Here is a 142,777-nt window from a genome sequence, read left to right on the forward strand (position 1 = left end):
TCTTGGGGGGGTGTAATATTTTTAACAACATGGAATGACAGAGTCATAACTCTTCTTCCTTTGAATTTCTACTATCATGCCAACTTTGTTACCATTCTTTAATAGCTTAATAGCTTTGGTATTGGAAATTTTATATTACATTCACCGAGCCATGAGTTATGCCTACTTCGTTCTAAATTTCTAAATATTACCATTGATATAGATAATTTTAGCTACAATTATGTGATTTAGCATAGCCTAAGCAAGTTAGTGTGGATGCTTACTCTATTCAGTTTGGGCATGGTAAGAAGAATAATAGAAAGAAAAGTGTCAAAGGTTTTGTTGGTTATATTATAGAATGATTTAGTTTGTGTTGGATTTTAGCAATAAGAAATGTTTTATTTGGAGTATACAATTAGGCAAGCACTAACAGCTTCAACAATGCACAAATTTGAGTCTCTATATGATGCAGCTAAGAAAATTTTGCTTGGCCTTTTTGGAAGTAGAAATTTCATTGTTGGCTTATATTTCATTATCACTATGCAGTATGGTTCCTTGAGCTAATAGACATCATGATGTCTTGGTTGTTGGTGCCAAAGAAAAAACAAGTTTACACAATGTTACAAGTTTACACAATATTAGTATTTCATGACTATAAACGAAGAAGTGATTTGCTATGGGTTTGATATTTGTCATTTGGTTGAACCACTTTGTGATATCAATTATTTGGAAACTGAGATTTTAACAAATCAAGCTTCAATAGATGGTATAGATCAAACATAGTTTTGCACAATATCTAACTTGAAAAGTAAGTTCATGTGTTCAATGCGTTAGTCTACTTTTGTTAAAATGTTTTTTTTTTTTTATTTTTTTGAAAAAACTTGGGGCTCAGTCCCCAAACTTTTTATATATCAGGATCTCAAGTACATAATACCTTCTTTATCCCTCATGGTCAATACATGCATTTTTCGATCCATAAGGGGAATAAAGAGCAAAAAATCATTACACACTTCTCTCTTCGATTTCGCTAGGTAATCAGCTACTTGGTTACTCTCCCGGAAGATATGGACAAATGACAAGTGATCAAACTCCATACTCACAGCTTGGATATGTGCTACCAAATTCCTACAGTACCACGGTGGTTTTCCTTTTTTAGTTAAGATCTGGACCCCCCTGCATGGAATCCGATTGCACTTGAAGCCGTTTGATTCTCAGCTGTATCACGCCTTCCAGCCCTTTAAGGACCGTGAGAAGCTCCTGAAAGATAACCGATAATCTCTTAGAACTGCCACTGTACGCCATTATCACTTCCCCATAGCTGTCCCGCAAGACTCCTCCATAGCCTGCCACCCCCTCTTGCACCGACCCATCGTTGTTCAGGACCATCAGATCCACCTCCGGCTTTTCCCATTTCACCCACTTTTCCTCCTTGTGTATAACTTTTACCCCGATTCCCAACTTTGCCAATAACACTTTAGTTCCCACTTCTTCCTGGACAGATTCCAGCGTTTTTCCCATGTAGATCTTCATACTATTAAGGACCTTTTGGCTTACCTCATCACCGCTTTTAAACGATTTTTCTTCAACCTCGGTTTAAAACGACCCATATAGCCTCGCTTTGCTGCATGTAAAGGCTCTAATCACTTCGACACCATGGTATTCGGCTTCCGCTTAATCGCATTAAGTAGTACCATTCATCATGGGATGCTCTCACAGTGGCTGGTAGTCTCATCGCCTTCTTGAACTCTTCCCAGACTAACTTAGAGTAGGAACAATCGAAAAACAGATGGGCCGAACTTTCCTCATGGTTTCCACACAAACAACACTTTGTAGAACTGATAATCTTCTTCGCCACCAGTCGATTCTGTGTTAGAAGGGCTCCGGAGAACAATTGCCAAACTGTGAATGAGTGCTTTGGGACTGAGTACTTCCCCCATACTATCTTGAACCATTTGACTTTACTCCTCACATTCTTTAGGATGAGAGTATCTTTGATGTAGAAAATCTCCCCGAGCTGTTAGGTGTCCATGTAACCTGGTCTTCTGTGATGTAGGCGTTAATCTCCGTGTTCATAATCCTTTCCTTTACCTCACACTCCTGAAGATCAGTGATTACCCTTGACCAGCCCCCATCAGCTATCACTTCTGACACCTTGGCATCTTCTGGGACTACATTTGCTAGAAGAGCTCTGGCTTGACTGTTGAGAATAAGAGGGCCTGAACACCATGGGTCATGCCAGAAGCTGGTACCATTTCCATTCGCAATACAGTATCTGATGAACTTCCATGATATCTCTCTATGTTTCATTATGCCCCTCCACACCCATGAACAATCCCTCGGAGTTTTCATGGTCCAAAAATGTTTTTGCTTGATGTGATGTTGCCATGCCCATTTGACCCATAGACTCTCTGATCTCTGTGCAAGTTTAAAAACCAGTCCACAATATGTTGGTTTATTCCAAACTCTAAGGTCGACAAGGCCTATCCCTCCGTGTTCTTTATCTAGTCTGAGAGTCGCACTACTTGCATGGTGCATCTTCTTTTCCATGCTTGGCCTAGCCCATATAAACCTGTTACATAATTTTGCCACCTTGTCTATCACATTCTTAGGAAGGACGAAAATTTGAGCCCAGTAGGTTTGAAAAGAAGATAAGACTGATTTCACCAATTGCACTCTCCCGGCTCTGTTGAGGTCCTTATTCTTCCAGTTAGATATTCTAGCTGAAATCTTCTCTATTAGTGGCAAACATTCTCTTATGCCAAGTCTCGTTGCAGTGAGAGGGAGACCTAAGTAAGTGATAGGTGGAGCGACCACTGAGATATTCAGAACTGCTGCCAACTCTAACCCTTCTGCTTCGTTCATACTACCTGTGAGAAGAGTTGTCGTATCATTGCTGAAATGAAGCCCTGTTGCATCAGAGAAAATGTTCAAAGTATCCCGTATGGCCTTCATAGATTCCAAATTGCCTTTACAGAAGAGTAGCACATCATCCGCAAAACAGAGGTGTGATATCTCTAACTTCCTGCACTTCGAATGAGCACTAATTCTGTTCATCTGTAAATCTTGATGGAGGAGTGCACTCAAGATTTCCATGACAAGAACAAACAAATACGGAGAAACTTGATCACCCTACCGCAATCCTCTTTTTCCTTCAAAGTAACCTTCCGGCTTCCCATTCACCATAACTGAATATGTAGGAGTTTCATAACACATTTTTACCCACTCTATGAACAAATTTGGAAACTTGAATCGGCACAATATGGCTTCAAGAGCTTGCCAAGAAACAGAGTCGTACGCCTTTTTTATATCTAGCTTGATTGCACATCGCTTCTGGCCATGCTTTCTCGAATACCCTCTTAAGAGCTCATGAGCTAAGAGAAGATTATCTTGTATAGACCTCCCCGGTATGAAGGCTGATTGGGAGCTAGAGATTAGCCCAGAAATGCAAGTCTTCATCCTGTTGGTAATAACTTTCGCCACACATTTATATATGATGTTGCAACAAGCTATGGGTCGAAATGAGCCAACTGAAGATGCATTTTTCATCTTTGGAATGAGGCAAAGAAAGGTGGCATTTATACCTCCGAGTATTTTCCTGTACATGAATATATACTGGATAGCTCTGGTAAACTCTGCTCCAATAACATCCCAGCTTTCTTTGAAAAAACAGGCATTATAGCCGTCTGGGCCTGGTGATTTATTGTCCTCCATATCGAACAAAGCCTCCTTGATCTCTACTGGTGAAATAGGGGAGCATAGAGAGGTGCCTGTATTCTGGTCGATCTCCTTTACTTTGAGATTGTTTAGAAACCCAGCGTCACAATAAGCTTCAGAGGGCACTCCCAACAGCTCCGAATAAAACTGGAGAAAGGCAGCTGCTACTTGGTCCTTCCCCTCTCTTTTTGTGCCTTGGGCATCTTCTATAACCCCTACTAAGTTTCGAGATTTTTTCTCCTTTAGAGCATTGAAAAAATAAGCGCTACACTTATCGCCGAAGCATAACCAGTCAATATCCGTTTTATGATAAATGTCTGCTTCCTCCATTTTAATCAATCTACATAGCTTAGCACGCATCTCGAACTCTTGAACACTAAGGGTACAGTCCAAAGGGTTCCGATGTAACAATTCTTGCACTGACTGGAGCTGCGTTCTTACTTCTTCAACCATCCTCTGAATATCATTGCTCAAAGATCTTGCCCAACCTTTCAATACTTCCTTTAAACTTTTCAGTTTCCTTGTCAACATGTATGGTGGGCTACCATGTTCTGGTATATCCCAACTCTCCTTTAGCGAAGCCTGGAAGTCTTTATGAAGCAACCAAACATTACAAAACCTGAACGGGGGATGACTTCTTTCAGAACTCAGGAACGACATAACCAGGGGGCAGTGGTCGGATAGTCCTTGGCTTAAAATGTTAGTTTGGTCAAGACTCCACTTCATTATCAATTACCATAGAAAGTTATGACATGTTGAGTCTTCAGGGATACATTAAGAGCAAGTCCAATGGAGAGCTGTTAAAAGGTGCCACATAGGACTTTTAGCATGCCCAACCATATTTGATAGCCTAAAATAAAAAAAAAAAAAAAAAAAAACCATTCTAATCACACTTTTTAACAGCTGTTAAGTTCGGGAAACGGACGGCAGAAACTCTGCCGTCTGTCTGTTAAATTAATTAAAATGGGAGAATTGATAATTGATCCATTGTGATAATTGATAAACTATTATTGTAAATGCAAGATTGAATGTATTACATACAAAGAAGAATAACGTTAACACAATATCGGTCGAAATGATGCCTCTTTATGAAATCCGTGTCGAAGGCACGGGCATTAACTAGTATATATACAGTATTGCATATCCGGACTTCCCGTATGAAACAAAATTCGGACTAAAGTATTCACGTGACCAATCTTTTCTTTATTCTCTCTCTCTAGCTCTCTCTCCCCACACACTCTCTCTCTCCACTTTTACTCTCACTTGTTCTAACACCCTCTCTCCTCTCTCCACTATAATAATCTCTCTCCAATTTTTGCTCCCAACACACTCACTTTCTCTCACCTAAATGTCTCCCTTTTTTTATCAATCTGTGCATCCCAATCTCTGTATTTTTTGAAACCCAATTAATGCAAGTGAATCCAAATCCATGCAGTCAATGAAACATATACTTGAAGAAAAGCAAGAAATGTTTGTAATGGCTCTCTTTTGGAGAAGAGAAGAGCAAGAAATCTTTCAGAGGTTGTGACCATTGTAAAATTTCAGGTTAATCTTTGTTGAAGGATCAAGAATATTTACTAGATGACCATAATATTATGTCAGGCCGGAAAGAAACAGTTCTAGATTTGGCGAAGTTTGTTGACAAGGGTGTACAAGTCAAGCTTACTGGTCAAAGACAAGTCACATGGACGCTCAAAGGATATGATCATTTATTGAACCTTGTGTTCGATGAAGCAATCAAATCCACGAAAGATCAATAGTATCTATACTTAACGTCTTGGCCTAATAGTTTGTACGGGGACTATAACGATGCTTGTATCCCCAACTGATGGTACTGATGAGATTGCCAATCCCTTTATCTAGCTAGATGGGGCTTAAGCTTTTGCCTTTGTAGCTACTTGAATTTAACTGTTTTAAGGTGTACTATTGGTGTGTTCTTACAATTAATTTAAAGTTTACCTGATAAAACTTTCAAAATTGTTTCATTACGAGATTAACTAACTCTTTTGAAAAAAAAAACTTTGCAACCTTTCACTAATGATTTCCACTAACAACCTTTTTTTTTTGTGAAGTTTCCACTTATGACTTTATATAGAGTAATTAGAAAACTGAAAATTTCTTCTCAATCCTCCATATATACATTGGTGCTCTTTACTTCAAACACAGTGATTAATTTTAAGGAGAATTGAGAGAGAGTGGGTTGCTGAGAATTGAAAGAGAAATGGAGAAAGAATGAGTTCAGAGAGAAGAAAAGTGAGAAAGGAGAGAGGAGAGAGAGTGAGTAATTGTTGATTTGTTCAAGTTAAAAGTTAAAAAAGGAGAGAGAAAAGGTGGGGTCGGCAGAGAGAAAATTTTTTTTTGTAAAGATGATTTTTATAGTCAGTAGATCATATCCACAAAAAATTAGGTTTTAATTCATTTTGTAGGTAAAGTTGTGGGTTGTTTTAGATTTGATACTTAATTTGGTACTTATTCAAGATCCTTTTAGGAGCCATATATATAGGTTGGCTACGTCGACATACAGAATTGACATACGGAAATGACATACGCAATCCAACCTACCTATACAATGAACTAAAAACTGATTTTCTGTGGATGTGATATCCACAACATGAAGATCATCTCTCTAAAAAATCAGCTCCTTTGAACATGTCTAACCTTACCAAAAGTTGAGTTCAAGTTAGAAATTTATCTGATGGTCCAGAATTTAAACATATTTTTGACAAGTCTAGGGAGATCCAATTGAGCTGATTGTTTGTGGAGATTATATCCATGGTAAGTAAGTCATCTCTACCAAAAATCAGCCCCTAGTTCAATGCACAATATGTTATTTGATTATGCTCAAAAATTTCTTGAGCATATGCGATTTCAATGCAATTGGCTAGATGAGTTAGCATAGAACATGCTCCAATGTTATTCCACAATAGTTTCATGCAATTTTATCATAGTGGCTAAGAGCATCTCTAGGTGGTAGTATCACCTCCCAAATTCTTCAAATTTGCTTCCAAAACTCGGAATTTTGCGGAAATCCAACTCTAGGTAGAAGCAAATTTGGTTGCATCACCTGTCTAGCCGCATCCTTGGAAGCAAATTTGGGATTTGGGATGCGGACGCGGAGTGACAGTGGTAATGTCGTGTGCCATTGCAAATGTCACCCCAAATTTTTTTTTGACTTTGACCAGCACTCCGCACCATTACTAATGTCGCACGCCATTGCCAATGTCATGTGCTCCAACAGAAAAAAAAAAAAAAGGCAAAAACGGCCGGAATTATACATCCATATATCTACACTCATTTCTTTCTTCATTTTACATACACTCAACTCAAACACTCTTATCAAACAACTCAACCATTTCACACACAACACTCTCAATGTCACAACCAAAACAAGGCAGGGGTCCAAGTTGGACAAATGAAGAAAATATTACTCTTACTATAGCGTGGATTGAGATTGGAGAAGATCCTATAGTAGAAAATGATCAATCGGGACAAGTTTATTGGGAACGAATTATGGCTAGGATGAATGAAAATCAAGGTTTTAACCACAACCGTAAGTGGAAGGGAATCTCACAACGTTGGCCGATTCTTTTACAATTCTTCAACAAATATCAAGCTATACTAAGAAAGCTTGAAGAACAACCTCCAAGCGGGTGAGGATGTGAAGACATTGTAAGATTTATTTATACTTCATTTAATTTATAAGTCGTTTATATACTACTTGATATTGATTTTGTTTTTGTTTTTTTTAATAAACGTAGCTTTCAGACGCGGCAGCAACTTATACGGCTACTACTGGGAAACCATGGATATGGCAAGATTGTTATAACTTAGTCAAACATACGCCAAAGTGGCAAAGAACTCAGTTACGCAACGAAACGCTTGCTCCAAGACCAAAGAAGAAAGCAAGATCCAGATATCTTGAAGGCTCGATTCTTCACCCTCAACCCCTTCAACGCCTCACTCTAACCTTTCACCTTCACTGTCACTAGTAGAAAAAAAGGGCTTTTGTGACTGTTTTAAAATGTTATTTGTGACTGTTCTGTTCGAAACGGTCACAAATGGCAAAAAAGGGCATTTGTGACTGTTTTGAAATGTTTTTTTGTGACTATCAGATCTAGAACCGTCACAAATCCTATTTGTGTATTGAAGATTATTTGTGACTATTCTCCCAAAACATTTACATACTCCGCACTTTATGTCACCATCTTAAATGATCTCATGATCTCATTTAGTTTTCGGTCCGCACCACAACTCCACTAAAAAATAACTACTTAGATACACAAACACACCACAGTGAGCCCACGTTCACACTCCCGCTTCCTACAAACACTTCCAGCCCATACGTGGCTACGTGCCACCAGAAGAAAAAAAAATCCTGTCTAAATTAATCCCAACACTAAACACACTTAGAAAAAAAAAATACTAGACAGTTCTAAATTTCCAAATGAGCCAACTTTCTCCTTCACCCACTTAGCTTCGTCTGCCACCGCCCTCGCCTCCGCCAATTAACCATTTTCTTTTTCTTTTTTCTCTTTCTCCTTCTCTCATCTTAACAATGTTTTCCTTCATGATCTATCTCTCAAAAAAGAAAATACTCATCTTTTTTGAAGACCAGAGGTATATACCCTCTCCCTTCCATATTGTTCTTAGATTTAACCGCAAGGCAATTCTTTAAAATGGCGTTCATTGATTTAGGGTTGTTTTTCAAGTAAAAGGTGATTCTTTTATATAGCTCAAAGGGTGGAGACAAGGTAAGCTCTTGCTCGATCTGTTGTATTGGAACACACGGGCCGTTGTACTCTAATTTAGCAAGATACCGCTCTTTGTTTCAGAGTGGGAAAACAAAATTTTGGAGAAATCGAAATTTTCCAAATTTTGCTAGGGTTTAATTTCTTAACAATATTTTTTTAGAGAAAGCCATAAGCTACGCCAATGCACCATAGCTTCTTACCTCCAATTCTCCCTTCTTTCTATCGCTTGCTGTGATTGGGGCTTGTTCATAGTATTATTCATTCAATGTTTCACCGAGAAAAACAGAAAAAGAAAACTTTTTTGTTATTCTTAACCTAGTCTTTTCCAAATAGCACATTTTGATATTTATTTTGATTTGAGATGGCGTGACTAGTGATTAATCAAGGGGTACCAGAAAATCTAAGGGATGTGGTTTAGTTTTAAGGTTCTAGCTTCTCGATTAGGTAACAAATGTATGGTCTCGAGTTGATCCAATTATATTCAGCACTACATATTCCAAGTTTGTGTCATAGTCGATAATAAATGGTGTAATTCTTCAGCTTTGTGTTTTCTTCAAATATTAGTCATGTTGACCGCCCACTACAAGAATACTGAGCATTTGCCACGGTCATTGACCGTGGCTAAAGATCTTTTGCCACGGTTATAAGCCGTTGCACGACCGTTGCCAATGCACCTGTGGCTAATCTTTGGCCACGGCTAAAGACCGTGGGTAAAGCTTCATTTTATGCCACGGTTATGAACCGTTACATGGGCCGTGGTGAATATTCCTTTTTGCCACAGCATTAAACCGTGGCTAATGCTCATCTGTAGAATGGATCTCTAATTTGGCCACAGGTCTAGGCCGTGGCAAATGTCTTTTATTGGAATGTACCTAATGGTTAGCCACAGTTTATGGCCGTGGCAAATGTATTGAATTGGATAAAAAAAAATTGATTCTGACGCCATACTAAATTCATTCAATTCGCATCACACCTGCAGGTCATACAAAATTCTATCATTTCACCAAGGGTCGAGTCGGACTACTTTTAACAATTTTATTGACATCATACTTTATACAAGTGAAAGCACATACTAGCGCAATCAACACGCTTTTGTATCTCAGTATTCACAGGTTTCCCAAGAAGCCCTTCCTTGACAAGGCCCCATATGACAAGAAGTGTCCCAAACATGCTCATCGTACCAGGTTTCAGTAGACCCACAAGAGCTCCTGCCACCGAGAAGTAGCTACCAGTAAGAACCTGGTAAGAGAGGCAAACAAAGTAACAATGAGATCAAAAGAGAATCCTGGCGATGCATATCTCATTAGTGTTCTAAGGCAGCTTCATGCCATAACATAAATATTAAGATGTCACGTGAATTAAGAGTGAAGTCCCCGATGCGAAACTAACTTATGTAATTCCAAGTGCATTGGACAAAAAATGGTAAAAGAGCATCAAGTGCTTATATTGGATGAACTTGAGGTCAAACATATCTGTGATGAGCAGACGCCTAAGTGAAAACCAGTGAAGGGTGCCCTGAACGACAATAGTCCCCAATATCAGTAGCTATAAATCTCAATAAGTTGGACCCAACAAAGTTAAATTTCAACCTGAGAAAATGAAAACTTACCCCTTTAAGATCCCCTGAGGTAGAAGGGAGCAACCGACAGACCTCTCTCTACATTCCATGTTAATGAACACAATGTTGTTTTGTGCTTAACAAAAAAGAAAACAAAGCCTACAAAGGAAAGTATTCTCAGTGAACAAATGTACATATTATGCAAGCAACTCATAGATTTCCTCACAAGTGATAGCATAAAGGACCTTAACTAGAATAAAGCCTTCTTATAGCTCCAATATCCTAGACATCAGAGCACACGAGTTTTAAATTCATTGACTAAGTAACTAAAGCTCCGAATTTTATAAGTTCAAGTAAGAAACTTGAAACTGAAAAAGAGGTTAAACTTGACTAAATTATGGTTCTGAAAATTAAATTTGGACGTCAAAGTCTTGAATGAAACTCATCAACATTTATCTAAAACTTCTTAAATTCCATTACCGATTTATTAAGTTGCTTAATTATAGTTACAGTTAAAGACTTCCGCGGTAACATTATTCTTATTCAAGATTTCGTCAAGATCCCAAAGCACATGGCTTGCAATCGGCAGCCCAAACAGCTTCGTTTTTCGCCAATTCAGAATATTGATTCTGCATTACACAATAGAATCCCTCAGAAATCTGGGCTAACATTTTGTTTGAAATAACCAATTGATGTCAATTCTTGTAAGAACAAGGTCAACAAGGACATCCAAGATTACACTAACAAAACTATGGAGATATCGGTTGGCTACTTGGCTACGCCCCAAAGTTTTAACTAGGCCGTGGTCGTAATTGAGCTCAAGCATAACGCCACAAAACAAATTAGCCGGGCACAAGACGAGCAAGTGAGCAACCTCACCAAAACATACACAACTGTCAAGAAAGAGAAAGTATGATCAACTATGATTTCCAACCATACCTTCCTACATGTTGACATAGGCTCATCGAATAGAAAGGCGGAAATCCTACAAGCATTTCGTACATAATGGCTCCAAGGGACCACCTGAAAAAGAATAAAAGAATATCCTCTTAAGAGATACCCTAACCTCTAAGGATCTTAATAAAATATTATAGTACTTACCAATCACATTCCATTCCATATCCCTTCTTCAACAAAACTTGGAGCAATATAGTCGGTGTACCGAAGCAAGTGAGAATAAGCCCGCCAAGTTTCAATATAGGCAGTTTAATACATGTGATCATGCAGTTAACATGAAGTTCTCCAAAACTGCTATGGTTACAAACAAACCAACTTATATAATGATACTATATACACGGGAAGGTGAGATAGTCAAATAGCAATAACAAATTAAGTAATATTATCCATGGCAAATGTTGAAGAAGCACAAAAAGGTAGGCAACGTGGCATTTCCCATAGCCGTTGAGATGGATGCGAGGCAAATGTGATTTTCAAGAAACAGAGCAAAAACAGTTCATAGATCCAAAGCAGCTTATTAGGCAAAGGTTGCAAACACGATTCAATAAACCGAAACTCAAATAACATCATGTTAAGGAATTACCAACATCCTCCTATTTCTTTGCCAATTTTGTAATTGCTCTGGCCAATGTCGCTTTGGCACGAAGGCCCCCCATTACTTTGCAAGGGTCCACTTACATTGTTTCTAACAGAAAAAATCTTGTTCATGAAGTGTAATCTAGCCTCTATGGTTTACATAGCCCAAAGTCCGACAACTTCATGTGCCCATATCTATCCAAAGAAAAGATTGTCGGGTTTGATGTCCCTAAAAAATACAAGAAAAGCAAGGCTTACTTCTTCTCTTGTCCCGAAAAAGAAAATGTATAAAATGTAGAAACAAAGATATCAACAAAACAAAAAGCATACCTGTGGATATAATTATGTTTATGAATAGACTCAATAGCTAGAACTGTCTCTCCAACATAAAACCTAGCCTCATCTTTCACCAAAGTATCCTTCCGCGATAAGTAAAGTCATCATATCTCCACCGTAGATATTCCATAATAAGATACTGATATACTCTTCATCCGGAAAAGAACAATAAAGTTTGACAATACAATTGCTATCAACCTCTGCAAAGAAGATTCCTTTCGGCTTTAACATGCTCGACCAAGAAGCAAACGGAAATAAGTAAAATTGGGAACTCAAGCAGAAGTTACCACATGCCGAAGGAATAAAAATATACACCTGCCCTCTCTCATAAGCATTTCTGATTTCTTAAAGCTTCTTCATTGCGTATACATGACTTGTTGTCTTTTCCCTACAAATTCTAACCTGCGAAGTTGAAAATATGATATACTTGAGAAAAAAGAACTATGTTTCCATTGGTAAAAGAATAATATACTGAAATAGAAAGAAAGAATGAAGTACAATGCCAGTCAAGAAAACCCTACTTAAGTTAAAAAAATAAGAAGAAAAAAGGATAGGAAACAAGCTCAAGCATACACATCTCATCGATCGAAACTCTCCCCATCTAGTAAAACAAAAAGAAGTATGCTCATGCTACTATAAGTTTTTCCCCAGACACATGAGGCCTTTTGATGCAAAAAGAGTGTCTTTAACGACGAAAAAGATAATCTCGAGAAAAGCAGCAGATACACAAGAGTACAAACCTCACCATGAATGTGCTTACCCCTTAAAGGAGCAAAGAAAAAGTTTGATTCTCATTAGAAATGACAATAAGCATGAATCCACTCTAACACCGAGGAGTATATACACAAATGGTGCTCCATATAGGTTATTTACAACCAAATTCTGATTAGCTTGTGAAAATATGTCGACTATGCTAATGTTTAAACTCTCTTACAAGTACTTTCTCCCTCTTCAGTCATATTTCTATTAAACGTAAAACGAAAGGTGCCACGCTACAATTCAGGGACCTAACAATAAGAACAATCAACAGATATAGCGTGAGGTAAGAGAAAACACACCTCACCAAAAGCACCCTTTCCTATCATCGTCAACAACTCAAAATCATCAGCCCCCATTTTATGCCTCTCAAGACGATGTATTCTCGTCTCTTTTTCTCCGTGTACTTAAGTAGGTTATTTTGCTCCTCCTTAGATACCTCAAAGATCAGCCAACTTCCTTTCCAACACATTATAGTGCTTTTGAAAACATACATGTAAGTAGTGGAGATGCCATAATATACATAAGTATACTGATATACAAGGATACAATTGTGTGGGTGCGTGTCGCTGGAAGAACAATAAATGGTGCTATATTTGGTAGCAGATTTCATAGTGATATTGCATTCCACAACACATGCTAATAAAAAAATGGCATTAATAGCAACACATGTTGATTGAAAAACAAAAAAAATATTGGAAAAAAACATATTCTATATGGATAATTGCTAGGGTTTAATCAATTATCATAAACCGAAATAGAGATATAAACATACGGCTTCATGAAGAAACTCCCAAAACCCAAGCCGCTTTCCACGACATGGAAAAAAAATGAAACGGTCTCATGAGACGCGTTCTTCATGAGGTACTTGGAAGACAATTTAGAAAGAGGAGATCCAATGCTAGCAATCTTCATTACATCTTGTTCACCAAACTCTAATAAATCCCAATCTAAAGCACCATTTAGAAAGACCATTACTTTTTATAAAGTAAATGTAGGCTTACACCTAAGTAACCTGGACACTTCATTTCCTTAAAAGAATCCGTGCGGACACAGAGGCACCTGATCTAAGATTTTCTAATTATTGTGCGCGATAGGTTACAAGGTCAAAAGAAATTAGAACTTTACAATAAAAACTAATATGTAAACATATATTCACCATTCCTAATTTAACTTCCAAATATATGTGCAAAAAGCCCATGAGCAATCCAATTGGCGTTAGGTACATATAAATGTTCATATTCTTGCCTCTCAGTTTTATCTCTTTATTGAAAACACTTGTTGATAATATATGTCCAGTGAGCTTCACAACCTTAAGGAATTAATACATGACACAATACGACAAAAGCCACAAACGCGTAAAAGATGTTCCCAATATGGCTCTACTTGATCATTTTATTGCTCTTAAGATTGTCCTTAAAGCATAGAATCTTGCTAAGATGGCAATGAGTCCACCCTAGGGTGTATAAGTTCATGAGTGCCACTCTCATATCTATTTATGAAGGGGATGCTATGATTTTGAACGTTGGCATAGTTAGTGAATGCAAAACCCAATTACATGCAAGTACAATGAATTTGGATCAAAGTTTTTGCTATTTCTATGGCAGCATTGTAATGGAAGCTGAAATGTTGTATATCTAAGTGATCATGAACCCTGAAAGAATAAATCAGACTCACCGCATCTTGTCCGTCTCCTGAAAATTTAGCCCTATGATAAAATATTTCGAAAATGGCTCCATAGGGGCTCGCAATAGCTGCAATCTCAATAGAGGATTGAATAAACCTGTAACTCGATTTAAATGAAGGTTTCAGGAAAAACAAAAAGGATAATAAAGAAGTAATAACCAATTTATCTATATAGGTAAAACCTACGCAAGAAGGCATGACGCTAGGAGTTGTGGAAAACCAAAGAAGTTTTCAATCTCGTCGAATTTCTCAGCTAGAGCATGTCGAACTAGTGTATGTCTGTCGTACTCAATTACCTGTTTAAATATACAAAATGCAATTACTTGTAACATCAATGTATTACACGTCAAAATAACCTTAGCAAGAATATCTTGTTAAACCATGGAGATCATAATGCTACGTTCAGGGAACCATATATGTGGAGTATCTAAATAGTACAAATTGAGATGAGAAACTCTGAACAAAGTGCAGATGCTAAGAGTGGACCTGAGGAACTTGTACAGCAGGTAAGAACCTAGCTTGAAGAGCCCTAATTATATTGGAATCAATATTGATTCCAATATAATTAGGAAAAAATCAGCTCATTTCAGTATCTCTAGCCTTGTCGAATGTGGTTTACAAAACTGAAATAATATAGACCATTACAAAAATTGCAAATGTAAACACAGCTTTTTGGAGATTACACAAAATGAAATGAGCCTGTGCACCTGCAGTCTAAGGTAAGAAAAAAGATTGGAGTCTCGAAAGCAAGCGGATCAACTTGTCCAGCTAGACCAAGAACTTAACATTAATATCTTCCCACCACCGGTGGTCAATCACGGGAACTTATGTCTTTGGTAAACTGTCAAAGAAAGACAAGTACACCGTAAATTAGGTCTTTTCCTGGTCTTGATATTGCAGTATATCATGGATGAAAGTGCTTCAATGGAAAATTCTAAGATGCAAAAAGTATATGAAGGACAGAGTAGCAGCGAGATTGGTGATAAAATTAGCAATTTACCTGATAATATTCTTCATTACATTCTCTCTTGTCTTCCTACAAAATATGCTGTTGGTACTAGTGTGTTATCGACTAGATGGACGTACCTTTGGACTGGAATCCACAATCTTGACTTTTGTGAACAGCTATCATATGCCAAATCAGCAGACAACACATATGTCAAAAACTGTAATAAATTCTCTCCCTGGCATCGCTGTAGATGTTCTCACATAATATTACAGAACCTGAACCATGATGGACGCAAAATCCAAGTCAGCTTCTCCCTCAAGAATTGTGGAGAGTTCCAAGTACACACGCTCAGCATCCAAAAGAATACCTAGCCGATGGATTATCAAAGCACCACGCCTGAAAAAAAAATTAAAGACTTACATTAGAAACAAAAACATGTTTAAACTCATAAAGGGAAACAACGTTATCCAAACCGATTGGTAAACATAAAAGGAAATTAACTCACTTCTCGAGAAGCGAGTGATCAACTCGAAATTTATGCACTAGGAAAACAACAAGTTGGCGAATTTGAGGGTGCATCCCTCGCTATGCATGCATGCACATCAACCACCAGGAGAACTACCTGTGAATGATAATCTCATTTTAATTTACTCCTTAATTCAATAGGGAAGTAAGCCTTAAAGGCACAAATAACACATAAAAATTCAAACACCATGATGGACCTGCCATTAGCGAAGGGATAATTGATGATATTGGTTGCCCTTTGTACCTCTTGGTAGCTCTTCCCCGCAGCCCGAGAAAAAAATAAACGTAATTAAATACAAAGAGAAACATATTATACACCACTTCTCCCTCCTCCTTTTTTCGGGCTTGGGACCGGGTAATGCAAATGCAAACGTAAAGTTTACTTGCATTGGCGGAGTTAAAAAATGGGTTAGCAAAAACCGAGAAAGCAAAAAATGATACCAGTTTGGGAGTAGCTTGGACATAAACATAGAAACGCGTTTCAAATTAGCAAAAGAGATAACATAGTCAAACATGCCCATAGGCATGTATCATAAACAAAAAAAAGATAGTAAACTTATTCAAGACCGCGATGTAGATGACATAAACTCAACACATGACTTGGGCCATATAACATTTCCTGGGCAACTCTCTCCTAGATTCTTACACCATGCATCATGAGGGCATGGTAGAGCAGCATCTTGTGCATGTACTTCATCAACGTAAACTAAGTAAGACCTCTCTCCCAAGCACCTTTCATGGAACTTGTAGGTGGGGTCAACTTCTTTAACACATCCAGTTGCCACAATGTCAAGAGGCCAACCACCAAGTAAGTTAACTTCTTTGCCAATCTTTGAGGTTTCCGGCTGAAAAACAAAGGTGTTGGATATAAAAAGATCAAACAACTTACAAAGGCTTAAGTAAAGCATTAAAAGAGACAATCGCATACCGAGGTTGCATTACTGGAGCGAGGTATATTACTGGAAGTTCCAAAAGAGTTGGTCGTGGATGGTTCTTGTTGCCTCAACATCGTTGACCTAATCTCTTCTAATTGCATAGCAAAATTCATTTGGTTTGTTTGAGTCTCCTTCCATAGCTTGGAGTTTTCTTCTGCCAAGTGATAGTTTTGACCCAAAACAGGCTCCATGCTCTTCATTGCTGTTTTGTTGACCCCTGGACCCATAGCCCGACATCGGCCCCCGCTATCTTTGCCAACCACCAGATCCAAACACATTTCATTTTACCTACAATATAGCACAAACATTTAATGCACTACCGACATCCTAATTTGCATACCCTTGTCACGGCATCGTCGCTGATTGTCATTGGAGACCACGAATTTGCGGACATGTCCTCATTAATCCTCTCCTATTCAACACAACAGAGTGAAACCATAATACATTTTACCAAGTAAAGTATTACACTAAAGCTCAAGACTGCAATCAAACCTTGATACAACTTAAATAACTTACTACCAACAATCCCTCCCACCGAAAAATGACATTTACCTCCCACTCAACCGGTTCTCGTGCATGGAGCTTTCCTCTTGTGCATCCGATATAAGATTCAGGCCTAGCAACCATATGGATCGGCTTGTTCTCGTTCCTTAGCAATCTGTTGTCGAATAATTTGGGTGGGTGTCCTCCCAACGCAAGTAGAGTTGTTTGTTTTGACCGGTTTATAGTGTTCCTTTCACTAGCAGCCTATATACAAAACAATATATAAGAGAGAATATACATATAAGATTCACAACTAATAAACTAATGATTAGATAACCGGAATTTTTCGTTGCACATATCAACAAAACCCGCCAATCTTCAAGATTGACACCTTCCGAGCCGGACCTTGTTTAACAACAAGAGGGAGATTTTCCCTTGACTAAGTTTTTATACAAGGTGCTCTTATGACGCCTCCATGCCTCACCCATGACTTTTTAGTGTATATCGATTGATGCTAGGGCCCCACAAACCCAAAGCTGGTTTCCAATGTTTCAAAGACGCGTCTACTAACGTTATGTTTCAAATAGCGGTTGGAAAAGTATCATAGCATATCCGGACGCCACCCGCATAAGTACACCACATTCAGAGGAAAAACCTACTTACCTCTCGCTAAAGGGTGACATGGTTGTTCAAGATGGTCCAATGTTAACCAAACTTTTTCTTTGTATTTGGCGATCCGAGACATTCCTTTTGCCTTACCTCTAGTTTCCTTAGGAGCATTGGATGATTCTGGAGTAGATGGAGTCCTATCTATAAGTACATAGTAAACTTGTCAATTAGTATACATTAAAGTTCAGATGCAATGCAATCAACTGTAAAATGAAGAGCTTGTTTAGTTGTTAATGGTGGCCTCTAAGGGGTGATTTATTACCTTAGGGGTATTTAGGACTTTTCACACCAAAAACAAAAAAATCATGCAAAAACCACACGGTTTAGGTAGTTTAGAGGCAATAAACCCTAGCACACTAGCTAGGGTTCGTAAGGAAGTAGATGATATCGACCAAGAAACACTGCAGAGTGAGGAAGCAGACATGGAGTTAATGTCATCTGTGCTCAGAAAAAGGTATGGAGTGGGTTCTTTGGAGAGGTACAGGCAAAGATTAAACCGCGAAAGTTTAGGATCTGGAAATACAGAACGCACTAAGATGGATGACGTTGCTCTTGATATAGCATTGAAGATACATGACGAGGAAGGTATTGAAAATAAGGCTGATACAGAATCGCCCATTACCAAAGAAGCTCTCGAGAAACTCCAGAGAGATGTTGAACGTTATTTCAAGTCAAAAAGGGTACTAGGAGTGGAAGGGGCTTCACCATCCAGCAGTACTGCAAGTTTATGCGAAACACAAGGCAACAAGGGGCAGCAAAATACGTCAGAAAATCTGAAGCGCACTGACCAAGTCGATAACGCCAGCCAGGTTATCGAAAAGCGCCGCAGCAGAGAAGTCGAAAAGTGTAATAATCTAACAGAAAGTGAAAGCGCCGAGAATCGAATCGGAAAAACTAAAAGCGTAACAAAATAGAAATGTCACCGAAGAAAGAAATGGTGGAAGAGATAAACAAAAAACAAACTGAGGACATGAGTATGGAAGTAGAAGCTATAAAAGGGCAAGAGGTACAGGAAGTATTAACAGTGGAGGATGAACAAGGATGGGAATCACCGAGACGCAAGCATTCTTGCAGAGCAAAAAACAAGGGATCGAGTTCAGAGGCTAAGACAATGAGTACTGAAACTAAGGGAAAGGGAGTTATGAGTGGAATGGTAGAACAAAAGGACGCGACCGTAAATGGCGAGAAAAAAGGCAACGACTTCTGAGAGGCAAGAGCAGGAAGAGAATAGATTCACACAACTAGCCAAGAGGTCTGAAGGATCAGAAACTGAAAAACTGGCGGGGAAGAAAACTGAGGTATCCAAAGTAACTACGTCAGCAGCTAAGGTAGCGGTAAAAGAAGGTACCAAATGTGGTTCCTTAACACACAACCAACCATTTAAATGATAAATCTAGCATGTTGGAATATGCGAGGGTTCAACCAAGCATTCAAACAAGTGGAGGTAAGGGATATGATTCTCAAGTATGACATCAGTCTTATGGGATTGATCGAGACAAGAGTTAAGCAAAATAGGATGGATGAAATAGTGAATAAATGTTGTAACCAATGGCAAAGTGTGAATAACTATCAGTTTAGCGAGCTGGGAAGGATATGGGTCTGCTGGGATCCGCAAAGGTGCTCTGTGACAACTCACTGTTAGGGGGCTATGACTAGAAATAAGGGTCACTGTTAGGGGGCTACTGGATCACCGGATCGGTTCAGATGCAGTATCGTCGTGAAAAGGCGCTTAGTCGCTATAGGTATAACCCCAGGTAGTAATGCGTCTGCATAAGTAGCGACCTAAGTATAACCACTTGGCTTTATCTCCCCGCAAAAATAAATGATGCAATGCAGAGGCTAGGATAGGAGGAGCAGGGTGGTCTTGCGGGTAACCAAGAAACACATAACTAGACAAAATTCAAAATTCTTACCATAATTAGTCTCGCTCCATGTCGCCCTCCTCGAGTCACTTTCGGACAAGTTCAAGTTGTTTTGAGATGGAGTTCCCATGAAGGCTGCTGTACATATTGTAACAAGTCCCATAAACTCTTAATATTCAAAACATGCATTTTTCAAGTATCTAAAACATGATGTATCAAAACACAGATATTGCATAACATTTAATCTATCAAAACAAATCGAAAAACATAATATCCATTTATAATTATGTAACCTGAAAAATCAAACACGGTATTCAAAATTCAAACACGTATTCAAATTTTAAACATAGATTCAAAATTCAAACATAGTTAATGCAGATAAGCATTTAGTTAAAGTGAACTAATTCCTTTTTTGTCTTTTCTTCCTCCTAGTGTCTTCAACAACCACAAACATATCGTCTGGATCGTTAAAAATCAGATCATCTGTGGATGGTTCAAGGTTACTAGGGCTCCGCATAAGAAGGATCAACTTCAATTGGGTCATCGATAAGACATGTTTCATCTTGATCACAATACACCTTTCTTGGGACTTCCAAAACCACATGCCAGTCGGGATCTTTTGGATCTTTAGAGTAGAAAACCTGAGAAGCTTTATCTGCAAGAATGAATGGTTCGTCACTCATATTATCCGAACTAATTTGATTTGACAAATTTACCAATTTAAGGTTCGCTTCCACATCTAGCTTCACACCATGTCTAAGTTTAACCCATTCACACTTGAACAAAACAGCCGGTACCCATCTCGATACTTCAACTGAATGATATTCGTAAGAACACCGTAATATTCTGCAACATCTTCTACTGGGTTCTTATCCTTCGCGCTAGCCCGGAATGTAGTTGGACACTCTATGCAAACACCACTATTTTGGTTCCTCTTATTCTCCTGATAGTCTTTTGTAATAAAGAGGAAACCATTGACACAATACTTCTTGTACGCCATGGCACAGCTCACTGGTCCCGCCACTATATTTTTGAAAGAATCTTCCTCTATGTCTTCAAACTCAGGCTGTCTTCTCAACCAAGGAATGAACTCGTCATCCATGGACACCCTATATTGGCCTGCCTTCCTCCCTGCACACTGCCTACGAGCTTCCAAATCTGCGGTGTACTCCCTAAATAAGATATTACGTTTATAAATATATGTATTAGTTAAAGCAATAGTCTGTTTAAGTATATAGAAGTTATAATTTCAACTTTTAAAATTTAGAAATACATACGTGTACCACCAATCATATCTTGGATGGCTTTTCAGTACCCAATTGCGTGCTTGCTCATATTCAACACCTACCAAATGATAAGTATGACCCAAACCAATCGGGCCAACTTCATCAGCCCCATCAAATTCACTATCAAACACATCTGATGGTATTACTTCTTCACCACTAGACTTTCGCTCAAGCTTCTGGAGAAGACTATTCCCTCCTTTGTAACCAGTGCAATAGTTCATGGTTTCCTCTTTCAAGTATCGCTCCGCGATACAACCTTCAGGACGTGCCTTGTTTGTAACATAATCCTTGTAAACCTTCATCATCCTTCACAAAATTAAGAATTTTATAACATAATAACTTAACACAAATCAACCATGAAGCTAAGTAAACAATCTTATTAGTTAGAATTACCTCTCAAACAAATACATCCAACGATAGAATACTGGTCCACACATACGAGCCTCATACGCTAAGTGAATAGGTAGATGCATCATTATTACAAATACCGATGGAGGACAAATTTTTTCAAGCTCACATAAAGTCCTGACCATACCCCTCTCAAGTGCATGTAAAGTGTCAACATCAAGTCTCCTCGAACATAATGCACGAAAAAATGTGCAAATACTCAAGATCACATGTCGGACTTCCTTCCTATCTCGATATGCATGTTGGATCAACATTGGAAGCAAATGTTGCATCAAAATGTGATAATCATGAGACTTCATTCCACTCAAATCCTTCGCACCGCCTTGGACAATATTCTTCCAGTTACCACTAAACCCAACAGGTACTTTGAGATCTCTTAAGCTCGTAAGGAACAACTTTTTCTCCTCCGCTCGAAGCCAAAACACCCCGTGCTTCATAACCTTCTTACCATTTTGATCACTCAACCAATACTTCCTTTTAATCCCAAGAAGTTGCAAATCTTTGCGTGCATTGGCGTTATCTTTTGTTTTTCCTTTTGTGTTCAACATCATAGCAATCAGGAGTTCACAAACATTTTTTTTTAATGTGCATAACGTCCAAGTTGTGACGGATAAGAAGCTCTGCCCAATATGGAAGCCTAAATAATATCGACTGTTTGAAAAAACATGTCCCATCCCCATTGTCCTCTTTTTGTTTTCTACTACCCTTCCCTTTTTTTTTTCCTTTTTCCATTCCCCTTTTCCTTCTCTTTGCCCTTACCCCATTGCACTTTCAGATTCTGTGTCATTTGTTCAACTTGCAGTCCGGTCAATCTCAAAGGCTGTTCTCTAAGCTCTTCAGTCTTGTTAAAGGTGCTTGGTCTAGTGTCCATCCTACTAGCATCCGACGAGGGCAAAAATCGTCTACTATCCATGTAAGCAAATTTCTGGCTATGTTGGAGTCTCAATGAAGAGGTATTTGGACCACAAATGGGACAAGCATATTTGCCATGGGTTCTACAACCAGATATGTTACCTAATGCAGGAAAGTCATGGATAGTCCATAACAAAACTGCACGCATATTGAACATTTTGCCTCTATTTGCGTCCTTCACAGTCACCCCGGTATTCCACAAAGATTGTAATTCACGAATAAGAGGCTGTAAATATATGTCGATATCCTTTCCTGGTTGTCGTGGCCCTTCGATGAGTAAAGAGAGCATGGTAAATTTGGGTTTCATGCAAAGCCACGGAGGAAGGTTATAGGCAACACACATTACAGGCCAAGAGCTGTATAATGTGCCACAAGTTCCAAAAGGATTGAAACCATCTGTCGCTAGTCCTAATCGAACATTACGAGCTTCAGCTGAAAAGTCTTTATACTTCCGATCAATTAATTTCCAATTAGATGAGTCAACTGGATGCCCCATCTCTCCACCTTTCAATCGATTTTCCGAGTGCCAACACATCTCCTTTGCCACCCATGGTACACTATACAACCTCTTTAACCTCGCCGTAATTGGAAAATATCGGAGTATCTTTGCTGGAATCCTAATATGTTTCTTCCTCTGTTCGATATCAGCATATTTGTACCTCGACGCTCCACACGTAGTACAAGTATCCCTCCAATCATCATCTCTCCAAAATAGCATGCAATCATTCGGGCAAGCATCAATTTTCTCATATTTAAGGCCCAACTCTTTTATTAATTTTTCTGCCCTATAAGTATTCTCCGGAGTCTTGTTGTCACGTGGAAAAGCCACACGAAGTAATTCGAGGAGTCCCGTAAAAACTCTTTGTCCGTCCACCCATGTGTAACCTTTAACCAAAACAACTTGACGACAAATTTCAAAACTGTAAAGTCCTCACAATCAGGATATAAGGGACTCAAAGCCTCACGAAAATTATCAGACTCAATTGTGTCAGGCTCTTCCTCAACTATAGGATCTTCCTCAACTATTCCTCGAGCACCATCTGTTGAACATTGTTCAATAACAGCATCCAAGTTATCACCGTCAAGTTCTTCTACGACGGTACTAAATGCAACATTCTCCTCAAAAAAGGGGAAGTCCCCTCCCACCTCAAAATTAGTGGAATTTGACCTTCCACCTCTTTCAAATGCCACACTTGGTGGCTGACTTGTTTCTCCATGCATTTTCCAAAATGTATACTGTTTGTAGAAGCCCTTTTGGTAACAATGCAATGTGACCACCTCATGGGTTAGTGCTCGACCCCTATTTCTACAGTTATCGCATGGACATGGGATCACATCCTTGTGGTGACAGTTATCCCTTGCAAATTGTACAAATTGATTAACACCATGAATAAAACGATCATCCTCTTTTGGTAAATCAATCCAACTTTTATCTATCACCCCAAACCTCTCCATACTGTAGTTCTTGCAATACGAATAAATCAAAAATAGTTAGAGCTGAAAATACAATGGCAGGTAAACCATACACATAATAGACCACCACATAAGTAAATAATGAACTCCACGTTGGGAGAGACTAAAATAGCACAAGTACTACATCCAACAATCAATCTAACCTAGTTGCACCCATAAATTCAAATAAATTGGAAGCACACAAAAAAATGGATCGATTGAGGCATGCATACGAAAAAAACAAACTACATTCTCACTTTAAAAACTAAATTGAAACTAGATAAAGAACAGTAACAACAAAGATGATATCATATGCAACCAAGTAGGATGTTATCTAAAAAAAATATAATTATACCGCCCATATTAGTAGCGTATTTTAGTTAACCCAGTAGCAATATCTTAACTTGCATTCAATATAATATAGAGTAGGAGCATAAAAATAAAAAGAAGCAAGTAAGGGTTCTCCTACTCACTTCTACAAACTACCACACACTTCAACAACAGACTCAATATTAAAACAATTACTTCTTGAGACTACCGCGAACATTAGGCTTTGGTTTAAAAGAAGTGTCAATAACAACAATAGCATCCAAGTTACTAATCTTGGTATCGACAAATGGATTCTTAAGGTGCTTAGAATCATGATGAATTTGTATGTGAGACACTCTCACTTACAATATAATAAATTATTAAATATATTAAATTATTTCTTCTAAAATAAATAACAAATGGGTATATTTGACCTTACAAAATATTGATTTGAATTCCATAAAAATGCCCAACACTTAGCTAATCAACACTACAACTTACTGCAATTAACATTCTGAATTGCACCTTAGGCGCATTGATATAATAAATAGAGAACATAATGCAAGTACATCACGTCAACAAGTAGCAAATATCTATCATCTAGTAAGTCACATAACAAACAAATGTGATTTTATTGAACTTAGTTATACCTAAAAACTCAAACGACCAACACAAACCCATTTTAACTTAGAATCGGGGACTAACATATAACAATAACACAACCCCATTTGGTGATAGAATCAGTACTAACAAAAGATCTATAACCAAGATAAGTAAAACAAAACAAGTTTCAACTTTTCTAGAAATACCCCATTTCAAGTTAACACCAAACCGTAGATGGGAGAAAAACTCACCATGTAAATGAAAAAAAAAACAATAATCCGGACCTGTTCACAACAAATATCATAAACCATGAGTGATATTATTTCATTTAAACTAAATTTTAACAAAACAAACCTTACAAACACTACTTTTTCATAGAAATTGGTAAACACTACTTTTTCATAGACATGTTTTCTGTTTCTATGGAGTGAGTATAACGACAAACAACAAATGCAAAGTTTTCGTTTCTATGTATAATATAACTTCAATCTCCTACCCAAAACATGCTTCAACCATCTCACAACATTTACATGAGAGGGTAGAGCCACTCCACCCCAAAAGTTGACTAGATCTTGAATCGGGGCTACTTATTTGATCTGAAATGATCTCCCTGCCATGGAGATCATCCTTGCAAAAATCAGCTCATTTAATATTTCCTTTATTTTCATTTCCCCCTGAACCATTGCTTATATAGTTATATAGCATAGTTTATCATCAAGTAACTTTAAACAAAAGGGGTTTACGATCGGGTGGGTTTTCACGGCATCCGCATTATGCAGAGTCAAGCAATGCCATTCGATTCTACTCACGTCAGCAAACCGCCCAAAGGTCTCTTATATCTGGGAGACAGTATTATAAGTTTCCACTAATAGCAACACACATCAAGAGCTCAGGTTAAAAAGCAAGAATTGTTAGAGGGGATAGAGAGACATGAGGGGAAAAACGAATAACAACCTAGTGATTAAAGACGAAGTTTTTCTCAAAAAAATAATGATTTAGAGATGTTCAAAGTGAGATTAGCAGAAGAAGAAAACAAAACATAGAAAAGATTACCTGAGAGAGAGGGGAGTGGCGTGTCTGCGTCAGCCGTGAGAGAGGAGAAGGGAAGAAAACAGAGACAGAGTATTTGTTTTGTTTTTGTTTTTTTAATTTTCGATTTCGATAAACCTCGAGAGAGTAGTTTACATTACGTAGAATTTTTGGTCCGTGGCCAAAAACCCAAGTAAACTTAAACCGCACCGACCTTTGGCCACACCTGTCAAAAGTTTTAGCCACGGCTAAAGTCCGTGGTTAGTATGCAACAGCCTATGACCGTGGCTAAAGCTCATCTGTACCTGTGGCCAAAAGTCATTTTTCTTGTAGTGGCCCGAATTGGAATTTCTTCTATTTTCACTTGTAATCAGGCTCCAAGATTTGTCAATTGGGTTTGGAGCACCGTACATGTGTGTGCAAACATGAGGACTGGTGGTTTGACAAATGCTGCCATCACATCGTCTTTACTGGAAACTGTAAGTAAGAACCCACTTTTGGGCTAGTTTAACTTTTAGTCATATTTTCTATCACTTTTGCTCAAACTAGCATACTTACACACACAATCCAGAAGTGGCACATGGCAATGCTACTTTCTAATTAATTTTTATTGCTGTCTTCTATATTAAATAATTATTCATGTCTATATTCATATTTTGCATCAAACTTCTCCTTATTAACTTCGACAGTTGAAATCATTGATTTTGGCAAAAAATGCCCATGGAAAACAATATAGGAAGATGTTTCAGATGAATGATGTAAGTTCTTAATCTGCACCCTTCTCCCTTATCAGATCTGTCACACTTTATAAACCCATTGTATATTCTTTTTTCCCATTTCTTTTTCATTCGACTAGTATTATATACGTTGATTTTCTTTCGGGTATAAATGGCGTCGTTGATCAATCTAAGGAACTAGGGTGTATCTGTTAATTACTTGTCTTCTTATCTCCATAGGTCAAGTTGCATTTCACTGAAGTTGCTTTGAGACTAATTGCTAGAAAATCAATGGCCAGAAGCACTGGTGCCCGAGGCTTAAGATCCTTGCTAGTGAATATTTTGATGGATGCCATGTATGAGGTACACTATTTCTTCCTATTTGATGACAATGTTCTGTATTTTCAGTCAATGGCATTTTGACATGCCAAGGCACCCTTGAAAATGATATGAATACTGATGACACAACTGGTTAATTTCTTAGTATTGCTTGTAATATTAATTGGACATTATGAATTGCTATTGTGTTCCAGACAAGGGAGGAAGGATCTGAACGAATGCTAGATGCAGAACATGAGCTTCCTTATATTGTTGTCAGCATGTAATTTTCTAGCAGTGCCCAACATGATTTCGACCTTACCGATCACACACAAAAAAGGTGATTTCTTCATTGTACATTAGTAAGTTATAGTATATACATGTGGGGCCATTACCAAGTCCTTTGTCACCCAGTATAAGTACATTGAGCTCTTGCTAATGTGAGAATTGAGAACAAAGATTCCAAGTGGAGCAGCTGATAAAAGGATGGTAAAAGTTTCGCATGAAGGGCAGCAAAAATGCCAATGCAGATTGTTCAGAGGTTGATCATCTTACCAGGAAGAGGTGACATGCCAAAGTGGCATGTGGAGAGGGTCCATCACTCTTAATCCAATCACTGGCTTCACCCCAGCTTCGTCCAATTTTCATCTGTGGTGCTAATATATCCGAGGAATCTGTTGGGTCATTATCATTATCTGGTTTAGTAGCGCTCTGTGATGGCCTGATTCTTTAGATTGATCGATGTAATACATTGCATTGGGTATGATTCACAGACTGTATAAATCTGATTGGTTCTTTTCTAGATTTAACTTATTTCATAGGCTGGTCAGAAATAATGCAGATTGCTTTCTAGGCATTCTAGTAGCAGTGGTCGTCTTCGGTGTTTCTTGTTTCCTTGAGCAGGTCAAAATATGAAAACTGGGGTGGTACACTCTGCTGGTATTGTATTCACATCCAATTTGTTAAAGAATATTCTGAATTGATATATTTAGTTATATATGAGCCAAGTACTGAATGTCATGGCTATAGAACTTATGGCTCTTATTCATGTGACTAAAGGGATGCTATATTCTTATCCATAGGTTGCTAACTTTTCCAATTATTTTATACGATTGGTTTATTATGTTTAAGATAAAGAATTTTGGCCGTAAAATGGCTTACACCTACAAGGAGATACTGGAGTGACGTTCGAATAGACTTTGTTCAGTTCATCCAATAATGTATTATGAACTATTCTCAAAATGAAAACCAGATGCAGAACAACCACAAGGCTTAAGACATACACGTGGGTGATCGACTTGGGCAAGATTAGGTTCTTTTTTTCAATTAGATTTGGCTTATTTAATTTATATGTATTACATTGGGAATGTGTTATTTATTTCATTATGTTTTGGAATATACAAATATATATTGGTTATCCAAGGGAATTGGCCGATAATTCAATGGAATTAGCACTTTATGAATGCTACTTGAAATATAATAGATAATATTCAGAGTGGCTTATTACAGGTCCAATTCCATGTGAGGTCTGTTTTCATGTGTATTCGATATTTTTTTTTAAACAAAATATATATTTATCACGGTTTTAACCAAACTGTCATGAATAGTTGTCCTTTTTGTGACCGCTACAAGATGATTACATCACTGTTTTGTTAGAACCGTCACAAACGATATGCTTTTTTGTGATTGTTTTTAAGTGTTTGTTTCGGTTTTATGTGGTGGATATAAGCTTATCTAGAAGAATTATTTGTGACGGTTTTCGGAAAAAAATAAATTACTCACTCCGTTATGGTTTTGGGAAAAAAAACAGTGACAAGACTTTTTGTGACAGTTTTTAACAGTGATATAAAGCATTTTTTTCTTGTAGTGTGTACTCAGAATATGATCCTATACCTAGCAATACCGAAGTTTTTTGGAGAGTTCGATTGGTAGGAAGAAGAGCAAAGAAATTGAGAAGAACAAAAAAATTGCTTCTACTATTGAGGGTAATGTTGCATCCACTGCTAAAAATATGTATGAATTTCTTTAGGATTTTAAAGAAAGCCGAAGACATAGAGAAGATATTCTAGATGAGCAATTTCAAACTATGGTAAAATTGAAGCAAGAGAAGACACAAAAAAAATTATTTTTGAAGCAAGAAAAACTCCGTGTTAGAGAGGAAAATGAGACTAGGTTGTTGGCAATGTCACTCGACAAACTCAATCCTCGTATGTGAAGGGTTTTAGAGCTAAAATAAGAAGCAATTGTAGCTAAATATGAAAAAAGTGTTGGATCAAGTAGTACAAATGAAGCTTCCAAGGACAAAGGAGCTAATGATGAAGAAAATGATGACTGGCTTGATAACTAGAGTAACTCTAGTAGTATGTAATAAGGGTGATATGTAATAGTTGTCTTTTATTTATTTATTTTTAATTTATGTTTTTGCAATCATGTATTAGTTGTCGTTCTATTAATAAAAATTACAATTCATTTACTAAATCAAATTGATCAAAGGAAGTAAATTAGAACTTATCAAAATAATCAAATGAATAATTCTAAATCACACAACATAATAATAATTGTCATACAACAAACTTAATATTATAAATCATCAAGTCCTCACTTCCTACTAACATACGCCTCCTCTGCCGTGAACTCCTCCTCAACTGTCCTTGTGCTGAACTCTCCATCTGTCTATGTGATGAACTCATCCTTGTGCGATCAATCTAAGCCTATAACTCATCAACCTGGCGTTGCAAATCATCATAATCCACATGAGCTTGGGAAAGAAGTCTCTCTCTCAACACTATAGGTGAATACCAAGGAGTGCATGCCATCATTTACACGAATGATTGTCTCATATCTCATGCGTAGCTCATCCTAAAATAATTATTCATTAATAATTTATGACATTTTCATAATAAACAAAAATAATTACCAGAGGTAAATGTCCAAGGTCAGGCTCTAACTGTACGACGTGAGTGTCATCAATAGAAGAAATGGGATGGTAAATCGTTTGGCCACTCGGATCACTCAAATTGAAAACCCAAGGCCACTCTGACTAAGGGGGATCTGGCACTGGAACAAATGTGTGTACAGGTTCATGCTGAAACATCGGCTATGACGGCTGGCCAATCTGATATTCATGTCTGACATCCATTCTGTTAACCGTATGAATGTTGCCTGTACTAACCATAGTTGGGAGCAAATGACCAATAGATACCTTAAACTAATAACGGTAATACTGCTCATAAGTTTACAATGTAACTAGGTCATAAGCTACTGGCCAACTCCAATCCACGTTTCTTTCGATGACTTGCTGTAAGGTCATGTCCTTAGCCTCTAATACATGGGTAGGCGGATTAGGGGGGATACCAAAGCATGGTGTGAGTTGTCTGTAACATCTATCCACTAAATACCAGTCCATATCACTCCCACAAGTGAATACAATCCTCCTATGAGAAATGAACAATGTGTATTTACAGTCATTCGCGTCGACGTGCACAGATGTCCACCAAGGCCTCCAAACAATAGAAGTCTGTGTGCTAAGCTCGAAGGGGGTTCTGACAGAAGTTATGTTATGACTGATCTCACTGTTTAGACGAGCTTGATGAGGTCCATGCCAAGTCCTGAGCCTAGGCCTTTCATCGGTGTATTATGTGAGGATAGGATTTGCAACACGGAAATACTCATAAAACCATACCTCTAAGATAATGACAAACCCTCCCATCTGGGCACTACTGACAACACTAGTCTACCGAGAAACCCTATCTAAACAACGCAACAAATTATAGCATATGGCTCCAACAAAATCAATACCGTACCACCCAACTCATGCAAGTGCTCAAAGTTGGCTAGATACCCCAAGTTAATAGTGGAATGGCCAGAAGGAAGAAACAAGACGCCCATCAAATACAGACAGAAAGCTCTTACATACTCATCAACATGTACTTGACCATCATCAGAATCAAGTTACAAATAATTTATTAAAAACTACAACCCATCATCATTAGTCAATGGTGTAATGTATGCAGTCTTGATACCATAAATCCTAATATCAGCGCTATCATATGACTCCTCGGTCAGACAAGGGAAGAAAGTCATCATTTGGGCAAAACTCTGAAATTCAATGTTATATCTCAACGGATGACCTAATCCTATACTCAAACCAGATATCATACAAAAATCTAGTGGAGTGAAACCCAACTTTCCCTGAGGGAAGTGAAAAGTATGTGTACTATCCCACCATCTCTTAACTAAACCATTGATAACTCCCTGAATGTCAGTCTTATTGTAAGGTATGTCAACTAGATGATCGAAGGTAGTCGCTAGAATTGTATCTCTAACATGGCCAAGTGCACCAACATTTTTAATATCATCCCACCACGTCTTAAATGCACGTGGAGTGCACCGAACCCTATACATAACACATCTCTGATGTATGCAAAATGAAACTAAAATTAAAAAAATAAAAATAAAAATGTACGTATTTAACTACTACTACTGCTAATATATGAAATTAAAATACATACCTGTTGTTCAAGAACAACTCTTGAGACATGCTTATCATGCCACCTCCTAGGCACCGATCTAAGATGGCTGAAATCCATAGGCTCAGCAGGAAATTCAAAATCGACTTATTGATACTAAAGCAGTAATGGATCGTCTGGCTCAGCTCCCTGATTTTCAGCTCCAGAAGTTCCTGGTTCATCATCTAGATCACCCATGGGATTGCTCCAAACCAATGCACTATTACCATTGTTTTGATCTTCCTCACCGTCACCATTCCATCTTGTTTGGTTATTATCGATGTATTCGTCGTTGGAATCCATTTTTTTGTTAGAACTAGAGAAACTATGTTGAAAACAAATGTGTGAAATGACAAAAGTCTGACTGTCGCGCGATATTTAAATAATCATAGCACGCGACATTGATAATGCCGCGCAACAGTGCTAATGGCGTGCAACAATAGTACTGGTGCGCGATATTACCAATGGCACGCGTGGTAGACCCTACAATCAAATTTGCGGTCGATATTTGCAACAATCTAGAATTAGTCAAAATTTCCAAATTTCGCCTTCAAATTTGAAGGTGATACTACCACCACTTAGAGATGCTCTAACCTCCCATACCATTCTTCGGTTCCTTTTCCCCAATTAAATTGTACTATCCTCATAGCACGTGCAAATGCACGTGCCCATTTACTAGTATCTCTACTAGTAGCATATCCTATAATGATCGTGGCCTCTTAAATTTATTCGGGTCTTTTTCTGACGCATAATACCCCTGAATAAATAATTAAATCAAAACATCCAAATACCATTTACAATGATAACTTGGTCTTTTTCGCCTTTAGTGAATTTATAATGCCCATTTTCTCCTTAAATTGAAGGATTGCTTAACCCATTTGAACAAGAGTAATCAGTCATTTCATGTGGTGGTAAATTAAAAAACCAAATCCACGCTATCAAATCAAATTGTACGCCGCCATAAATACAATTAATTAGCAATTTAATTAGGTTATTAAATAAGGAAATTAATGAGACGTTTAGAAAATGAAAAGACGAGAGAGAGAGAGAGAGAGAGAGAGAGAGTGCAAAGGAAGTAAACCATCTATTATTTTCTTCTCGCTAACCCAAAATCTACCCACTCTTCCAACTCCATAATCTCTCCATTGCCGATTATTGAAAAAAAAAACTTGATATTGATCTTTTTGATAATCCATGAGATTGTTGTGAAAGTTGATCTCGCTCTTTTTCTTTCTAACTTATTAATGGAAGCAATTTGAAAACAAACAATCAAGCTCAGAGAACACATCCCCAAGGAGCGCTGGAATTTCATTTATCTCTCTCTCTCTCGGTCCATCACCTTTGGTTGTATATTATTTGTTTCTGGTAGGTTTGATTATTGGCAGGGGAGGAGAGACCATCAAAAATTTGTAGACGAGATCAGGGGCACGCATCCAGGTAGTTGATATCGTAAGACCTTGAAATATAGTGCACGCTCTATAGGCAGCAATAAACGCAATGGCAAAGTGTTTGACTAAAGGTCACAATAAGAGGGGATAGTGTAATGGTTTTCACAGCTGTTGTTAAGAAGCCCACCTGAGGCATACAAGAAATTGAGTTCACAAGAATATTGGGAAAGGTTTGTGCGGTCAAGAATATCAGATGAGTTTCAGGTATGAATTTAATTATTACAAGATTCTTATGGTATATGTTTTCTTCAATTTAGGATGCAGCATAGTTATGTTTTGTACTTCCATATATTTTTAACCTCTTTCCCATTGTTACAAATATATCAACCATTTTTACATCCAATTATACGAACCATGTGCATCCCACTTGACACAATTTAAAACTTTGAATGTTGGGGACTTGGAGTTAAGCAGTTGTGACTTGATTATGTTCGTGCTTTGTTTGTACCATATTATTTTTCGATGGATTTGTTGCTCTGTTAGTTAAAATCTCAAGGTGAAAGCAATCTATTAATTAGTAAAAATAGTATATGTACTCTTTTTCAACTGTTTCTTTGTGAATGCAGAAATATTACATGGCTTCTTCCAGGGAACTTGTTCGCATTGTTAGCATCTAGAAATCACCTGTTATCCATCTCTTTGGAGAATCAATTGCTAGGGTGGCTACAATTAGAGGCTTTGGTCAAGAGAAGCGATTCGTGAGGAGGAATCTGTATCTTCTTAACTGTTTTGCTCGCCCTTTCTTCTGCAGCATAGCTGCCATTGAGTGGCTTTGCTTGCGCATGGAATTACTCTCGAATTTTGTCTTTGCATTCTGCATGTTTTTGCAATGCCACACGGAGATCCAAGTATAAAACTCTTCCATTCTTTCTCTTTATATCCAAGTCCTGTTCATTTTCTTGAAAAGCATCCCAATACTTAACTTCAGATGATGACAATGTATCATAAATATAGTTTGAGTTTAGCACTTACTGCAGTCCCCTATTATCAAATCTTTAAGGTGTTGGAAGTGCTTTTGTGCAGGTATGGCAGGTCTTGTTGTGACATACAGCCTTAACTTAAATGCACTCTTATCACGGTGGATACAAGAGATGACAAGTGTTTTGTCAAGCAAACTACAGAGTTGGTCTTTCAGAGTTCAAGATGATGCGGTCAAAGGAAGAACTTATAAAGATTTATATCATCTGTATTTTCTTTCCTCGGGATCATGTTTAAACCAAGGTTCTCACCTTGTTGTTGGTGACAACTAGTGTGGAAGGACTATGCATTCTAGGACAGTATATTCCAGTACACTGGATGATGGAACAGATCCAAGTGACTCAAAAGATGATAAGCACGATGGAGAATCTTCCAACGAAGAAACTGGAGTGGTATGTTGACTTTTATGTTCTATTTATGCCTACCTGAACTTAACATTCGTCATGCATGGAGAATATTAGCTTTAGGCTTTGCACTTATACTGTTTTTCTTTCAGGTAAATAATGGATTCTGTGATGATCTGGAAAGGATTGTAGGGACAGATGATTCGACCTTTAGTGGGGTAGATCTTGCAACTCTTATCAAGAACAAATATGGCAGATCATATGATGTCCAACTAATAAAGAAGGTAATAAGCTGCTCAATGAGATACATAGCATCAGCACTGACAAGCTGATTTTTCATATAGTGGATTCTGATGCATGCTCTTTTATACTTTCTTATAAGTGAGAGAGGATGTTTTGTGTTGGATTACATTAGCATGTTCAATCTGTAATACTGGGATTTTGGCTCACAATATTTATGGTGTGAATAGTTTTTTTTCTAGGTCATTTTGTTTCACCTGATGCATTGTTAATTAGAATGCTTTGATACAGGAATTCATGGGAAAAAGTCTCTTGGCTTTGAACGTTATGTGGAAGTACATGGAACAGGTTAGAATTGTATCAGATGGACATAATTAAAGATGCACACTTGGTACTTCATTTCAATATGTTGCCTGCACTATATCTTTCTGTTTAAAAAGATCAATATTCTATATCACCATGTGCTTGTGTACTCACCAGTCAACACAACCCCACACATCCGACATGGCACAGTAACCTAATATAGCTTTCTGAATGATAGTATACATTGGTAGTATTCCTATACATGGTAAATCACATAATTTTTTAGAATTTCCCATAAGGTTTTTGCTACAGAGTAGTAGTAATGAACTTTGAACTCTGCACAACTGCACGTATGTGTTTCGACTTACTAGTTTGACTTATTTCTCTCAGAGATCTTTTCCACCGACTGAAGAAGAGTATATATTGAGACTTGATGATGTAGCAAATAAATTGACATGCTGGGGAGTTGTCTCACATATCCGAAGTAGCCTATCCAAGTCGAAGGAGCGCCCCAAAATAGGAAAGGTAAAAGAACCAAGTTTTTCCATGTAAGTTGTGATAACTTACCAGATATGCAAGGATTGTTGGATCTGGACTCTTTCAACTCAATGTGGCATGCATTCAAAACTTGGTCAGATATGGACACTGCCCAAGTATCCTAATATCACAATTTTTGTTTCATTTCTATATTCATTGCCTTCGCTCTAGATTATCATGTAGTAATAATATAAACTTACTGGTGTCTAACATTGTGTCTTTACAATATTATTATATTGATATCAATATATCAAATTAGCAAAGTTTGCATTTCCACTTCAGTGCTTGCTTCCATGAATCCCTAAGCTTTGACACTTCAATTTTTAGTCGGTTATCACCAGTCCATGTTATTATTTTCTTTTGGCAACTTGGTTGTCCACTGGTTGAATCACCACCTTAATAATGCTACAAGTCTACCACTGTGTTTTTGTGATTTGTCATGCTGCTAGCACACTTATTGATGTGCACTATACATATAAGAGTGCTAACTAATTATTCCACTCATTTGCTAATCCACTAATTATCTCTCTTCCTTTCTTTACTTTTGTGTGTTAGTGAACAATACTAGCTTCAAGTATGATTAAAATATGAGCATATTGCTAGAGTTTGTTGTTTTAATCCTCTTCGGATCTTCACAAGTCAAGAACACTGGACAGCGGTCTCCATAGACAAACTCATACCTAAGCCCATCAACGAAGGTTCAATTCCTTTCTCTTTTTAAGTACGTAATAATTGGTTTCTTTTATTTTATCCTTCAGATATTACTTCCAATGACTTCCAGGGTACAAGTACTCTTATTTGATTCATCTTATGTGACTTCAAAACAAATACTCGCCTGTTTGGAATTGAGACACAGCCAAGATAGAATATTAGTTACTATATATACCAAAAAAAGGAACCTTTTCTTGCTTATTCTTTTTCATTCTAATACTTCCACCTGGAAGACGATCCTTCCTCTCTATGTTGGGTTAAGTTTGGAAAATCTATATTAGTTTAGACCATATTAGTATATTACATCATGAGCATCTTGGTAAACTAAATTTTGATGTTAGTTGATACTTTCAATGGGTCGTCACATCTTGATAACAAATAATTTATTTTAAAATTATATAGTTTTAGCTTTATGAGAGTGTTGGATACTTGGGTGTGTTGGATCAGAATTTAGAACGTAGGATTAACTGTGAAAGATAATGGTTCCTTCGTAGTGCAATTTTAGGCTAATCAATTGGCTAGTTCTAGCAAATTTTAGAGTAAGTATTTAACCGCTGACCCAAGTAGATTATGACTACACTAACATTGTTTAGTTCATTGTCAACCAATTCAGTTCAGTTAGTTAGTTAGGTTTTTCCTTTTCATTGTGCCACTTTGAACTCTTAAGTATTATTATATGAATTTGTTCATGATGGCATTTAGAGAAAAAATCTAGATACTTTTAGTGGGATGTTTCGGTAAGTTGGTAACTTGGCGTGCTTATGAGTTATGTAATTATTGTTTTAAAATATAGCATCATACCTTTTACAATGAGCTTTGTGTGGCTCCAGAGGAACACCCTGCCTTCTTAATGAAGCACCTCTTAATCCCAAAGCCAGTAGGGAGAAAATGACACAGACCATGTATGAAACGATCAACGTCCCTGCCATGTATGCTGCAATTCAAGCTATTCTTTCTCTCTATGACAGTGGTTGTACAATAGGTTGGTGTTTTTAGGATTGAAAACAACCTTATCTGACCTCGCTCTTGTCATTTGGGAACTGTGATAAATATATTTCTTTTATTTTTTAGGTATTGTGCTGGATTCTGGTGATGGAGTCCGTCACACAGTCCCCATTTATGAAGGTTATGCTCTCCCCATATCATCCTTTGTCTTGACTTTGCGGAATGAAATTTGATAGACAAGTGAGTAAAAAGATAAGCTTGCCTGTGTAGCTCTTGACTACGAGCAGGAACTTGAAACAACAAATAGCAACTCCTCAATTGAAAAGAGTTACGAGCTCCCTCATGGTCAAGTAATCACCATTGGAGCTAAGCGTTTCAGGTCCCCTTAGGTTCTCTTCCAACCATCGCTAATTAGGATCGAAGCTACTGGAATTCATCGCATGTTACATTAGTGTTATCTGGTGCTTTTCTATTTTACATACTTATAGGTTGGTATCTACTTACTGGACCATGTGTTCAGTCATGAGTAATGAGGAGTCTCAAAAAAACAAAAACAGAAAAATAAAAACCAAGATGTGGTCAAGAATGGAGCTTTACATGACTTAAATGGATGCCATACTAGAAACGTTGTTTACAAAGACATGCTCAGATCCAGCAACCTTGGATTGCAATTTTGATTAGGTAACGAGGTCAGACTAAATTACACCATCTCCATTTAATTTAAGTTTATTTCACTATTTGTTTTATATTGTTGGGTGTCAATTGCCTATACACGATAGTGTTAGATTTATTGTTAACTTTGTCACTACAAATTTTTTACTCTCAAAGTGTGTGGCATTGGTGATGCTATATGGCAATAAATTTGTTCCTAGGTATCTTGGCCGGCCTTGGTAAATTGGTGCTACATAAGTTTTCATAAATTATTACTTAGTCAGCTATCATCAAAGACATTGCGCCATGGTGCTTTAGGTGCTTCAATTTCAAAATTATTGATGGTTTCTAACCAGCCTATGTGTACTATACAATTACATCATCCTGTCATTGTTATTCACATGTATTGTATGTTTCCGACTTAAAAACTTACACAATTTGCATTGCAGTTTGAGTTTCTGCCACTTGGATAAACAAAGAAGGGAGTATATAGTAGAAAGGTATATGTTTTGTTTTGAAATTTAATTATTGGTTTAATAAATTTTATTAGTACATTCTGAGCTGGAATTTTTCTACTTCAAGTCAGAGGTGCTCATACCTGATGGCATCAGCAACTCGATTAATCATGGAGATCAGGTCACTGAAACTGACACGTCGTTGATGTTTGACAAAGATCAACATGTGTAACACATGTTCTACTCTATTGTCTAGACCGAATTCTTCAACAATGGTATTTCTCATTGCTACAGTCAGATGAGTTGCACCAATAATATAGATTTGTGTACCATTTCTTCATTTTGAATCCATGGATATCCATACGATCATTGTACGTCTGGTGTATAAGTTGGTAATCTGATGAAGAACCTACACTCCGCCATCAAGAACGTTGGAGCATAATAGTCTCATGTTCTACTAAATTGCTTACATGAGCTTTGAATTGGATGCCATACTTCGTGTAATGTTTTGTTTATACAATCCTCTATTCTTTTTGGATTATGTACTAACTATTTCAGTGCCAAACTAACATCTAAAATGAATATGTAGCAATTATACGACTTTGTAAGATTCATTATTAACAACATTTTCAAACAAAAGAGGTTTGAAAAATTATGCCCAACTATCAATTTTGATCGGAATAAGAAGTATTTGTCATACATGTTAATTTTCCCTTTTTTTCGGATGAGTGTATATCTATTACAACTGTACGTGTGTTCATATTCACATATTTTCCAATAAAATTTATTTGTCATTCATGTGCAGAGCACATGCATTTTGCTAACATCTATCTAATAAAAAGCAATGGTGTGGAGCCCACAGAGACTCTATCCAATAGTTGCCATTGTCTTTTCTAAGTTGTGACATGGCAGATCCAAGTGTTTGGAGAGTTTGTGTAATTTTATTAAGTGTAATCAATACTATGGGATCTATCCAAAAATCAACCAAAAAGTCAACAATTGCGTAATTTTGGACTTATAAATTGTTGGGCTATTTATAAACCGTTAGCTTCTCAATTGATTTGGGCTTATAGATAATGGATAATTGGGATGGCCTTGCGGTGTATTTATAAATTGAGTTGTTTTACCGGTCTTGTGTCAATATTTTACTTAAGATCGCGGTTATGCGCCTTTGGCGAAGGCGCGATGAGTTGTCGGGATAATGTCGCAGGCGCGTTGAGGTCTCGCGGGCCGTAGGCACAGGCATACCCTAGTATGTAATGAATTCTAGGATAGAAACACATACTACTTCATACAATATTTAAAGTCTATTGTTTAAAAAGAAATTGGGTCATTGGCAATAGGTGGAACCATTTTTTTTTTTTATTGGTTTAAGAAAGCATCACCTCTGAAAAAAATTAATAGTTCAAGGTTCAAGTTGGCCATCTTTGTTAATTTTTTGTGATGAAAATAACCAATGTTATCAGACCCGGCCCGGTGGTTTGACCCGGTGAACTAGTGACCTGGTCACCAAACCGGGTTGGGTCACATAGTAGACCTAGGCCAAACCCGATTAACTCGTCCGGTTTTCTTGTAAACCGCTTTAACCCGGATAGTTTAGTCCCACAACAACCTGTATAGACCCGAATCTTGGTTTATTGGAAAATGAAATAGCTCTAAGACCACCTGGGCCACTAATAAAGTTGTGAAAATATATGTACTAAGTGAATTATATAATATTTTCAACTTAAGTATTGACCCACTGGTTGAACCAGTGATCCACTGGTTGAACTGGTGACCCAGTTCATTTGTCGGGTCAGTGTTCGGACTGGGTCTGATAACTATGAAAATAACCATGTTGCAATCCTTGTTCTGACAATTAGTTCGTTGCTCCTGGGTGGACATCTTTATCATGACAGACGAGACCGTTAATAGATTTAATTTTTTCCTTAAGGCAATCAACAACGGTGCATTGAAACTCTTCAAGTCGAAGCTCTTTTTGCTCTATTTTACGAATCATATTTTATTAACTAAACAAAAAAAGACAATAAAATGAATAATTGAGATATGAACATAAAACAAAACCTAGAAATTTTGTGTATATATCCAATCGATTCCTGATCAAAATTATTAGCAAAAACCTAGACAAAACCTTAACTAATAAGAAATAACGAAATGCATTCATTAAACAAATAAAATTCTAGACAAAATTACGTCATTTAGAATGAAAATGGCTAAATCAAAGGAGTGAGAACTAAAGTTGATATTTGGCGAACAAGCTCTATGCATCTACGATTGATTGATAAAAAATTTCCCTTCTGATGAATAATTGTTTACTACGTCAGTCAGTCAGTCGGAGAAAAAAATGCATAAACGTGTATATAAAAATAAAATGATGCCTTTTATAATGATTAATTTTCCTAATGGGAAAAGAGCATTTAGGGGCACTCTGGTCAAAGCAAAACAAAATCATTGGCATAAGAAAAGAGCAATCCTACCTATATTAATATCCGTTTCTCCCAAGATGCTCATAGTGAGCCACGTCAGCAAAGTTTTTAAAATAGTCCCTATTTGAAAAATAATTACTTGCCTTCTTACCAAACTAACCCTGAATTTGGCCTGCTCTCTAATTTAATATAAATTAAAATTGTCCTTTCATGTGTTATGCTAAAACAAAAAATAAATCTACGCATTATTTCATTATTTTTCAAATGTACGCTTTGGGATAAAAAAACAAATTCTAAAAACAATGGATTAGTTAATTGATATGTATTAGTTATTGGATATGGATATGGATATGTATTAGTTAATAGATATGGATATGTATTAGTTAATAGATATGGATATGGATATTAATATCCGTTTCTCCCAAGATGCTCATAGTGAGCCATCGTCAAGAAAGTTTTTAAAATAGTTCCTATTTGAAAAATAATTACTTGCCTTCTTACCAAACTAACCCTGAATTTGGCCTGCTCTCTAATTTAATATAAATTAAAATTGTCCTTTCATGTGTTATGCTAAAACAAAAAACAAATCTACGCATTATTTCATTATTTCAAATGTACGCATGGGATAAAAAAAACAAATTCTAAAGAACAATGGATTAGTTTAGTTATTGGATATGGATATGGATATGTATTAGTTAATAGATATGGATATGGATTACTCATTATTTTATTATTTCAAATGTACGCATGGGATAAAAAAAAACAAATTCTAAAACACAATGGATTAGTTAATTGATATGTATTAGTTATTGGATATAGATATGGATATGTATTAGTTAATAGATATGGATATGTATTAGTTAATAGATATGGATATGGATTACTTATTGGATATGGATATATTAAACTTCCAAGTGCTTCCCTTAAATATAGGCCCAGACATGATGGGTTTAAGAATAACAGGCCCGGCCATCTCTTGATCCAATGTATTTCGCACCCACTAGTCAAAAACAAAAAGAAAATGGAGATGCAGGGGATCGAACCCTGTACCTCTCGCATGCAAAGCGAGCGCTCTACCATTTGAGCTACATCCCCATTTGTAATATTCATAATAAGATATTAGTTAAGCAACAATGATATTAACTTGGTACCATCTACATAAACCGTTATAGCCTGTTGGTTACTTTGGCTTTTCCTCTCTCTGTGTTTTTTTTCGCTAAATTCACTAATGTCCCTAGTAGATGATCCTTATGACGTGTATCAAAAGGATTGGTCCATGGTCACACATTCCAATTCAACCTAAATTTGGCTCAAAGTTTCAAACAAGAAATAGAAGGTGGTTAAAATTAGTTAAAAGTTGTTGAACCTCAAAGCCCAACTTCAAATCTACCATCTAATTTTTTCCCTCCATGTCTCCACTTGAACAACTCCATCTATATCTATAAATTCCCAATCTCCTAATTAATATCTATATCAAACATAAACACATTTGATGCCCCATTTCTCTATAAGATACCAATCTAGTCCAGTACCAGGCCACCATCCCTAATACAAACTAGCTAGACAAATGGAAGCAACTAAGTGGCTTGGGCGCGAAAACGCACTATTGATGATGGTCCTACTAATATCAATCATGCCGAGTAACAGTCAGATAACGACGCCCTGCACAGCCTCAATGATTAGCAGCTTCACACCTTGTATGAACTTCATAACTGGAAGCACTGCCAATGGGTCAGGATTACCAACTAGCCAATGTTGCGGTTCAGTTAGGACTCTGCTAAGTTCTGGAATGGATTGTGCTTGTCTTTTACTTACTGCCAATGTTCCATTTCAATTACCTATCAATAGAACTCTCTCCATTTCGCTCCCTCGCGCTTGTAAAGTTGGAGGTGTTCCTGTCCAATGCAAAGGTAAGAATTTGGTACCACGTCGCTTAGAGGGAGTTGGTGTATGTACTAGTTGCTAGTGGAGTATGCTAAGTATGCATGTCTCTCACATATAGCTTAGATATATGAATTTAACTGAAATAAAATTTCGCTTCCTTTATTCAACTACTTGAATGGTACTAATGGTGAATCTTTGTACTTTTGTAGGCTCTGCTGCACCGCTGCCATCTCAAGGTATTGATTTTCATATACAACAGCATATTGGCAATCGTTAATTTGACATATCAAATTGTAATTCACTCTAGTATTAACATCTTCTTAATCATCCATTGACTCTTTAAAGTTTAAACATTGTGATCACGGTGCAGTCATATATGTACAGGGGCGGCGGATCTATAGGTTGGCTGACCGGGGCTACAGCCCGCCCCCCCCCCCCCCCACAACTACCCAAAAAATAAATATTAGTATGAACAGTTGAACGACTGAAGCTGTTGCTAGATAATTAAGTTCCACCTGTGATATCCCAAGAACTGATTTCAAATCAGATGAATATGATGAGAAATCAAAGTTCGTCCCTGTAAATGCTTGAATCCATATTGTTGCTACTAGTATCATCCATTTTCTTGATTGCCTTGCCATTTTTTATTGGTGATGATGATGATGATATTCTTGTTTCTTGATTCTCCGAACACCACCACCACTACCAAGGCTGCACCACCCTCTTTTTTCCCCTGCTGCAATACGTCTCTGTTGTTTTTTTCTCCTCTCCCTCGAATCTGGTTTTTTTATATAAGAAACGAGCGAAACACAAGTTTTTGAAGTTGTTAAACTTCTATTTGTTAATCGTTTGTCTGGTTTTTGGAGAGGGACTATTCAGAGACCATGGGCTTATGTTACCTAATCTGATTTGGGTATTATTGTTCAATTTTTTTTTTTTATTTCAATATATATATATATATATATATATATATATATATATATATATATATTTTTTTTTTTTTTTTTTTTTTTTTTTCTCGATAATCGCTGAAAAAATATCTTTGGATGAGTTATATACCAACCAACATTTAAAAGAGTGGTACCACCATATACAACTAGTATACATAGCAGTGTGGGCGTGAGCGGAAAAGGAGTGGAGAATAACCGTGCCAAGTCCCCGGACACTCTTTGAGAGTGCAGTTACCAACAGGGAAGAGTGGGGTTCTCTTATCCAAAACATTCTCAAAAGAATTCTAAGAAAACTACATTATTCGTCAAGAAAATTTCGAAGTATAGCATGCCTAGAAAGTTGACTGATTTAACTAAGGCAGACTAACGCATTTTCCCACCAGAAAAGGATAAAACCAGGGAACTCACGCTCATGCTATTTACAAGGTGGTTTGCGATCATAATGTCGACTATCAATGTATATTCCTTCAAAATACTAGTTATATTAGTGTATAATTCACCCCAAATTTTTTTTTTGTAGTGTATGTTAGTTGCAGTGCCCCCTTTGAGTGACAATCCTGAATCCACCCCTGTATATGTAGCTTGCTAAGCTAGATCTTTTCTAGATGACAAATAAAATGATTATTTTGACTTTCATCACCACTTGTTAGTTGGAATTAGTTAACCCACATACTGTAATTATCTATGCATGCTTTACTAGTCATATTTGGTTATTGCAGTTCCAGTATCAGATGGTCCATCTCCATCACCAAGTGCTCTTACACCAAGTAAAATTTTCGTTCAGATTTCAATTTAGTCCGATAACATAATTTATTTGCACATAGTAATGATTACTATTTTCATTATACAGCAGCATCATCAATCCCAGAATCCACATCACCAGCTTTGGCACCACAGTCAGACACAACAGATTTAATCCCAACAGCATCTTCACCAGCGGATTCCAATACCCCGGTCTCAATTCCTGGCCGTAGACCAGTTGTGACACCAAATGCAGCTGCCAAGACTTCTCACATTTCTTCACCATATATTCTATTTGTCTTAGGGGTTTTGGTTCTCAACTATTATTAAAGGAGTTAGGCCTTGCTACGTTTTTCATGTATTTTCCGACTGTTTGTGGCATGAGAAATCCAATTATTTTCCATTCTTCATTTGAGATTATTTTAGATATTGTATGTTTTATAAATATATTAAAAACGTTGTTCCGAACCAAAGAGTCGCTTTGGCCGAGTGGTTAAGGCGTGTGCCTGCTAAGTACATGGGGTTTCCCCGCGAGAGTTCGAATCTCTCAGGCGACGTCTCAACTTTTTATCTTATTTAGCCGTGATTAACGTGGAAATTAATTAATATTTATAAATTTATTTTATATAAATAAAATATTAAAAACTAAATTAAATATATCAATATTTATAAATTTAAGACTATTCAAGATAAATAGCCACAATATTAAATTTAATATATTTTAATCAAACTTTAAAAATATGTCTTAAGTTTTACCAAAATAAAAACTAGAAAAATTGAGTTTTTTTGTATTATTTTGATTTATTTTATATATTTTGTAGTCAAATTTCGCGTCCTGACCATGTTGACCACGTCTTAATTGTGTCTTGACCCATATCTGATTTAGTTAACCGCGTCGAACGCTGTCTATACCTGTTTATGTCTGCGACGTGTCTCCACAACCCTTTGATAGGTGTGGCCTTACTTTAGAGGTGTACATTGCACTGAAAAAAATGAAATCATTGACACTGACATTGTAATTTGACGGTGAAATTGATCAACCACCTATTCCAACACTTTCTTTAACTTCCAACTTTACAAGAAGTTTTTTCTCCCTCTTGTTACCAGCACACCCCTTGACTATTGGCATATTTTCTTTTCAATCTCTCAAATTTTGCACACAAACAAGAAAGTAAGTACTCCAATTACCTCGGGCAATCCCAGTTTAAAGAGTATCAAAATCCACCTTCTTGCTATCCATCTCATCGCCAATGCTATTATACCAATCTTTTCATGGGAGACTTCAGGTGCCAAAGTCCAGTCCACTGTCTAAGAAAAGCCCAGCCCATTAGTGTTCAATCCTCATTCCCGCTCTTCTCAACTGCCTATAAAATATACCCCCGCTCTTTTAACAAACTCTCCAACAAACCAAGAATGAGGAACCCTCTCATTTCACCACTCCTTCTCCTTCTCACAATCTCTCACACCATCTCTTTCACTTCCTCCGCCATTACTACAACTTGCACAAATGAACTCACTTCAATCTCACCATGCCTTCCTTACATTTCTTCCCCACCAAATAATCTCACTCTTACACCTTCTCTTCAATGCTGCCATCAATTTTCTTCCACTTTCGTTAACCAAACTTCCGTTTCTTGCCTCTGTTACCTTCTTCGTGAACCAATGATTCTTGGGTTCCCTCTTAATACTTCTCGTATCGTTTCTCTTCCTTCTTTCTGCTTTACAGAGAATGTTACCAGCACTGATGATCTTGAAATCTTCTGTTCAGGTAACTTTTATTGATTGTTGAGATATTTTAGTTGGTTAGAGTTCTTGCTAATGTGCGCTAGTTAGTTTTCTGATGGGATTAAAATGCGCCATAATCTTGATGATGACTTTGCATTTTAAGTGTATTTTTGTCTTTCACATGTTCTTGTCTTCTTGATAAAATAAAATTGATTAATGATGAATTTGTTATGTTTTTATTGTAACAGTGGCACCAGCGTTACCACCTTTGGAAGCTACATCAGGATCAGGTCCTCTCTCTTTTCCATTCTTTACATTATACATTGAGTAGAACAATTATTCTTGAAAATGAGTTATTGGGTCATCTAAGCAGATAATTAACTTCTTCTCTATAAAGATTAAATGAGGTGAGCATGCAGATATTCCAACGAGTTGAATAATACTGTAATATTATGAACGAGGGTATAAGAGTCTCTTACTCCGTCTTCTTGATATGAAGATGGAGTCAATTCTGGCATGAGCCAGTGAACATGTTGTATAAGTTTGTAGGTAGACCTTTCCTTTTACAAACTTGACTTTTAGCAACAGTCCTATCTATCATCATTCATTCATTTGTTTGGTATCGTTTGCAGGAAGTGAGGATGATTCTCCATCTCCTTCGCCGAGCACCCCATGGGAATCTGATGCACCTGCACCCTCACCTGCAAGCTCATCACCAGGCATTAATAGCAGAGACTCATCGACAGTGAAGCCTGCTCAAAACAGTGGCTGCCACCAGTTTCTTCCACCAATGATACTCCTGATTTTAATCCATCTATGCTCGTCTGTAGTTTTGCTAGTTTAACACTATTTCACAATACTTCAGGTTCTGGTCGTTGTGATGTGCATTACTGTGTAGGTATAACTTTTCTATCATGGTATGATGTGGACAAACATTGTAATCAAGTGCTCAGTCTTTGAACTAGAGGATATCAATGTGAAATTTACTTGTCAGTCAATGCTAATGAATGAGTAGAAATTGACTTGTGGTTACTTAACAATGAGAAACAAGAACATACAAAGGTTATGCATGAGTTAATCGGGACTGAGATTTTAATAGAGAAACCTGAGATAAAAGTCAAGGATTTAAACATGATTGTCACGTGAATGTCAACTTACACGGGATGAATCTACACCTCTTTACCCTGCAATTTCACAAGTAAATGAATAAAAACAGCAAGGCCCAAAAAAAACATGCCTGTTAACTGCACATCCCTGTAATCTAAACATTTGGTAACTACTTCCAACCATCAGACCATTTGTCCTGATCATATTCTGGCTCAGGAATTTCTCCCGACATCCAAGGATCTGATTCAGCCTCATTTGTAACTGGCATAGGAATATCTGGTGACTTCCAATCGTCAGACCTCTTGGCCCAGTCACATTCTGGCTTAGAAATCTCTCTCGAATTCCAACCATCTGAGTGTTCATCCCAATCTGCAACTGGCATGGGAGCTTCAGTCGGCTTCCAACTGTCCGACCAAATGGCCTGATTATGTTGTGGCACAGGAGTTTCTGTTGACCTGCAATCGTCCGACCATTCAGTCACATCACGAACTCCCTTTGGATTTTCTGCTATGTTTAGAGATTTGCTACTCAATTCAAATTCTTTGCTCTGTTGAAAATTATCTTGTTCATGGTACAGCTTTTGGCTCGAAGGGAAATCTTCCTCAGGGATCTCCTCTTGCCTTTCAGGGAGAGGACAACCTTGATAGGAGTTGTTGTCTGCACAATATCTTAAGAGTTTATCCCAATATGGATCCTGCCAAACAAAAGAAGTCAGGTGACCACAAGCACTTCCCCAGATACCGAACACAATCTATAATATATCTCCTTAAACAATGCATACATATTTCCTAAAATTAATGTGATGCTGTGAACTGAAACCTTTTTGTTGCTCAAAGCATTGAATTCCTCTTTCCCTGCAGAAGGTGGGATTTTATTCCAAGACCTTGGGCACAACCTCCCAAGGCTTAACACTTTGAACTGATATAGAGCCTCCAATTCCTCCAGAGAAACCATGGGACCTTTAATTTAATTATTAAAAAAAAAAAAAAAAAAAAAACAGCAACAACAGACAAACACACACACATTTATTGTCTTTTTCAGTTTTAATGAACCAAGCGCCCAAGTCAATTATGAGAGGCAGTGATCCAGTAGCAATTCTCACTTTTTTTAGGTAAGGTTTCAGGAAAGCTTTAAAAATATTTGGTTCTATTTGTACGTGTAGGCGTGTACCAAACATTTCACAGGATTCAGTATTATCAAAACACCAACGATTATTTATATATATAGAGCTGCATTTTAAGGAAGCTAGAACATGTGAAAAACTATTGCACTTAGAAAGCTCAATAAAATGCCAAAAGGATCTACAAAGCTCAGTGCCAGAACAAAAAGAGCAAAGAATATAAATAAGCAAACCCCATACATAAACTGACAGAAGGATGAGAAATACCTTTGTTATAATGTGTGGGTTTCCAATTATAACAACTAAGGACCTAGCACGAGTAATTGCAACATTAAACCTCCTTGGATTGCTTAGAAATCCAAGATAGTGGACTCTGTCGAACTCATTGTGTCTGACAGTTGAGCGCACAGTTGATATAATTATGACCTGTCTCTCCTGTCCCTGAAATTGCTCCACACTGCCAACCTTCACATCAGGCATATCCAGCTGGTCTTCAAGAATTTTTTTTAACTTTAGTACTTGCTGTCGGTAAGGAGTTATTACACCTATATCAGAGTCATTAAGGTCGGCACTCGCTCTTAGCTTCCTAATAATCTCCACTACCTTGCTTGCTTCAATCCGATTAAACCACGATGGATTATTTCCCTCCCTCTCATCACAGCCTTGAATGCCAATGAAAAGAACAGGAAATTTTTTGTTTGGAAGGATGTCTTCATAAGCATCTATTGAGGAATCTCCCTCTTCTTTATCAGCAATCAGTTCCCCCTTGTAGAAAAGTTTTGAAGGAAGCTCTAGGATTGCTGGGTGACACCGATAGTTCCTCACCAACTTCGTTACATAATTCTCATCTTCATTATGGTAAAATTCACATTCAAACAGCCTCTCCAAGTATGATTTCCCCAATCCATAAGTCTCGGCATCTTTGGAGTAAATTACTGGACCCAGTTGCATGGGGTCTCCAGCCAGGACAACAACCGTCTCCCGTCGGCAAAGATTAGATATAGGGACCATGGTTTCTGGTTCCGATGCTTGACCAGCCTCATCTAAGAATATATGTGAGAAGTGGCCTTGTTTGATACCTTCTGCATATAACAGTGAGGCACTCATATAAGTAGATATTACGATCCTATAACGCATCAAGGCCTTGATTGGCGGACACCTGAATACATAGTCCTGAAAGTAGCAAAACCGAATATTTTCTGGATGAACATCCTCATAAGGACGACTGGTTGCATTTAATCTGAAAATTTTACTTTCTTCAACTTTGACAAACTCCTTGTTGATGAGTTTCTCTAATATGTGGTCAGCCGCACTGTTCGAAGATGCACATACAAGTATTCTGGTATTGTTTCTGGTTTTGTACAGTTGTAACATCGCCTCCACAAGAGTCAGTGTTTTACCAGTTCCAGGAGGTCCATGGATGACATAAGGTGGAGCCCCTTTGCATCCGAGGATCATTTCAACAGAAGTCATCTGCTCCATATTGAGGCATCGAGTCAATTGCACCACTGGGGCGGCTTTGATTGATCTTCTGATGGTTTGAGATGGAAAGAGGAGCTCATCATCTAGTTTCTCTGAGATTTGAACAGCCTGATATAAACGCCTCTGGTTCACCCTGTTATAAGTGAACCTAATGTTATAGAGATTGTCATCTCGATGAAGCAAATGGAAATCTTTAGAGAATTGTAAGAATACTTCATCGGCCTCAACTCGGTGCACAAACCCCTGAAGAGACCACATCACATATTTCACATATTGTGAGCTTTAACAAAAAATTTCTAATCACAATTTACATACATTTAATTCTAACACCAACAAAAATGTAAATGCATCACTAGTCTCAGCAAAAACGAACACGTACAGCCAATGTGTGGAACCAGAAAAAATAAACTTTCACTTTTACCGCAGTATAACATGGATGCTTATACAGAATTATCAACATGAGGCACAATCTCCAGTAAGGAAAAGATGTCATCTTCTTTGCCATGTCAACACATGCGACAAACAATCAAGGAGGGATAGTTTGTCCTACTTGTCAATACTTGAACAAAGCAGATGATCTGTTAGGTTACTATAATCCTAAGTTACATTGACACAGATACGTGTGTCTGTATCCGACAAGGACACGAAGTGTCAGACACGACACGGTGAAATATTAATTATTGAGGTATATCAAATACAAATGTGTTCGTGTGTGTCCGACACAGACACGTGGATACGTATCTGACACGGATTTTTTTTTAAATTATGGCGTGTCCATGTAACATAGCTATAATCTAAAAGGTTTAGAAAATTTGTACAGCCAGAATTAAGGGAAACCCGAATCTGTTTAATGGTGGTATCAGATAACAGGTATGCAATTGCCATAAAGGGCTCCCCAAGATTTATTTAAAGAGATATAGTACCGTCTATTGGTTTAATATATAGTTATAGACAAAGAACTGATCAAGATGATCAAGATGGGCCATCCAATAGGATTTTCTTGGGGTAGTGGATGGATAATTCACGTGTTCAGCAAAAACCAGCACATTTAAAAGAATCGATATTCTTAAGGAAATTGCCCTTCAAGGCTTCAACCAAGTTAAAAACCAGACATCTCTGACAGTTGTGAGCAGGCAAGCATAAAACACACATAACAGATTCTTATTGACTAAGCACATAAATAGATACACATGTGGAATACTAGGAAATGAAAGACCTTAATGTTGATGGTCTAATCTATCTTTCTAAATTAGACTAAAACATTAGGATGGAAAATAAAAACTTAAGTCTGACCATGCTCCAGAATAATGATTTGACAATGACATGACCTTAATGTGTACGATGTCTATGAAAGAGAAAGAAATGAACACATCTCCTACTCCTTCCCTATCCTTCCCTAGATGCACATCTTCAAAATTACCAGTTAGTTATGGTATTTCAAACAAAACAATTCACAACTTTTGAGTGTATCCAAAAAAAAAAAAAAACTTCTGAATGTATCAACAAATACATGAAAGGATTGGTTTTGTTATCACTATTATACCAAACCTCCAATATATATTATTGACATGTTAGAGGGATTGAGAATGTTGCATATTAAGTATAAATATAATGGTTTCACAATGTTGCCACTATACCGAACACTGAAAAAAGGATCAAGAATTCACTGCAGTATGGATATGATTCTCAATAAACTAAGAAGGATTCTTGAGAGTAGACACATACCTGATATGCAGGAGTATTGTCAGTAGGACCGCCATTAGCATGCTTTGTGAAAACAAAGTCCCCAATGACAAGTGAAGGCCTTTTCTCAGCCAGACCAGGAACCTCCAGAGCCAGGAAATATCTTCTCATCCGCATCGTGACACATTCCATGTCATGTCTATGCATTTCTTCCTAAAGCAACAAATCGGTGATTTTAGAGAGAGAGAGAGATGGGGGTACTATTTGCTCTAAACATAAAGTAAAGTTTACCTCCAATTTTAATTCCTCCATGGTAATTAAAGTGCTGAAGAAAGCTCCATAGCTCTCTCGAGTTAATCCATCTGAGATAACTTCAGGTAGTTGCTTACTCTCCAATAACTCCCTTGTCTCAGGAGGAATATTGAATTGAGGGAGCCTATACCTGAAACCTTGAGACCCTGGCCTCGCAGGACGAGTTCCTGACACATATTCAGTCACAGCAAATCGGTTCTTTCTTTGTGGTCTTGAGTATGGCTTCCTTGAAGCAAGAGACAGAGAAATACTATCTTCGACTAAGAGAAAAACTACTCGTTCAATCGTATCTTCCCCCACAGTAAAGTGCACAACAGTAGTATGCAGCCCAGTTTCTTTTGGTTTACAAGAGAGCCAGATAGTCAATGTCTTGTATGGCTGAAGTACTCTATCCTCAAGAGCAAAGGTCTCCAAAAACCCATCAACGTCTTCAATATTTGAATTAGCTGAAGGGGGTTTCATTAGAGATAAAGTGTAAGAGTCCTCGGGGTTTGAGCAGAAAATCTTAACTGCCCACAGATCAATCGGTTCAGAAGTGGTATTGTTGATCGTGACCGAATCTGAAGCAGTTTCTCCTACAAGGACTGACTGAGGTTTCTCACTAGCAAAAGGAAACGGAACGGATATAATAACAGGTCCCTCTTCCGACGGATTGTAGTTACAAACAGACTTATCTATCTGATAATCTATAAAACCAATTTCCCCTTTATCTCCAATTACAGAACATTCATCATCCGAACCCGAACCCCAACCAGTACCCATAATTAAAATGATCTAACTAGCAAGATTAGACACTATAAAACCTGTCAAAACAAAAAAGATTCAAAATGTGTCATTTAATCAAATAGTAGTAACAATACCCTCATACTCATCTACTTTCATCCAATGTGGGTACAATAAACTGTACAAACCCATTCAAAAGGAACAACCAGTGGAGAAATGTAAGAAAGGACAAAACTTACATGATTATAATTTACAACACTAAACATAGGCATCAAATGATATACAAATAAATGACAAGTTGAAAAAAAAGACACTTACTTTAGATGAAAATCCTCCAAAGGGTGTTATGAGAGGAGATAGAGAAAGGGAAAAGGCAGCCTAATAATGGGGCTTCTCCTCCTTTTTTGTATACTGAGTTGAACTGACAAAGTGACAACTAATAATATAGCCTTCTCAAAGGAAACTAATCTGACCCCACAACTTTGTTAAAGGGGACCCACACATATTCTCTTGTATTTTCGTGTGAGTTGGAGCACGTGAAGTGCACGTGTTCGGTTAAAATTGTTATTCCAAACATATATGCTTCTTCCTGCTTTAACATTCAACCAACCAAAAGAAAAATTGGAGTAACAGAGACAAACTAAAACTACTGAAAGAAAAAGGAAAAAAAATTACTGGATACACACCAAGCTCCATTCACCCAGTAACAATTAATTTGTAGTATTACCCCTCAATAGGGGTGTAAAAACGGCCCTCAAGCCCTCGGCCCGCTTGACCCGACCCGGCCCATAAACAAAAAAAGCCCTCAAATTTAAGCCCGCATACAATTTGAGAGCAGGGCCGGCCCGACCCTCATGTTTTGAGGGGAGGGTAAGGGCCTAGATATAGAAACATGAGGCGGCCCTCTCCGACCCTCCCTCTAAAAGCCTCACAAAAGCCCGTATTAAGGCCCTCATTGATATTTAGATTTTCTAAACAAAATTACGATAATACCCTTAGTTATGCATTATAATGTCTTTGATGGAGGTTCTCTCTCTTGTAATGAATATATTGTTAGAATATGTGAATATATTCTATAGGATACAAACATATTATATGGATATATCTACATCCCATAGAATATATTCATATATTCTATTAGATATGTTAATGAAGTTTGATAAGTTTTCAAGAATTTTTTTAATGAATATGTTAATCGCTTTAATGAAATCTGATAAAACCAAATATGTTAATGAAGTCTAAACAAGTTGTATTCAAGAGTTTTGAATAATTGACAAGTTATGCGACCCATAGACCCCGCCCCAGGCCGCCCACGCTTTTAAAGGGGTGAGAGGTGAGGGCAAGGGTCATAATTCAAGTGTTAGCCCTCACAGGGCCGACCCTCCTAGCATAAAGATTTGGATCAACCGACCCCTCAAATCATATGGGCTTTTATGATTTGAGGGGCGGCTCTCTACCCCGACCCATTACACCCCTACCCCTCAAGGCCATTGGCCACAGTCGAATTTCCAACCAGAACTCCAGAATTAGTCGAGATGCACGTAAGCTGGCCCGGACACCGGTTAGCATAAAAATAAAATTTATTTTTATTTTTATAATTACTGTTTTATTAGTCTAAGAAAATGAAGTTACAAAAGTACCAGAGAACTGCATAGTTCTGGAGGCCCCTGTCTCAAAGACAATCTAGCTAAGTCACGGATGAGCCCGTTGCAAATTATTGGCACACAAAATGCACACATTATTCATTTATACCCTAAAATTTGTTTCAGGCAATTTAGACTCTATACTTGGCAAATGGCATCACTGTTGTTCGGGACTCGGGACAATTAAATCCAACACTTGAAAACGAGTAGTGCTATACTGACCCACTTATTTGACCTATTATTTCAACCTATTGATGTGTTAAAAGAGGTGGCATCTCCACATCAGGGCCCACAATTTTTAGACTCTTTTATTTTTAGTTATATAACTGGTCCGCGAAAATGAAAAATCTTTCCACTTCCCACGATTTTTTTCCCTAAAAATAAGAAATGAAACAAAGAGAAAAATGATGACCCTCTTTCTTCTCCGTCTCTTCTTCTTCTTCTACCAAAAAAAAAAAAATACAAAACGACTTTACGTCAGAAATATAATCTTCATCATAATAGTAAGGTAAATAATCCTAAACTTTTCTTGTTTTTTAAGGAATGGATGGATTTAGTCAAGATGAAAATGAGGATGTAGTAGATGTTGACGAGTATACTGATGAAGATGAGGTTGAGGTTATACCAGATGATGATGAGGATATAGAGAATGTATTTGTTCAAGAAGAAAATAAATTGGAGTTGAATGTCGGAATGATTTTTGATAGTGTTGCTGATTTATTTGAGTACTATTTGAAATATGGCAATGAAAATGGCTTTCCAGTTAAGAAAAGATCATCAAGGACTGACGATAACGGGGAGGTTCGATGGGTGGCTTTTGAATGCTCTCGGTCAGGCAAAACAGAGAGCACATCAAGAAATGTTTTCAAATTGCATCCAACCACCAAAACTGAATGCAATGCAAGGCTTAGGGCTGTTTTATGCCCCAATGGGAAGTGGCGCGTGACATCGGTTGCGTTTGATCATAATCACGTGCTGAGCCCAGGAAAATCACAATTTTACAAGAAGAACCGTGGCTTGAAACCATCTGTAAAAAGAAGGCTTGAACTGAATGATATGTCGAGTATTAAACCTAGCAACAATTATCACGCCTTTGTTACAGAAGCGGGTGGTCATGAGAAGGTGCCATTTTTAGAGAAAGATTGTCGCAATCATCTTGACAAAGTAAGACGGTTAAGACTCGGTAATGGAGATGGTGCGGCAGTTGAAAACTACTTCGCAAAAATGCAGGCTAACAACTCAAATTTTTTTTCTCTGATGGATTTAGATAGAATTGATGGCAGGATAAAGAATATCTTTTGGGCTGATGCAAGGAGTAGAGTGGCATAAGAAGAGTTTGGCGATGCCATTACTTTTGACACGACATACTTAACAAATAAGTATGACATGCCTTTTGCCCCTTTCGTTGGTGTGAACCATCATGGACAGTCAATGTTATTGGGGTGTGCTTTGATTTCGAAGCAGGATACAGTTACATTTTTTTGGGTTTTTCGGACTTGGCTACAATGTATGGGTGGTCGTGCTCCTAATGCAATAATAACTGATCAAGACAGAGCTATGCAAAATGCTATTGGGAGTGTCCTCCTGAGCACACGACATCGGTGGTGTTTATGGCATATAATGAAAAAATTGCCTGAAAAGTTAAAGGCTCATAAAGAGTACGAGTCTATCAAGTTTGCAATGCAACGTGCAATCTATGAGTCTGTGACTATTGATGATTTTGAAGAAAGTTGGAAGAAATTTATCGAGAAATTTGATCTTAAAAAAAATGATTGGTTGAATGGGTTGTATGAGGAGAAAACTCGCTGGGTTCCTGTGTTTGTAAAGGATACTTTTTGGGTAGGAATGTCAACTACTCAAAGAAGTGAGAGCATGAATTCATTCTTTGATGGGTATGTAAACTCCAAGACTACCCTGAAACAGTTTGTCGAGCAGTATGAAAATGCACTACGAAACAAGGTAGAGAAAGAAAACCAAGCAGATTTTATCTCATTCAACTCCCGAGTCCCTTATATTACTCATTATATGATGGAGAAGCAGTTTCAAGATAGTTACACAACTGCAAAGTTTAAGGAGTTTCAGACAGAGCTAACAAGTAAGATTTACTGTGACATGTCTCAAGTTAAAGAGGATTGTGGTATTCAAGTGTATGAAATTTTAGAAGATAAAGGATTGGATCGGCAAACAACTTTTACTGTTTCGTTAAACTTAAATGACCTGGATATTAAGTGCAATTGTCGTTTGTTTGAGTTTAAAGGAATCCTATGTAGACATGCTCTTACGGTCTTGATTCACAAAAAAGTGCAAAAGGTGCCTGAAAAATACATTCTTAGGCGATGGAGGAAAGATGTAAGGAGGCAACACACAAAGGTTAAAATCAGTTACTTTGATTGGCTGCAAAAAAACCGATAATGAACGGTATGACAGGATGTGCAAAGTCTTTTATGAAGTTGCAGACTTGGCAACTATAACGAAGCTAAGACGAGATTGGTTGTTGATCGGATTAAGTTATTATGCAAGGAACTGAATGAAGATGAAGGAGCATGGGGAAGTAGTTTGCCAAATTCGTTGTCAGGCATCGAACATCATGATAGATCATCAAGTCATGACATTATTCCTATGTGTAAGCAAAATGGAATTGTTCGGAGTCCATTGGCAGTCCGTAGTAATATAGGTCGACCGCCTTTTAAAAGGAAGGAGTCTAAGGGGGAACAAGTTGTTAGAAAGAAAAAGGAACAAGAGAAGAAAGTGAGAGAAAAAGAGAAAGAGGTCAGTGCTGGAAGTGTCTTTGGTAACCTAAACTCCGATAAGGTAGCAAGCAAATGACTAACACAAATCTCAATTACTCAGTTGTCATTTATTGCACTTAATATATTTTATTCAAACTGATACTTATATGTATATAACTTATTGTACTATCTTTGTAGGATTCAACTGGTGGATTAGAAGTTATCGAGCTTGGTGGGACACAAGAAAGTATTACAATGAAGGTTCGTAGCTTACTTTGCTCTCGGTTATTCTTTAAATAAATACTACTTCATATTCTACAAATTTTCTATTGAGCTTTGATGTTTTTGTGTCGTGATTTTGTTTCTTGTGCAAATGCCACTTTTTGAACACTTTTTGAACAAATGTAGGACCATGGAAGAAATGCCCCTCATGCCAATCATCCTTACAATTCGATTGATGTCGGCTTTCCTCTTCATTTGCAGGTTATTAGTTATTATCTGTTCATATAATATTTGTCAATGTCTCTTCCTTAAATATCTTATAAATATATAGGACACTAGAGGAACCTTTCCTTTTCGTTGTGGCAGCCATCTGAATAACTATATTGGTGCCGACTTTCCTCTTCATGTCCAAGTGTGTACTTTTGCCCTGTTCTCTGTCCTGTTTTCTTACAGTGCAGATGTCTTATACTAAGAATGTTACAATTGCAGGAGAATGGAGATAATTTTCCTCGTGCCTATCCTCCAAATAATTTTTTGGGTATCAACTTTCCACTTCAAATTCCGGTAACTTATTTTTCTATTTTTATATTGCAAATAAGTTACCCCCCTTTTACTACTACAAACTTACAAACATCATTGGTGTCACAGAGTTGCCATTACGCTTTTTGGAGTGGGGGTGATATGCCATTTAGTAGACACAATACACCTTAGAAGGTGGATGAAGACATGAGCTGGTCATTGATGTGTTATCTATTTTTTGTATAAATCATTTACGGTTGTACCAGTGACGATGAGGGCACTGAAAACTCACCTGGACAGGACAAAGAATCTTCCATTTGTGAAGAAAATTTCAGATTTTCGCTTGCTATTCCTGCTGTCAAGGTTCCCTAATGCTAATATTCCTGCGTTAGCAGAGTGTGTGCAAACAGAAACATCAGTACCAGAAGGTTGCCAGCTACTAATAGATTCAATGGCTAATGCTTCTTGACTTGGAGGGTCTTGATGTGGTCCTTTGCCTTGGTTATGCAGTGGAGATTATATTACAAGTCAATTATTGGCTGTGATGTATGTGTAGAGTGATCAGTTGGTTTTTGGTTATTCAAAACAATGTTTCATGACGATCAATGTGTGGTATAATTATACTCTTAAAAATTGTGTTATCAGAACTTGCATCTTAGATGCAAACTTCTTTCAAAACATGAATTGTTTATCTTTTTGTGTCAATTTATATTAGTTAAGCATTTTGCATTAATTTAAGGTCACTACTCATTTTCTTCCTTGAAAGGTAAAAGAATTTTATATAAAAAGTGGGATAACAACTAGATCCAAACAAACTAAGCAATCTCAAAAACAGCAGGGAGGGGACGAGGGCTTAAGTTATGTGGAGTTCGTCTATATCATTCTTCCAAAGACCAAAACATAACTTTTTACTTCATATTTGCCTCAGTAAACAATGTAAGACAATTCACCCATGGGTCATACTTTCTAAACTCAAGCTTCTCTGTCATCTTCTGTGGATTCTTACGCTTCACATAAAAAAATCCAGTCCCTGCTGCAGAGACAAGCCTGATGAATATTGAATCACCCTTGGCCATCCCCATTAAAACTCATAAATAGTGAAGCTGAGCTAAATCTGCAAAATCAAACTAGACGAGGATGAATTTAGTTTGTCTGATGGTGAGAAGTCGAAACTGGAAACATCTGAAACAAACTAGACGAGCGATCGATACCCTGCTTGAGATTCCTTCAATAAAATCTTCGGTTTTGAATCTGTTTGGCGAGAAGAAGAATAGACATGGATTTAATTTTTAGTTTGGGTTCCTTTTTTAGTTTTTTAGCCAAAAATAAATCACGAGAAGATTTCATGGGACTTTGTAATTCTCACATTTGGTTGATGTGGGCTGCCACCTAATTAGACACATAACTTGGTTGAAATAGTAGGTCATATTAAGTAAGTCCATCTAGCATTACTGCCTGAAAACCGATGTGGAATGTGAGTTGCTTATGTGGCAACTCACTTTTCAACTGTGAACTCAATTTTTGCCGTGTCAACTAGATCGAACGTATCCGTATAAATATTCAAGGCCAAATTGGGAATGGAAATGGAATTGTTGTTCTCTACGGAAAAGACAAAAAATGCGTCAACTCTTTAACCAAAACAACTCTAAGAAATTCAGATCAATAAGGAATTGCAGTTAAACTCACGTATACAACATCAAAGCATTTTTCAAACACTAAAAGAAAACGAAAGAGTTGCTGCTTTATCGATCCTTCAAATAATCTCTGAAAAAAGCCACATATGACAAGTTTGAGAGAAATAGAAGCTAAATCTTAAAGGCCTTATGCTGCAGCAACAACACCAGCATCTTTGATGGATTCGCGCCATGCATATTCCCTAGCACCATCTTTGTCAACAATTTTGATCACAAAATTTGGTGGAGCAACTACCAGCCTGGTCCTGATCTCCAAAATGCATTTGTCAACCAAATCAACTGCTTCTTCCACAGACATCCCGCTGTGATAGTGCCTATCCATCATGGCCAGGGAGAAGTAGGAACCATAGCCAAATGCGCCCTTCTCAATCTTGTGACAGGTAGCAATATAGTCAATGTAGTAAAGAGATGGACCAGTCTCTTCGTCATAGCCAGCCAGAAGAATGTTGACAGAGTAAGGGCTCTGGAAAACCAGAAAATCATGTTAGAGAAGAAAATCAAATAGCAGGGAAGAGTCACAGGAAAATAGTAGAAACTAGTTAGCAGTAACTTCCTAATTTCAACCTTAATTTGAGCATGAGATTATTCATTATTCCAAGTAACCCTAGAGGGAACAAAAATTACTTCAGAGGAATTCTTTAAGGAGTAGATACAATTAAAATTCCTGTTTAATTTCCCTTGTTCACATTCACATTCTATTTTTTTGATAAACATATGATATACATACATACTTACATAAATACTAAATACAAGAAAAGATAAAAGAATCAAACCAAAACTGATGTACCAGAGGAAACCACATCAATAGTCTATTGAGGAAAAAAAAAGAAAAAAAAAAAAAAAAAAAAAAAAAAAAAACAGAAGAAGGGGAAACCACATTAAACGTCTCTACTGATTTTAGAGTCATAGACACTAGGGGTGGGAATTTGGCCCTAACGACCCTAACCCGGCCCTGACCGACCCGACCCTAAGCCCTATAAAGCCCTCACAACTAAAGCCCTCACAGAGTTTAGGGCCGGGCCGGGCCGGCCCTAATGCCTTCTAGGGCAGGGCTAGGGCTAAGATTCTAAAACATAGGCCCGACCCTAACCAAGCCCTAAACGGCCCTGTTTCACACTTTCACTATAAATACACATACCATAATTGTCCAACTCTTTGTTAAATATTTTCAATTAAAATAACATTGTCCTTTGTAATTTATCACTTACACCCAAGGGTACTTCCAATAACTTGTCTTATATAACAAAAACTTGTCAACTTAATGTACCCATGAAGAACAATGAGCACTAGCCTAATAAAAATAAGACTTTATTCCTTTGATCATCAAGTCAAAGTCCATAACTTATTATTCTCAATTTCTTTTCTCACTTATTTCTTATAAATTATATTTTTATTCACATCCAAGCCAAGTCTAAAACTAAAGATTTCCTTCCACACCATTAAAGCAAAAAATACTGAGCGGACATTTTTGTAACATAGAAACCAAAAACAACCTTTGTCGGAAAAATGACATTTGTAATCTCAAACCTTTCTCCATCACTTGTTCAAAAGCCAATATTTTCATTTCCATATACAAAGCTTGGATCACTTTTAAATTAGAAGAAATGTAATATTATATTTGTTTGAATCTATTATAGAAATAATTTATGATATTACAAATAGTTTAACAACTTCCATGACCCTTAACCAAAACTATTATGTTTCTTCTTTATATCTATTACTTCTTTTTTAAAATGATAATATAATTATTTGTCTATGTATTTCAATTTAAAATGTAATTTTAGTGAGGTTTGAGTACAAGGAAGAACAAATTCGAACTCTCGATGTACTTGATTCATTAGATTGTGGATGTGCATTTTAAATTTTTGGACTTATACAAGATTATTACTAGATTGGTTGGACTTTGAGTTTGTAGATTATTGTACATTTTGTAATATAAATGAGTTTTAAAACCGATGTAGTAAAAAAAAGAAAATATATAGGCCCGGCCCTAAAGCCTTTAAAGAGGGCTTAGGGTAGGGTAAGGGCTTGAGGTTTAGACTTGTGACCCGGCCCGAATATTTGAAGGGCTTTAAATGTTTAGGGCCGGGCTAGCCCGACCCGGCCCATTGCCCACCCCTAATAGACACCCAATTAACAAATAAAATAGAGTAGATAAATTTCCCTGCCAAAGGCTAGTTTATGTGTATATGCCAATAAAACTTTCATTGGCTGGATGAAATAGAGACACTCTGCAATTCATTGACCAATAGAAGACATAGAAAACTCAGATACTCAGTCTATGAAGGATATTAGGTGATACACCCATCCTGGGACTGAAACCAATAGAGTCTATTTTGAGGAAAGGCAGGCATGATTATGAGGATGTGACCATATACTAGTGCTAACTCAATTAAATGCAGAATACATCTGGAGTTTTACATTCAATGTGCACCAACCACATAGATCCAATATAATCAAAGAACTTAGAATAACATATACGAAGGAAAAGGAAAGTGGAGAACAGAGGAACCATCCCTTCAACGTGGACCACTCACTTCCTTGTAAAGACAAATTGAAAGAAGTACTTTGGGAGGCATCTAACAATCTAGATCTACATTCTGACAACTTGATCACGAGTTTTTGTTTACTTTGATACTAACATCAAGTCTAAGGAAAAACTATTTTAACTAAACTTTGCAACAAAAGAAACAAATTATAATAAAATAATAATTCAAACATCTACTGGGTCAAGTGGCCAACAAATAAATACAAATCTCCGGCTTTTAGTTTTTAAGCCTTACAGGGATTTTTTATTGGGCATTCAACATTTTTCCCTTAAATTCTTGATCCCACCTAGTCGGTATCGGGTCCATCTCATTTTCCACCTATTAGAAGCCTAAGCAAGTTACCTTGGCACTGCCTCAACAGAATTCTACAAACAAAACCAATAAACCCAATACGTGAAATTGATCAACATCATCATATTCAACCGAATTTGTTTCCATCATTATCACCGTTCATCATCAGTATGGTGAATGGTTGAAGAAAAATCTGTTCAACGATGGAGATGAAGACGGGTTATTACAAGGGTGTCCAACCCAATCCTTAATTTTGAGTATTTACAAAGGTTCATAAGGTCATTTTCCAATTTAGCATTTGGCATTGTTTTTAGTCTTTTGAAGATTTTCTAATTAGACTAAAGTCTTTGTTGTGTATGGCATTACATGTATGCGAATTTACACATCAAACTAGAAATAGAAATTTATTATTGCAGGATATATACTAAAAACTATCAAGGATGACTACAAGAAAAGAGAATTTATGGTTGGTCACTAGCAGTCAATAAATAAGCTAAACTGGCATATCTTTTTCCAACTTCCAAAATCCAAATGGTAACAGGTTCTGTTACCATAGGTAACTTTGTTGACTTGCAACTACAAAAAGGCTTAGAACGGTGAGCTAAACCCTAACAACCCTAACAGTCAAACTTCCCGCCCATGCATATGCTAAACTGCTACGATCCCGAAGTCCCCAATAAGGAAAAACAATATGATGGACATATCCATCTCATCTTCATAAGACGAATAATTTTTCAAACAATCGTCATCCATCAAAGTTTCTCCCAACTGGAAAAACTAAATAATGTTGATAGCCTTTATACCCATTAATTGATTATCAAAACATCTCTTGTACTCCCTTTTATTCAACTTATACTAAAACCTTTCCAGTTAGTTTTTTCCCCCCGACAAAAGTTATATCTCATTCCCAATCGCAGAAGTTACAACCATATATGGATAGCTAATTCTTAGCAAGTTGCTAAGAACTTCTAGTACCATGTACCGATCAAAAAAAGAAAATTACAATATTTCTTGGATTGGGATTCCTTCCCAGTTAGTTAAAAGGGCATGACCTACAATCCTTTCGAAAGGATTGGAGAATAATGGGCATAACATAGCTTCTTTCCATCTTCCACAATCACATCCTCCCAAACCTTTCATAAAGAAGCTTCAAAATAATTTTATTTCATTTCATTCACCCTACCAAATGTACTTCCGAAGAAACATCCTCTCAATAAATCTCACGAAAAGATGACGTTGTCAACTTTCCAAACACACAGTTGCCTCACAAACCAAAGACTTTCCGAAAATTATAAGAACATTTCATGCACCAAAATCACCTATTTTCTCCTCCTGATCTTCCCCTGCTCCCCAATTTCGTATGTGCTAATACTAAGTTTACCCTAAAAAAATTATAATTCATTTTTTTCTCTTTTGATTACTGAAGCTCTAAATAAAGGACATGGCACAGAACACAACCACTTCATGCAGAACCAAGATAGAAAAGCTGAAGAGTGGAACACCGCCAAAGATTAAAACAACCCACCAGAACATAATGTCTCATATAAAATAATATATATATCTTTAATGCCAAACACATTCACTATATCCTCATCCTACACCCCAAAATGAAACTAAACCAAAAGCACTTAACATATGAAAAAATTTAAAGTGCGATCCGTAGAGTCAATACTTAAAATTACTTAAACCATGATCAAGACGTATTCACCAATTACGCCCTAATATACACACTCAAAAGATTGCATTCTAAAGTAAATAAAACAATGCTCTTGAATTGTTGGTCCATAACTTAAGCATCATATCACACACAAAAACCCTACAATTTCAACAACAATCAATACCTTTCTCAACGCTTTAGCGAGTTCGCCGCGGGTGAAATTAGCAGTAGCAGAAGTAGTCAAAGGAATCCCATTACGAAACTGATACAAAGCTACATTCTTTTGAACAAACTCAGTAAATTGAGCCCTACAAAAAAAAAAAAAAAATCATTCTTTCATTCATTACTACTAATTCATATAATAAATGTAAATTATTCTAAACAAGGGTATTCAAACCTGTCACCACTTTCACCACTAGCACCTAAAAGCTTGTGAGAATCAAGGACCATGATTTTGTCTTCGTTTGATTTGTGAACTAGTATGCTGTTTACTGCTGATGTGTCTGCTACTACTAAAGCAAATCCCTTTCCTACTAATCCGAATACACACTCCATTTTTCAGGTTCGATCTCTTTCTTTCTCTTCTGTGATTTGAGGAGCTTCCTTGTTTTTTTATTTATGTTTTTCTTTCGTTCGTGTTAAGCAAGAAAGAAAAGAGTAAAGATGGTGTATTATTGGGCTTGGGCTTTTTAAATGGGCTAACCGTTACCCGGTTGTTTTCCTTGATCCTTCCACATTCATTTATGGGATACACATTATGAGCCTTACTGTAAACTAGCATTTCTGGACGCTCAATGAGCGTTCAATACTTCAATTAACGCATTGAGAAATGGTAAATAACCGTTCAAAACATTAATGGATTGGGTCCTACTTATTTGACTTTGTTTCTCCACTGGGGACAAAAATGTAATTCCAGCCATCAAGTGAGGGCAAAATATGAAAACAAAAATTGATGAATTTACTATTGAAGCCATCGTTTTCTTTAAAGAAGTATATATATATATATATATATGGAGGACAAAATATGTAATTACAACAATAAAATAAGGACAAAAAAGAGAAATAAAATTAATGACGTGATGAAAATTTAATGTAGAGTTAGAAGTTTTCTTTAAAGAAGTAAGATATATATTAGTAATACCATGTGCGCAGCAAGTAATACTAATAGAACCCAACGGCCTCTTTGTAGTTAACAATCTCCTATTTTATTTTATTTTTCATTAATTTATGGATGTGAAACTACCATTTTATCCCTGCAAAAAAACAAAATAAAAAAAATAAAATAAAAAATAGCATGAACTGTAATATTCATGTTTGGCAAGAGGCAAAATTGAAAAAAAAATTAATGGCGTGATGAATTTACTGTTGAAGCCCTCGTTTTCTTTAAATAAGTTAGATAACTAGTTTTTGAGCCCGTTCAATGAACGGGGATAGTTTTCACAACCTATTATATGCCAAAAAGTTTTAACTATAGAATAGTGTAGTGTTTCAAATTTTGATGTCAACACTAATACTGCAACATAGTATTAATAAAATTAAAAATAGCTCAAGAAATATAATTAATTTGATTTATGACAAAAAATTATGGAAAAACAGAGAGTGGTTAAGTATATTAAATTATTATGAAAATTATTAGTAACTATGTAGAGCTATAAGATATGAATATTATATTGACTTTCACAAAAATTTTGATGTGGATGGTTCTTTGTCTTCTCCAGTTCGGTTGTGTAACTGTTATCCATATGTTCTGCTTTATCATATAATTTTCCCGTTTGTGAAACATAAATAGTGTTTTGCAAGGCCAAATTAAATTCTCATTGCTATACCGAGAAATACTTAGCATGAGTTTAGTTTTTAAGTCTAACGAATGGTGAGTTGTTTGACTTATTAGGATTAACAACTATCTTAACTTTGCTGATCTTGCTTTATATTAAATTATTATGAAAAATATTAGTAACTATGTAGAGCTAGGTGATATTAGCTTTTCCTTACGTCTTTAGAGTTTGAACTCTCTAAATTGGTACAAAAGCAACTCAAATTTCCTTACTCACGATTTTCGTTTTCGTAAAGCTAAAGTAAGGATTCGAACCAACCTAAAGTCTAGGACAACTACAAATTGGTTGTTACAATAAAGGGAACTAATGAGTAAGGTTATAATACTAATGCTAGGTTTTCTTTCATACACAAACATTAAAAAAAATATTAAAGTTTGAAATCATGCACTTAATACAAAAGACAAATTACTAAAGAAAGAAAAGTGGAGAGCTAATCCTCCTCATGTGAAACTAACATTTAGTTGTTGATTTGAAAAGGTTTATTGATTCTTCCTAGACTCATAGACAAGCCCCTAATGGAAGAAAACTTGATCCCTAGCATGCATGGCTCACTTAAGAGCTCATACATGCTAGCAAGTGGAACCAAGCAATAACTTATCTCTAACCTCATTGCTTTGATTCCTAACTAGACACTACACCAACTATCATTTTGGGATAGGATGTAGAGCTAGTTGTTCTTCCTAACAACCTACCAAACCAACAACAATTATTTTTCCCTCACATGAGTTGGATTAACTCCCCAAAAGGGAAGTTAGCTCATGATCCTTGGGACAAGGAAATTACAACTAGAAAAACAAAAAGAGAGAGAAAGAGGAAGAAGATAAACAATCAAACTCACTTCTTTTTATTTTCTAGAAGAAAACAAATGTTTCCTCCATTAAAACTATTACAAACTTCTTACCAAAACTAAAAACTAACTTATGATTTTTTTCACTAAGGAACTAAAATAATGCCATGTAAGGAAAATAAGTCAAGGGAGTAAATGGAGTGTCCCCCACCCTTGTCTAATTTCTTCTCCATTTGAGAGAAATCTCATTTCCTCCCACGTGAATCATCAAACCACATTAATTTATTTTTATCCACCACATTAAAACAAAGTGACTCCTTGCCTTTTTTTTCACTATTAACACCTAATCTAATTTATTACATGCAAGGTGTCAACTTTGCACCAATAATTTGTTATTTTTGTCTTGACATGCTCCATGATTGATGACTCATCCAATCTTGTGGCCCCGCGATAAAGGGTCCATGTGCGATCCAATGGCGGTCAGTATTTTGGGCGCTTTTTACAACTTCCCGCCTATCGTAGAGTTCATCGTCCGATTGTCCGAAAGCAGCTCTCTTTGTCGCGTTCGAGTCCCGGTTCGAGAGGTAGGAGCTTTGGAAGTTTGATACTTCAATGCGGATTTGGAAGAATTCATATATATGCCGTTCCTCGTGCTTTATCGCAGGTTTAACCAATATTTCCATGTTTACTGCAAATACCTGCAAAAGTATGAAAACATATTTATTTCATGATTATTAAACACATAATTAACCAAATTTATATGTCTCAATGGGGTTTCATAATACACTTTGGGTACTTATCACTAGGAGATATGAATATTATATTTATCATTCATCTAAATTTACTTGTTAAACTAAGCAAGTAAACTACCTTCACAGGTAAGGATTGTAAAGATTGCCTGTGCTATGAGTTTCTCTTCCTCGATAGTGATCTAAGGTATGTAGAAATTCCTCTTACTCAATAGTGGCTACGGCAAGAAAGTATGATCAATGATCTTTTACTAATCCAACATCGTGTTATATGCCCTCATATTTTCTCTGTAATTTTTAGACATTAAACCACCTTCAGAATCTAGTAGTTGGTTTAGGAATGTAGGTGCATCAGCCAAAAGAGGAAGTTGAATTTTTCCATGGAGGCAACATATTCCAAACTTTGGTTTCTTGGTCTCCTTTGTTTTACCAACCCTTTCTTCATACCAAAGTATTGCTCCACAAAATGAACATAGAGACTTTGGCTCTCCAAAATTCCAGGCTTCTTGATAATTTTCTGTGTTAAACACAAACATATAAATTTGTTTAGGAATTTTTATCATAATACAAAAATAAAATATATTGAAAGTCTTACTTTTATGTTCGATTTCATTTGATATATCTTCTTCATCACCATCTGCTTCACTACTCCTCATTTGTGAATAATAATCTTCGTCTAATGATATATACTCATTAAACTTAGCAACAACGAATTTTTTCCTCTTCTTCAGGTCATCTCTTTTTTGCTTAGAATTTTTTTTCATTAATTCATTTATTTCCTAATTTTGCATACACCCAACACTAAGAGGCCTTAGTTTTTTTTTTTTTTTTTTTAACTCATTCGATTAGATCGATTAAGTTTACACACTGCTTTTCTTAAAACTGGATAAGTTCCTGCAAAATCAATCAATTAGTGTTTTCTTGCCGCAATATTTGTGCTAGTGTATAACATAACTCAACAAAGAGGAGAGGGTATATGAACTGATATCAGGTGGACTCATTTTCATGGCAGATTAGATTTAGAACAATAACCATCAGGAATCACTTAAGCAGGGTAGAGAGAATGAAGTTAAATCAATAAACTCTTTTGACCTTTTACTTGCTATCCTGTAACTCATTAGGTTATCCTTTGAAGTATTAACATTAGTGTTGGCCATAGTTAGAATTTATGTTTCGTTAGATTTGAAAAATAGAGATTTCATGACCATGTTCAGTAGATAAAAAAATGGCTGTTAAATCACAAAATCCAATGGTTAGACCAGCTAGCACATGCATGTATGCATCCAAAAATGTGTATGCATGTTTCTATTTTTATACACAGAGATAGTACATATGCATGTGCAAAAATGTCAATAGAATGAGTTGGTTTGGGCTGGTCGCAAATAATGCTAGAATCGTCATGAGGTATTGGGTACTATCACAACATCACAACCACAGAGAAAAATCCAGATCAAAAAGTGGAGGTGTCGAGTCAAATAGAAAAGTAAGTAAACATAGAGAAGGTTAAGGCTGAAAATAGCATATACCGCATAAAAAGGCGAAGATGTGGTATACCGTATACCATAATAATTATTATAAAATCATTTCATTTCCAATTCAGTTGATTTTTGTTTCCTAGGTTTGAGAGTGAGTTTGATATAAGAAATCGAGTTTTCGGTTTAGTAGGTTTTAGGAATTTTGTTTTATTAGGATTGGTACGAAGGCTGGAAGGGTTTTTTTAGAGGGTCCCTCTAGTGGGATAACAATTACTACTAAACATATGAGTACTTGTATTTGTTCTCTTACCACTTCAAATTTTGTATAGATACTGTATATGGACTTATTGACAATATTTATTTTCTTTCCGTCTCCAACCTCTCCACATGCTATCAGTAAGTCATATCTAACGACTATTCCCCAAAATAATATAGGTAGTTAGAGAAAAATTCAGTTAGAGCAAAATCATTGGGAAAAAGATCAACGTAAGAACTAAGATAATTTAGTAAGATGCACAACAACAAAACATAGCAACGATAGCTTCCAAAGAAAGCTATGAAAGATCTATAATAGCGTTGTGGTGCAAGCTATTGAAGCTCCTGCTATCTTTGTTGCCAAGTCAAACATAGCATCCCTGACAAGCTATGGCTGCTGAACCACTTATAGCCTAAAGTGCAAGCCATTAATAAGATGACTCCATCTCCACGCTTATCAATCAGACTTGTTATTTGTTTTTTTTGTCCCGCAGTGGCTTCGAATTACCCCTTCACTACAAATATTGGAATTCAATTATTTGCAAAGATAACTTAAACTCAAATTCTAATTGTATTAATCACTAAAACCATAATATATGGTTATACACTCATATGTATATATCCTACAATCATAACAACAACAATAACAACAACAAAAAAATTTGACTTTCAAATGCTTTTCGGTGCTTGAAAAACAATGTTTAACAAGATTCGCAACTATGTTCCTTGACACAATACTTCACTTTTCCACGAACCTCCACAGTGGTCAACTTAAAATTTCAGCAAGCAACAAGTTCCATAGAGGTCAGCCTACAGTTCAAGCAAGTCACAAATCACCGAAGTGGGTCAACCTAAAACGTCATCAAGCAACAAGCTCCACAGAGGTCAACCTATAGTTCTAGCACATATCACCACAATTGGTCAACCTGCATTCCAAACAAGAAACAGAGCTCTTAAGCAAATACCCATTGCACTAATTGAAAGTCCTCTTGGTTATATGCTTCATATTCTTAAACCATATAAATTCAAGCTCAAACCATTATCTACACTAATTTAATGACGATCAAAATTATCTACACTTTGTTTTGGCCGTGATGGCGTGATCGTGATACACAAGGGCAATTTAGTGAGTTCCCAAATCCCATACTCTGCTCGAAAGGTTAAATACGTGAAGGGTTAGTAAGATAGACGGCATCAAACATATCTCAACAACCACCCCCCACATTCAGCTAGTTGAGTAACATTTAGAACTGCCATTCAATTCAGTTGTTCATGCGCTTCAGAGTTGATAGTCAGCATCATGAGCAAAATTTGAGGATCACCAACTGATATAAGGGATCTTTCACCACTGATGTCCTTGATTTGGGTGCGAATCTAAAGTTCTTACTTAATATCCAATCTCAATAGTTTGAGTACTAACCTTATTCAGATATAGCATTAGATATAGCAAAATGAATGCAAAATAAATCAATCATGTTATTAACAGAAAAAGACAAGCAGTTTCAGCCTTTTAGGCCTCCAAATCCATCTGTGCGTGGACTTTATCATTGAAATTTAAAACCCTAGTTCTGATTCTTTCCAACCCCAAGACATTCAATGTTCCTTAAAGAATAAAAATGTAGCCATCAATTATTTGATGATTCACTAAAGAAGGCTAAGAGAATCCATAGGTCCAATGGCTTGTGACCAGGCCATGAAAATAGAATTTTCGTCGGACAAAATAACCACAAAACCCAACTGAAAGCAAACAAAAACATTGTTGTTTAGAACTACAACCTATAGAACTACAACCTATAGCGCACAAAGTCTCGGATGACCAAAATAATTTCGGGTGAGAAGAGCCGGTTCAGTGATGATGATCGCCATCGTCATTGTCATGTCCAAAAAAAAAAAAGCATACCCATTTTAATAATATGATCATCGGGCCATGCTATCGATCTTGTCACAGCCTGCTCCATCATTCGTAATCCATTGGATGGTTTCCAAACTTTTGCACTAGGTTCAAGCGCATTAGTTACCCAAACCTTGCAAGCACTCGCCCAAGTTTGACATCACCTGCAGATTGCATTCGATCATCTGTTAGCCATGTTCCTTCAAGAACTATATCCTCTTTATCCATCCCGAACAACTTGCACTCAATACCTTCAAAAGATGGCTATCATAAAACAAGAGCAAGAAAAAAAAAATACAATTATACACAAAAAGTTCAGTATAAGTAGACAATCAAACTAGTTTCAAATATAAATCAAACTTAACTACATCGGTGAAGGTTGTATACACGGGGTGGAGATTTATTAGCATGGACAAATGATGAAATGCCCCTGCTTTTAATTGTAAATCAGTAATAATGTGACAAATATCTAAAACCGAAAACATAACTGGAACCAAACTACTTTTACACACTTGCTTGACTTTGCATAAGCTGAGTCATTACTTGTTGCATGTTTTTCATTTGTTTTGCATTTCCCTCTTTTCAATTATATGGTGTTGCATGTCCCCGCTCAAAGTTTCCATGCTAGCAACCTTCTCGTTTAAAACAGAAACTACTTCTTGCAGTTGGGCCACTGTTTTGTTGTTTTGAGTAATAAGTCCTAACATCGATGGACATACACCAAACCCATATCCTCTCACTCGCCACGACGTTTCGTGTCCAAACAAATTGAGAAATAGCATCGCCTTGGAGATAAGGAAGATGACTCGCTTGGGTTTCTCTAAATTCTTGTATCTTTTCCTGAACATCCATATTTGGCTTACCATCAATAACTAAATAAATGAAACAATAGAAAAATTCAAGTATATTTACACGGTATTATTTTACCACTTTCGCAGCAACTGCATCATTGGCGGGTTCACCATTCTTCTTAGTATGTGCTTTCTCCCACACATCAACTCTCGATACAGAGGATGGGTTGGAACTCTCTTCTTTCTACATATAATTTTAAATAAGTTAAACAGTGAACTAGACATGTTAAGCTAACTATTCTCTTAGAAATGACATAATCATAATTGAATGATCTTACCATTTCAGCCTCCAATCTAGCATATCCCTTTCGACTACATGTGTGTGGAAGATTCTGTTTTGCTCTCATCTTCTTGAACTTCATACTTATCACCTAGGGAAAAAAACAGTACTCCCTCTTAAGTTTTAAAATCTTATGAACAAAACTATTAAGAACAATAAACTATACATACTTGAAATTCTTTGGAGAGCCTTTTTCTCACAAAACTTTTCCACCATTCGAGCTTAATATTCTTAGGCCTTTTTTCCATTCTTTCCTCTTCATTTGCACATGATGCTATTATCCTTGAGAATCTGGACTTTGACGATCTCCACAAGTAGCCCAACTCTCTCATGGTAATATGTCTTGCACTTTCAGGAACGACAAACTTTTGCTACAAAACAAAATAAAAAAAAGTACAGTAAATTTTAAGCACTGATAATAACCATGTAACATTAAACAAAATTTAGCAATATTGCATTAAACAATACCTTTGTTACTGTCCACAATGAATCTTTCGTTTCATTTGAAACTTTCTTCCAATTGTCAATATTTATATCAACCATCAGCCATACTTGAGCTCCCAAGAAAGACACAAGCTTCTTAGACTCTTCATGTATAGGTTGACCCCTTTCGTTGTATGTGACTTTCAACCGTTTGCTTTTTTCAGTTGGTATGACATTGCATACAGCAGGCCCCCTTTTAGTTGAATTCTTTGTTAATCCTTTTGTAGATGGGTTCAGCCCGCTTTCGAAAGAGTCACCTTGGTGAGTCTCATCATTTAATCGATGATTAGAAATTCTTTCAATTGGTCTAATATTCTGGTCTGCATCAAAACAGTATGAAAAACTTAACATGAAATCAATAGTGAGGACAAATCGATATAAGGATGCATGTATACCTGAAATAAAGACATCATTGCGAGGATTCAACCGTTTGCTTTTTTCAGTTGGTATGACATTGCATACAATAAGCCCCCTTTTGGTTGGATTCTTTGTTAATCTTTTTATATATGGGTTCAGCCCGCTTTTGAAAGAGTCACCTTGGTGAGTCTCATCATTTAATCGATGATTAGAAATTCTTTCAGTTGGTCTAATATTCTGGTCTGCATCAAAGCAGTATGAAAAACTTAACATGAAATCAACAGTGAGGACAAATCGATATAAGGATGCATGTATACCTGAAGTAAGGACATCATTGCGAGGATTTGAAATGTGTACACCACCGTCTGAATGTCCAAACAGTGTAGCAAGAATTGCATCTCTCTCTTTCTTAACTCTTTTACTTGCACTCTTTGAACTCTATAAAATATAAGTCAGACTTAGATCACCAAATATGTTCTTCCTAATTCAGGTTTACATTAAAAATGCTTACCTCTGCTTCTGCCTCATTGGGTTGTGACAATATACTATGAGAACCAAGACATGCTACTCCTTTCTGCAATAGAAAAAAAAAAACACAAACAACACATTGAATTAACCTCATCTTCAAAAGCAATTTCAGTAAATTAGATTTAACAAGTACGGAACATAACCTTACCTTTTCAAGCTTTCTCTTCATGTCTGCAAGTATTTCATGATTTTCCCCATTATCAACACCCTTACCTCGTTGTTTCATCTTCATGTACATCTCCTCCCCTTTATCAGCAAGAATTTGCTTAAAATCAGCTCTCCTTCAAAAAGACACACACAATATAATGTAATTAATTAATTCCATCTTCAAAAACAAAACTATATATCACATTGACAAGTACCCTCACATAAACTTACCTTCTCACGCTTTTTGCCCCTGCTTGACAGTGGTTCAGGGTCTCTATCATCAATATTCTTACCTTTCTTCATTTTCTTCTTGTTCTCTTCCTCCTCATTGCCATGAGCCTCATTGCGATACAACCGAGATTTACCCATGACGTCTAATATGTGACCAGGGCAGAGAAGTCATTATATAAAGTTCAATCAACAACCTTTACTATATATAATACATACACAAAGTGACACAAAGTTCATCAAACAAAATATAAATTCATCAAACATACTTGTCAATAATACAAAATAGCATATAAGAAATTCCAACAAAAAGTTGAGACATAATATTCTATTACATTTCTGAACAAAACTAAATCGACCACCAATTACATGCATATACTATTATACCCATACGCCTTCACAATCCTTTCTCACATAAGTCTCATCATCATCATTATTGACATTCCAGTTACAGATAGAAACATCTTGTGCTTGTGGGAAAATGTCAACAATGTTCTCATGCATCACCAACTCAATGAAACCTTTCGGCGGAACCTTCAATAGGACATACCAGGCAAATAAATCACTTTCCCTAGAGTAAAAGACTTTGTTAGCTTGTGATGCTAGTATGAAAGGCTCTTTCTGTTGGCTTTGTCCTTGGTGAAGGTTAACCAAGGTGAACCCATCGTCAACTTTAACACCACTGGTAACATTTGCCCAATAACAATTAAACACAGGAATTCGAAAAGTATGATAATCAAGCAAAATAATGTCTTTTATATAACCATAATACGGAACCGTCTCAAAAACTTGGTTTGTATCCTTTGAACTAGATCGGCACAATGTTTTCGAATTGATGCAAATGCCGCTATCTTGAGTAGATTTCTCTCCCTCTTTGGTATGGAAGCGTTGTCCCTTGATGATATAACACGAGCATGACATTGCTTGATTGCGAGGACCATAAGCAAGCCACTTCAATAAGTTGGATATCTTGGTTTTCTTCTCTTCATCTGTGACCTTTTGCCTCAGCCAACTAGAAAAACTTGCTACATGTCTTGCCCACAACAAGCTTTCATTCTTTGAGAGACGTGGCTCTAAATGCTTAAGTTCATCTAAGTGCAATCTGGTCAATTAAAAAACAATCATGCACGTGTTTGATGTTAAAAATTAAATAATAGAAAAGATTTAGTTATACATACTTTACATATGGTTCCACTACAACCATGTTAAATAGCACATAACGATGTGCACTCTCAAGCATCTCGTATGTTAATGAAACTGGTCTCTCCTTAGAAGTAGGGCGTCCTTTAAGTATCGTTTCATTATACTCTTCATGTCGAGATTCTCTTACATCCATTCCATCTACTTTCTTCATATGCTCATGATAAGAGCCCAAAACTGTAGTTTTAACCCCTTAACCATCATACTTTTAGACCAATTATGTGAGTAATAATTAAGAGTTAATACTAATTACGTGTTTTTATGCATTTCAGGCTTCAAAGTCTATTATGTGCAGAAATGTGCCACTTTAGTGAGATAAAGGAGCAAAGGTCGGTTGCTAAGGAGTTCTGTGAATAAAGGCCAAGATTCAAGGAGACAAAGCCTTTGTAAAGCCCGGTCAAAAGCTGAAAAGTCAACACGGGCAGAAACAGCACACAAAGTCTGCAGAACTTCCGAAGGCCGTATCTTTGGATTCAGACCTCGAAATTGGGAGTATCTTATGTCAAAATGACCGGCTCGGAAAGAGCTTTCCAATGGTCCAAGCCTTGACCCAATCAGAGGAGCAGAAGTGGACGAAACATCTATCGAAGCCAACCGCAGCTGAAGAGCCCATTTTGGACTAAAGAAATTGGGTTTTGGGCCCGATTTTCCGGCCCAAAACATGGCTCCAAGCCCATGCACGATTTTTGGATCTGAAAGTATAAAAACAAAAGCTTACCTCTTTGTTAGAGATAGTTAGGTTAGGAAGCTAATGTTAATGGAATTTAGGGTTAGAAAAAGATAGATCTAGATCTAGTCTTTTTACATTCATTCAATTAGTTAGTTTAGAATCATATTTAGTTTTTAGAATAAAGTATTAGTTCTTCATTTCAATTTAGATTATTGTTTAAATTCTTATTTAGATTTAGTTGTCATAAATTCATAATTAGTTATTCACAATCTAAATTCTAAATTAGTTTTAATTTCAGTTTAATTTAATTATGTCTTATTGTTATTATTGTTCTTGTGTTGGGAATGGTAGTATAGAAATTTCACATCAAATCATTATTCTCACCATTGTTCCTTTTGGGTTTGATTAGTTGAATTCGATTTAAGTCTAGAGAGTTAAGAGTGGACGAATCCTTACTCATTATATTGCATGATTATGTTTTGAGAGTAAGAAGAATTGATTTAAACGTAAGAATAGTAGGATTACGTATTAGTGTTGTTAACATTAATATTAGGATTTTACTATTTTTACGGTTATCAGCTCACTACAAAACCTCATAGCTTCATCTGCAACATAATTTTCTGCTATGCAACCTTCAGGACGTGCGGGATTCCTAACGTAACCTTTAAGCATCTTCATGTATCTAAAGAAATATGTAAGATGTAACTTATAATGTTAATTTTTTTATTATTTTGACAAAATTGATCTGAGTAAAGGCAAGTAATTACCTCTCAAATGCAAACATCCAACGAAGATGAACTGGCCCACCCACTCGTGCTTCCCGTGCTAAGTGAATAGTCAAGTGCACCATTATATCAAAGAAGGAAGGAGGAAAGAACCTTTCTAACATGCACAAAGTTTCAACAACTTCATCCTCAAGGGCTTCCATCTCTTTTCTATGTATGACTCTTTGACATAACTTGTTGAAAAAAGCACAAAATCGAAATATTGCATCTCTTGGACCTCTTGGAAGAAGCCCTCTCAAAGATATAGGCAACAATTGTTGCATTAGAACATGGCAATCATGAGACTTGAGACCAATTATCTTGCCTTCCACCATCTTAACGCATCTTTTTCCAATGTTTGAGCTATAACCATCCGACAACTTTAAGTCCGTCAATCTCTTTAACATGATATTTTTGTCCTTCTTTGATAAAGTATGAGGTGCAGTAAGAAGAAAGGTTCTTTTACCATTATCTTTTGGATGCAATGCACACCTAATTCCCATTACTTGTAAATCTTGGCGAGAATGAAGTCCATCTTTAGATTTTTCTTTCACATTCAATAATGTCTCGACAATGCTTTCACACACGTTTTTTTCCATATGCATCACATCCAAGTTGTGTAACAAAACTAGATGCTGAAAAACAGAATGAAGAACTATTTTATCACACTGCAAAATGAAAATCTATTACAAACTTAGGAAAAAAAAACATATGGACTATATACAAATCGAAGATAGTTATTACCTCATAATATGGCAAGTCGAAGAAAATTGATCTCTTCTTCCACATGTGCCCACACTTCTTCTTTATTTTCATTCCTATCCTGACTTTCCCAAAATCATTTTGAATGTTCTCAACCTCTGCAAAAACTTTAGTGCAAGCCAATATACTTGGCTTTTCTCCAAGTTCTTTCTTCCCGTTAAACCAACTCTTTTTCTGCCGATAAGGATGCTTACTGGGAAGAAATTTCCTACTGCCCATGTATGCAAACCTTTTACTAAAAGGCAACCAGCATGAGTAGGTTTCATTGGCACACACATGACATGCTTTTTTCCCCTTAACTGTACATCCAGCTAAATTTCCAAGAGCTGGAAAATCACTTATAGTCCACATCAAAACTGCCTTCAAACTAAAAAAGCTTTTGGTGAATGCATCATAAACTTGAACCCCTTTATTCCACAACTCAAGCAAGTCATCTATAAGTGGTTGTAAGTACACGTCTATTTCATCCCTCGGATGCTTATCCCCTGGTATTAATAATGCCAACATCATGTATTCCTTTTTCATGCATAACCACGGTGGTAAGTTGTATATCACTAGCATTACTGGCCAAATACTATACTTAGAACTTAGACCACAGTAAGGATTCATTCCATCAGCAGCCAAAGCAAGTCTAAGATTTTGGGGATCATTTGAGAAAGAAGGCCAGTTTTTATTGATTTTGTCCCACACAAAGGAATCCACCGGATGACGCATGTAGCCATCTTTACTTTTATTATTAAAATGCCACCTCAAAAGTTCAGCCTTCTGAACCGACCCAAACATCCTCTTAAACCTTGGAATTATAGGAAAGTACCTCAACACCTTTTTCGGAACTTTCTTATAAACCTTATCAGTCCTATCATCTACTTTCCATCGAGAAGAATCACATTTTGGACATGTATTTGCAAGCTCTAGATCACCCCTAAAAAGAACACAATCATTCACACAAGCATGGATTTTCCTCTCCTCTAAATCAAACTCATTTAGTAACCTTTTCACCGAATATAGAGAATCTGGTAGTGTATTGTCATATCCATCTCTTTAATTATTAGGTGACCCCATACAGTTTCACAACTCTGACGCCTTAGGTTCTTACACTGTTTGCAAGGGAATAAGATATTATCTAGGTCTTCTCCAGTTTTCAAAGCATTCCCCCTAGCGAACAATATAAACTCTTGAACCCCAGCTTTATACTCATTGGTGTTTCTACAAGTAACAAACAAGAATCAACAACCTAACTACTTAAGAAGTGAGAAGGTACTGACGCAAGGTGTTGTTTTACCTGTCATATGACATCCACTCCTTGTCCATCTTCTCACATCACACACTCTCTCTCTCTATTCAATTTTCAAAGTCAAACAAACAAAAATTCAAAGTTCAAACAACTAACAATTCTACCAATGTCAATGAATCCATGCAATACTAAGCATATAATTAAACTGTTTCAAACATGCTCTCACTACTCTTGTTTGAACTAGCAATATTAGTATCAAAATAACAAAATGAAATCAATAACCAAATGAAATCAATAATGAAATGAAATAAATATGAAATATGTATATTACCTACACAGCAGAAAATCAATCAACACAAACAACTCGAAATCTCCTCGAATTTAATGAAGAAACAGATTGATCTGCCTCGAAATTCAATTTGATCTACATAAAAATGTAAGAAATTAGTAATGATCAAATCTGAAATCCCTAATTTTCACTCGCCTCGTTTTCGCTTGGCTTCTGAGAAATGAGTTTTCTCTTTCCTGTTTTTTTGAGACAAAATAGAAATGGGTTTTCTCGATTTTATGTGAGGAGTAAAGAGTGAAAAAGAGGAAAAAGAAAATAGCGACACTTGCTTTTATGGGTTTTCTCGATTTTCTAGTCTCAAGAGTTTGGAAACCCGGGGAGTGATTTGTGCTTGTGATTTCATTTTTTGGTTTCACTTGCGGCACACTATTTTTTTTATTTGGAAAGAATTGAAATAGCGGGAAGGTTACGTGAGCTACTGTTTTAATTGAGAGCAGGTTAGGTTCGCTACTATTGCTGGTTGAAATAGCGTGCCCATGAGGCCTGTGGTCGCTATTGCTGCTACTTTTTGTTGTAGTGATGTTAGGAACAGTCACCATCTGTCTCTTCTAGTGTCTATGTCAGTGTCTATGTCAGCCAACGCAAATGTTCACTTTCAGTTTAAATTTCATTCCCCTTAGGCAAGTCAGCTTGGAGAATTCAACTTAAACTCAGTCAATAAGGTTTGAACAATAAGTCATAGTCATTTATATTGTAATGAAACTGAGCCAATAAGAATAAAAATATAGCTTCACTCCAAAACTTGGGGAAGAAGAAATCTCTTCCTCAATTCAATAATATCCACACCAGTAGCTTTTATCTACAAATGATGAGTAGTGTGCTTAACTGCTTCAGCCCAGTCTACTTTTTGTCTTCCTCGATCTCATTCTCTTAGAACCCTCATGTGCACATCCCTTAAAACTTGGATTCCTTTTATAAGAATCAATCCAGAGATAAGAAAATTGATCAAACGAAATCCAATTAATAAAAAATAAATAAACTAATAATGGCCTCCCAAAAAATACCTAATCATATAGCAAGTCCTTCAAACAAACAAATATATTGACATTAAGAAAGTTGAAACAGTGGGGTTTCTTCACTCCTCCAACGGTTGGTAGCGGTGCTGTTAATGTTGATTTTTTCAGTTTTGTTGTTAACGGAGAAGTTTTGGTTTGAATTCTATGTGCACCAGTTTAATTATTTTTGCCAATCATTATTGATTGTGCGTTTTAACTATCAGCTATCAGTACCGTTAAGCATACTCTTCAAAGGGGACTTGTGATCAGCATATGTCAGTATATATATATATATATATATATATATATATATATAGTGCTAGAGATAGCGGATCATTTTCTATTTCCTACCTTTCCATTACAGTTATGATTTATGTCAACAGGCATCTAAGCAAAGTCAAGGTGCAGTTCATAGACTCTAGGGCAATTAAGGGCAAATAACATGTCTTCCAAGTCTCAACCAAGTGAAAAGTCGATAATACCTTTGGTCTTTGGTAAAACTTGCACTGGTAACCTCAGCTGAACCATGTGCCCTAACAATAGAGCTTAATAATAATCGAAAGTAAAGCTTATCCATCCCATACTCGAATAGCACCATCTTTAGATGATATTATGCACATACCACCTGTAGATGATATTATGCACATACCACCTGTAGATGAATACCTTCCCTATATTCCATATACATGCCAGTTAGCTGACTTGATTGGAGGAATGAACCTTGATGCAGTTCCACTTATGCTGACTCTTAAGTCTTAAGTACAAAATTTATGAGATGACGCACTGATTGATTGCACCATTTACTCCTATCTCCGGGTTATTTGCTGTTAGGTAACATTGGAAAGTATTTATATCGCATAAATGTGCTATATGATGATCCGCTCCTCGTAAATGTGGAACATCAACATCGAGTAATCATGATATATTTAAAATAGGTATCATGCATATGTTTTGTGATGGAGCTTGGTTACATATTGGATGCATATTATACAGAGAAATGTATAACTTGGGATTCAAACTCATGTAATTTACTCGCATAACTCCGTCCATGGACAATGAGCGAACATCAATGTGCATCAAAGTTACAAAACAGAACTATACTCCTTCTTAACTTATACATCTAGAGTCAAATTACGTACTATAGATAATATAACACCACAGAGTAGATAAATAAATCAACAAAACTACGCCAAATATGATAGCTACCTGCTAAAAGATGTTCCTCTAAAGGATGGAAAGATACAGAGCGAACATTAATTGTGAGTATCCTGTAACATTTCAAAAGCATGTTCCGTAGAAAGTAAGCCATCTTCCACTCCTAAGTTTGAGTATAAATCTAAATTCAGAAAAGTAGGATATGGGGAACCTGAATAACTCTGAAAGTTTTCTTCGCCACTGCTTCTGAAAAATCAAAGAGCCTGAGTATTTCATTTCCACACGACCACACATCAGACATTATATACAATTTGCAGTATGTTGGAGACTGTTAAGAAACATACGAACCAGAATTCAAAAGGATGTAGGAGCCCCATATCTCCCCTGCGAATTGGTGCCCCACTGGCTGACCGATGAAAAGAGGCATAGGCCAGTCCCTTATAAGAGTCAGTGTCGGCAACTCTCATTCCGGGTAGGGTAGGCGGGAGACCAAACCACCATTCCACTGTCAGAACCTCATTCATAACTTCCTTTTTCTTTCAACCTCTGCTTGCTTCATTCTCATTATCCAAAATATTCTTTCTAGATAGAAAGCTTTCGATGTCTATCCAACAAATCAGGCTCAACATAAAAAACACCTAGCCTGAATGATGTGTTCATGTAAAGGCACTGAAGTATATTATTAGCATAGCATGTCGCACCTAAATTGGTCAAACCTACATGTGAATCAACAGATTCAGGAAGATCCTCACATGGATCTGGACCAAGAGCAAGAATAATATCTGACATCTTCCGCCGTAAGTCTGATTTCCGAGTTCCATTTGGAGGAGGAATCAACCCGTAGAAGCAGTTTGGATTATCTTTTCAGTTTAGCTTCCGCATCATATAAAGCTGACAAAGGTTTCTACTTCACGATTCTTTGATTGAGTGTGGAGTTTTTCGTTTAGTAGGTTTTATAAATTTTGTTTTATTAGGATTCGTATGAAAGCCCGGATATTTTGATATTTGAGGAGGCCCAAATAAATACATAATAAAGAGAGGAGAAAATAACAAATTTAGGGAGGTCTAACTAATATATAGAGTTGCCTTTTTTTTTTAGGAGTCTATGAGATTATGAGAATGCACGGTTTGGAAAATAAAGACATAAGATGAGGATTTTTTTAGGAGTCTATGAGATTATGAGAATGCATGGTTTGGAAAATAAAGACATAAGATGAGGAGAGAGATAAGGTGCAAGCTAATTTAGGGAGTCCTAACTAATATACTGAATGGGTGTTTTTTTAGGAGTGTATAACATTTTCCCTTTAATTAGTGTTTGTTTCTCGTTCGTATGCATACCACTTTGTGGATAATACTTCTCATTAAAAGTTAGCTTCTCTTTGGTATTGGCTTATAATCAGTTTGTACTCTCTATTGCTTTCATGCAGGAGGTGAGGTTGGATAAGGAGCTATATATAGGGTGTAAGTTTGTTTCTGAAGCTATCCTACTTGAGCTGAATGTTGTGCTCAGGAGTATAACATGTGCAGAATATTGTCAATTATTCTCCTTTCCCCGACTTACTTTCCCTCTCTGATGTTGAGTGATGGAATTTCAAATTGTTTCGACTATATTGAGTATGGAGTTTGATATTTTTAATGTACTTGTATTGCCGTTAAGCAGATTAGGCAGGAGAAAGTTATATTTGCTAGTTACTCTCCTCCACAGAGATTACCTCATGGACAATATCTTTGGTCTGTTCAACCAATTACCTAGTTAAGTAAAAGTAGGCTAGGCATTTGAAATTCCAACCTGCTATATTGCCCCCTTTCCCAAATTTATGGAAACCCTTTCTATACCAAATATTGAATTTTGTGAATTTCTAATTTGAGAAGAAGTAGAAAACAGTTGGACACTTGGACACTGTTACTATAATTTATTTTTTCAATCTTTTCGATTAGTTCTACTTCAATTTAATTTAATTACTATATTAGTTCTATCATATTTTATGCTTCATTACTTTAAATACAGGAAGAAAGTTATTGTTGTTCCCCGAGGACTGAGTACTTTTTTTGCTCGGGCATGTGTTCTTTGATGAGGGAGGATACTCTCTCCGAAGATGTTTGAGGTTTTACTTGGCATAGAGCATTCTCGCCATTAGTTCTATTCACTAGCATAACTATGTTCGCAAGTATTCCTCTCTTATACAATGAGGCAATGACACAGGTCGAGGTACTCTCAGTACTCGAATGGGTGTCGAAGCAAACTTTCATGGTGACATCCCTGTTGCTGACGATCAAAGCTTCCAGGAGTTCACTCCTTTCTTTTCTGTTAGTGAACATCACCTAAGACCATTTATTGATACAAAACCTTATATCTGTATTTTCATTCTCTGATTTCAGTTCTAGTTCAATATTAAGCAAAAGCATCTTTGGGTTTAAAAACTTCTTTGGCTGTGGTATGCTACTCAAATCCAGCATAGGAAAATGTCTTCTTGAAGGTAACTCCATCAACCAGAAAAGAATCCCGCATGGTACCACAAGGAACCTATAAGGACGAAAAAAGTAAAGCTCCTATATGACAATATTGAGGACGATAATTCTTATTGACCCAGCACCAGGACATCAAAAAATTAGTTGGTAACCCGTAAAATTGCAACAGTCACAAAGAGCCAAAGGTATTTGGTTAAAACTTAAAACTCAACTTCCAGCAGTAGAAGATGTGGTGTTTAGTTTAATATAGTGCATATTCCGAATATACGAACTGTATTAGCAGAACAAACATGTGAGTACTCCTACTACCTAAAATTAAATCATTTAATCGAGCGGGATTTACAAAAAAGAGGACTGAGACGACAGAGAAAACGAATGAAATAGTGACGAATCAAACACAAAGTTGAAAAATTAAAAAAAAAAAAAAAAAAAAAAAAAAAAAAACTAACTAACTTACTTCTTAGCATTCTTCTATGATGTCCCTTGTTTTATACCCATATCTGTAGATCATCAAATTCGGGTATTTTGTTGAGAAGTGTGACCAAACCCTACCATAACAATATAGTCGTAAGAATGTACGATTTCCTGGGAAATATTTTCTAGGCGTACTGATGTTTGATCAACATCATCATATTTGTTGGCAAAATAAACGACTTACTCTTTCATGCTGTTTGCCAACTGAATGTCAAAAAGTTGGTCATTCTCTCCCCATAGCAAATGTATCCTCTGCAAATAACCATAGTAGAATGGAAGTCAGCAAAACTACCTAAATTGTTTTTTTTTCCCTGTACAAATAAAGAACAAATGTCAATGGTTAGTACCATGTACAAATAATTATACCTGTGAAAAATTGGGGATGGTGACATCCCTGTTGCTGACGATCAAAGCTTCTAGGAGTTCACGTACTTCTTTCTTTTCTGTTAGTGAACATCACCTAAGACCATTTATTCACACATAAAACAAAAAGATCGCGATTAGACATTAGGGAATATAACGCATCTTACACTCCAATACTCGATTCATTTATTTTTTTCTTGTGTTCTTCGATTTGACAAAACCTCAAATAGAAGCTCCTTTTGACTGCAATACAACAGGCGAAACAAAACTTTGATTCTTAGCTGAAAAAAAAGCACAAAGTAATAAAATGATGGTGAGATAATTTAAGTAATTTTAATCATAATTCACTGTTTGAATATGAAGAAGAAAACAATTGATGAGATAGATAAGAAATGTAAAAATACCATCTAACTTACAAAAATATTTATTTCACACCGAAGTCTCTCAACATTGAAGGTGTGATCCATGAATCAATATACCTTGCATGTTTTAGGAGTTCTCAAAAATCCGTGAGAGCGCTTCAATTTTTAGAGAGAAATCACGATTATTTATTTTCTTTTTTTCAACCGATCGTTCAAAACCATTTTGTTTGGTTTTTCATATATATAGGGCAAAAGGAGAAGAAAGGAAATTGTTGTTCAGATGGAGGAAGGAGATTAGGATAGTCTTTCTTTTTTCTTTTTTCTTATTCACGGGCTTATCATTTGATAAAACCATATTTGTAACCAAAAAGAGAGTAAAAATATATAGAGGAGGAAGAAAGTCAGAAGTTGGATAAATTGAATGAGGGAGAATGGGTGAAATGGAAGCGAGAGAGGAGTTGAAGAAGACACACAGTGCGTTTTCTTTTCTTAATTTTCTTTTGATTTGGTGATTAAATTGGGATTTGAGGAGGTTATAGAAAATTAAGAATAGATTAGGGAGAATTAAGCAAATTTAGGGAGGTGTTTCTAATTATTAGCACTTCCTTTTTTTTAGGAGTCTATGAGAATGCCGGTTTGGAAAATAGAGTGATATGGTGAGGAGAGATGTCATGTGCGAGCTTTTATATATATAAAGATAGATAGATAGATAGATGTGATTAAAACATTTGTAAGGAGCAAGGAAAGAAATCAAATTCAATCAGCTGACTTGAACTAAAATTAAATTACTTTCATGAGTAAGGAAAAGGAAAAGAATTCTAATTATAACCTAAATTAAATTGAGATCGAGCAAGGTCCGAAGACACAATACCATATCGCACTAACGCTATAATATTACCTCAGTCAATGGAGTATACATACAAATAAACACATTCATAACCATATGTAAAGATATAACATGCCCAACTTACCAACTTTTGTGTCTGACGCTAAAGATTGAAACACCGTAGCATCCGGTACTTGAGAAGCAAACAGGAGTAACTCGTAAGACTTCCCTGTCATTATTCTCAAGTTAAAACCACAAATTCCAAAAAACAACAACAACAAACAATATAATTCACCCTCCTTACAAATCTAATTTCGCCTGCCGTAACTTCATTCCTCTCAAAGTTCAATTCCCATCTCCAGTAAACATCGATGAATGCTCGAGGTGTCTACTCAATTCCTTTATATTCAACACCCATCTGTTTATGTTCAATTCCTTTATGTTCAAGTCTTGCCTTTTGAAATGGCTGGAAAGCGTGCGCAAAAAAGAGGAGTACCGAAGATTGAAAATGAAGAAAAGGGGTTTACTTTGTGTTCTTTATAAATATAAATTTTTTAATTCATAAAATAAAATATATATTCTGTCTTTTTTTTTTAATGATCTAGATTCATATCATGATCCGTAAATATAGGGAAAGTATTAAAGAAAAATATAAAATTTTAAAACTAAGGAGAAAGTAACAAATCTAGGGAGGTCTAACTAATTATTAGCATCTCTTTTTTTTAGGAGTCTATGAGAATGCCCGGTTTGGAAAATAGAGTGATATGGTGACTCCTTTATGTTCAAGTCTTGCCTTTTGAAATGGTTAGAAAGCGTACGCAAAAAAGAGGAGTACCAAAGATTGAAAATGAAGAAAAGGGGTTTGGTTGAAAACCCGATTCATGAAACAAACCTAGAAGCATCCAATGCATATTCACAACTTCTTATTTCAAAAAATAAGACAAAAACCTTCATTGGACACATCTCACGGTGATCGTAGAGGTAACAACTTACAAGTTACAGTATCATACTTATGACTACTCTATCTTCATATGCTGTCAAAGTTTGAGCTTGAAGGCTCGTATGGCCTTATTAGGCAAGAAAGAAACATTGGGTTACCTCTATAATATAAGGTTTTGACCACTGCTCCCACATATTAGGAGGTAACTATCCACCTCATGAATCAAATATTTGTACGCAGTGAGCCCCAGAATTCACTTGAAAGACTATATATTCAGTTATTGCCTGCGTCAGATGAGAGAGAAGAGCCTTCAATACATGCGGTGCAGTATGGCACATTCTCTTAATAGTTGTATATGTGCGAGTCGTACCCCCCTCCACTATGTATGTTGCAATCGTCCATGGTGCTCGCACAAAACCCAGCACCGCTGCTTGTTCTCCGACCTACATATAGTAAAGTTGAATCAGAGTATGCTAATAAGGAATAATCGACTATCACAAAAAGAAAGAGCTATGACCAAGTTATACATAAACTAAACTTCCTAGGAGAACAAAACTTCTCTTCAAAATGGGGAAAAAAAAATAATAATGTATACCTCCTGGTGCAATATTCGCAGGGACTCCCCCACGAAATGGAGTTTGTCTAAGTCAATGGGATGCAATGCTTTCAATCCCTCTTCAGAACGAATAGGAGACTGAATAACAGGACCCCTCACTTCTTCAATGTCAAATGGCACACCAAATGCCGGAAGAGGAGTAAGTATGTCAAAAAAAATAATAACTCCATCGGGACGGAAGGCTTTCCAAGGCTGCAAAGAAATTTCCACAATGAAATCAGTTGTCTCTGACCTTTCTCTGAAGGATGGGTGTTTCTCTGCAAGCTAAAAGTTAGGTTTTCCGTAGAATATGTATAAGGTTTATTCGAGTTGAGGGCTTTTGGTGATTTTCTTAGAGTAGTGCTAGCGAGACAGCTGCTATCATAAATATACATGACAACCCACTGGTGTTTTGCCACGTTTGCAAGTAAGAAACTGGGTACCTTCAAAATGGATAGTCTTTGTTTACGAATTACAAATTAAAAAGATGGGCATGGAAAAAAGAAAATAAAAAGGGGCAAATTTTTGTTTCATCTTTTTCTCCCCATCTCCTCAATGGCTCCATCCGGCTATCTCATTCCTATCTGCATGTGTTAGTGATTGCGAAAACAAGCATCTACTTTGTTTGAAATTGAATGTGAAAATATCAAAATTAAAGTGAAAGAAGATTAAAAATACAAAAAAATAATAGTTTGATGAGTGGCAAAAAGTTATTGCTGTCCAAATTTTAACTAAATTAAGATTTAGGTAAAAGAATATTAAAAACACAAATCCATTTATCAACCCAGAAAAAAAAATTGTTCTTTTCTAAAATTGCAAGTCTAGTAATCCAATTTGATGACAAAGCTTGGAATTATCAATTGAGACTTTCAATGGATTATTCTTGAATTGAGAAGATGAAACAACCATACCAGTCACTCTCCTATTATCAACTATATGTTTTTTAATTGGGTAGAAGGTGAGAACCGATCTCCCATGTTCCCAATTATCCAATTGCAACATGACGAAACGCAAGTGGGCTGTCACATAAGTTTGTGACAGTGGCTGTCTTGCTAGCATTTTCGATTTTCTTATTAAGAGACTAATTAGTTTTGGCAAAACTTTCACTTTTAACCATGTTGGGGGAGGTGATTAAAAATAAAAAATAAACTAAGGAGAAAGTAATAAATCTAGGGGGGTCTAACTAATTATTAGCACCTCTTTTTTTTAGGAGTGTATGAGAATGCCCGGTTTGGAAAATAGAGCAATATGGTGAGGAGAGAGGTCAAGTGCGAGCTTTTATATATACTAGCAAAAGTGCACGTGCTTGCACGTGGCCAAATCAACAATGTAATTGAAAACGTATTGATTGGAAGAATAATATATACATGCATTTATCTTATATCCAACGTGATTTAGTTAGTTTTTCCTTTAGAAGCATTTTTCGTGCCATTAAAGCGGTCAATATTTAATATAAAAAATAAACACGTACTTCATGTTCAAAGCATTTGGAAACTCATATATGACAATTGTATACCTAAAGGATAGCACACTGACTCAGAGTTCAATTGAAAATATTGATTTGATGCATCTCTTAAAAATAAGTACACGTTGATGTAAAAAAAAAAAAAAAAAAAAAAAAAAAAAAAAAAAAACATTGATGCGTATTAGGGACATTATCTCCCATAACAAAAATAAAATAAAATTAGGGACATTATCTAAGATTGAAAACTTGTATTCTGCACAACATTTTTCAAGATCCAATATATAAATCGAAATGCATGATTTATGCAACAGCCAAAAGTTATAAAGAGAATGTTAACAACAATTATTGGCATACATCCCACAATTAGTATGATGCCCTGAATATATTTTAGAAACATTATTACATCTTGAATAAGCTTATACATCTTCCAATATCTATGCGCGGTTATTGTACAAAGTTGGTGTACTTGAGATCCTACGCAATTTTGCCTTAAGATCATCAGTCATGCATAGTAACATACGAATGAATAGCAGTGAAGTAATAATGCTAATTTTTCTCCCCTAGTAACCAATGACAGAATCAAATAAACAAAAAAAAAAAACATCCTCTAATAAAACCAAATTACTAACCTAAGATTTATGAATTAACAAAGAAGCTCATGAATAAGGATTCCTGGAATGAATCAATTCAAACCTATATCATCATCTGTGACACATCTTTGTTAGACACTGAAAACAATATATAAATAGATGGTAGAAAATGCAGAAAAATACCTTCTATCAAACTCGATTAAGATTATATCAGTAAAAATGATAGATCACAAATATCAAAATATAATCCAAAAACCATAAATTCCTTCTTTAGACTCTCCATAGCTTTTCAAACTTTCTTCTGACTCCTTCCCCAATCTATCCGCAGTGTCTTTACAAATTACTACAACGTAAGTTGAAATCAATGTCACCCAAAAGTAACTACTGAGATTACCTACAATTCTCTTCTCGAGCTATCTTCACTGTAGCTATCTTCATCATCTCCAATGATCTTTTCATGCTCTACATTATCAATTGAGCACATATCCTTGCAGGTATATACTCAAGATCCTTAGGCCTCTTTTCCAATTTCACAAGCAACTCAAACAAAATATCATACATTCATACCTAAAAGCATGCAAACAATAAAAAAAAAAAATCCATATATGTAACCAAGTATTAGCACAAGGCAGATTATTCACGAAGAGTTAGCAAGTGTACAACTACTTGACAGATTTGATATCTACCCAAGAGGCTTATTAATTCTTGAACTCTTCAAAACAAAGACTTCTTAAACTTTTGAAAATACGGAAACCCATACAAGGTGTTGAAAATCCAATTCTCAATATAACAACAAAATAGAATTGTAAACAATAGCTACTAATTACTGAATTATGGAAAGTTGTAAACAGTGTAATTAGATTATTTGATAGCTTCCAATTTCTTTTAATTTTCGAACACAATTTCGCAGTATATATTCTTAGACCAGCAATTCGAAGTAATTGCAGTAACATTGCCCTAGTTATAGAGTTCGTCTAATATATGACTTATACAAAAGAAAAACCATAAGATTGTCCTCCATTGCCAATGTTACCACTCGTTGGGGAGGGGTTCAATAAACCAATATCAGTCCAAAACATTAGTTTTTCACGGGTACCAAAAATCAACATTGTGTCACATGGAAAAACAAAAGAATAGATAAGAGTGGAAATTGAATATATAGTACTTCTCCTTGATCAAGTCGGGTCTAGAAATGTCATTCATTTTCTCATTAATCATGTTAAGTGCTTGTTGCTACAACCCATAGTTGATACTATTTTTGCAACTTAACGTCGAAAATAAGCATGCTTAAGTTTTATCACTTCTTACCAACTCCTTAATGTATATTTAAGGGCTTAAACAAATAATGTTGAAGACTTGTTCTCTACTTTTTTCTATACAATGTACACTTTTATTTACAGTGATATAATACAGTCCTACTTAACAAAAAATATATATATTTAAAGGTATCATCGGGAGCAATAAATTAAGTAGGATGAAATGACGAAGTGGTCCTTCTTAAAGTAATTAGATAATTTTATTTAAGGGCATTAAGCAGTAGGAAAAAAACCATATGAATTTAAGAGGCCAGGTTATTTACTGAGGATATAATAATAGAGATGGAAATATCGATCTTTCTTCGACTCAAAACCGTTCAAATCCGAAGGAGAAGCTGACCTAGAGATAATTTCTTTGTAATCAGATGGAAGAAATTTCTCCCACATAACATCAGACTCTTCAACATTTTTAATGAACATGCAACCAATGACGACCTACACGCATCCCGAGGAGATGGGAAGGAGATGATGTGTGAGATGCATCTTTCTGGCACCACAGAGAAATTCGCTTCTTGCATTATCAAATTTATGTGTCTCTTTTCCCTCTATTTTGTTGTTTTGGTTGAGATGAGTTTCAAATGCCTCTTTATATATAGAGAATCAAGATCGCCACATTAATTACCGATATCCACACGGGATTCCATAAATAGGGTGCATATGAGCGTATCCACATTAAATGGACCAAAAATGAAAAATGATGTCCAAATACCGGTATATATCTCGTAGAGTACTCTAATACCATCAATCTGAAAGCAGATCAACACACGACATTTTCATTTTGTCAATGCCGAAATTTGAATATTGATATATAATTTTTTCCCCGCTATCTGAACCTAAATATTGAATCGAAGATAAAACAAAGTTGTGATACACCGTGCGCCATGTTTTCATTTTTCTCCTTACAATTTACGTAACCAAAGTAGATAGTACCATAACCTTTGCAGTAGTTGCAGAAAAGGTGACTTCTTTGCCAAAAGCCTCTTTCAAGCTTCTAGCACATCTCCACTAGCCGACTACAACTTTGAGGACTTGAGGAGTTGGATCTTTAACTTTAGAAATTACACGTTTAAAGTACGTTCTATGCAATTTTTCTTGTGGAATCTATGAGTGTTCATGGTTATGTGTTCTTTATAAAAGTTTATCATAAGGAATATGATTTGCAATAGAATGAGTTGAACAAATATTTCCCATTCAATATTTTTCAATTATTTATCTATTTATATAACAAAATCAAGAATACATGATAACAATGCAATTGCGCTCACACAAGTATAAAATTTGCTAAATAACCGTTACAGAGCAAAAAAAACATAACTAATTGATCAAGTCTTGTTTAGGTGCTAATCCCTTTAGGCCTGACCTCAATACCTTCAACAATAAGTCCAGCCTTCCAGTGACCAGCCTTCACCTCCTGCAGGCTCATCTCAACCACTCCACTCCATCAAGTCTCCTAATTCTATCTCCATCCACCCATCTCTCCACTCGTTTGGAAACTGACCCTCATATCGAGCGGCTGATGACAACGCTGGCGTAAGTACGTGACCAAACCTGCGGCGTATCAGCCCAAGATGTTGTGGTACATATATCGTATGTGTGGCCTGCAGTTGCATTCAGGATCTAAGAAAACCGTACGTTCTCCATTCGCACTACCTCCTCCTCCAAGAAATTTGACTGAGACCTTTGCGGGTGGGTCTTCAAGTCCACATGCCTGATCAAAAAATTTGATTACAAGGTATGCCTCATAGCTAGGTAGTCGTTGGTGAAAGGATTTGAGTATCTATCTCCACTTTGATGTGAAGCCAACACACATTTATAAGTTCAGCCAGCCTTCGCAAAACCTCAGAGTATTATCCTAACCGTAAATATTTAAAGAGGTAGAAACGGAAACAGAAAAAGGTAACAAACCTATAATACAGTATTTGTTTAAGTTATCAAAACTAAATATTCAAAAAGATCGAAAGAGCCACAGAAAGAAAATAAAGAGACCTGGAGTTGGGTAAAGGTATCCATTTCCAGTATTGAGGAGTGTCGCTCCAGGTAATCTTGAGCTCTTTTGCTCCAATCATGAAACATTTCTTGCCACTCATTTTGTCAAGGTTTACACTCTACCAGTATTGTCATTCATTAGGAAAGCCAAGTTCTAACAAACACAATAAAGAGGCAAAAAACAAATAAAAAAATTGAAATAAAGAATAACTTAGCACATACAATATGAGATGTAGTATCTACGTTGGGTTGACTGACATTTTATCAAATTATCCAAACATACATAATACAATATTTTGCTGCGGAAATCAATAGTCATAAATCATAACTCCAAAGACAAAAAAATCACGAAAGTGATTCAGTAAAGTTCACCTTTATCATATTTTCACAATGTCATATATATATTGTCACTGGTTTCCTACATTTATGAAAATAATAATGTACAACTTTTGAATATTGCCAAGTGTCAACCACCTAAAGTCCTAAACAAAATGATAATAAATGATAAGATCAAAAGCTTTCATCTATAATGATTCTCAATCAATTAGGTGTAATTCATTCAAAACCACAATCTTATATCAAGGTAGATCGTCTCTGACTATATGAAACTAAACTAAGTTTTCACCAGGAATGATCAAAACCAAAGAACATAGTAGGCATACTTGTACTGTAATATATAGGGCTCTATCTCCTCGATCTGATCGACCCTTGTTTTAAAAAAGGAAGCAGATGATCACTTGATCCCATCCAAAAACCTTCTAACCTTCAAATGTTTTTTTCAAAATACAATTAAATCATCAGGAATCTTGTTATTTATAAATAGATCAGTCGACTTATCACCAATGAAAAGGTCCTTGTGACTTGTGTCGAGTGGATTATTATTACCTGAATCAACCTAGGAATTTTCAAAGATGGCCATTTCTGAATTTTTTGTTGTAATATAAACAATGTAAAAATGAATTTAGTAAAAAAGAAGTCATAGCATGCATGGCACCATTGTTGGATGATATGTTAGATGCTTCTAGCAATGCATGCAAGCTTAGTACTATGGCTAGTAGGCATTAAGTCGCCAGAAAAAAAAATGATAATAAGCTAAATGAGTGGTATCTCGGTAATAGTTCTACATACTAAAACAGTAATACATGTCTAACTTCATACAATAATAAGCCCAACCGCGAGTCAGGAAACTGAGCTTTTTTGTTAAGTTGAGGCACTATGTGCACTATGCCAATTGTTATCTTGCAATAGGGGATTTCAGTGTAGTCGCTCCTCCCTATCCTTCTAAAAACTAAGGCTATAGTGTTGACAGGGGACAATTACATAATATAAACCTATAAGAACTTCAAGAATAGAATAAAATGTTTAGGCATGTCACCATGAGATACGTTATATATATTTCTGCGGCAGAAAAAAGTTGTAAAGATCTCGTAATCTTCTAGACTCTAACATTGGAAACGTAATTGCACTCACAAATATAATGTTGAATTCAGTAAAGCATCTTTAACTCATCTATAACTCATCACTAAACAACATTGTTTAGCTCGCAACAACAGAGCTAGAAGGTTTCTAGTGTTCTATTGCTTAAGACTTGGGAGGTTAGGCCCAAGGTCTTAGGTTTGATTCCTCCTTCACGGGGGATAAAAATTAGAAGGGGATTAAGGAATAAAAGTTTCTTTTAATAATTAAAAATAAAATGAGTGAGCGTATTGACCATACCAACAAGGTACTTGGTGACTCCCTTGTGTCTTATTGTATGTCATCTTAAATCTTTTCCACCAAAACCTTCATTAGATGTGTGGGACCAACTTGACCATTGTCAGGTGCATAGTTGTTATTCCTCTGGATATCCATTCTCTGAGGAAAATATTGTATAACCAACTACTACAACCTTAGAACTCATGTGCAATTTGTGTAGCATTCACGATGAAAATAGATATAAAAGTTGGCAGAAATTTTGGATGCGAAAAATATCGTGCTTCAAACCTAATATAATCCTAATGCACCTTAAACTCAAACAATAGTACTATATCCTAAAATGTTGCCCACTGCTCCTTATAACAATACAACAAATCACTGCACCTTAGTGACCAAGCTTGTAGCAATACAACAAATCACTAAGGTCCTTTCACACTTGATCAGGCATAACACCAAACGTATAGTGAGGCACACCAATACATAAATTTACAGATCCATCAAAAGAGGGGAAAAATAGATGAGTTTACATTTAGTACAAAACTGGTCTTTTAGTAAAAACTTATGTGCATTAAGTTTGTACCGAAGCTGAGTTATAGATGAGTTGAAGTTGTCTAAGAATTCAAATCCAATAATAAATTAATACTTGTTAATCAATATGGTTCAGCCCTTCTAAATGATCTTTTTCTGTTTGCCCTTGTTTCCACACCTTATATGAAGTTCTCATAGCAGTTGGGTCTTGGTTTTCCGAGGCTATATCTAATTTACAAAGAACTTGGCAGGCATGTCGGAACTGGTAAAACTTGTTGTTGGTGGTGGTTGTTGAGTGTGTGTGTGTGTGTGGTGGTGGTGGTGGTGGGATGTCTTGACAACCCATGGAAAGAAAAATTGCACTTGCAATTGGCTTTAGCATGTTAAGATTGAGCAATAAGAAGGCCATCCTGTTTTTTAGTTGCCACATCAAGACTGCAAAACTCAAGAACTGATGGGGCTTCCTTTGGAAACTTGAGTTTGGTAGTGGGAGCACAAAAAGAAAACAAACCAAACCAAAATATTGAAACCACAACATAATTATAAGAAGAACAATTAGAGATTTCAGTTCTTGTCTCGCCAACAAAAACTAAGAAAATTAACTGTCTCATTAAACAAATTTGAAATATGTAAAACATAAATATACCTAACCGCTATGTAGTTTTGCTATTGCATTAGTCGCAACACCCTTCCAAATCCACCCTCAGCAGTCACCACCATCATTTCTAGTACTGTTGTCGAGAGTCGAGACCCCTGCAGCAAAGAGAAAGCAGCATCAACAACCCCAAAAACAACACCACTCCTCTAGCAATTGACAATTAATCCCACTATTAGAAAAGCTAATCTTCTCCCACTATTAGTTGAGAGGATAATTTTGCAAAGATATGTAAATGATTAGTGGGTAGCAATAGAACGTTGTATCTAAAACTCAACTTTATGAATCTATTATCATCATTCACCAATGAAGATATCCTAATCAATGGCAACATCCTTCTTATGCAACAACCTTTTAAATATTTGATACCTGCAAAAGCAATATAATACACTACTTTTCTAAGCTTGATCAACATCCATCATGTTTAAGGTGTTTGCTAGTTAATGGAACTATAACATGCAAGTGAAACGAGAATGCTAAGTGAAGAGTGCAACTTCTATGACTGCAAATATCCAAAATCCTTATATACCAATTACCAAAAGCTTTGTAGAATTGCAGAACTTTGGTATTCCTTAATTAAGGGCCAAACTGAAAATATGAGACTTACCCAACTGGTTTGATCGCTTCAGAAAAAAAAGTATTCACCCTCTACATGCCACGAACCCAGAGTTGATTAAATGGTTTACAAAACTTGCAATCTAACCAAAGAACAAAGATAGGAGAAAGAACAAAAATCAAATCAGTGAGGTATTAATTAGAATACTAAAAATTAAATGATGTCCCTATTGAAATGGCGGTGTCGAGGTTCTCTAATTTGCTTACTCCATGATTGAATTGAAATAGAATATCAAATTTCTTAGCTTCATCCATCAACCAAATGGCTGCTTGTTCCAACACCTCTTACTGTTCAATACTTGAATATATAAGAGTTATCCATCTAACAAATGAATCAAATCAAATAAGCTCTACCGTAGGTGCGCGCTGAAGACTAAAAGTGAGGAATGAATAAATTTGAACGTTCGAGAAATTAGAAATTGGTTGGCGAAATCCATCGTTGTATGACACACAGTTTTAATGGGGAGAAGTAAGGCTTTATTTATATATTTGAGAACTAAGAGTGGCAAACCAAGCGAAGCGTTTTTGTGAGTTTTATTTGTTTTGAATTTTCAATGAAGAAGTTCAACAGAGAGGACACCAATCGTTAAAAGTCATTTACTCTCATAGTAATTCTAATAGTGCTAATTAACTATTTTTAATTTTCTAATTGTGCACTGTAGCGCCTCCTGACCCTTGATTTATACCACCTTAAATTGAATCCCAGCCGTTGGCTATAAAAGCATCTATGTTTGGCCAAAATGCTTGGTTATTACTTATTAGCCATTTGTTCTTCACGTCAAACTTCAATTTTAATATATAGGCATAAGATAATGTAACGCTATAATTGCCTCATTGCATTTGTATTTTGATCAAAACTTAACAAACTTGGATCCTAAAAAGATAATCACAAAAGACACGAAAACACAACATAGGAGAACTAAATAGATGTCAACAACGTGTGTTATTGAAATAAATATATAAACAAAATAATAAATAAAAATGTCATGGCTGAAGATCAAGCTAGGACTTTGTACCTTAGACAGTAAACATTTTGAGAGTGAGGCCAACGAGTAGAATCAAACCTTTGAGTTTCTCTTTTGGGCTAATGTTTTAATTATTGAATCCCAACCATGTCCAAGGTCTTAAGGTCTTAATGGCGAGACCGAGAACGAAAGGTTTGAACACTTGACTCATGTTGACATGAGGTTGCTCCAGCTAACCTAACCACACCCCAATTCTCTTGAATTCTTGACATGCCATTTCTGTTTCATCAAAGCAATCCAAACCTCAATTTCAAAATATTTCATAAAAAAAATACATAAATAATAAGTGACGAACTCCTAACAAATTGAAAAGTTTCACATTTCAGCCAAATCAGGGAATTCTAGGCTAGAATGAACTGACATAATTTTGCAATGAAATAAATCAAACAATAAGTCAAAAATAAAATTTTCAGAAAGCTTGGGGGTTTCAATGAGACAAATAGATTAAAATTAGGTATTGAATTTTCAAGGAATTCAACAAAACCCACTGACGAAAACATGAAAAAACCAAACCCCAACAATGAAACCTTTCAAAACTCAAAACCTTTCAAGGATCGAATTGAGCATCAAACTAACCTTTTCTTTGATGTTGAATTAAAATCAAAACCCTTGGACAAATTAAACTTCAAGAGTAGGAGAAAATATGATTTTTTTTCATTTTGTTATCTTTTACTTTTGGCAAAAGAAAGGGGGAGACGGAAAGAGATTGAGAGGGAGATGGAATGAGAAAGGACTCTGTGTATTTATGGTAATTAAAACATGTAATTAATATGAAGTGGGCATTTATTGTGTGAGCGTATAATTCAAAATGGCGTGGATTTGGTTTTTTAATTAACTACCACATGGAAGGACTGATTACCCCTACTAAACAGTGTTAAGCAACACTTTAATTGAAGGACAATATGGGTACTACAAATTTACATGGGTGTAAAAAGACCAAATAGTCATTCTTAATAGTATTTAAACGCTTCATTTAATTATTCATTGGGGGGTATTATGCGTAAGAAAAATACCCGGATGGCATGAATTTAAGAGTCCATGTTAGTTATAGGAGATACTACTAGTAGAGATATATAGATAAGAAGGCTAGGAGACTGAGTTTTGACTCTCACGAATTGTTGAGAGTGTTCACGTTTTATATATAAGCAAGGTTGTTACAGATTTACAAGTATATCTCCTAGAATATGGGAGGAGATCAATACAACTAGTTAGCAAACTAAGAGTTCTGAATAATAGGAATCTATCACGTTATTACTCCTCTCAAGGTGGAGTGTGAATGTGAAGAACGCCCAGCTTGGAAATCAAATTTTGAAAAGCTTATTTTCCCAATGCTTTAGTGAAGACATCAGTCAATTGAGAAGATGAAGAAACAAATTGTGGAAACAAAAGCTTGGACATGATCTTCTCACGAACAAAATGACAATCAATCTCTATATGCTTAGTCCGTTCATGAAAAACTGGATTATTAGCAATATGTAAAGTAGCTTGATTGTCACAATAGAAGAGATAGGGAGACTTATTCATAATACCAAAATCTTGAAATAAAAAACGCATCCATTGTAATTCAGAAGCTAAAGTAGCCATGACCCTATACTCAGCTTCAGCAGAAGACCTTGAAACAATGTTTTGTTTATTTGTTTTCCAAGAGATCAAATTAGATCCCAAGAAAATACAATAGCCAGTCGTCGAGTGACACGTTTGAGGACAACCAGCCCAGTCGGAATCACAAAACCGACGCACATCCAATGTGCTAGAAGATGAGAAAAAAATGCCTTTGCCAATGGAACCCTTCAAATAATGAACCAAACGATGAGCAACATCTAAGTGAGCACTTCGTGGAGAATGCATAAATTGGCATAAGACATGAATTGCATAGTTAATATATGGTCTTGTCACTGTGAGATAGATAAGGCGACCTGCCAAACGCCGATAAGAGGTAGGGTCTGTTAACAAAGTACCATCATCAGGAGATAAACAAAGATGTTGTTCCATAGGAAGAGGAGAGATATGACCACCAATAAGACCAGTATCATGTAGAATATCAAGAACATATTTCTGTTATGATAAAAAAGTGTCTCTTTTAGAGTGAGTCACTTCAATCCCCAATAAGTATTATTTAAGCTTGCCAAGGTATTTAATAGAAAATTTGGATGCTAAAAATTGCTTGGCACGCATAATAGCCATATCATTGTTGCCTGAAACAATAATATCATCAACATATATCAAGACAATTGTCATAGAAGTACCTTCACTTATAATGAATAAAGAGTAATCTGCTTTAGACTGAGAGAAGCCAGCACTCAAAAGAGTAGAAGAATGTTTAGCAAACCACTGACGCGAGACTTGTTTTAAACCATAAATAGACTTATGAAGATGTCAGACTCGCCTCTCCCCCTGTCGAGCAAATCCTGAAGGAGGAGTCATATAAATCTCTTCATTTAAATCACCTTGTAAAAAAGCATTATTAACATCCATTTGGTGGAGAGAGCACCCTTTGATAGCAGCAAGAGAAATAAGAGTACGAATAGTCACAAGCTTGGCGACCAGAGCAAAAGTGTCGGGGTAGTCTAGACCTTCAACTTGGGTAAAACCCTTAGCAACTAAGCGTGCTTTGTAGCGTTCGATAGTGCCATCAGATTTGTACGTGATTGTGAACACCCATTTGCACTTAATAGGTTTCTTGTGAGAAGGAAGAGATACAAGACTCCATGTATGGTTCTGTTCAAGTGCCATAATTTATTTCTCCATAGTTTCCCGCTAATAGGGCACTTTTACTGCCTCGGAAAATGTCCGAGGCACCTCTATAGAAGTAATGGTAGAAAGAAAACATCTATGTCCTGGAGAGAAATTAGAATATGTAAAATAATGATGGAGAGGGTAGGGTGTACCTGACAACACAGAAGGTGATGTAGAAGTGGAACATCCATGAGTAATAGTAGAAGCTTTAGGCCAAACATAGCCTTCAATGAGAGGCTTTGGAGGTGGGTGATGGTTTCTCTGAGGCTTAGAAAGGATTGGTGCATCTGTTGATTGAGTGGCAGGAAGTGAATCAATATTGGAAGAAACGGGTTCAACAACATGAGTGTCGGGTCTAACCTGTAGAGGATGGGCGGAATGAGATATGGAACCTGGAGTAGTCAGAGAAACAATTGGGTTAGAGTTTGCACATGGGCTGTGAATGTGGTCAACCTGAGAAGATGGATGACTGGAAGGTAAGATGCTATGTTCATTCATAATGGATTCACTAGTATCGAAATCAGCTAAAAATGGTGTAACATAAGAAGAAGTAGACTAGAGTTTAGACAAATCTTTAAAAGGAAAAATGCCTTCATAAAAAATAACACCACGAGAAGTGTATACAGTTTGAGTTGTAAGATCATAAACTTGGTACCCTTTTTGTGCATAAAGATAACCAGCAAAAATACCAGGTTTAGCACGTTGATCAAATTTGTGCTTAATATTAGCATTATGGGCATACCATAAGTTGCCAAAAACACGTAAATTACTATAAATCGGTGGTGATGTAAGTAAGATTTCATATGGGGATTTACCCGATAGAAGAGGGGTAGGCATTTTATTTATAAGGTAAACTGCTGTGACAACACAGTCACCCCAAAAAGTTAAAGGTAAGTGAGCTGCTTGAAAGCGTAATGCCCGAGCTACTTCTAAAATATGACGGTGTTTTCGTTCTACAACACTATTTTGTTGGGGAGTCCCAACATAACTTCTCTGATGAATAATGTCATTTAAAGAAAAGAAAGATTGTATCATCAACAAACCCTATTTTGTTGCAGCGTTCCCATTGATATGCAGGTCCTTTGGAGATGTTGGAAGAGGTTGTTTGATGGTATCATCAACAAACCCTAATTTGTTTTTGGCACGAAGGGCCATAGTGATAGCTCGCAGCCATGAAGAATAGTTATCACCAGTTGAAGGCGGTGAAACAAGAATAGCAGTTGGGTTATCAGAATTATGTATAAAAAAAGAATCATCAAAGTGAGTCTCGGAGTTAATAGTTGAGAGAGTATCTGTTGGTGTTGGTGAAGTCATTATTGTTGGAAAAAAAAATTAGGATGTTTTAGGCTCTTGATACCATGTAAATAATAAGAAGGCTAGGAGACTGAGTTTTGACTCTCACGAATTGTTGAGAGTGTTCACATTTCATATATAAGTAAAGTTGTTACAAATTTACAAGTATATCTCCTAGAATATGAGAGGAGATCAATACAACTAGCTAGCAAACTAAGAGTTCTGAATAATAGTAATCTATCACGTTATTACTTACTGTGATTATTGGTTGTCTCCTAAACTTTTCAAGAGATGGAAAATTCAGAGAGCATTGAAGCTATAACGGATGTGTATAATGTGAGATCGATCAGTAAAGAGAGTATGCTGAGGAAGTATCGAATTCTCGAAGGGAAGGACTAGGGGCATGACTACCATCTATGGTCTTTCCGAAATTTAGAGGTGTGGTATGTACACAACCAATAGTGAAAAATTTGACTACAAAAACTAAGAGACTCTGTGATTTGTCCAGACTCACTGCCCCTCTTTTTGAGACTAGACTGTTGCAACTACATGCCCATACATATATCCTCCAGAGTAGACAAATGTTATATGAAGAGATAACATTTTTAGTCCCACATCCTTCATTGGAAAAAGAATATGGGAGACGTAGGCTATATAATGAGAGTCGAGCAGCATTACAAATCATACCTTTCTCGGCCTTTTGGCTAAGATCAAGTGTAGTATCTGTTCTTATCAGTTTAATATCTGATATGTGAGGCAATGCCTCACACGATATTAAATTAATTTTTGATTGGGGGAGATTCCACACAATAGCTTGCTATTGGGGATCTCGTGTGTCGCCCATGCGTTGCAGTACTGCTTGGGCTCGGCGCACCCCTACCAAATCAAGTTTAAACATTTACGTCCCTTTCCCCATTAACAATAGAACTTAACTTTAATTCCATGGAATCTAACCTTTTGCGGGGAAGTAAGCCAACATTATCATAGCTTAAGCCGGTCTTGAAGGAGGTTTGGAAATAGACTGTGTACAACGTCCCCATTGGTTGTGAGGTGAGTAGGTGAGACAGGTACAAGTTAGTCAACGAGGTTGGCACATTGCTAGAAACCAAAACTATGGTCGAATTTGGATTAAAATAACCAAAGTCAGTCAACAAGGTTGGCACATTGCGTGTGGTGCAAAACCATTGCTCATAAGATTTAGATCAGTATGGAGTCGGCTCTCAAAGAAAATGACATATCCGCTTGAACTATATGTTGCCACCTAGTCCATATTGAACTTGACCACCACTGATAGCCCAGAACAATGGTAGTGCATACTATAGTACAAAATATCACGATATATTGTGATATTTATTGATATTTATTGAGATTTCAAAAAAATATATATAAATACCACGATATATTTAGAGATATATATAACTGTAAATATCGGTGATATTTCGACGATATTTGTAATATTTGGCAATATTTGGTGATATTTAGTGATATTTTGTGTATGTAACAGTTTTATTTAATATTTACTATTATATTTTAAATAAATATAAATAATGTATCATGATATATCAAGAAATATTCACAATATCTACGATATTTGTTGATATTTTGAATATATTTACGATATTTGCATATGAAACAATGTCAAATATTTCCAAAGAGGGAGATATATCCACGATACATATCGAGAAATTAACTATCGATAAATACCCATATCCTGATATTTTGAACTATGGTGCACAACATACGCTGCTCCAACCATCTAATTTTAGACCATGACATATTGTCATCATAATCATTTTAACAATGTTGCCTTTGGTTCCTTATATAAAGGCCATTCATGCATAGCCTCAGTCAAGTACTCAAGTCTTACAAAGACTTTGAGAGTAGATACCATTAATTAATTGATTCCTCCATGGGGAGGGAGGTAATGGAATGTACAAAGATTCAAGCGGAAATAACACTCCGACCATTTGAGCTTTCGGACGTTGATGACTTCATGGATTGGGCTAGAAACAATGAGGTCACAAAATATTGTAGATGGAACACTTACACCTCTAAGGAAGAAGCAGTGAACTTCTTGAAGGAGGTCATTAGTTTATACCCTTGGTATAGAGCAATTTGTGTTGATAACCGGTCTATTGGGTCTATCTTCGTCATGCCAGGTATGGATAAAGATCAACGGAGAGGAGAGATTGGTTATGTATTGAGTTCTAAATACTGGGGGTCTAGGCATTGCAACAGGCTACCAAGATGGTTATGTCTTGTGTATTGAAAGACATGCCATATCTGGATAGGATTGAAGGGTTGGTTTTTGCAGAAAATAAGGCATCACAAAGGGTGTTAGAGAAGGCTGGATTCCTTAGGGAAGGGCTATTGAGGAAGTATTTCTTTGTCAAGGGAAAGAGCAGAGATATTGTTGTGTTTAGTATAGTTGTATCTACTTGTCCCATAGAAATGGAGAATTAGTGAATGGATCGGATAAACCTGTAACTCTGTAATAATACTCAGTGTTCTATTGTTAACTTTTTGAACAAAACCCGATTTTTACTTATAACTTGTGAATACTCTTGATTTACAAACAGAAAGATTAAGAGTGCTCTTTGATATTAAGCACTTGTAAGCATCGCTATTCAGTATACTACTACGCTCCACATGGTGATACAAAATTCTGCAATAAATTAAATGATGATGGACCAAGTTAAGCCATACCGATATACTGACGCAAATTGTTGCTATTTTGCTTTCCTGCCTGACGTTGAGGAACGACAAAGGCTGGATCCGAAGAAACAGTGTCCCCACGGTCTATTACCTGATCACAAAAGTCTGGAGATACATCAATTCCAAAGAGAAAAGTGACTAGTAACTACTAGATTGTAAGAATTGCTTCATTTAGTTGAAATAATGGGACATGCTCTTATGGTTTAAAATGTGTAAATTTGGCCAAAAATAAAACATTAACCACAGTATTAGGAAAGAGTACACCATGATTATTGATGTGGGGCCGAATCTACAATGAGTATTAGGAAAGAGTAGACCTTGTTAGTTCAAAGTGAAGAAATAAGTCATCTCGGTCATTTGTAGGGTCTCACACGAAAAATATATGCGAAGCATGCCTACGGAAATGAATTACTATGTGAGCAAAGATAAATGCTTTGTAAGCATTTTCAGTGAAGATAAAAATAAAGAAATCCATAGGCATTTAGTTTCACCCTTCCTCAAAGAGTTTAAATAGAGCTTATAGGACCTCCTCTGCAAGAGAAGGACCTCCAAAAATTGGCATATGCTGGTTTGTGCAGCGAACACACGGTATTCTTTAGTAAAAGGCGAAAAGAATAGTTAAGCTCGTTCATCATCAATTCTTCTAAATTGTGTGATTTTTAACTTCATTTTTTCCCTCTTTTTAACCTACTTTTTTTTCAATATAGACTATGGGCTTTGTCAATATGGGACTAAACGCCGCGTCTGAAACAGTCTCACTGGTTTTCACTCGCACTTGTTCCTATTTTGTAAGAAATTAAGATTCAATTGCCAAAAGTATCAATGTATGTACTTGTACACTATTGAAATGCCAGAACTGTTGGGTACAATATTATCAATTAATTTGGACTAAAACTTGTAGTAACCAAATGAACTCAAAACTCTCATTTAACTGAAATGTGCCGGACCTTCACTGAATTTTTTTGTTTTGACTTGTGAGTATAAGCAACAGTCTAAAAGACTAAGACAACAAAACTTAGTGTATTCATTATCTCCATGTCGAAATTGCAAGAAACATGTCTTCATGAGTAGTAGTATATCATCTTAAGAGTTGAGAGGTAGTTAAGAAAGGGTACAGTTGCATCTTGTATATTTGTACTGTACCTGAAAGTTGAAACTTTCTCGTTACACAACTAGGGCTTGTCATCAACTTGTACTCGGCTCAACTCAAACTCGTACGTTTAATAATATAAGTCAAGTTTGAGAATATTTTAAAACTCGAGAAGCTCGCGAGCTAAGGTGGACCACTTTTATTTTCCTTTTCTTTCCATAGTGTTTCCATCATAACAAACACACCCATAGTTTCGTTGTCTCTAATTTGTGGTCGAACTTGAACCTATACATAACACAAGTCGAATCAAACTCTAGAACCTATTATGGAATCCGGAGTTCAAATTTGTAGAAGAGCCCAAGGTAGGTCACGGTGTGTGAAGCCCATGGCTCAAGAAGGCCAGAGTTAAAGATCAGGTGCTCCCGAGTTAAACTTCTCTTAAACCCTAACATAAAACACAGAAAACAAAAACCCTAAAGAGAGAGAAAAAAAATGGAGGAGGAAAGTATGATGATGGAAGAAGGAGAAAGCAATAAAGAAGTGGCACCAGCTCTAATTGCAATTCACCCCGTTGAGAAATCAGTTGTAGTAGCAATTGGTTCTGAACTTCGGGTCTTTGATTTACAGTAAGCTCTTTTTTGAAGTTAAATTGTCATTTTCCTTCTGTTTAATGATTGGATTGTAGCTTTAGTCACAAGGTATTAAGTATAAATTAAGAGCATGTCTTCAGTGCGCAGGTCGTATAGTGCGCAGGTAATATAGGCCTTTGGATCAGTACTTTTGCCATTAAATACACACGCACCCCTTGGTATGAGTGGCCGAGATGTAATGGCGCACCATACATCTCGCGCACCATAGATTTAGCCATAAATTAATAGCCTTTGGGCATTGTTAATGTTTCCTGACCATGCTTTGTCATTCCAAGTGAAGCCCGAGTTTCAAAATTACAAATCGCCCGTCACTCCAAGAGCCTTTTACCAACTTGTTTCTAAGATGGAGAATTAACACTAGAAAGGACTAAAGATCCTGGAGTTCAAACCGACATCGGAGGGTTACGACTTTTGGCATGAATACTTATGGCTTATCGAGCTTCTATGAAAAGATGGCTCCCAGTAATGAGGCAAAAATATATCTGACTATGGGGGAACGAGGAACAGTGGACTGAAATTAATGGAGAGAGCAGAAAGGAAAGGGGGGAAAGTTCCTACAATCCAAAAGAGGAAGAACTCAGATGCTATACGGAGCTGACATTAACTCAAGAGTGTCTTATGATCGTGATGAACAGCTGATATGGGATGCTGACCTGACCCCCTAACCCCACCACTACTAGTTATCCTCCATAACATAAAAGAGCTTCCCCTCTTCTTGGTAGGGGAATGGTGGGTAGCAAACTCTGGGTATCGTACCATTGTCATAGGGAAATAGCTACATAAGGAGTAGTTCAGGCCTAACCATTGAACTACAAGCAACATATGTCCCTCCATTCCCAACCAGAGAGCTCAAGTCTGATTAGCCTGCTTCACCATCCTTTTTCGGGTGGGCATTACCATATGGGTCTATGCTGGTAGTTCTTCACTAAAGATTGTTGGGGGAGATGTAGTGATGAAGACCTGAAGACACGTCACTCTCAACTGGTACTCATTTAACAAGAACATACTTAGTGATGAAGACCTGAAGACACGTCCCTCTCAACTGGTACTCATTTAACAAGAACATACTCACAATTAGAACGAAAACCATTTTTTTTTTCTAAGTAAGCAAATATTGTATTGATCGATGAGAGTAAAAACAGAAGAGAGGAGAAGGTACATGTGTATCCTATAGTCCACTATAACAGTAGCACTACTAGGATGTTTAGACAAATCTAAAGTAAACTTGTTGTGGAACCTCCCATGTGGGGTAATCCATCGTGGTTTTACATAAAAAACTAGTTGATCATTTGTTTGTAAGTCTGCTGCATATTTGGCCACTTTGTCTGCGGAGAAGTTGCATTCCCTCAATGTAGGTGTTATTTTGCGTTGCACTACTGTTTGGGCTCGGTGAACCCTGACCAAATCAAGTTTAAAACATTGTAGTTAACATGTATAACCAACCCATTACAGCGTCTTCTATAAAGGTGAGTTGTTTTTAGGTTTTTGTGGCACAGAGAAAACTAGGGCTTTAACTGTCTCCTCCCCAATACATTGACTACAGGGATATTTTTCTAAGCCCCTAAAAACAGTTACATGAAGGTCAAATCTAAACTACAGGGATTCCAGTGAATGACCTTCTCTAGAATGAAATGAATTGATAACTACCGATCAAGTTTTCAACTCTTTTTGAGGCATTTCTAGGTAGATCCATTTGAACGAACCAAGTGTGCCAATTGTGAGTTTGAGTCAAATTTCCTGAAGACCCCAGAGCAGTTCTGCGTACAAAATTGCAGCACATAATATGGCTTACAGCCTTGCACTATGCGTGCAGCAATGAATGATGTCCCTCATCTCAGCCAGAAAAAAGCATGCAGTCAACAATATGAATGTACTGGCTTGTCCATTATCCTCTCTACAGTTTTACCTTCCAAAATTCCTACCTGCTACCCAGAAAGTCGCCTTGCAGTGGGATGGGCCGTTTTTAAAAAAAAATGGAAAAAACAAAGTGTGTTCCATTCATTCACCGAGCAAAGTAACTTGCACTGCGAGTATGGGAGTGCTCTAAAATGTAGAGTAATCCCACATATTCAAGCAAAATTGGAACTGCAAGGTGTTCAAAACCAACCAAAAATGCAATTGTATTGTTGATGAACTTCCAAAGGTTTGAAGTTTGAACTTCTTGTTTCAAACAGGCATTCAAACTAGATTACAACGGTGTGTATAAGCTTAGAAACTGAACTAGCCTCTTATATATAACACCTTTGAAAAGTACAAAAAACTGTTGAAAGGGAGTGATCTAAAGTACACAGTGTAAGTTTCATTTTAGTTTTGGTCAAAGTCAGCTAATTTTTATCAAGTTTCACAAACCAGGGGGGAGGCCTCATTTTATTTACTTGGCTTGCATTATTACTTATTAGTGCTAACTCAGGATCAGCTCTGGAGTTACTTCTACATTCACACATGCATACACTAGTATCTCGGTTAGATAAGAGATCTGGGCAAAGTTAGGGTCTTGAATCAGGTTCCCCATGGTAAACGGCTAGTACGTATCTAATGTTTTATAGGGTGCAGTTGTGCACGTCTTCAGCAGACAACATGCCAATCGTGGTTTTAGTTCCACATCGAATAAGCATACATGTCATATGAGACGATTGTAGAAAATCAAACTAAAGAATACATTCAAGCATACTTACCTGGACGGGGTCGATGGGCGATCAAGAAGGTCCATGGCCTCCATTGCACTTAGGAGGGGTGCTCGCCTAAGATATCTCCAAGTGGGATAGTCTACGTCATAATTTGTTGTAGAGGGGAACGCGCGCGGCCTCTGCCTTGAATTGTAAAAGAACTGAATCCGCTCTTTGATTATGAGCATTATAGGATTTCTGATTGAGAAGTTTCCATCTAAAAATGGTAATCTGTATATCATCATTCTTTGTGAACCTAAACTCTCTGAATCATGGTAACTAAATTCTTTGTTTATGCTGGCCTTAATATCAGATTTTAAGTCAGTTTTGAAGGGAAAATCTTTCTAAAGCTTAATCCGCGGACTCAGTACCAACTACCAATCCTGGAAACCGAAAAATATTAGTTGGCGTATTTTCTATCTGTGCATATATTATGACTGCAATGTAAGTGATTATTTGTTTTTTCTCATTTGTTATTCTTAATGGGAATTGTGTTAAAAATAAACGCGCATGCACATCTCTGATTCCATGGTGATTGGTTCTGTATGCGTTGTGTTCAACTGAAATATTTGCAAGTTCTCAACCTAGACGTAGAATATTTAAGTTCTATTTGGACCACCAAAAGAAAAAAAAAAGACAATAAAACTATAGGCAGGGATAACCTGAGAAACCAGAGGACCTAGGACCAAGTCCATTTGAGGTTATAGAACCTGATTCTATTTTTATCAAAACTTTCAACTTTTATAGACTTCACTACCTAAAAATAATATTTGTCCAAGAAATTGCTGCCTAGAAATAGGCGTAGTTTCCCGTATTAATATACCACCACTACAATCTCTACCTTGTTGAAAAGTGAATATTTTCAGAGATGGCCAAGAAGACTCTTGCTTTGTTTGTGATTTGCATTGTTGTCCTTGCTGCTATGGTGCATTTGGGTGAGGTAAACGCCAGTGAGGAAAGGTACAAGACATGTTACAATTCTTGCTATGGTGAATGCAAAACAAGTGGAAAGGGTCATACTGCTTGTGAAATCAAGTGTGATGAAGAGTGCGATGCCAAGGACACTCAAGGTAAGCATCACTTATGATCAGGATTCATTTTCCAAATCATAATTCAAGTGTCAGATATCATTTTTTATGCAAAGAAATTGGTGTTGTTGATATTTACACAATTTTCACGTTATCATCGATTCATGGTTTGAAGACAAAAAAAAAACAATCGGAAAAATCCATCCCATGAGGAATAGTAATTAGTTTTGGTCATTGAGTATTGGGTTCGTCCGAGGATGCCAAATAGCCCAAGGTACATTGCACATTGCAGTGACAATTTACTGGTTCCGCCACCTATTTAATTGTGCGTATTCCCAAAAAAGTGACCAGAAACAGCCTTATTAATAAACTTCAAAGGAGAAAAAAACCCACGTCCCGTCCCAACAAGAGAGTTTCCTACATTTGGTTCCCTTCGCCCAGCGTCAGGGTGCATATTCTGGCTTTTGCAGCATCCTTGCCTGCCATTGTATTATAACACCATGAGATTCTGAAGGCAGCCACGATGTTTGCTACGGACCAGAACTTAAAATATTTTGATTGGAGATCCATTGATCTCCTCTCTATGTAGATTAGTAGATATAGTAATTGCATGTTTTAACTTAATTTATACATTATTCGATTTCCATTTTTCCCGTGTCTAACTTGAGAAAATCTTTGATATGCCTGCAGCCCAACTAGACGAATTGACGGGTTAGCAGCCTATGTCCACCTGGCAGTATCATGGGAATCAATCTATCCATATTTGTGACAGATGTAATGGAGATTTAACGATGTAATATTTTCATTCTTTTTAAAATAATTGAAACGAGATTCCACAAAGTTTTTATCCCTTCAAATAAATTTCCCTTTGTTTGGTTTTTCTTTCTGGTATATTGTTTATTTTATTTTATTTTATCTAGCGTCACAATGGATATAGAAGTGCCTTGGCTCATTTCAAATTTCTACTGTTAGTTGCACAGCCATGAGCCCAGAAAATGTTGCCAAACTATTGAGTCATTTGGGTCCGGTGAGGCTTACACTTGGCCCACATTACCAAATATCTCTATGCCTAATTTATCAAAAGTTCAATATTAACATAAAAATTAGTGAACACGAAATCAAGAATACTAAACTTGACTGGAAAATCCAGAGAAAAATTTATGATATTGAATAGATATCAAAATAGGCTTTCATTCGCCAGCCATGGATGCACAACAAATAAGCAAAACAAAAATCATAGCTTAATGACAAGTAAAATGTAAATAGCACTTAGCACCACAAAATTTCTGAATCACAGGCAAATCTCCTGTAGCATCCCAATCCAGTCAACCTTCTGCTCAGATACACTTGTCAGAAGTTCTATAAGTTTGGCATGCCCCTTCCAGTTTTAGAATCGTAAGTCTTTTCCAAGACAAACTCCATTGGCGTATTTTTGGGACCAACTGCAAATTAACAAAAAAGAAGGCCATTAAAACAAGTTTCGACATGCTAGATCTCTACTAAGGAAGGTTCACGTTTCATTAGTTTATGTGAGATTTTTCAGAAACATCACCCTCAATAGCCACTTATTCTTTTTTTTCTTCTAGCGGAAGATAAAAAGCATCAAATAATTGAATTAAGGAAAGAAGCATTTGTTGATAACTCATGAAAGCTTTACTTTAATTACACACGAGAACAACATGAAAAGTGATGATCAACGTAATAAGTACCTATAGTAGGTCTAGGTGTGGTCCTTATTTTTAAAATCTCGGGACGAGGAATAATGGATCGTGATGTTCCTTCCCCTCTAGAAACTCTTACTTTGGTACTGTCTTCCAAATATTTGACTCCAGTCTTACAGGGCTTCCTGTACAATTAAAAATAAGGACACCAATGAATATGGGAACAAGAGGCAATGCAAATTATATATCCTCTCTACTCTATTGTTTTTTGATAATCATATATCTTCTCTATTCAGAATCTCAAATAAAAGGTATAACATCAAATACATACCCTGTAATGTTGGAGTTATCCCTCACATGAGGAGAAAACAGAAAGCCGAGAGAGAAAACGGCTAATTCGGGCGTTGGAAATGTCGAGGCCTTGGCCAGCGCTCGGATGAAGCGCGACTCGGCGCTTCGAGTTCCAATAGAATAGGGCGACCAGCATTCATAGAGAGGCGACCAGCGCTTCGATCTCGATACATTGGCCTTCAAAAGAAAGAAGCCTTCAGCTTCAGTCTAATTCGTGGGCCTTTGCTTCAAGATACCCTTGAATTTGGTTTTTGGAGATAAAACCAAAAATCAAGGTTTTGGAAAGCTAACCTAACAAGTCAGAAGGATTGGAATCCAGACTAAAAACAAAGAGAGAGAACCTTTACAGAGAGACAACCCTGTAAAGAGATAAGAGTGATCTAGTAAGGTGAGAGACTGAAAGGAGAGATTGTAATCTTCCTTCCCATTTTATTAAGAACTGGCTCTTGTGGAAGTAGGCATCATTGGCCGAACCACGGTAAATCTTTGTGTTGTGGTTTGCTTTTACTGCTTTACATTATTATCTGTTGTTAATAGTTGTTTAGCGAGTTGGGCATGTTAGTATAGGTAGTTTGTGATATTTGAGATTTATCTGGAGTTGAAGTGTGTTCATACAAGTTATCTGTGTAGTGGGGGAACCGATTGGTATTGGTATAATCCCCAACAAGTGGTATCAGAGCCTTGGTTAGAATAGCCTAGGGTGTTATCCGAATCTTGGTCGGCGTGTTTGACGTAAATTCACGAGAGAAGATTTGAGGTTAAATAACTTGTAGAGATGGACCATTCCGTGAACACTTTCGTATGATGAGTCCGAATAGGAAGAACTACACCATCCGGAAAGCCAAGATGGAAGACTTGCTATCTTTGCAAGGACTTGGCACTTCCCATTGAGAATGAGGGAGTAAAACCGAGAAAAGGCCCGATGAAATTTGAGTGGAAAAAGCTTGACAGAAAAGCGATTGGATACATTCGACAGTGGATTGACGACAGTGTCTTTCACCATGTGTCCCAAGAGACTACAGCCTTCAGTCTATGGAAGAAACTCGAAGACCTTTATGAAAGGAAGTCGGGTGGAAACAAAGTACTAGTTGTTAAGAAGTTTGCAGACACGAAGTATCAAGAAGGTTCTTCAATGTCTGAGTATCTTAATGAAGTACAGAATATCATCAATCAGATGCATTTGATGAAGATCAATTTGGGAGACGAAGTTGAGGCTTTGTTTCTATTAGGCTCTCTACCCGAAAGTTGGGAGACATTAGCGGTTTCTACATGGAGCGACCAAGGATGGAATTGTTACCATGGAGATGGCTACCACGCGTCTTTGTTGAATGAAGAGACTAGAAGGAGTGCAAGAAGCGCTCCTCTCACTCGAGGTCCTTTTCACGAGAGAAAACGGGGAGAAGTCAAAACAGAAAACCATCCCGTTCTAGAGGTGATGGCGAAGTAAATCTAGGGGTGAAGCTAGAACTCCTAAGGCGCAGGGCAATATTACTATTGTGCCACCAAAGGCCACTTCGGATATGAGTCTGAGAACAATCAAGAGGGATGAGAAGAATAAGCGTGTACATGAAGACATGGTGCGAGGAACGAAAACACAGGCGAGATACTACCGCACTAGTCGGCGACCTAGTGGGAATTGTGTCGGTTGTGTGTGTCTTTCTTAGTACCTCATGTCGATACTGAGTGGGTGATAGATACATGAGCATCCTATCCGTCACACCGCTGCAGGGATTCTTCACTACCTACAGGTGGTGAATATGGTGAAGTGAGGATGGAGTAAATGATGGCGTCTCGAAGATTATAGGCATTGGAGATGTTCATATAGAAACCAATGTCGGCTACACCTTGACACTCAAGGATGTAAGACATGTCCCCGACATACGGTTAAGCCTAATTTAAATTTTGGGAAATTAGATGACGATGGCTTTGTAAACTCGTTTAGTAACGGGGTATGGAAACCGAAAGCGAGGTTCCATTGTAGCAGCCAGAAAAAGAAAAAACTTGCTCTCTTTACAAAACACGAGGCTAGTTTGTGTAAAGCGGCGAATCTGTGAAGAAAGAAGCTTCATCTGAACTGTGGCACAAGAGACTGTGTCACATGGGCATAAAAGGGATGGAAGTTCTTGCTAAGCAAAAGGCCTTGCCAGACATTAAAGGTACACATTTAAATACATGTACTCACTGTTTGGTAGGAAAGCAACACAGGGTGTCTTTCCAAAGATTCCCGTCTCACAGAAAGGACACTGTCCTTGAGCTAGTGCACACAGACTTATGTGGTCCTATGAGAGTGAAGTCCCACCAGGGAGCTTTGTACTTCTTGACATTCATTGATGATCGTCAAAGAAAGATATGGGCCTATAGTCCGAAGACCAAGGATGAAGTACTTGGCGTGTTTGAAAATTCCACAAAGATGGTGGAAAGAGAGACCGTAAGTTGTTGAAGTGTATTCGCCGGATAATGGGGGTGAGTACATTGGGCCATTTGAAGAGTATTGCCGAGTCATGGGATTCGTCATGAGCGCACCGTTCCCAAGACACCGCAACGAGAATGGAATAGCGAGAGAATGAACCGCACTACCATTGTAGAGGGATGAGATGCATGCTATCTCACTCTAAGCTACCTAGAAAGCTCTTGGGTAGAAGCAATGCGTACATACATGTGCATGTGATCAACTGTCATTTGGCAAAGCCTCAATAGTGATTATCCGCAGAGAGTATGGTCGGCGAGATGTTGATACTTGAGGGTATTTGGGTGCGGGGCATTTGTGCATATTCGAAGGATGAGAGATCCAAGCTTGATGACAAAGCCAAAGCGGTGCATTTTTCCACGGGTTATGGAGATGAAAAGTTTGGTTACAAACTCTATGATCCGATTAACAAGAAGGTAATCCGAAGTCGAGATGTTGTGTTCTTAGAAGACCAAACCATAGCAGACTTTGAGGAGGGTGAGAAGTTACAGGCTTTCACCAATGATCTTGTTGATTCAGAACCAGAAGTTCCTACTGTGGAACGTGCAGAAGGCATTGAGAATGCAGAGAACCATGAGTTTGGAGCTCATTATGAGAATCCTATTGCTCATGATGGGATAGAACCTATTGGTATAGAAGATGCAGATGAGATGCATGAACCACCACCAGAGCAAGCAGAAGTGCAACCTCCTGAGGCACCAGCAGATGGGGCAAGGAGGTCTGACAGAGGGAGAATAGCTTCAACCAGGTATCCACCACATACGTACGTGCTACTATCGGATGGTGGAGAACCTATGTACTATCAAGAGGCACTTGAAGGTACAGACAAAGAAAAGTGGTTGAAGGCCATGCATGACGAGATGGATTCTTTGCATAAGAATCACACTTATGAGTTAGTTGAGAAACCCACGGGAGAAAAAAGTTCTCAAGAATAAGTGGATATACAAAGTCAAGCATGAGGAGAACAATCCTCACCCAAGGCACAAAGCTTCGCCTTGTTGTGAAGGGATTCGGTCAAAGGAAAGGGATTGACTTTGATGAGATCTTCTCTCCTCAGTAGTGAAGATGACTTCTATCCGGTGGTATTGGGTATGGCCGCAAGTATGAACCTAGAGGTTGAGCAGCCTAGATGTTAAGACAACTTTTCTTCATGGAGACCTTGAAGAAGATGTCTACATGGACCAACCGAGGGGTTTGAGGTCAAAGGCAAGGAGCACCTAGTATGCAAGTGATAAAGAGCTTGTATGGGTTGAAAAGCAAGCACCGAGACGATTGGTACATAAAGTTTGACTCCTTTATGGCGAAGCAAGGATACAAGAAGTCTGCTTCCGATCATTGTGCGCTTGTTCAGAGATTTCCAGATGGAGATTTCATTGTGCTATTGCTGTATGTGGATGATATGTTGATAGTTGGCCCAAACATCAACAAGATATCAAAGTGAAGAAAAGACTTGAGTAAGTCCTTTGAGATGAAGGATTTGGGTCAAGCAAAGCAGATACTTGGGATGGGATCACTCGTGACGAAAAGAGAAAGTGGGAAGTTGTGGCTTTCTCAAAGAAAGCTACATTGAGAAGGTGTTGAAGAGATTCAACATGGATCAAAGCGAAACCGGTCGGTTAATCCGCTTGGTGGCGGTTCCGCATGACCAAAGAGATGTGTCCTAAGGGTGAGCATGAGAAGAGTCAGATGGAAAAGATTCCTTATGCATCCGCAGTGGGCAGTTTGATGTATGCCATGGTGTGTACTAGAACGGATATTGCTTTCGCCGTTGGGGTTGTAAGCGATTTCATCAAATCCGGGTAAAGAACATTGGGAAGGTGTTAAGTGGATATTGAGATATCTCAAAGGCACTTCCAAATCATGTTTGTGCTTTGGTGGAAGTAAGCCCTTACTTGAAGGCTACACTGATGTAGACATGGCAGGTGATGTTGACTCGATGAAGTCCACCTCCGGTTATCCGGTTACTTTTGCGGGGGAGCGGTTTCTTGGCAATCTAAGTTGCAAAAGTGTGTTGCCCTCTCCACTACGTAAGAGGTATATTGCAGCCACCGAAAGTGTTGCAAAGAGTTGCTATGGATGAAGAGGTTCTTCGACGAACTAGGGCTAAAAGCGAAAACAGTTTGTAGTTCTATGTGATACGGTCGAGCGCCATCCACTTGAGCAAGAATCCGAGTTTTCATTCTAGGTCCAAGCACATACACGTGCGTTATCATTGGATTAGAGAAGTACTCGAGGACAAGCATTTGTGTATCGAGAAGATCCATACCGACAAGAACGGGTCGGATATGATGACCAAAGTCTTACCGAAAGGTAAGTTTGATGTTTGTTGTGCTATTGCCGGAATGGCGGCACACTCCCTCCTGTTGATTTGGAAATTGCATGGAGGAAGCCCCTCACTGTTCGGGAGGGGGAGATTGTTGGAGTTATCCCTCACATGAGGAGAGAAAACAGAGATGGAGAGAAACGGGCGAATTCGGCGTTGGAAATGTCGAGGCGCCCAGCGCTCGGATGAGAGGCGACTTCGCGCCGAGTTCCAGTAGAATAGGGCGACCCGCGCTCATAGAGGGGCAACCCGCTCGATCTCTCGATACATTGGCCTTTCAGCGCTCAAGAGAAGCTGGCCTTCCAAGGCTCAGTCTAATTTCGTGGGCCTTTGCTACAGTACCCGCGAATTTGGTTTTTGGAGATAAAACCAAAAATCAAGGTTTTGGAAAGCTAACCTAACAAGTCAGAAGGATTGGAATCCAGACTAAAAACAAAGAGAGAGAACCTTTACAGAGAGACAACCCTCAGAAAGAGATAAAGAGTGATCTAGTAAGGTGAGAGACCGAAAGGAGAGATTGTAATCTTCCTTCCTATTTTATTAAGAACCGCTCTTGTGGAAGTAGGCATCATTGGCGAACCACGGTAAATCTTTGTGTTGTGGTTTTGCTTTTCTTTGCTTTACATTATTATCTGTTGTTAATAGTTGTTTAGCGAGTTGGGCATGTTAGTATAGGTAGTTTGTGATATTTGAGATTTATCTGGAGTTGAAGTGTGTTCATACAAGTTATCTGTGTAGTGGGGGAACCGATTGGTATTGGTATAATCCCCAACATGTAACAGGGTCAAGAACTTGAACATTTGACACATGAAGTGGTGCCTCCACAATGAATATTCCACCCTCATGACCTTGCCCTTCCTTGATGTGTTTCTTCACCTGAAAAATCATATATTCCGATCAATTCACCTGTCACCATATTATAGATGAAATGCAAGAATTACAGAAACAAAAGTATTGTTCCTATAAAATCTGTGGTGGTAGACAGAAATGGCAAAGACGTTCTTAATATCTTGGCGGAAATCAAGAAGCTTTTGTATAATTTGTCAAGAAGTGTCAATCTTTTTAGAAAACTTAGATTTCAAGACTTTATCTGTAATTTGGATACTTTAGATTTGTAAATCATTTCGTGTATTTAAGTTATGTTGTGAGGTTGTTATTAGCCACCACTAGCAACCTGCTAAGGATTAGCTACTTTTTTGGGAATTAATATACGTTTTATTGATCAAAAAGAAAAAGAAAAAGAAAAGATGGCAAGCTAGATGTGCCTACTCCAGCAAATGGCAAGGTAGAGTATCACATATGTCGTTATATGTAGTCAAACACACAAACACAGAAGAAAATATGTAACAGGAAATTTCCATTTTCTAGAAATTTACTGTGTCCAAGACTTTGGAATCGTATTCCAAAATAAAGCATGTCTATCTCATTGTTAAACAAGGACATCCTCCTGATACTGCGACGACCCAAACTTACAGAAACAAGATCAAGGGATAGCTTGATTTTAGATGTATTAGAAAGAGGATAAGAAAAAGGAAAGAGAGATCCCTAAGATGAGGAAACTCAATCTTACCAAATTTTTTCCTTCAACAAGAACACAATTCTGAGAGTGAATGACACGCTTTATGACACCAGTCTCGCCTTTATCTTTTCCCCTGATTATCATCACCTGCATAGCAATGTGCTGAAGGCCAGGATAGTAAAAATTAGGCCCGAGCAGATGGAAATTAAAAGAAGAGAAACAAAAAAATATATATATCAAGTTAGATAGACCAAAATATCTATTGTTTTCATTTACATTGTCTCCTCTAAGAATTCTCCAGTTCTATATCAGCTTTTTAGCTGCTTTCCAACCCATGCTAGAATAAGATCAAATCAAGCTATTTACTTTCTGCTCTCTGCCTGAGTTATCTGCGTATGCAATAACCAATCAGAAAGTTTGCAATACTTGTTCCCTTCAGAAGTCTTAGCATATATGTCAAAGCTAATAAAGCAAACAACTACGATTGTGTTGATATTCTAAAAGCTAAAATGTCAGCTAACATTTGGAGACTACATGAAACTCTTTTCCTCCAGTGATCATGCTTTTTATATTGTAAAGAATGTTGACTACAAAACCAGAGACAGATGTTACAGACCTAAAACTCGAAAGGGCCTCTACCACCTCTACCATGGCACAATAAGAGCCCTCGTACCACTAGTCTTAACAAGATCAACCCAGAAGACTGCATTGCTTTCCCATTCCCCAAAAAATCGTACATTTCAAATAGATGATATATTGATATATGAAGTAATGGAAGGGAAATCATCCATATTCAATAGAAATCAAACCAGTAGATAGTTATCTAAAAAGTTATATTTGAATAATTGTATATCTGAATGTCAAGGTTATTTGAAGAAATTTGATTCCTATCTAAAGCACTTAAGGATGACTAACTAATGAAGAAAGCATAATTATAGATAAAAATAAGCAAAGAAATTAGTAACATCTTTATATCTTATTGGACATATCCCAAAATCAACCATTGCAACATTGATATGCTCTCCTCTAGAGATCATCCATGTGAAGCAGCCCACCCAGGCGCATTCACCACTAGAGGAGTCTCATGCTCTACGAGCCAAGAGTAACTAAGAATCTTAGCCAGAGTGGAATTCGATGAAGTCAATCTCTAAATAATATAAACACATTTCTATTTTCTAGAACACAAATCGAATCCATGGGATTCTAATAATAATAGGAAACCTCTAGTTCAACTCTACGCCCACTAGATACTACATTAAGACTAGTTGATGACTTCACTTCAACTCCTAAAACAATATCAACAAAAACAAACTCCAACTTGTACAAAAATTTACTAATTTTTATTTTCACTTTAACAAGAATTGCAGTACTACTTAATAAGTAACACAAGTTGATTTCCATTAAGAGCAGCCCACAATCAATATTTTGATTACCTTAGACATAAAAACCAAAATTTAAAGAATAAAACATGTAAAGGGGCCTAAAGTTTCAATCTTTACAGATGATCAACAGATAAACAAAATCATATTTTTCCAAAAAAAAAATTATTCAAATTGTTACATGCCAACACCATGAGCCTATAATAGTATATTAAATGTGAGAAATGAAATGTGCAGGTACCTTGGAACAAATGCGAGAAAACCAAAGTGTCAAAACAATGAGAAATTTGAGGAAATGATTGGTTGAATGGATTGAAACGAGAAGAGAGGGAGTTCTGAGGGGAAGCAAAAGTGTGGGCGTTGGACTGAGAAGAAGAAAGTGAAGAGTGAAGGAAATCAGCAACTCATTTAAATGAGTTTGCACATGTGCAACCCCAGGGTGTAATATGTTACGTGCACCACTATATTATTTGTTAGTTGTTACACAACACCAAAAAAATAGGGTAATCTTAAATACACTCTCCATTTCTAAGAGGGTACTCTCCAACCCAGAATTTGTTATTACATTTGTGTCCCAACTTAAAACCCATGTTTTCTAAGAGGGCACTCCCCATCAAAAATAGTGGTAAGCTCCTATTGCCCTTAACTAACTAATTTGCACTATGCAGCTATATACACTATCAAAATACACTCTCCTCCAATTATCTACATCCAATTCAATTTTCTTTGACTCAACTCAACTCAATTTTCCTCTACTTCTCAACTCTCAAACTCTCAAATAAACGATTTATCGCAATACAAATACCCACATCTCAATGTCGAATAAATTGAAGATTATATGATGTTAGAAGAATCAATTGAACATGAAAAAAAAATAAATTGGAGATTAATGTAATTGAAATTGCCTAATGGAATTGAAACTAAATGAATTACGATAGTTTGAATCTTAGATTTCAAAATAAATTTTGTGAAATCTTGATGTATGTGCTATTTTGATGAACGGTAACACATTGTCGTAAAATACTATAAACCACGATAACGGGTTGCTGAAACATAACCATAAATTACAGTGTCGAGTTACCATTTACCAAGTAAAGATACAACAAATAGACACCGAAAATTCTTAAACCATTTGGTATCTTGTTGCTGTGATGTCAAGTTCCAATATTTAAATGTTTAATCATCTATTTGATAATAATTTGATTAATAATTAGCATATTTTAACTTATTTATAGTTGTTTTAGGTGATAACTTAGTTCCAACAAGTAGAAAACATTTATGTTATAATTTTTTATTTTCGAATTGTTAGCAATTGTACATGTCTCTAGGGTTTAGGGTTTGAATAAATACAGTTCTAACTAGACTTTGAATCTAACATCTAAATTTTTACCAACAAATTAAAATTGGATTATATAATATAATTTAAACCCATTCTCCAATCTATAATAAAACGTTTAGGTTATAATTTTTTTTTTCAGAATTGGTAGCAACTATACTTATGTATAGGGTTTAGGGTTTGAATTAGTACATTTCTAACTACGGGTGCAAGTGGATATCCAAATATTCGAATTCGATTCGAATTTGTATTCGAAAAATCGGATATTATCTGAAAATTTCAGATAATAGATTCAGATTCAAATAATTTTTTATGTTCGAACTGGTTTCGGATACGGATTTGGATACTGCCATATCCGCATCCGAAAATATCCGATCCGATTTAAAAAATTAATAGTTATTATATATAATTTATTTATTATTGTATAAAATATTATATAAAATCATAAACTAATAATATAAAACTATAATAACAAAATAATAATAATAAATGACAAATATATATTTATAATAGTTTTTTTAGTGGTAAAATGAATTATTCAAAGCAAATAAAATTTTAATTAATATTAATTTTCGGATCAGATATTATCCGATATTCGATTCGGATATCCAAAATCGGATTCGGATAAATTTTTTAATATCTGTCGGATTTTGGATTTGGATTTGGATATAGACATATCCGAATCCGGACCTATCCGTTTGCACCCCAAGTTCTAACTACACTTTGAATTAGGGGTGCAAGTGGATATCCAAATATTCAAATCCGATTCAAATTCATATTCGAAAAATCAGATATTTATCTGAAAATTTCGGATATCGAATATCAGATTCAGATAAATTTTTATGTCCGAACTGATTTCGGATACGGATTCGGATACTGCCATATCCGCATCCGAAAATATTCGATCAGATTTAAAAAATTAATAGTTATTATATATAATTTATTTATTTATTTATTATTGCATAAAATATTATATAAAATCATAAACTAATAATATAAAACTATAATAACAAAATAATAATAATAAATAACAAATATATATATATATATATATATATAATCTTTTTTATAGTTGTAAAATTAATTATTCACAACAAATAAAATTTTAATTAATATTAATTTTCAGATCGGAGATTATCCGATATCCGATTCGGATATCCAAAATCGGATTCGAATAATTTTTTTAATATCCGTCGGATTCGGATATCGGTATAAATTTTCAGATTCGGATTCGGATACAAACATATCCGAATCTGGACCTATCCGTTTGCACCCCTAGTTCTAACTACACTTTGAATTTGAATTAGGGGTGCAAGTGGATATCCAAATATTCAAATTCGATTTGAATTCGTATTCGAAAACTCGGATATTATCTGAAAATTTCAGATATCGGATTCGGATTCGAATAATTTTTTATGTCCGAACTAGTTTTGGATATGGATTCGGATAGTGCCATATCCGCATCCGAAAATATATGATCGATTTAAAAAATTAATAGTTATTATATATTATTTATTTATTTATTTATTATTGTATAAAATATTATATAAAATCATAAACTAATAATATAAAACTATAATAACAAAATAATAATAATAATAAATGACAAATATATATATATATATATATATATATATATATATATATATATATATATATATATATATATATATATATATATATATTTATAATAGTTTTTATAGTGGTAAAATGAATTATTCAAAGCAAATAAAATATTAATTAATATTAATTTTCGGATTGGAGATTATCCGATATCCGATTCGGATATCCAAAATCGGATACGAATAAATTTTTTAATATCCGTCGGATTCGAATATCAAAATTTCTAAACCCTAGATTGAAATTTTTAAATTTATTATTTTTTTAATTTGTAATGGTATCAAAATTTGAGTTTCCTCGATATTTCAATATTTCAATTATTTCGATATCTCGACATTTGAAATTGAGTTTTCATTTCAACCAATTATTTCAATATTTCAAAACAGTTTTGATATTTCGACCAATTATTCAATAATTCAATACTATTTCAATATTTTGCCCAATTGTTTTTATGAAATTTTGAAATCAATTTATTCTCTTTTTAGGTTGATTTGAATTTCCCTCTCAAAATCAAACTCAAAACTCATTTTCAACTTTTTTACTTCCCCCTCAAATTCAAACTGAAATTCAAACCCAAATTTTAGCCCTTTTTATACTCTCTTTCTTTCCCCATTCTCAAACATACTTCTCTTTATACACTTATTCTCCATTCTTAATATAAAAACTTACAAAAATTCAAAACTATGGGAGGTGGTGAGCATGAAAACTCACCCAATCCACACACTTGCAAGGTAATTTGTTTGACTTATATTCTCCACTTCAATTGTTTTCTTTAAGTTGGGTATATGTCTAACTATTTTTTTTTTGTTGAATTTAAGTCTAATTTCAGCACATTGAAAGCTTACATTGGAATTGGAAGTGGAAGTTGACAACATATGTCATGGGTTTGGGACAAAAGTTATTGTGAAAGGGAAGGAGAAAAAAGAGGAATCGTAGAATGTAGAATGTTGTAATCTTCTCAATCTTATGTTAATTTTGGTAACTGGTTACTACTTTACAGATACAATTTTCAGCAACTAAATACCAAAAGTTTGAGCAATTTTCAGCAACTAGATACCATTTATTAAATTAGTAACTGGATACCGAAATTGAGTTTTAATATCGATAACTGGTTACCGCCGCTGTATAGATACAATTTTCAGCAACTGAACACCATCATTGTGAGCAAATTTCAGCAACTAGATACCATTTATGAAATTAGGATACTGAAATTGAGTTTTACAAATACAATTTTCAGCCACTAAACAACGAAATTTTGAGCAATTTTGAGCAACTAGATACCATTTATCAAATTAGCAACTAGATACCGAAATTGAGTTTTAATTTCGGTAACTGGTTACCGCTTTACTATTACAATTTTCAGCAATTGAATACCAAAATTTTGAGCAATTTTCTCAAATTAGGGATACCGAAATTGAGTTATAGTAACTGGTTACCGCTTTACAAATACAATTTTCAGCAACTGAATACCAAAATTTTAAGCAATTTTGAGCAACTAGATACCATTTATCAAATTAGCAACTGGATACCGAAATTGATTTTTAATTTCGGTAACTGGTTACCGCTTTACTATTACAATTTTCAGCAACTGAATACCAAACTTTTGAGCAATTTTCTCAAATTAGGGATACCGAAATTGAGTTCTAGTAATTGGTTACCGCTTTACAAATACAATTTTCAACAACTGAACACCAAAATTTTGAGCAATTTTCAGCAACTAGATACCATTTATCAAATTAGCAACTGGATACCGAAATTGAGTTTTAATTTCGGTAACTAGTTACTGCTTTACTATTACAATTTTTAACAACTAGATACCAACTTTTTTGGGCAACTAAACACCAACATTTTGAGCAATTGTTAGCAACTAGATACCACTTTACTATGCTTTGAACAGTAATTGCAATGGACTCGAGATCTCTACAACCGGGTACAGAGATCATCTCTGTAACCGTGTTATCTCGCCGTTGATCCGAATCCGAGATGTGTGTGTGTGCCTCGATACCTGTGTGTGTGCTCCGAGATGTGTGTGTGTGTGGTACAGAGATCAATCTCTGTACCTGGTTATAGATGAGCCGGCCTCAAATGCAATGTCTTCAATTTAGAATCCCATATGGTGCGGTGGTGCCTTTGCCTTTCCCTATGACAAACAATCCAAAAAATGAGCACACACCACTTAATGCTTGTATTTTATGACTAGAGTGCATAAAATAAGTGTTAAAGTTATAAGGAAAAAAACTGACGTTAAATTATGGAAATGCTAAAATCTACATTTTCAACCAGAGCCATACATTAAAAGATCAAGACGTAGTAACTTACAAACTCATGTAAGACCAAATAAGCATAAACCATGGGACATAGCTTACTCCAAAACATCAATATATAGTCCAAACTTTATGCAGAAAAAGGTAAAACCCTCATCACACCAAGACCATTAAGTTCATATCCATTAAAAGTAAAGATGACGTTTTGAAAATGGGCATGTACGGTATCGCATGTTTCTTCTGACCGAGATTGGGATGTAAAATGACTTTTAGACTCGAGCACAGTCACACCTGCTTCAGCATAAAGTTTATCTTTTTCCTTCTCCACAAGATCTGCTAACAACTTTTGAAAATCTTCTCTCTGCACACATATATTCTCATATTTGAGTTCTAACCATTAAAACTATTAAAAACATAACAGAATTGGATACAATGGTAAAAACTTCACCTGAGCCGCTATAAGAGATTCTCTGGTGATTACCTGAACAAAAACAAACATAGGTACAAGTAAGTTGCCATACAAAAAAACAGCATCGGGTAGTTTGCTACGTCATTGTCAGTCTAAAACACAAGTGAAAATGCAAAAAGTTCCTTTCGCTAATGGGATATAAAGTTAGCATAATCCCAATTAGGGGTGGGAATTTGGCCCTAACGACCCTAACCCGGCCCTGACCGACCCGACCCTAAGCCCTATAAAGCCCTCACAACTAAAGCCCTCACAAAGTTTAGGGCAGGGCCGACCCGACCCTAATGCCTTCTAGGGCAGGGCTAGGGCTAAGGTTCTAAAGCATAGGCCCGACCCTAATTCAGCCCTCATTAGCCCGGCCTTAACCAGGCCCTAACCAAGCCCTAACCGGCCCTGTTTCACACTTTCACTATAAATACACATATCATAATTGTCCAACTCTTTGTTAAATATTTTCAATTAAAATAACATTATCCTTTGTAATTTATCACTTACACCCAAGGATACTTCCAATAACTTGTCTTATATAACAAAAATTTGTCAACTTAGCAGCCATGAAAAACAATAAGCACTAGCCTAATTAAAAATAAGACTTTATTCATTTGATCATGAAGTCAAAGTCTAGAACTTATTAGTCTCAATTTCTTTTCCCACTTACTTCTTATAAATTATATTTTTATTCACAGCCAAGCCAAGTCTAGAACTAAAAGTTTTCTTCCACACCATTAAAGCGAAATACAGAGCAGACAATTATAACATAGAAACCAAAAAACAACCTTTGTCAGAAAAATGGTATTTATAATCTCAAACCTTTTTCCATCACTTGTTCAAAAGCCAATATTTTCATTTCCACATACAAAGCTTGAATCACTTTTAAATTAGAAGAAAGGTAATATTATATTTGTTTGAATCTATTATGAAAACAATTTATGATATTGGAAACAGTTTAACAACTTCCCTGACCCTTAACCGAAGCTATTATGTTTCTTCTTTATATCTATTATTTCTTCCTTTAAAATGATAATATAATTATTTGTCTATGTATTTCAATGTTAAATATAATTTTAGTGAGGTTTGAGTACAAGGAAGAACAAATTCCGAACTCTCGATGTACTTTAGTTCATTAGATTGTGGATGTGCATTTTAAATTGTTGCACTTATCCAGGATTATTACTAGATTGGTAGGACTTTGAGTTTGTATATTATTGTACATTTTTGTAATATAAATGAGTTTTAAAACTGATGTAGTAAAAAGAAGAAAATATATAGGCCCGGCCCTAAAACCTTTAAATAGGGCTTAGGGTAGGGTCAGGACTTGAGATTTATACTTGTGACCCGGCCCGATGTTGACTTTAGGGTTAGGCCGACCCGGCCTTAATATCTTAAGGGCTTTAAATTTTTAGGGCCGGGCTAGCCCAACCCGGCCCATTGCCCACCCCTAATCCCAATGTCTAGGATAAGTACTACCACCACAAATAATCTTTACATCGATAATGCTACCACCGCTCGCGTACAAGTAATAATTGGAGAATTACATCAATCCACGTATGAGCCCCCTGATAGACGTAAAATAGATAGATGCAAGGATTATTATCTACATATTAGCCTAAGTTTCTAAAAACTATTCTAATGCAAAAGCTACGTGAGACTTCTAGATTATTGAGAGCATATAGAAAGAATACAATACCAATATTCCTAAGTGTATAGCATACTTTTTATTTATATATATTTTTTTTTAAATTTTTGAATTTTTTTTAGCTAGAAAACAAGTGCATATTATACATATCTATATCCTAACAGATGCCTTAATTACACGTGTTTCTATGCCCCCCACCCTAAACAAGAAGCATGCTTTGTCCTCAAAGTATTTTAAATAAACAGGGTAGGAAAATACCATTGAAACGCGTGAAATTTCGGAACATCTGCAAAATAATATTATAACATACTAATATAGAAAAGAAATTTGACGCAACTCTATAAGAGTTCCACCTGCTGTTATGGGGTTAATGAGAAAAAGATTGCTTGGAACATAAGCAGACACTAACTGAAACTAACACTTACCTGCACTCCCGTTTAAACATTGTCCTCCTCATTTCTCTCTTCAACGAGATGAGGTTCTTTCGCATCCTGCCATGCCATCATAACTTGCCAAGCCTGCCGCCGTGTGTCGTCAACTTGTGCTAACCTGTCTAGTGTTACTATGTCTGATGGGGTGTAAGGAGCAACCAAATGAGGTTGCACCTGCCATCCCGACCAAGTCATTACTCGAAATAAGCGAACCACCCAATTGGTGGGTCTCATGACTTCTACCCTTTTCCATCCGTGAACTGGGTACATAATTCAGGTAGACAACTGAGCATGATGCGGCAAACCAAAACAGGCATAAGAAGATACTTATGTCGCATGCTTTGGGCTCTCTTAAGACTAGCCATTAATACTCGGGGAATGTCATATCGGTGACGTCCCTCAGCTAAAGCAAGGAAAATGTCATCAGCGGTACTATTTGCAGAAGTAAACTGCCACTCCCCTAGAATATTCATGAGGATGAATAACATGGTGGTGCCTACATTTAGGGACAGGCTACCAAGGGCTATGTTGTAACGCCCTTGGTCCATTATACGAAATACCCCTCCCCCATAACTCATGGAAATATGTATAGTTATAGAGGTATGAATTATCGGTCATATATCCCCACGTGTGAATAGGATCAGGTATTGGTATTCCCGAAACTAATGCTACCACATACTTATTGAATTCTAAGGGTGTGTCATCAACCGTGATGGAGAATTCTTGTTCTCCATCCTAGTTACAATAGAACTTAACATTATTGTAGAAAAATTCAGTAAGCTTAGGTGAATACGAATCGTCTTAACTTACCAGAAGATGCCTCCATCCGAACTGCATGATCCTCTCGTGGAACCAATGTCCATAGGACTCGCTCCCCAACAAGTGTTCGAAAGACTGCTCCGGTATTACTATAGGAGAAGTCATCACAAAAGTACTCTCTAGAACAGCTGCAACTATCCCGGAACAACCCTCGGAAAACTTGAAATTTTTGGTGCCCACAGGGGTCAGGGCGCAGTTGCGCTCACCTTTAGCCTGGGATGGGCGCAGGATGCGCTCAGGATGAAAACTGGAATTCCAGTGTTTTGGGTGTAGGTGGCGCTCAGGTTTGTGCTAGAAAGGGCGCAGGTTGCGGTCAGGGTAGAATTCCTCTAACAAAGGATCTTGGGCCCGGGTGGCTTCCATCAAGGCCTTGAGGCCTTCGAGGAGCCGTGAGGCCGGGTCTTGGAGGAAAAAAATAAGGTAAAGTGGGAATGAAACATGAGAGATGAATGTGAGATGTAGTTGGGGTTGTGAGTGTAGAATGAATCCAGTTTTTATAGGATTTAAGTTGCTAAAACGAATCGAGAAGTTACCAAAAAGTTGTAAGGCAATTGCCATAAATAATAAAATTTCCAAAACCGAAAACGGAAACAACCCATATTCTCTATTCCAAAACAAACCTAATATCTTTTAGGTTGAATTTAGGTTAGATACTGCCTAATTTATCGAGATTTTATCCTAACACAATATCTATTTATAGCGATGCCCATATCGGCAATATTCTCAACCTTCACTCCAAAACAACTTCTTAAAATAGATGATCATATAACAAATTATGCTAGGCTAAATAATACCACCCCCAAACAATTCGGGAAGGTGGGATTAATGATAAAAACAACTCATAATTCGAAATTAACCAACTTATATTAAAATTGAATTCAAATAACATACGACAACCAAATTCAAATTTAATTACTGAACTAATCTTTTTACATCCGTACTAAATAAAAACAAATACAATAAAACAAATCAACTCATTAGATCCCTAAACCACTCGCTGCTAGTAGTGGAATGCCCTCGAGAAGCAGATGGCCCTTGGGCTTCCGATGGGCCAGAGCCATCTGTCTTGCGGCGACGACGCTTGTGCCTCACAGACTGCTCCTCCAAAGAAGAACCCCCATGGGGTGGGAAGCGTGCAAGCATGTCGTCTCGGAATTGGTGCTGAGCTTCCATCTCGGCCCTCGGTCTGTTCCTACCGCTCATCCTCGTGATGGGCACGAATCTAGAAGTTATGATGCATGGTAGCCTACCGAGTTCGGAGGTCTTCACAAATCGTATTGAGAGAACGCATGCCACAGTGAATCACAGCCATGCGTTCTGCATCCAACCTACACCTTTCCAAGGCATAGGCATCAAAACATGCCGTGTTATCCTCATCCTCCAAGTCAGTCTCCTCGACTACCCTCTCTTCAGGCAACCTCCAAACTCTCTGGATACACTCCGTATAGATATGATGATTTCGGTGCTCCTTCAGGCAAATCCTATCAGACCTCGGAGTCGCTCTCAAGGTTATCATGATTTTCGTTATCAAAACAGGGAGAGGTGCAATACTCTTTCCAACTCCCATAATCATGTTACGCAAAAACTCCAAAATACAGAACTCATACTTCTGCTCTTGGAGTATCCATAGAACGTGAAGGCAGTTCAGACAGATATCATTGACTTTCTCCTTCCCTATGACATTCCTACCAATCCACTGAGCTACAGCCAGCTGGTTGGTTCGGAGAGAAGACTGGCGAACACAATGCGAGCTCGCATTGTAGTTCCTTTCCACAACAGTCGCGTTCATCAAAAGTTCTACAGCAGTAAACTTGGAATCCTGTAATGTGGCATCGAGATGGTGTCTAGGTGGAATGTCTAAAATCTTAGCCAACAACCCAGTAGTAACCTCTCTCCTCCGCCCAACCACCTTAACAAAAATTCGATTCCCATTCAACTCCCTCGTCCTATAAAACTCTCGGACCAAATCTTCGTGGTAAAAATCGTCTGTCGAGTACCACAAACCACTCCAGTCTCTCCTAACCATCTCGTCACCGTAAAACGGCGCGAAGTGGTCGGCAGTAAAAGCGTGCTCCGGCAATATCCGATGTCTTTGAGCCATTGGAGTTTTGATAAGTTTTGTTGGTTTGAATAAGGTAGGGAGACTTGTTTTAAAACACTCTAACTAAAAATAATGGCAGGAGGCGCGGTGGTGGTGGTGGCAGTTCAAAATTTCTGAAATTTCGGTGGTTTTTTGTTGTTGAAATCGGTGGAGGTGGTGGTGGGTGTAGGTAGGAGGAGATTTGGGGTGGGTTTAAACTTGGGGCGTGGTTGTATTTAGGTTTTATCTTTATTTCTATTTTTATTTTAGGTTTGAAGCTTTTTTATTTTTTTTGTTAATGGCAGTTTGAAGAATAGGAGGAAGAAGAACGTGATGCGTTCTTGGGTTGCACTGTGGGCTTGGGCCCAAGCCCAATTCGAATCCCATAAAAAATTCAATTTTTAGCGCAACTTCAAACTTAAATTGCCGCTTCGTTACCAGTCCGATTTTTGCGAATGAGATATGAAAATGATCAAGAGATAATTTCTAATCTAATGATCTATAAAACACTCTATTCTGACCGTGGGTGACATATAAGCTAGAACATGGAAAATGCCTCGAAGTGCGTGCATGACGTAAGTTATGCGAACGAATGAAATCTAACGTAAATAGAAAATGTCAATCCGAATCGGAATACAATTAAAAGCCCTAAACGACACCACTGGAAAATTAAACAATCCAGGACGGAAACGAACACCCCACCCCCAAACAAATTTTTGACAACAGAGTTGAGAATTTTTTTTTTTTGAATAAATTTTAATATAAGGAAAACAAGAAAGCATTAAATGCATAATTCACACCATAGAAGAACATGACTCAAAAACCGAGAAAACATGCAAGAGTGGAAAACGTGAATTATGTTAAACATGGACTTAGGATCCGGTACTTACATCCACACACTCCATAGGGAGGGCCTGGTTATCTTAATGGTGCACTTACCAATATATAGAAATGAAAGGAAGTACACCAATGAAAAAAGTCAGTCCTCATAGACAGGATCCTGTAAAAGGACTTCCTCTACATCAGGGTACAATAGCTCATGAAAATGTTTCAACCGTTGGCCATTTTCTTGAAAGGTATTGTTGTCCTTGGGATTTACCAAGGTGATTGTCCCGTAGGGGGTGACTTCAGTAACAAGAAAAGGACCAGTCTAACGGGTTTTTAATTTCCCTGGAAAAATATGTAGATGGAAATTGTAAAGTAAGACCTTTTGACCTACCACAAACTCTTTGCGCAAAATTTGCTTATCATGAACACGTTTCATGTTAGCTTTATAATCCTTTGCGAGGTCATAAGAATCGCTACGAAATTTCTTCAAGCTCATTCAATTGCAACTTTGCGCTTGACACCCGCCTCATCAAAATTGAAGTTAAGGCTTTTATAGCCCACATAGCACGTGCTCCAATTCAACGGGCAAATGACAAGGTTTCCCAAATACAAGTCTAAAGGGAGACATACATATAGGAGTTTTGAAAGCAGTCCTATATGCCCATAAGGCATCAGATAGACGCTTTGACCAATCTTTCCTATCAGGATTTACAGTTGTTTCTAAGATCTTTTTGATTTCCCTATTAGAAACTTCTACTTGTCCGCTAGTTTGTGGATGATACGGAGTTGCTACCTTATGTGTAACTCTATATTTCTTCACAAGAGATGCAACAACTCTGTTGCAAAAATGTGTTCCACTATCACTAATGATGGCCTTGGGAATGCCAAATCGACATAAAATATACTCTTTAACAAAAAGCACAACTGTCTTATGGTCATTGCTACGGCAAGCCATGGCCTCTATCCATTTAGACACGTAGTCTACGGCAACTAGAATATAGATGAAGCCGTGGGAAACTGGAAAGGGACCCATGAAATCATGCCCCATACGTCAAAAATTTCTACCACCATGATTGGATTCAATGGCATCATATTACGCTTCGTGATTCGCCCAAGTTGTTGGCAACGAATGCACGCCTTGCAATGCACTTGGGCATCTTTAAAGAGAGTAGGCCAATAAAACCCACATTGTAGAATTTTAGCAGCTGTTTTCATACCACTAAAATGGCCACCACACTCTTTTTCATGACAGAATGAGAGAACCTCATTATATTCCCACTGGGGAATACAACGACGAATAATTTGATCTGTACAATACTTAAAAAGGTAGGGCTCATCCTAGTAGTATAGATTAACTCTAGCCAAGAACTTCTTACATTCATTTCTTGACCAATCATAAGGAATAGCATCAGCCGCTAAATAATTCACGATGTCAGCATACCATGGTGTAGAAAAAATAGCATACAAATACTCATCAGGAAAAGAGTCGGTTATGGACTCCGAATCACTATCATCGTTGTTTGTCAGTCTAGATAAGTGGTCGGCAACTACGTTTTCGACCCCTCTTTTGTCCTTTATTTCTAATGTGAACTCTTGCAGGAGGAGAATCCATCGGATTAATCTCTGCTTAGCATCCTTCTTTGCGAGAAGGTACCTAAGGGCTGCATGGTCGGTGTAAACTAAGGTAGAACCAACCAAATAAGGACGAAACTTATCAAAAGCATAAACGACAGCTAAGAATTCTTTTTCAGTAGTTGTATAATTCCTTTGAGCATCGTTTAGAGTTTTAGTAGCATAATAAATAACAGTGGATTTATTATCTAGTTTCTGTCCCAAGACAACACCAACTGCATAATCACTAGCATCACACATGAGTTCGAAAGGTTTAGACCAATCGGGAGGCTGTATAATGGGTGCAGAAGTTAAGGCGGCTTTTAAAGTTTCAAAAGCCTGTTTACAGTTAAAATTAAAATCAAAGATGGCATCCTTTAAAAGCATATTAGTTAGCGGCCTAGCTATTTTCGAAAAATCTTTGATAAAACGCCTATAAAAACCTGCATGGCCTAGAAAGGCTCTAATATCACGGACAGTCCGTGGTATAGGTAGAGTCGCTATCTTATCTAGTTTGGCCTTATCAATTTCTATGCCATCACTAGATACAATGTGACCTAGTACTATGCCCTTTTTTTACCATGAAATGACATTTTTCCAATTTAAAACTAGACTCTTCTCTTCACACCATGTCAAAACCTTAGATAGGTTAGACAGGCAGTCAGTGAAAGAGTCTCCATAGATAGAAAAATCATCCATGAATACTTCTATGAAACGCTCTACCATGTCACTAAATATATGAAGCATACACTGCTGGAAGGTACTAGGAGCATTACAAAGGCCAGAAGGCATTCGTTTATAGGCGTATGTTCCGAAAGGACATGTAAAGGTAGTCTTTTCTTGGTCATCAATATCAATAATAATTTGGAAATAGCCAGAGTAGCCATCCAAAAAACAGTAAAAAACATGACCAGCTAGACATTCTAGCATCTGATCTATAAAGGGTAATGGAAAATGATCCTTTCGTGTCATGGCATTTAAACATCTGTAATCAATACAGATCCTCCATTTCATAGGACCATGTGTGGCAACATATTAACCCTTGGCATTACGTACCATTGTAATCCCTGATTTTTTTAGAACTACATGAATGGGGCTGACCCATTCGCTATCAGAGATTGGGTATATGATACCAGCATCAAGTAACCGTAAGACTTCTTTCCTAACCACTTCTTTCATGGACGGATTCAAACGACGCTGAGGTTTGCAAGAAGTCTTTGTGTTATCCTCCAAATGGATACGGTGAGTGCACACATTAGGGTCAATTCCCTTAATATCGGCTAGGGACCAACCAATCGCAGAACGATGTTCCTTAATCACCTTGATTAAACGTGTCTCTTCCTCTTTAGATAATAGTGAAGATATAATTACCGGATGGCTACCATCCGGATCAAGTTGAATATATTTTAACTCAGGAGGAAGAGGTTTAAGTACCGGGGTGGTTGGTATGTCGATAAAAGCTTCTGGGGTGTCCTCATCTTGAGTAATGAATACTTGCTTAGGCAGGTCTCTTCAAACTCTGTATATGGAGCAACCGAAGGTTCTACGATTTGTGTAGACTCAAAGATGGTGTTGACTTCTTGTACGTAGGAGTCATCGACAAAATCTGAACTTCCAAAAGAAAGGAATTTATGCATATGGTTTTCTAGAAGCGTGTTATTAAAGTAATCTTGTGCTAAGCTCTCGATCATGCTAATCTCTCCATCTATAGATGAATCTGGTAACTGTTTCATCATTTTAAAAACATTTACCTCAACCGAAAGATGGCCAAAAGACAAGGACATCGAACCATTTCGGCAGTTTATAAGCGCGTTGGCAGTTGCCAAAAATGGACGCCCTAAGATGATCGGAACAGAGTCATTAACGACTTCTGTATCGAGGATAACAAAATCAGCAGGATAGTAGAAATCCTGGACCTTAACTAGCACGTTTTCAACCACACCCTTAGGATACTTAATAGACCTATCCGCTAATTGCAAAGTCATTTGAGTAGGTTGCATCTCTTGTAGACCTATTTGTTTGTATAAATAATACAGGAGTAAGTTGACACTTGCCCCCAGGTCTAATAAAGTGGTGGTCGTGTGAGAATCTCTTAAGGTGCATTATACAGTAGGACGACCAGGGTCCTTGTACTTCACAATTCCATTATGTTCTGTTATAGTTGGAAATTGTTCAGTTAGAAAGGCGTCTTTAGGAATATTTGTCCTACGCCTAGTAGTGCACAACTCCTTAAGAAACTTAGCGTGGTGAGGTAATTTTTTAATTGCTTCAAGAAAGGGTAGGTTAATCGTTAAATTCTTGAATACTTCCCTAATCTCGTCAAAGTTTGTATCTCTTTTTAACATAGCTAATTTCTGGGGAAACGGTGGTGTCTCTCTATGCTTAGTGTATGGTTCAACTGGATGTCTAACCATTGCTTTTTGTTTCTTAGGTTGTGGTTTAACTGGTATCTCTACAGGGGTAGGCTCTTCAGTTTCCATTTCGGTATCTAGTTCAATCTCCTATGTAGGGACTACTTGTGGGGTAACTATAGGCATAGTTACATTGTTGTCAACCACTCTACCAGAACGGAGAGTGGTGATGGCATTTAGCTCACCTACGTTTACATTTTCCGTACTAGTATTACCGTTCACCTCAAAGGCTGTGTTTGGTGTTTTAGGATTAGGTATCGCTTGTCCTGGAAACACACTTTTGGGTTGTACTTTCTCTTGAGCTAGCTGCTATAAGGAAAGTTGGATGGCTTGCAAAATCTGTTGTTGAGATTGCATAAAGGTATTGAAACGATCCGGTTATGGAAGAGTGTTAGTTATAGGTTGTGTGACAGGAACTATGTCTCGTTGATTATTTATGGGTGGGTTGTGATAGTTATTAATATTAACCGGAACGATACCTCAATTTGCATTATAATTATTATTGTTATAATTATTATAATTACCCTGACCTTGTGCTTGACCTTGTCGTGGTTGCACTTGGTTGTTATAATTATTATAATTACCCTGACCTTGTCCTTGTCGTGGTGGAGGTTGGTTATAATTGTTTGCTTGCCTAACATTTTGATTATTAAATCCTGGAGTTGTTACTTGTTGATTATTTCTCCAACTGAAGTTGGGGTGTTGTCTCCAAGGGGCGTTAGGAATAGGATAACTATTAATTGAGCAAACGTTATCTTGTTGTAATGTTTGTTGTTAAATAAAACGAAAAGGACAATAGAGTCGGGGTGCTCTCTGGACTCAAACAGAAATTACATGGGTTGGAGTTGACATTCATGACGAGGGTAGGTTTTTGTTGGACAGAAATAGCCTCTACCTTTTTAGTTAGAGATTCGATTAAATTTTTAAGTTCTGGACTGGGTTTCATCTCAAACATACCGGCGGCTTTAGCTGTTGTAGAGGAACTAGCGGAACGGGAGATATCATCACTCCCCCACCCCCAATTATTATTCTGCTTAGTCTGATCTTCTAAAAATTTATAAGCCTCCGAGGCTCCTTTACTTAAGAAACTACCCTAACTTCTTTATGGTGGTGTAGAAGTCCTTTGAAAAAGGCACGAACTAACATGTCTTTCGCAAGGTTATGGTGTGGACACTCTATAAGTAGGTCGGTGAAACGATTCCAAGCCTCTGAAAATTATTCATGAGGATTATGTCGAAAGAAATGAATCTTGGAAAGCATTTCATCGGTATTCAGTGGTGGGTAAAAATGTTCCATAAACAGTTGAACAAGTTTAGCCCACGAGTCCACAGAATTAGGCGCTTGGGCAGTTAACCAAGACACCGCCTTATCAGCTAAGGTGAAGGGAAATACCCTCAGTTTAATTTGTTCAGCACCAACCGAAGGATGGTGGAAAGTAGTAAGGACTTGGTCAATCCTACGCATGTGCTGATAAGGTTTTTCATGGTCTAACCCATGAAAAACGGATAACAAATTAAGTATATTTGGGGGGATTCGAAAATCCCCCACTGGGTCTGATAGAACGATGCAAGATTTCGGGCTATCGCTCAAGGCTTTGTAAAAGTCTGAGAGAGGAGACTCTCTTTCTTCAGCCATAATCTCAGGTGTGGTGTGTGGTGTGCTAGCTAGAGGTGAAGTGAGTGGTATACTAGAAAGGCGTGTTTGTTGACGTTGTCGGTTAATTATATTAGGTGTTTTTCTTCGGCTTGGCCTTAATCTCATGCAAGGCTAAGACCAATATTAATGCAAAACAACAACACTCCAAACAATCCTGATATGCTAGTATGAACCTCTAACAGAAGATGCGAAGTGTGGAAGAAAAGAGTACCTGAAAGCCTCCTTGCTTCGCTTATGAATAGCGTCTTGTTTACGCGTGCTAAGTGTATATAACAAGTTAGAACATTGAAAACTTTGAAGAAATGGAAGTTCGAAACAAACCTGTGGAAATTAAGCGCCAGCAAGAGGGCTGGTGCGCGCTCGAGAATATGCCTAGGCAGGCGCAGTCTTCCGAGCAAAAGTAGGATTCGGGCATGTGAAACAAGTGGCTCCAAGTTGGCCTTGGTAGGGCGTAGGTGGCGCTCAGCCAAAGGGTGGGATTCCAGGCGTATGGGCGCAGGGTGCGCTCCACTTTGGCTTGCCCAGTCTTGTGAGCTTGGAGTAAATTTTTCGTGGAAACTTGCAAAGGCTGAAAAACGACAACTACAAAGAGAATCCAAACAAGGGTGGGTGGATTATGGGACTTTGAAAAACTATCAAGTCTACAGAAAACAATACTAAAGAGTACTAAGATGGCAGCGGCGCCATTTGATAGACGTAGAATTAAATAATTTACCTACAAAATGAACGATGAAACTCAAAACGCAAGTGAAACTAAACTTAATTACGCGTTGCTATCAAAGATTTCTATACTCTCAATTCTATCGAAATAGAGTGGAGTAAAAAGTTCGTTCCACTCTTAGTTCTTTAGCATTCAAGTTTCCTAGATTGACTAATCTATTCAAAGTCTAATAAGAGCAATGGTAGGAATTATACTACGATGTGAATTAAAACTAGACGTAATATAAAGATGAGTCTTTTTGAGTTATCCCCCCAAAGTTATGTCGAGTTTTGTGTTTAACCCCCAAAATTTGAATCATCACAATTAGACCCTCAATCTGTCTCAGACTTCTAAAAATACTGTTCATTTTTTTCATAATGCCCAAACTACCCTTTCAAGAAAATTACAGAGCAAAATTGTTTTTTCCCCAATTAAACTGAGCCTCAAATTCACATTTTGAATCCAACATGGGCTCTCCTCCCACATCCTAGAGAAAAGCTTCAAAGCCACCTCCCCATTCTCACTATAGCAAGCTACCATTCCAGTCCAAGAAACCATATCCTTGTCAAGAATCCCAGTAAACACTTCTTTCGCATCCTCAACAAACCCACAAACAGTATACGTATCAATTAACGCAGTCCCAACAAATGCATTGGAATCATGACCAAGCTTACAAATACAAGCATGAACGCGCCAACAAAGCTCGGCATACTCCATACAAACAAACGACTTAATAACGGTAGTAAACACAAAAGGATTAAGTTCATGACCCTCTCTACAAAGCCTAACAAACAACTCAATCCCTTCACTAAATCTACAAGACTGTACATACCCTTGAATCAAGTTTTTGAGGTCGATCTGAAGCTCAAATTGTTCTTAGTTCTTAATCATGCCAATTCTCTATGCAGGCTATGTTCTACATTTTCAGGAGGAAATGATGTTTGAGGTCGATCTGAATTCTCAATATGTACAACTGTGAAAGGGTAGTTTGGGCATTATGAAAAAAATGAACAGTGTTTTTAGAAGTCTGAGACAGATTAGGGGTCTAATTGAGATGATTCAAATTTTGGGGGTTAAACACAAAACTCGACATAACTTTGGGAGGATAACTCAAAAAGACCCTATAAAGATTATAACTTTATTAAATTTAACTAAACAATAATTGAATTCTAAATTAATAACTAAGAATTGAATAACAACAACTGAAATTAGATCTAACAATTTTAAATGACAAAATCGAAATGAACAAGAAATAACTATTTTATTTATCTAATCAATGAAGAACTATGATTCAAAGAATTAATCTAAAACAATGTATGAAACTAATTAATTTAACTAATTGAATTCAAAAACTAGATCTACAAGCTATTTTTAATGGCTACTTTCTATTCTAGATTTTCTAACTATCCCTTTCTTAAGAGCTAAGTCTTGTTTTATGTAAAGAAGGAGACCAGATCTACAATTTCGTGCATGGGCTGAGGAGCCATGTTTTGAGCTGGAAAATCAAGCCCAAAGCCCAATTTCTTCAGTCCACAGAGTCCGTTTCAGCTGGCTTTGACTTCAGTAGACGTTTCATCCACTTCTGCTCCTCTGATTGGGTCAAGTCTTGGACCATTGGAAAGCTCTTTCCGAGCCGGTCGTTTTGACATAAGGTAGGCCCAAATCCGAGGCCTGAGTCCAAAGATATGGTCTTTGGAAGTTCTACTGACTTGTGCACTATTTCTGTCCGTGTTGACTTTTCAGCTTTTGACCGGGCTTCATAAGGCTTTGTCTCCTTGAATCTTGGCCTTTATCACAGAACTTCTTAGCAACCAACCCTTTGCTCTTTTATATCGCCAAAGTGGTGCATTTCTGCATATAATTGAGTTTCATGCCTGAAATACATAAAAGCACATAATTAACATTAACTCTTATTTATTACTCACATAATTGGTCTAAAAGTAGTATTATTAATGGGTTAAAACTACAGTTTTGGGCTCTTATCACCCCCACATACAATTTTGTTCATAAGAACAAGAAACACCCAAAGCATGACCACAACCTATTTAATCAGGAGATCTAATTCAATTACAATCCCCAACAACTTACACACATGACCATAATGAATATAATCCATATTACATTAAAAATTCTAACTTGAATCTTTTTCTTCACCGACATATTTAACAATGATACTTAAGGGTATCCAAAATAGTGAGTATCTTCTGATGTGATGTTCTATCATATCTTTAATATGGTTCTCCTATTTTTTTTGTTTTCAATAATACTAAGATTCCAACACAATCAAATCTATCTTTAATTTTTCTGTTTTAATGTGATGTTTATAGGTTGCAGCAAAGGAGATTAGAAACAAGAGGATGAAAGGGGATTCAGAAGAGGAGTCAAAAATAACATAACAAAACAACAGCAACAACAACATTAGTAACAATAATAATAAAACCAACAACAAAGAAACTTCTGCAGATTCAGTGAAGGAGAAATCAAAGGCTTCGGAGACAAGTCGATTACATTCATGTTCGAGTCGTCGGGGCAGGACCAATCGACAGCCATAGTCTTCTTGAAAAGAGTGAGAAGGGAAAAGATAAGTGAGAGGATGAAATATCTTCAAGACTTAGTTCCAGGGTGCAACAAGCGGTTCGGCAAGGCCGGAATCTTTGGATGAAATCATCAATTATGTTCAATCTCTTCAAAGACAAGTAGAGGTAGAAGATCCTCTAACTGACTTGTTATGTCATATTCAAGTATAATTGCATTTCTTCTTGTGAAGTAGTTAAGCATTTCCTAAATTGGGTTTATTCACTTTGAAATGCAGTTCCTATCAATGAAGCTTGCTACTGTTAATCCTAGACTCGACTTTAACATCGAAAGTTTGTTCACAAAAGAGGTAAAGACCTATGTAAGTACTTAATCGCAATTAGGATTCCATTTTTGGTTTGTCAAAATACTATAAAATGATTCAGAGATCCAATTAATTTTCTACTAAACCTATGCTATTGCAATCAACTTCAAAATATTAACATAAAGTGACCAATCAACTTCAAAAAACATCAGCAACGGAAAATCAAAATAACCCCATTTCGTCATCAATACAGACAAATTAAACTTCAACAATTCCGCCCATTGGAACCAAATCTCAAACACTAAACAAAATACACAAAATTCCTAACATTTTGGAGATGGGTAAGAATCAAACTTGTTAAAAATAACGGATAAGGTATCGAAATTAGCCGGATTCTCCACAAAGAATTTAAGCTCAGCAGCTCTTTTAGCAGTTCCAAATCTAACAATAGGTACTCTAGTTATTCCATGTTTCAACAAAACATTACTAGCCCCACCCGAAGCGCAAATCGCTTTACACCCCCTAAAGAAATGAGAGGAGGGGGCGGGAGTGGCTGGGAGGAGGAGAGAAGATAAAGTCTCCAAGGTTTACATTGTTACTGTTAATACTAATAATTAAACCGGAATACAAAGTCACCAGGTTTCAGGAGCGTGTCCCTCTAATTTTTTAGTGAACCGACTGGGTTATTCTTAACTAAAACCGGTTTTTGGGTTGGAGAGTGCCCTCTTAGGAACCGGAGCGTGTATTTAACAGGACACACTGAAATAAAGAGACACTTCTATAGCCAAAAGATAAATGCTGAAATTGTAAAATGTAATTTGTATAACAATTTTAGACGAAGGTTGTATACTTACATGAGTCCCACTATGTCCATTTTATTAGTATTCTTATTCCACATGAAACTGATACTTTGTTTCTTGAAGGTTGCTTTGAGGACAAGGAACATGGAGTGAAGCACTCTCTGGTGGATTTTTTGTGAATGTTTAGAATATATCGTCGAAATGTTTGATGTTTTGATACACTCGTGATCATACCATGTTTTTCATTTTAAAAACTTTGAAAGTTAAACATTGCATTGCTATTTTTTGCAACAATCAAAATGAAAATCTCAAAATTAAGAGCAAGATTTAGACAATCATAATGAACTAAAAACTTCATTTTGTTTTATAAAAAAACCTATAGTAAGTTTTATTTGTTGTCTACAATGTTACAGTAACATACACTTTCACTTCCGTAGATAAACGAGAATTCATAGTTTACAAGCCCGCTCTCTTCCATAACATGGATAACTCTCATCCATTGTTTACATAAACATACATGCTACACTGCATGTGTGTTCTAAACACGCACAATCCATCCATTATGGACAAGCCGCCTTGGCGTTGTTCATGCTCCTCTCTCTGTTGGTGCTGGTTAGGACCGCGAAGGAAGACTGATTCCCTTTGGTTGTTTCTTTGGTTATTCTCAACATTGATCTTAAATGCAACAATCTGCAAATCTTGATTATCTGATGCGACAATGGATACTATGGATACTGGATGACCTGCCGGGACTATGAATGCAGTTCTTGGTGATAGACGGGTTCTGACCATTTGGTAATGATGAGTACTGCCGCCTTTCCCTATTGCTCCTCTTGTTCATAATCTTCTTCTTCCTCCTTGACTTCTCTGGCTCTGGCTTGATACATGCCATCTCAAAACGTCCTATTCCTTCCACAACAACCACCAAAGTTGTGGCTCTTGAATTGTATAATGACACAACCATAGCTCCCTACGAGTTTATGAAAAACATGTACGCTAAACCGAATCTACAATAAATCCAGCCCCTTTCATTTAAAAACTAACGGAACTAATCATCGTAATGCCACTTGAGTGGATTGAATACGTATATACTTGTTTGATGTTGTGGAAAGTAACCGCAACATCAAGGTCCTGGAGTTGGCTACATTGATTAGCATCTTTGTTTAGTAGGTTATACTGTCCCATACTCTTGTTGTTAACAACGGTGCTGACATTGTCGATACTCTCTTTGTGGATCATGACCTTGATACGCAAGCGTTAAACATACATAAAGAAGAACTAGGAAGAAAATCAACGGGAACTTCGATTTGAACGCCATTGTTACAAAGATATTCAAATGGTTTTCTCTTGGTCGATGGTTGAGTCGAATTGAAGGGCTGTATTAAGAGGAAGGGAATCATACCTAACGTTGTACATATGGCGAGAAGGATTTCATGCAAGCTTACACGTTATTGTGAGTTGTTAAATTTGCTTGGACGATTCGCCACGAACAGACAAATGATTAATTAACATGGTGCAGAACACTCCAAAAGCACTAGTGTACGAAGAAGAAGAGGCTCGAAGGTGAAATTGTATGTGGCCAAAGGACAAAGTTGAAACAGGGAAGAAGTAACACACCAAGGATATCAACGTTGAGCTTATAGTCTTACACATGTAAACATGAAATATATGATCTTCATAACCAAAACAATAAGAACCAAAACTTAAATTATATATCCCAAATTTGAGTTACATTAATTAGTAACTAAACTAATAACCATGACCACTAAAAGGTAGTAGTGTCACAACTGCTCAATAAACACTGATTCTCAGAACTAGTTTCTAGTTCGCGCAAGCTCATATATGGAGTAAGGTAGATTAAGGCATGGCAGGGGATTAAGAAATTAATTGAAATTAAATGTTAAGATGATTGAAATTGCTGATTAGTGATAACCCCTCAAACTTTATCCTTGGAGTTGTCTTCAACCTTGCAAATATCAGCATTAGCCATTTTGTGCGCTTTCACTTCTGCTATAGCATGCATTTCCACGTGATAAATGTGTCGATACGCGGAGAATCGACAAAGTAAATTTGACACATAAGTAACAGACGTGTCACCATGCATGAACACATTTCTCCCTATAAATGCACAGCTTCTCCTCTGTTCTAACCCATCAAAGCCAAGCCAAGAAACCATGGTGTTCAAATCAAAGCTTCCTTTGCTTTTCTGCGTTCTTTTTCTCTCAATAACCTTAGCTCTTGCTCTTCATACTGAAGAAGATCCACAGAGAGAGTATCAACAATGTCAGCGTCGCTGTCAACAAGAAGAGTTTGGTCGACAACAACAACAACAGCAATGTCAGCAAAGATGTGAGCAACAACGCCGTGAACAAGAAGAAAGGGAGAGAGGACAACATGGTACTCTCGAAAACACAAGAGATCCACAACAAGAGTACCAACAATGCCAGCGCCGTTGCCAGCAACAAGAGCAAGGACAGCAGCAGCAACAATGCCAGGAACGTTGTGAGCAGCGACGCAGAGAACAAGAAGAAAGGGAGAGGGAACAAGGCGATAACACAAGAGACCCGCAACAAGAGTACCAACAATGCCAACGCCGCTGTCAGCAGCAAGAGCAAGGGCAGGAGCAGCAACAACAATGTCAGCAAAGGTGTGAGCAACGACGCAGAGAACAAGAAGAAAGGGAGAGGGGACAAGGCAGAGACCCACAACAAGAGTACCAACAATGCCAGCGCCGTTGTCAGCAACAAGAGCAAGGACAGCAGCAGCAACAATGCCAGCAACGTTGTGAGCAGCGACGCAGAGAACAAGAAGAAAGGGAGAGGGAACAAGGCGATAACACAAGAGACCCGCAACAAGAGTACCAACAATGCCAACGCCGCTGTCAGCAGCAAGAACAAGGGCAGCAGCAGCAACAACAATGTCAGCAAAGGTGTGAACAACGACGCAGAGAACAAGAAGAAAGGGAGGGAGAACATGGCGATAACACCAGAGACCCGCAACAAGAGTACCAACAATGCCGACAACATTGCCAACAGGAACAAAGAGGCCAACGCCAACAACAACTGCAATGTGAGCAACGTTGTGAGGAGAGACGACAGGAGCAACAAAGAGAGCAATCAAGAGATCCTCAACAGCAGTTTCAACAATGCCAACAACG

At 36.8% G+C, this 142,777-nt stretch overlaps 11 protein-coding genes, 4 long non-coding RNA genes, 4 other non-coding genes and 6 pseudogenes across 27 annotated transcripts in view; 12 read left to right on the forward strand and 13 right to left on the reverse strand.

Moving 5' to 3' along the window:
• Nucleotides 1-5,059: 5,059 nt before the first annotated feature.
• LOC147518223 (sm-like protein LSM7 pseudogene) lies at nucleotides 5,060-5,679 on the forward strand (annotated as a pseudogene).
• A 2,413-nt stretch (nucleotides 5,680-8,092) lies between these two features.
• LOC147518224 (CLP protease regulatory subunit CLPX1, mitochondrial-like) lies at nucleotides 8,093-27,784 on the forward strand. Of its 5 annotated transcripts, XM_086594748.1 has the most exons (6): nucleotides 8,099-8,310; nucleotides 8,389-8,444; nucleotides 26,110-26,214; nucleotides 26,425-26,493; nucleotides 26,692-26,814; nucleotides 26,985-27,784. In XM_086594748.1, the coding sequence occupies exons 3-6, from the start codon at nucleotides 26,161-26,163 to the stop codon at nucleotides 27,054-27,056; spliced, it is 318 nt and encodes a 105-aa protein (XP_086450874.1). In that variant the 5' UTR covers nucleotides 8,099-8,310; nucleotides 8,389-8,444; nucleotides 26,110-26,160; the 3' UTR covers nucleotides 27,057-27,784. The 5 variants fall into 5 exon arrangements, 4 of the variants coding, with proteins under 4 accessions (XP_086450875.1, XP_086450874.1, XP_086450873.1 ...); XM_086594749.1 differs by lacking the exon at nucleotides 8,389-8,444 and having other exon boundaries at nucleotides 8,098-8,310; XM_086594747.1 differs by having other exon boundaries at nucleotides 8,099-8,444.
• On the reverse strand, nucleotides 9,452-13,602 carry LOC147518225 (uncharacterized; annotated as a pseudogene).
• LOC147518226 (uncharacterized) lies at nucleotides 22,131-23,797 on the reverse strand. Its single transcript, XM_086593859.1, has 2 exons — nucleotides 23,278-23,797; nucleotides 22,131-23,227 (listed from the first exon to the last, which is right to left on the reverse strand). Exons 1-2 carry the CDS (start codon nucleotides 23,795-23,797, stop codon nucleotides 22,131-22,133), a joined length of 1,617 nt encoding a protein of 538 aa, XP_086449985.1.
• A 6,414-nt stretch (nucleotides 27,785-34,198) lies between the features above and the next one.
• On the forward strand, nucleotides 34,199-36,739 carry LOC147518227 (uncharacterized). Its single transcript, XR_015214022.1, has 5 exons — nucleotides 34,199-34,331; nucleotides 34,579-34,635; nucleotides 34,981-35,115; nucleotides 35,683-35,825; nucleotides 36,669-36,739. It is a non-coding gene; the product is annotated as an uncharacterized LOC147518227 (long non-coding RNA).
• On the forward strand, nucleotides 36,739-37,313 carry LOC147518228 (actin-66-like). The gene is made up of 4 exons (XM_086593861.1): nucleotides 36,739-36,820; nucleotides 36,910-36,963; nucleotides 37,054-37,133; nucleotides 37,272-37,313. Exons 1-4 carry the CDS (start codon nucleotides 36,739-36,741, stop codon nucleotides 37,311-37,313), a joined length of 258 nt encoding a protein of 85 aa, XP_086449987.1.
• A 4,024-nt stretch (nucleotides 37,314-41,337) lies between these two features.
• Nucleotides 41,338-41,410, reverse strand: TRNAA-UGC (transfer RNA alanine (anticodon UGC)). Its single transcript has one exon. It is a non-coding gene; the product is annotated as a tRNA-Ala (tRNA).
• Nucleotides 41,411-41,771: 361 nt separating this feature from the next.
• On the forward strand, nucleotides 41,772-44,296 carry EDA4 (Bifunctional inhibitor/lipid-transfer protein/seed storage 2S albumin superfamily protein). Of its 2 annotated transcripts, none has more exons than XM_086590138.1 (4): nucleotides 41,772-42,225; nucleotides 42,409-42,435; nucleotides 43,869-43,916; nucleotides 44,003-44,296. In XM_086590138.1, exons 1-4 carry the CDS (start codon nucleotides 41,883-41,885, stop codon nucleotides 44,218-44,220), a joined length of 636 nt encoding a protein of 211 aa, XP_086446264.1. In that variant the 5' UTR covers nucleotides 41,772-41,882; the 3' UTR covers nucleotides 44,221-44,296. The 2 variants fall into 2 exon arrangements, with proteins under 2 accessions (XP_086446264.1, XP_086446263.1); XM_086590137.1 differs by having other exon boundaries at nucleotides 41,775-42,225; nucleotides 44,000-44,296.
• A 69-nt stretch (nucleotides 44,297-44,365) lies between these two features.
• Nucleotides 44,366-44,447, forward strand: TRNAS-GCU (transfer RNA serine (anticodon GCU)). Its single transcript has one exon. It is a non-coding gene; the product is annotated as a tRNA-Ser (tRNA).
• A 420-nt stretch (nucleotides 44,448-44,867) lies between these two features.
• LOC147518232 (Bifunctional inhibitor/lipid-transfer protein/seed storage 2S albumin superfamily protein) lies at nucleotides 44,868-46,633 on the forward strand. The gene is made up of 3 exons (XM_086590139.1): nucleotides 44,868-45,658; nucleotides 45,864-45,905; nucleotides 46,248-46,633. Exons 1-3 carry the CDS (start codon nucleotides 45,163-45,165, stop codon nucleotides 46,457-46,459), a joined length of 750 nt encoding a protein of 249 aa, XP_086446265.1. The 5' UTR covers nucleotides 44,868-45,162; the 3' UTR covers nucleotides 46,460-46,633.
• Nucleotides 46,634-46,705: 72 nt separating this feature from the next.
• Nucleotides 46,706-52,497, reverse strand: SDE3 (P-loop containing nucleoside triphosphate hydrolases superfamily protein). The gene is made up of 5 exons (XM_086590136.1): nucleotides 52,361-52,497; nucleotides 51,299-52,122; nucleotides 51,050-51,220; nucleotides 48,110-49,567; nucleotides 46,706-47,416 (listed from the first exon to the last, which is right to left on the reverse strand). Exons 2-5 carry the CDS (start codon nucleotides 52,079-52,081, stop codon nucleotides 46,892-46,894), a joined length of 2,937 nt encoding a protein of 978 aa, XP_086446262.1. The 5' UTR covers nucleotides 52,082-52,122; nucleotides 52,361-52,497; the 3' UTR covers nucleotides 46,706-46,891.
• Nucleotides 52,498-54,228: 1,731 nt separating this feature from the next.
• LOC147518234 (protein FAR1-RELATED SEQUENCE 6-like) lies at nucleotides 54,229-57,624 on the forward strand. The gene is given in 6 exon segments (XM_086593862.1): nucleotides 54,229-56,055; nucleotides 56,206-56,496; nucleotides 56,613-56,675; nucleotides 56,823-56,897; nucleotides 57,090-57,174; nucleotides 57,422-57,624. Coding segments are annotated over 6 exon segments (2,544 nt in total).
• Nucleotides 57,625-58,784: 1,160 nt separating this feature from the next.
• LOC147518235 (proteasome subunit beta type-2-A-like) lies at nucleotides 58,785-64,135 on the reverse strand. Its single transcript, XM_086590140.1, has 3 exons — nucleotides 63,744-64,135; nucleotides 63,531-63,654; nucleotides 58,785-59,312 (listed from the first exon to the last, which is right to left on the reverse strand). Exons 1-3 carry the CDS (start codon nucleotides 63,899-63,901, stop codon nucleotides 58,977-58,979), a joined length of 618 nt encoding a protein of 205 aa, XP_086446266.1. The 5' UTR covers nucleotides 63,902-64,135; the 3' UTR covers nucleotides 58,785-58,976.
• Nucleotides 64,136-70,962: 6,827 nt separating this feature from the next.
• LOC147518236 (uncharacterized) lies at nucleotides 70,963-79,596 on the reverse strand. The gene is made up of 12 exons (XM_086593863.1): nucleotides 79,018-79,596; nucleotides 78,174-78,266; nucleotides 73,216-73,358; nucleotides 72,986-73,118; nucleotides 72,821-72,883; nucleotides 72,627-72,747; nucleotides 72,348-72,551; nucleotides 71,938-72,272; nucleotides 71,640-71,840; nucleotides 71,468-71,560; nucleotides 71,266-71,373; nucleotides 70,963-71,178 (listed from the first exon to the last, which is right to left on the reverse strand). The coding sequence occupies exons 3-12, from the start codon at nucleotides 73,263-73,265 to the stop codon at nucleotides 70,963-70,965; spliced, it is 1,524 nt and encodes a 507-aa protein (XP_086449989.1). The 5' UTR covers nucleotides 73,266-73,358; nucleotides 78,174-78,266; nucleotides 79,018-79,596.
• LOC147518237 (uncharacterized) lies at nucleotides 73,594-79,784 on the reverse strand. The gene is made up of 5 exons (XM_086593864.1): nucleotides 79,669-79,784; nucleotides 76,591-77,530; nucleotides 75,850-76,481; nucleotides 75,675-75,764; nucleotides 73,594-74,314 (listed from the first exon to the last, which is right to left on the reverse strand). The coding sequence occupies exons 1-5, from the start codon at nucleotides 79,782-79,784 to the stop codon at nucleotides 73,594-73,596; spliced, it is 2,499 nt and encodes an 832-aa protein (XP_086449990.1).
• A 597-nt stretch (nucleotides 79,785-80,381) lies between these two features.
• Nucleotides 80,382-81,323, reverse strand: LOC147518238 (uncharacterized). Its single transcript, XR_015214023.1, has 3 exons — nucleotides 80,690-81,323; nucleotides 80,553-80,604; nucleotides 80,382-80,454 (listed from the first exon to the last, which is right to left on the reverse strand). It is a non-coding gene; the product is annotated as an uncharacterized LOC147518238 (long non-coding RNA).
• Nucleotides 81,324-85,737: 4,414 nt separating this feature from the next.
• LOC147518239 (uroporphyrinogen decarboxylase 1, chloroplastic pseudogene) lies at nucleotides 85,738-87,429 on the reverse strand (annotated as a pseudogene). The gene is made up of 3 exons (XR_015213100.1): nucleotides 87,277-87,429; nucleotides 86,371-86,655; nucleotides 85,738-86,218 (listed from the first exon to the last, which is right to left on the reverse strand). The product of XR_015213100.1 is annotated as a uroporphyrinogen decarboxylase 1, chloroplastic pseudogene (transcript).
• A 3,502-nt stretch (nucleotides 87,430-90,931) lies between these two features.
• Nucleotides 90,932-93,578, reverse strand: LOC147518240 (F-box protein PP2-B10-like; annotated as a pseudogene).
• An 893-nt stretch (nucleotides 93,579-94,471) lies between these two features.
• Nucleotides 94,472-95,577, reverse strand: LOC147518241 (uncharacterized). Its single transcript, XR_015214024.1, has 2 exons — nucleotides 95,213-95,577; nucleotides 94,472-94,703 (listed from the first exon to the last, which is right to left on the reverse strand). It is a non-coding gene; the product is annotated as an uncharacterized LOC147518241 (long non-coding RNA).
• Nucleotides 95,578-100,957: 5,380 nt separating this feature from the next.
• Nucleotides 100,958-101,153, forward strand: LOC147518242 (U2 spliceosomal RNA). The gene has a single exon (XR_015214497.1). It is a non-coding gene; the product is annotated as a U2 spliceosomal RNA (small nuclear RNA).
• Nucleotides 101,154-103,513: 2,360 nt separating this feature from the next.
• On the reverse strand, nucleotides 103,514-103,626 carry LOC147518243 (U5 spliceosomal RNA). Its single transcript, XR_015214707.1, has one exon. It is a non-coding gene; the product is annotated as a U5 spliceosomal RNA (small nuclear RNA).
• A 757-nt stretch (nucleotides 103,627-104,383) lies between these two features.
• On the forward strand, nucleotides 104,384-109,303 carry LOC147518244 (uncharacterized). 2 transcript variants are annotated; one of them, XR_015211740.1, is made up of 3 exons: nucleotides 104,384-104,705; nucleotides 107,709-108,465; nucleotides 109,114-109,303. It is a non-coding gene; the product is annotated as an uncharacterized LOC147518244 (long non-coding RNA). The 2 variants fall into 2 exon arrangements; XR_015211741.1 differs by having other exon boundaries at nucleotides 104,434-104,705; nucleotides 108,262-108,465.
• On the forward strand, nucleotides 107,397-107,538 carry LOC147518245 (U1 spliceosomal RNA; annotated as a pseudogene).
• A 247-nt stretch (nucleotides 109,304-109,550) lies between the features above and the next one.
• LOC147518246 (uncharacterized) lies at nucleotides 109,551-117,275 on the reverse strand (annotated as a pseudogene). The gene is made up of 4 exons (XR_015213102.1): nucleotides 116,796-117,275; nucleotides 115,999-116,101; nucleotides 110,133-110,276; nucleotides 109,551-109,865 (listed from the first exon to the last, which is right to left on the reverse strand). The product of XR_015213102.1 is annotated as an uncharacterized LOC147518246 (transcript).
• A 24,498-nt stretch (nucleotides 117,276-141,773) lies between these two features.
• Nucleotides 141,774-142,777, forward strand: part of LOC147518247 (vicilin Jug r 6.0101-like) — a 3,023-nt gene continuing 2,019 nt past the window's right edge. The window contains exon 1 of the mRNA XM_086590141.1: nucleotides 141,774-142,777. This exon is cut by the window's right edge and continues 314 nt beyond it. Coding sequence (XP_086446267.1) covers nucleotides 141,795-142,777 — 983 coding nt within the window. The 5' untranslated portion in view covers nucleotides 141,774-141,794.

Source organism: Coptis chinensis, chromosome 2 (assembly GCF_015680905.1).
Source record: "Coptis chinensis isolate HL-2020 chromosome 2, ASM1568090v1, whole genome shotgun sequence".
Lineage (NCBI taxonomy): Eukaryota > Viridiplantae > Streptophyta > Magnoliopsida > Ranunculales > Ranunculaceae > Coptis > Coptis chinensis.

Coding starts and splice junctions, on each gene's coding strand:
- LOC147518226 (XM_086593859.1), bottom strand. CDS start 23,797: ATGGAGAGGTTTGGGGTGATAGATAAAAGTTGGATTGATTTACCAAAA. Junction 23,228..23,277: donor GAGTCCCTTATATCCTGATT/GTGAGGACTTTA, acceptor TTTTGGTTAAAG/GTTACACATGGGTGGACGGA.
- LOC147518224 (XM_086594749.1), top strand. CDS start 26,161: ATGAGGACTGGTGGTTTGACAAATGCTGCCATCACATCGTCTTTACTG. Junction 26,215..26,424: donor CATCGTCTTTACTGGAAACT/GTAAGTAAGAAC, acceptor TAACTTCGACAG/TTGAAATCATTGATTTTGGC. Junction 26,494..26,691: donor AGATGTTTCAGATGAATGAT/GTAAGTTCTTAA, acceptor TTATCTCCATAG/GTCAAGTTGCATTTCACTGA.
- LOC147518228 (XM_086593861.1), top strand. CDS start 36,739: ATGTATGAAACGATCAACGTCCCTGCCATGTATGCTGCAATTCAAGCT. Junction 36,821..36,909: donor TGACAGTGGTTGTACAATAG/GTTGGTGTTTTT, acceptor TTTATTTTTTAG/GTATTGTGCTGGATTCTGGT. Junction 37,134..37,271: donor ACGAGCTCCCTCATGGTCAA/GTAATCACCATT, acceptor ACATACTTATAG/GTTGGTATCTACTTACTGGA.
- EDA4 (XM_086590137.1), top strand. CDS start 41,883: ATGGAAGCAACTAAGTGGCTTGGGCGCGAAAACGCACTATTGATGATG. Junction 42,226..42,408: donor TGTTCCTGTCCAATGCAAAG/GTAAGAATTTGG, acceptor GTACTTTTGTAG/GCTCTGCTGCACCGCTGCCA. Junction 43,917..43,999: donor ACCAAGTGCTCTTACACCAA/GTAAAATTTTCG, acceptor TTCATTATACAG/CAGCATCATCAATCCCAGAA.
- LOC147518232 (XM_086590139.1), top strand. CDS start 45,163: ATGGGAGACTTCAGGTGCCAAAGTCCAGTCCACTGTCTAAGAAAAGCC. Junction 45,659..45,863: donor TCTTGAAATCTTCTGTTCAG/GTAACTTTTATT, acceptor TTATTGTAACAG/TGGCACCAGCGTTACCACCT. Junction 45,906..46,247: donor GGAAGCTACATCAGGATCAG/GTCCTCTCTCTT, acceptor TATCGTTTGCAG/GAAGTGAGGATGATTCTCCA.
- SDE3 (XM_086590136.1), bottom strand. CDS start 52,081: ATGGGTACTGGTTGGGGTTCGGGTTCGGATGATGAATGTTCTGTAATT. Junction 51,221..51,298: donor TGGAGGAATTAAAATTGGAG/GTAAACTTTACT, acceptor TTGTTGCTTTAG/GAAGAAATGCATAGACATGA. Junction 49,568..51,049: donor ACAATACTCCTGCATATCAG/GTATGTGTCTAC, acceptor TGGTCTCTTCAG/GGGTTTGTGCACCGAGTTGA.
- LOC147518235 (XM_086590140.1), bottom strand. CDS start 63,901: ATGGAGTGTGTATTCGGATTAGTAGGAAAGGGATTTGCTTTAGTAGTA. Junction 63,655..63,743: donor AGTGGTGAAAGTGGTGACAG/GTTTGAATACCC, acceptor TTTTTTTTGTAG/GGCTCAATTTACTGAGTTTG. Junction 59,313..63,530: donor TCGCTAAAGCGTTGAGAAAG/GTATTGATTGTT, acceptor CTGGTTTTCCAG/AGCCCTTACTCTGTCAACAT.
- LOC147518236 (XM_086593863.1), bottom strand. CDS start 73,265: ATGATAGAGACCCTGAACCACTGTCAAGCAGGGGCAAAAAGCGTGAGA. Junction 72,884..72,985: donor TGAAGAGAAAGCTTGAAAAG/GTAAGGTTATGT, acceptor TTTCTATTGCAG/AAAGGAGTAGCATGTCTTGG. Junction 71,179..71,265: donor ATGCAGTTGCTGCGAAAGTG/GTAAAATAATAC, acceptor ATGGATGTTCAG/GAAAAGATACAAGAATTTAG.
- LOC147518237 (XM_086593864.1), bottom strand. CDS start 79,784: ATGGTGCTATTCGAGTATGGGATGGATAAGCTTTACTTTCGATTATTA. Junction 75,765..75,849: donor TGGATGTTTGCATTTGAGAG/GTAATTACTTGC, acceptor ATATTTCTTTAG/ATACATGAAGATGCTTAAAG. Junction 74,315..75,674: donor GTTGCAGATGAAGCTATGAG/GTTTTGTAGTGA, acceptor TTAATTGACCAG/ATTGCACTTAGATGAACTTA.